Source organism: Gorilla gorilla, chromosome 6 (assembly GCF_029281585.2).
Source record: "Gorilla gorilla gorilla isolate KB3781 chromosome 6, NHGRI_mGorGor1-v2.1_pri, whole genome shotgun sequence".
NCBI classification, from domain to species: Eukaryota; Metazoa; Chordata; class Mammalia; order Primates; family Hominidae; genus Gorilla; species Gorilla gorilla.
The window spans coordinates 129,796,945-129,941,123 of record NC_073230.2 but is presented as its reverse complement, the minus strand read 5'-3'; the positions used below and the strand labels follow the sequence as shown (position 1 = coordinate 129,941,123).

The 144,179-nt window shown below is 37.4% G+C and overlaps 1 protein-coding gene across 5 annotated transcripts; it reads left to right on the top strand.

The window, feature by feature from the left end:
* Window positions 1-71,873: 71,873 nt before the first annotated feature.
* On the top strand, window positions 71,874-143,456 carry TSPAN12 (tetraspanin 12). Of its 5 annotated transcripts, none has more exons than XM_055392187.2 (9): window positions 71,874-72,005; window positions 72,220-72,388; window positions 73,369-73,504; window positions 90,032-90,114; window positions 91,229-91,364; window positions 114,643-114,717; window positions 119,874-119,981; window positions 124,172-124,315; window positions 141,884-143,456. In XM_055392187.2, exons 3-9 carry the CDS (start codon window positions 73,439-73,441, stop codon window positions 142,187-142,189), a joined length of 918 nt encoding a protein of 305 aa, XP_055248162.1. In that variant the 5' UTR covers window positions 71,874-72,005; window positions 72,220-72,388; window positions 73,369-73,438; the 3' UTR covers window positions 142,190-143,456. The 5 variants fall into 5 exon arrangements, with proteins under 5 accessions (XP_055248162.1, XP_018887326.1, XP_018887328.1 ...); XM_019031781.4 differs by having other exon boundaries at window positions 71,908-71,975; XM_019031783.3 differs by lacking the exons at window positions 71,874-72,005; window positions 72,220-72,388 and adding an exon at window positions 72,538-73,116.
* The last annotated feature ends 723 nt before the right edge of the window (window positions 143,457-144,179 follow it).

The following is a 144,179-nucleotide window of genomic DNA, read 5'->3' as shown; positions in this document are numbered from 1 at the left end:
AACAGCAGAGGGGACATTAGGCTGCAGACCAGGTGTGAAAGGTAAAATCCCCTACTGTCTTAGTTTCATTTCTTTCTCCTAACTTCCTCATTGCTGTCCAGGGTTGTGGAAACTGTTTTCATCCTAGATCTGTTTTTTATTCAAAGACTTGTTTTAGGAAAAGGTTGTAAACTGATTCTGTGTGTCTAGCCTTTGGGAGACTGGCTTATCCCTACTCTGAAGTTTTTCTGACACTAAATGATTCTTCCATTTTCTGTGGACACCAACTGAGTGTCTTTTACAATTCAGTACTATTCTAACATTACCTAGAGTTAGTGTCAGCCTCCACAGATTTAAAGGCTCATTCCCACAAAATTGCCCTTACTTCAGATGCCAGTTGCAAGTCTTGGGTCCCCAGACTACCTGCACTTTTGTTCAACTTGGTGACAACTTGAAGGGTTCCCACATCCCTCCCCAAGATTTGATAATTCACTAGAACTCCTCAGAGAACTCAGAAAAACACTATCTATGTTTGCCATCTTAATACAACGAATGCAACTCAGGAGCAGCCAAATGGAAAAGACGCAGAGGGCAAGAAATGAGGGTTAAGTGGGGTATGGAGCTTCCATGCCCTCCTGACACCTTGATATGTTCACCAACCTGGAAACTCTCCATACCCGATTATTTAAGGTTTTTTTGTTTGTTTGTTTTTTATGCAGGTTTCATTTTGTAGGCATGACTGATTGAAGCTTTAGCCACTGATGACTGAACTCTATCTCCAGCTTCTCTTCCCTCCCAGAGGGCTGGAGGAGAGTTTAGAAAGTTCTAACTCTTTAACCACCTTGTTGGTTTTTCTGGTGATCAGCCCCCATCGTGAAGCAATCTAGGGACTGCTAAGTCACCTAATTAACATAACTCAGGTGGAGTTAAAAAGGTGCTTGTCGTAAATAACAAAAGGTACTCCTCCTACTCAAGAAATTCCAAGCATTTTAGTAGCTCTGTACCAGCAATCAGAGACAAACCAAATATATTTTTTTATTATACCATACCTATCCATCTCAGATCTTATTAGACCCCATAAAAAGTTTACGATGTCCTTATGAACCAGTTTAAATGAGCTCCCATTGGCCAAATTTGTGAGAGATAAATGACAAAGAAGCAAAAACTCTTTCTTAAGTATAATGTCAACCATTAACAAATGTTGAAGGAATGATGGTGTTTGAAAAAATCATCACTTGGAAGCAATCATATTAATAATCAGTTCAGACAGGAATGATTAGCTGATTCTAGAACAAGTGGGTAAAAATGTGATGAGGAACCGGATATTTATGTAGTATCAAAGTATCTCCTCCAAAATATTTATTAAATACAAGGGAAACATAGCAATTTTACAAGTACTTGTCTAATACTGAAACCCAAGTGATTAATGTTTAACATCAACAAAAACAAGGCAAACCAATATCATGTGCCCCTAATATGATGCTCTGGAAGAACCCAACATTACTACTGTAGCATTCTACAGAAATGTAGTATTCTGTAACAATCTATAGAAAAATGTATAACCTGAATCTAATCATAGGGGAATATCAGACAAACCCAAATTAGGGGATATTCTACAAAATAATTGACCTATAGTCTTCAAAATTGTAAGCCAAAAAAAAAAAAAAGGGAATAATTTCAAACTAAAGGAGACCAAAGGACATGACATATGATCTTTGACTACAATGTTGACCAGATTTTTCTTTAAAGACATTATTAGAACAATTGAGAAAAAAATATAGTCTTTAAATTAGATAATATTACTGAATCATTGTTAATTTCTTGATTTTTGTATCAAACTGTAGACATGTAAGAGAATGATTTTTTTCTTAGGGATTATGTGCAGAAGTATTTGGAGCAGAGAGAATCATGGCTGTTAACTACACATTTTTTTTGAACAATTACAGAAATTTGTTTTTATGAACAATTTTTTTCTAAACAGTTTTTTATTCTCTACATATATATCAAAATGTTATCAAATATCAATAATTGGGGAATCTGCGTGAAGAATAAATGTGAAATTATTTCAAATATAACATTAGACAAGAAAAGTTTGGCTGTCCTTTTATTCAAGGCAGAGGAAATCTACTGTAGAGCTAAGGAAGCTTCAGCGTCAGAGCCCCACATTGACTTGAATCTCTTAATAAGGTTCTGGAAAGGACTCTAGTGTTGATATGGAGTGTTAGTCCTAGGGTTGCTGTAATAAATTACCAGAAACATGACGATTTAAAACAACAGAAATTTCTTCCCAGTTCAGGGGGCCAGAGGTCCGAGATCAAGAAGTCACAGAGCTGCACTCTCCCTGGAGGCTCTAGGGGAGAACACTGCCTTGCCTCTTCTGGCTTCTGGTGGCGGTAGGCATTCCTTATGTCTGTGTCACTTCGTCTTCAGATGGCCTTCTCTGAGTCTATGTCCTCTCTCATAAGGATGTTTATCTTCTCTCATAAAGACGCCTGCCTTCTCTTTTCTTAAAAGGATGCTTGTCATTGGACTCAGGGTCCACCTCAGCAATTCAGAATGGTTTCCTCTCAAGATCCTTAACTAAATTTCATCTGCAAAGACTCTACCCAAATAAGGTCACATTTATGGGACTGGGGGCCAGGACATAGGCATATCTTTTGGGGGGCCACCTTTCAACCCACCACCACATGTGGTTTTATGATTTTTGTAAAATTTGCAATGAAATGTTTTCACTTGGTTAAAACCTCTTTCTTTCCACTTCAACATTCTCTCTGTTACACTTATCCTTTGGTTGGGTGGCTTTGGAGTTCTGAGCAAGTTGAGGATCTGATGGGAATTCGAGTAAGACATACCTTTTATGTGAATCTAGGAAGATATATTTATGTAGTTTGTAGGGCTGGCTTCTAGGAATACTTTCGTGCCTGCTGTACTGACTCACACTGTTCTGACACAAAGGTGCAGGGTCATACCCATACCATCCTATAGATGTGTGCTATAGCAATGAGCACTGGAAGTAGATGGATCAAACAGAGGGGTCGGGGCAGGGGAGGTTTGAGGGACACATTTTAAATAGATGAAACAAGAAGTATGTGGAAACTTCTTACAATTATGTGATGTATAAAATTATGAGCAGGCTGGTTGTGGTGGCTCACACCTGTAATCCCAGCAATTTGGGAGGTAGAGGTAAGCAGATCACTTGAGCCCAGGAGTTCAGGACCAGCTTGGGCAATATGGCAAAACCCGGTTTCTACTAAAATTACAGAAAAATTAGCCAGGTGTGGTGACATGTATCTGTGGTCCCAGCTACTCAGGAGGCTGAGGTGGGAGGATCACCTGAGCCCAGGAAGTCGAGGCTGCAGCGATCCGTGGATCGTGCCACTGCACTCCAGCCTGAGTGACAGGAGTGAGACCCTGCCTCAAAAAACAAAAAAGCAAAAGATTCGGTTCTCATCAATGCCTTGTCAAAAATAGTCTCCCTTATTAGCAATATACTCGCTGGTGAAATATGTAGAATTATAAGTGCATAATGTATACTTTTTTCAATATGGAGATTCAGCAAAATTATATTGATCAGAATTCTTATTTGTGAGTCACCAAAGTTTTGTAGTACTATAAGCAATTAATGTAACTGTGAAGTCACACATCTTATGTTTTCAGATATGTTAGATTGTATCTTAGCCTGTTTGCTGTAAAATGAACTGAAGAAGTCTGGCTGTTACAACCAAAATATGTAAATTGCTACTGACTCAGTGAAATGACCTGAAGAAATACTAGTTCAGTAAAAAACTCTTATCAATGTCCATCAATAAGCCAATGTGTGTAGTATTAATTTACACAACTATATACTGACAGTTTAAAAATGGCTTTTTCTTTAATTTCACCTTAGTTTTCTTCTTCCCTTTTTTTTTTTTTTTTTTGAGTCAGTGAGACAGGGTCTCACCCTGTCACCCAAGCTGGAGTGCAGTGGCGTGATCATGGCTCACTGCAGCCACAATCTCCTGGGCTCAGGTGATCCTCTGGCCTCAGCCTCCCTAGTTGCTGGGACTACAGGCATACGCCACCACACCCAGCTAGCTTTTTTATTCTTAGTAGAGACAGGGTTTCACCATGTTGCCTGCATTGGTCTCAAACTCCTGGCCTCAAGCAGTCCCCCACCTTGGCCTCCCAAAGTGCTAGGATTACAGGCGTGAGCCACTGCATCCGGCTTCTTTTATTGAAAACTCTTGATCTCATCAAAATTCCAGTATGATTTTCAGGAAGCATCCCAGTTGAAGCAAAACAAAAAAAACAAGTAAACTTAAAGAAGAATGGAAGACACTTCAAAATGTCAGAAATCCTTATTATCTCACAGCAAAAATTCTGATTGCCTCAATTATGAAGATAAGAAAAAGGGTTCAGGTGCCATGGTTCATGCCTGTAATCCCAACACTTTGGGAGGCTGAGGCAGAAGGATTGCTTGAAGCCAGGAGCTCAAGACCAGCCTGAGCAACATAGTGATACCCCATCACAACATTTTTTTTTTTCTTAGAAATTAGCTAGAAATGGTGATGTGCACCTATAGTCCCAGCTACTCAGGAGACTGAGGCAGGAAGATGGCTTGAGCTTGAGCCCAGGAGCTCGAGGCTGCAATGAGCTATCATGGCACCACTGAACTCCAGCCTGGGCAACAGAACGAGACTTTGTCTTTTTTTTTTTTTTTTTTAAGGATCAGAATATCCAAGAAACTTTGAAAAAAAAAAATGTAACAACATAGAAAATTATGAAAATCGTAAATTTCTAAATAGGAAATGAAAAAATATTGAATTAAGGAATAGTGAAGAAAGATACAATTTATATGAACATCAGTAACAAACTGGTTAATGAGCATTGTCAATGTACAAGAACATTTAAGATTGGAACTATGCAAGAAAATGTCACCTGCCTTGAAATCACACAGCTCATAGATGAAATCAGAAACATGGTAGAGGTTTACTCAAGTTTTTAAACAATCCTAAACATTTATGCGATGCTAAGTAAAGAATTGTGAAGCTGCAAGATGCTTACCTATACTATTAATACAAAAAACCCCCACAATATTGTCCATTCGAGAAAAGAGTGAGTTATCTTCCTAACCTCTCAATAGAAAACAATATTACAAAATCATCCTTATATGAAAAGTACACCAAAAGCATATAGCCAAAAGCGTAGCGAAAAAAGTAATTCAGAGATGGGTCAGACTAATCAATACAAATATTAGCCCATATTTCTAGGTGTTTAAATATTTGTGTGTTTGCCACTTAAAAAAAGTAAACTTGTGGTTGCTTTTTCATTTGGATTAAATAGTGACTTTTGCATTTGTATACTTGCATTATGTTTCTTAGAGGGGACCTCAAAACTATGCATGCTTTATTCAGTGTCCATCACTACTGGTCTGAGGTATTGAATAGACACTGAAATTTGAATATGAGTAAATGTTAGTAACTCTGTTTTAACATATGCAGTTATCTTTATTTTACAGATTCAGGATTTAGTCTCTCAAAAGAACCCCTAGCACTGTGATTTAAAAAAGCATAGTTTTTCGAATTAAAATGGTGTTCAAATATCTCAGATTCTCCTATTGTGGTTGATTATTCAAAAGATGTCTTTCTATCAAACAATTAAAAGGTACTTGTTTTTTTAAAATGAAACACCAATTGGTGAAAATTTTTTAAAAACCTTGAGTTTAAACTTTTTTTCTGAATGTGTAGGTGTGTCTGTAACCAGAAAGAGAATGACTATATGTATGTATTTCTAGGTTGTTAAAATATATATGAATTAAGCTGTTTTGAACAAGAACTGTATTTTCCAGTATAGCCTTAGGCTCACAGAAAGTAAATTTAACTTCTGGTTTGATAAGAATAGGCCACAGGCCAAGTAATAAATAAGTGGCTTAATTACCACAAGTTATTTTTTTAGGTAGCAGTTTTAAATCATGCCTAATAGCAAAAATCCTGCTTGTAAAACAATAAAAATTATGGTGAGGATGTTTTCAAACCAACCTTGCCCTACTCTGCCCTGACCCTCTTTAATTTTCACAACATTGTGAATATACTTAATGCCATTAAATTGTACATTTAAAAATGGTTAAAATGATAAACTTTAGGTTATGTATATTTTACCAGAAAAAAATGCAAATGATATGTAAATATTTCATTTTCAGAAGCTTGCTAGAGTTTTTTTTCTACTTCTTTCTTTATTATTTGGAAAAAACAACAGCTTTTCATAAGTCAACACCACAGATCTTGCATGATAAATGTGCTTCGTAATATAAAATCTGTATTTTCCATGAATTTAAACTGTAATCCTAGGAAGGCCAGTCAAGGAATCTTAGTCTGTGGCCACCTCCTTGTTTCTTCCTCCTTGTAGCCAAGTCTTTATCCGAACTTTGACTCTGTGGTCCTATTCTTCTCAATGTTTTGTCTCCTTCACTTTTACAGCACCAAAGTTTGCTTCTGTGTTTTGTTTATTTGTTTATTTTTAAAAAAAGAAATGCAGCCTCTTTGTTGCATTCATAGTCTGAAAAAGAGAATCACATAATCACGTTTACTCTCTACCCACGACAGCTTCTCTAATCAGCAGTCATTAGAAGTTGTTGGGCCCGGTCTTCTGTGGTCAGGCATTGATCTTTGCATGACCCAATGTGGTTCGGTTGGGTTTCTGGGGGCATGTGACACAAAGCATGGCAACATGCATGCAAAAACTGGTTCTGGCTATTCCATTTAGCATTAAACGACTGCTTGGAAGGGTTAATGTAGCATTTTTGAACATTTTGCTATGGACATATGACATGCATTGACTATTTCTATCAGCCAAACTAGAATTAAAGCTATTGCTACACACAAACTTAGGTAGCACACATTGTGAAATAATGCACTCAATGCAACAGTAAATCAAAATTGGTTAGGTTGGAAGGCAGAGTAGTCTATGATATTGGCTTCAGATTTCTAACCAAACTAAAGGCTTAAAGAATAGTGGCAGATTATGGCCTATTGCATATTTGTGAGATCTCATCTGTTATAATTACTGTATCTTATTCATAATATATTTCATCACCATCAATTGAAGGCATACTTTATCTAAAATGACCAGATAATATCACCGCCACCAAGATTCTGGACCACAGCCAATCTTCTGGCATTTCAGTGATCCTTGATGCAACCCAACACTACTGTGAACAGGATGTTGAAGCAGCTGTTGCAGTAAAGTAAAAAGGGGCATTTGCGATCACTGGGCAGAAGAAACACATAGCAAATTGTACCACCCAATTTTAAGTATGCAGTTATGCCTTCAACAAAACATAATCTTTGTGTTAAAAAGTTTATTGTAGCAGCTAAGGCAGTCTTGGAAATATAGTAGTCTTTTCCCAAGAAGAAGTTCTCCTTTGGCAAAACTTGATAATTTGTTAATTTATTTATGTATGTATCTGTGTTAATTGTTCAATTTGGAATTCTAGTATATGTGACTTTTCAAATCACTCTTGTTGATTGCTAAAGAAGAAAGAACTAGGGTTAGGAATAGAAAAGGGAAGTAAATAAAATAGCAAGAAAAAATACTTTAATTTGCAGTTAAGATTTGGAAAAGATAAGGCATGTTTAAAGGAAGAAAACTTAGTCCCTAGAAGTGACATGAATGAGCTTTCTCATGTACCAAAGAAGTTGATGAACACGAACTAGGGATATAAGGGCATGGATACAGGAAGGAAGGAATTGGCATGTAGGTGTCAGCACGTCTATGTCATCAAATCAGAAAGACATTAAGCATTTGGATAAAGAAAAAACAAAAAGTTGGAATGTGAGATGGCAAATTTGTTAAACAATAAATGATACTGACCTATTTTCTCTTCCTATCTACTGAACTAAATTCTGGCTTTATCTAGTGTATTTTTCCACCCATACTGGTTCCCAAATAATGTCCTGTCTTGCTTGATTGGTCTTTGAGGCTTTCATGATGCATATTAGAAGAAGGAATATGGGCAGAAAGAGAACAATTTGCATACTAGCAGGGTTTAAGGACTAAAACTTTCATGAAAGTTTATCAGACACAGTTTGAAGAGAGAGGCACAGAAGTTACCATGAGAGAGAAGCTGATGAAAGAGAAAAGGAGGATTTTAAGTATTGCAGTAGATATATGTCTTCTTCATGGACTTTTAAAAGTCCATATGAACTTAAATTATTTAAAAATAGCTTTATTGGTGGTTTTGTCTGGCCGCATGGCTAAGCTGACCCTGGACCTCATGGACTCAGGCTCTATAAACATTGCATTGACTTGTACCTAATCCTCAACTTGATGCAACAGCTGTGCATGCATCTTGTTGAGACTGCAGTGAAGAGCGGGAGCCTAATAGTTTCTTTTCTGCTTTGTGTAGTGAACATAAAAGTATAAAAGCTTTAATTGGTTAATTTTTTATTTCAGTTACTCCATTTTATTTTTCTCCACTATACCTTTTCTCACACAGGAATTTTTAAACATATGACCTCTATAGTTAGGAAACTACTAGTATAGTTTCAAAAATTTTATTTTTCATAAATTTATACTGCCCACCTCAACTACAGTTTCCTCTCTCCTCCCACATCTGCATAGGTTTCAGATGCACAGACACATCAAACTAGAAATAGCCAGACAATATGCATACACAGTTACAGCCCTTCACTATCCCAGTCACCCCCACTCCCCATCTCCATTTCTGTCTCTCTATCATACCCACACGCACACACACACACACTCACACACTTTATTTGTTGTCACAGCTAAAAAGGTGACAGTAAGAAAGATAAATAATGCATTTTCCTTGGTCAAAGCCAAACAGTTGATGGCAATTCTTTAAGCCTCATGGTTTTAGCCATTTTGAGAAGGATCCTGCCGTTTTAAAAATAGTTAATAAAGGCCCAGATGTCCTGTAAAATGCAACTTCAATATTTCCCCAGCCTGAGGTGAGTAAATTTGATAACAGACCTAGCTAAAGAGCCTAGCTTCTTATGGCCATATTTATGTCTAATTGGACCTCAAATATAAAGACTTTCCATACCATAAAATGCTACAGGGGAACCACAGCATTGAATTAACATTATTAAAACCCTGCTGGAGAAGGAACTATTTGTGGGGGTGCCTGATTATGTCCAGCATAGGGTTATTTGCAGGTTGGTTCTCCAACAGCAACATTTCATATAGAGCAGCTTTCCCATTTGTTCGTTGGTCTTGCCAGAGGTAGCATAACCTGCACAAGTTACCTGGATCTGCACCCATGTTCTGTGACTGGAGTGTGTGTTTCAAAAAGATAAATATAAAGGACAGCTATAGAGTTTGTCCTTTCCGTTATTCCTAAACCTAAAGTGAGCCTCTCTCAAGTTTCCTTGGGGCTTTAGATAATGGGTAGTAAAGTTTCTCCAAATTTGGTCTCTGATGTACTATGTGAACACACAATTTTCTGTCAGAAATTTCTTCTCCCTTCAATTCTTGTATGCAACTGAACCTTTCTGAGGATGAGGAGACCAATCGAAAAATACTAAAGAAACCTGTTCACTCAATTATTTGCTTTTCTACAAAAGTGAACTAGTCAACCAAGGTGAACTCTTCACTCCCTCTGACAGGAGCCCTTCTTTGCACTCCAATCCCTAATTCTCCATGGAAAGTCTCATAGAAGTTCCTATCAATAAGTTTCCCTGAGAAATGTTCCACAAGTTCAGTTCAATTTACTTTTCAGCCCGCCCTTTCAAAAATACAATCTTTTGTCTCAGCCCTAATTGTAATAAAAAAATCTCTTGTAGGAAGATGATTGTCTACTTTCAGGATTAGGAACGCATGAAGGGCCAGGTGCGGTGGCTCACCCCTGTAATCCCAGCACTTTGGGAGGCCAAGGCGGGCCGATCACCTGAGGTCAAGAGTTCGAGACCAGCCTGGCTAACCTGGTGAAACCCTGTTTCTACTAAAAATACAAAAAATTAGCTTGGCGTGATGGTGCGCATCTGTTATCCTAGCTACTCGGGAGGCTGAAGCAGGAGAATTGCTTGAACCCAGGAGGCGGAGATTGCAGTGAGCCAAGATTGCACCATTGTACTCCACCTTGGGCAACAACAGTGAAACTCCCTCTAAAAAAAAGAAAAAAGAAGAAAAGAAAAGAAAAAAGTACATGAAGTAGCTTTAGATAGAGTTTTAGTTCTTGGTTTTCATCCTTGGACAGAGGCAGGGAACTGACTCCTATGTTGGCCTAAGGTATCATTCAGGCAGCATTATAGCTTTGGAACCTTTGGTGAGGGAGAGATAGTGTCACAAATGATTCTCTTCCTCCTTCTTGAGAGTATGTTGTTCAAACCTTCAACAGAACACTGGTAAGGTGGGAGACACCTTCATCCGGCTAAACTGGATGCATTATCTCTCATTCTTCGGTCACTCCTCCAGTGAGAGTGTGTCTGAATGGCTTTGCTTCCCAAGGCACCTCCACCTCTGCGTCACCCTTCCCATTTCCCTTCGTTTCCAATTTCCTGTGGTATATGATATTTCTGAGAAGAAAAATAGATGCCACCAGGACATTCAATTATGACTTCCATACCTCCATCCAGCAGAGAGCCATGCCACTTAGAAGAACATACTGTTTTGTTACATTTAATTTTGCTAGCTTATTTCACCGTTTTCCACCACTTGCAAGGATCTGAGACCATAACATTGTGCTTGAGTGGGGTTTGAATGTGAGGGCTAAATCTGAAGTATTGTATTTACAATATGAGCATCATCCCTTCACAACCTGTGTTGAGGGGAATACCTCCAGGCTTCACTACTGTATTAGGATTTACGTAGCATTGAGAGACTGAGATGTTCCACAGACTCCATATACTTTTAAATGAGCTGCATGTTACTCAGATCTAATTTTCAGATGCTGCTAAATAAGAGACCCTTCTCTGTAATTAACGAGGTGTTAGTAAGTCACTCATTCATTCACTTACATCTATGCTATTTACACTATTTGGTTGTTGAACATAAAACAGTTACACAGTATAGATTATCTATATCAGATAACATTCCCAGCTGTCTCTTGAAGATTTATTTCCTCATATTGTATATATCATGTTCTTTTCTCAATTAAAAGATTGTTGCTAAATAGAAATAGGTAAATATAGGCTTAAAAAGTCATAAAATAAGAATTAACATTTAAAAAATTTATTTTTAGAGAAATTAAAAATTTGATGAATTAGCTCAATTTCTATAAGAAATTGCGTTTTATCACATATCCTAGATTTTGGTGTAGTTCCCTTTGAATCAATTTGCTAATGTAAGACAGATTCATGATAATTAATTAGATCTATATTTATTTGTAATAAATGATGAAACTTTCTAGCATCACGACTGGAAATAAATAATGGATAAATCTACATGCTAAGGATATTTTCTTTTATTTATCCAAGTTAATTCGTTCATACATTGCTTAAGAACATTATCAGAAAAGAAACAGATTAATATATTTCTACGTACTATTTTAAATAACATCACCGTGAGAGGTCATTAACATATTTTAAAGCATGCTTTGGTAGAAAAATGTTATGTAGGACAGGATTTGATATTATCTGCTCTGTATTTTTATGGATTGAGGCCCAGGTTGGCAATGGGCCTCACATAGTCAGTTTAGGAAGGAGAGAAGGGGAGTCAAAAATTTCAGAAATCTAATGAATGTCTGTTCTTAACGGCTTCATTTCATGCTGCCTTCTCTTTTCAAGTAATGCCACTATTTTCCAAACAGGTTTATAAAACAAGTCCTTTTTTGTGCACATCTTATATTTTTTGTAGCAATGATTTGTATTTTATATAGTTTCTCCTGAAATATTAAAATTTTATGTCATTGAAATTATTACGCTGTACAATTTTAAATTAATTCCCTTATTTTAAAAATGATGAGAAAACTCTGCTTGCTCTTTCCAGTTCAAAAAATATTATTTAAATGAATTAGCAAAACTTGAACCATTTCGCTACTTCTGGCAAAAGATTTATTTCCCATGTACATCAGATAATGAAAACTGAACAAATGCTAACAGCTGCCAACCTATCCATTCAACTTTCTGCTTATGCCACACAAAGCATACATTTTTAAGAGGCAGACATATGGGCCTTATATCATGTTTATGTAGACATTTGTGGATGAAATGCCAGAAAATATTCTGCCCCAAACTATAGTTACATCTTGTACCTTAGGGAAATCCATAAAAATTAATGCATCAGGTTTTTATAGAGTTAATACATTTGATTCAACTGCAATATGTTTTGTAGTTACTAGAAAACATTTTTCTTTTTCTTGGTAATGTTTACTTTTTATTGCCTTATAACTTACATACAATGCAAATCATTGCTTTTGTGTTTCAAAAAATACACCACAATCAACTGGCCCATCATTTCTCAAAACTTGCTTATGCCCCTTTTGTCATCATCTGCCCTCTCCATACACAGCCCCTGGCATACCCAACCTATGACTGATTTGTTTTCTCTTCAGTTTTATGACATTTTCAGGATACCATAAAAATGGAATCAGACATGATACAACTTTTTGAGTCAAATTATTTTTACTTAGCAAAATGAATTTGAGATTCATTAGTGTTTTTGTGTATATCAGGAGTGTATTTATTTTAATAGCTGAGAAATATTCTACTGATGGATGTACCACAGTTTATTAACCCATTCATCAGCTGAAGGTCATATAGGTTATTTCCAACTTTTGGCAATTATACATAAAACTTCTAGAAATATTTGGTAGAGTTTTCATTTTGCAGGGGCAGGATTGCTGGGACTGGAACTGTTTGATTATATGTTAACTGTATGATTAAGTACATAAAAATCTGTCAACATGTTTTCCAAAGTGGTTGTATCATTTTGTGTTCTCTCCAGCAATACATGAGAGTTCCAGTTGCTTCCATTCTGGCCAACATCTGATACTGTTATTTTAAATTTTTAGCCATGCTAAGAAGTGGACAGTATCTCATCGTGAATTTAATTGGCATTTTCCTAATGACAATGATGTTGACAACCATTCCATGAGCTTACTTGTCATCTCCATTTCTTTTCAATGAAGTGTATGTCAAATCTTTGGCACTGAAAAAATAGTTTATTTTTTATTATTGAGACTTGTAAGTTTTTAATATATTTTTGATAGAAGTTATTTGTTATATATGTGTTTTGCAAATATTTTCTCCCACTTTGCAGCTTTTGTCATTCTTTTGAGTTGTCTTTCATAGAGCGGGTAGTTTTAAATTTCATAAATTTAAATTCAACATTTTTTTCTTTATGCATAGTGCTTTGATGCCATATCTAAGAAATCTTTACCTTATCCAAGATCACAAAGGTTTTCTTCTATGTTTTCTTGTAGGTTTTACCTTTCAAGTTTTTCAATTGGCTGTCATAACTTTTTTATAAGACATGAGGAATGAGCCAAGTTTCATTTTCTTACATATTGATGTCAAGTTGTTCCAGGTCTGTTTGTTGAACGACTACCTTTTCTCCATCAATTTATTTGTCACTTTTGTAGATCTATTTTTGGGCTCTCAATTTTATTCCATTAACATATATGTCTATCCATTCACCAATATCTCACTGTTTTGATTACTTAAATTCAGGCAATTAGTGTCTTCCACCTGTTTGTTTTTCCAAAACTCTTTGGTGATTCTGGTTCCTTTGTCTTTCCATGTAAGTTGTAAAATCAGCTTATCAGTTTCTACAAATATAAATCTGCTAGGATTTTAATTAGAACTGCATTGAAGCTATAAAGCAGTACAAGAGAAAATTGGCATCTTGAAAATACTGAGTCTTCTAAACCATGAACATGGTATATCTCTCCATTTATTAGGGTCTTTGATTTCTGTCATCATAATTTTACTATTTTTGTCTAATGGATCTTGAACACCTTTTGTTAGAAAGTGCATTATGTTCTGTGACACTATTGTAAAGGTACTTTTAATTTTTTAAAAAATTCAATTTCCAATTGTTTGTTGATTGTATATAGACATACAATTTACTTTATATCCTATATTCTTGCTAAACTCACTTATTAGTTATAGGAGAATTATTTTTTCTTGTGGTAGATTTTTTGGGGATTTTCTACATAGACAGTCCTATAAATCAGGCAAATAAAGACAGTTTTATTTCCTCCTTTTCAAATTACCTTAATCTTTTTTCTCATTGAAATGAATAGGACCTCCAATACAATATTTAATAGGAGTAAGATTATTCTTGCCTTTCTCCTAATATTAGAGGACAGCGTTCAATTTTTCACCATTAAGAATTACATTAACTGAAGCTTTTTTGTAGGTGCCTTTGGTAAGCTTAATGAGGTTTTCTGTATTTTTAGTTTTTTAAGAATTCTTATTAATAAATGTGGAATTTTTATCAAATATTTTTTCTGCATTGAATATGATTAACATATAGTTTTTCTTCTTCATTCTATTTATTGATAATATGTATTCAACTGTTTGATTTTCAAATTTTGAACCAGCCTTGCTTCTTAGGTAAACCCAACTTGGTTTTTAAGTATTATCACTTATTTCTATTGTTGAATACAAATTATGAATTTTGAATATATATTCATGAGGAATATTGATTTGATGTTTTCTTTGTCATGATATCTTTAGCTAGACTTAGTGTAATAATGTTAACCTCATAAAATAAGTTGGAAAATTGTTCTCCTATTTTCTGAGAGAGCTTGCGTAGATTTGGTGTGTGTTTTTTTTTTCCTTAAATGTTTTGTAGAATTCAGCAGTGATGCCATCTGAGCTTACAGTTTTCTTTACTGGAAGGTTTTAAACTAAAAATTCAATTTCTTCCATATATGTAGGACTATTCAGGTTATCTATTTCTTCTTGAGTGAATTTTGAAAGTTCTTTTTAAAATAATACATTTACTTCACCTAAGTTATTGCATTTATGAGCATTGCATTGTTCATAATGCCTTTTTTTTTTTTTTTTTGAGACGGAGTCTTGCTCAGTCACCCAGGCTGGAGTGCAGTGGCGCAATCTTGGCACACTGCAAGCTCCACCTCCTGGGTTCATGCCATTCTTCTACCTCAGCCTCCCGAGTAGCTGGGACTACAGGTGCCCACCAGCACACCCTGCTAATTTTTTTTGTATTTTTGGTAGAGATGGGGTTTCACCATGTTAGCCAGGATGGTCTTGATCTCCTGACCTCGTGATCCACCCACCTCAGCCTCCCAAAGTGCTGGGATTACAGGCATGAGCCACTGCGCCCGGCCCATAATGTTTCTTTATAATACATTTTGTGTCTGTAAAATCTGTAATGATTCTTCTTTTATTGTTCTTGATATTGATAAATTGTGTGTGTGTGTGTGTGTGTGTGTGTATGTGTGTGTGTGTTGGTCAGTCCTACCAGAGGTTATAAATCATACTGATCTTCACAAAAACTTTGTTGGTTACATTGATTTTATTCAATTATTTTTCTGTTTATGTATTTCCACTCTATTTTTCGTAATCTTTTTCCACATACTTTGGTTTAAACTTGTTCTAATTTTAAGAGTTTTCTGAGGTTTTTGCTTAGATCCTAGATTTGTGACTTTTCTTCTTTCATAATATATGGATTAATGCTGTAAATTTCCCTTTAAGCACAGCTGTAACAGCATCCCGCAAATTTTGATATGTTATATTTTTATGTTCACTCAGTTTACAGTATTTTTTTAATTTCCCTTGTGACTTCTTTGATGTATTGGTTATTTAAAGGTGTGTTGTTTAATTTCCACATATTTGTTTTCCAGTTTAATTATTTCTGTTACTTATTTCTAGTTTAATTGTTACAGTAAGAATTGTATGATTTGCTTCTTTTTTTTTGTTTTGTTTTGTTTTTGAGATGGAGTCTCACTGTCTCCTGGGCTGGAGTGTAGTGGCACGATCTGGAGTCACTGCAAGCTCCGCCTCCCGGGTTCACGCCATTGTCCTGCCTTAGCCTCCTAAGTAGCTGGGACTTACAGGCGCCCACCACCATGCCCGGCTAATTTTTTTTTTTTTTTTTTTTTTTTTGTATTTTTAGTAGAGACAGTGTTTCACCATGTTAGCCAGGATGGTCTTGAACTCCTGACCTCGTGATCCACCCGCCTGGGCCTCCCAAAGTGCTGGGATTACAGGTGTGAGCCACTGTGCCCGGCCGATTTTGCTTTTTTAAATCTGTTATTTTTTCACTCAGAAAATTCAATGTTTTGGGAAATGTTTTATCTGTAAAATATGAGTTTCATGTAACCTGAAACTCTGATGTTAAGTGCATACACATTTAAGTACTTAACATACACATCAGTGTATATGTATGACCCCATTATCAGGAGGTAATGTTGCTATTTATCCCTGGTAAAATTATTTGTCAAAAGTCTACTTTGTGTTAAAGTAATATAACCATTGATCCTAGTTATATTTGTATACTTAAGGAGGGTTTTTTAATAGCATATGGATGTATGTTGTTTTTGTTTAATCCACAGTCTCTGATTTTTTGTATATATACCATTATATTTAATGCATTAACTGAAATAGTTGAAATCTACCACTTTATTATTTGTTTTGCTTGTCCTCTATTTTAGAGCCTCTTTCTCTTTTTTTGCCTTCTGTTGGATTATTTTACTATTGTTTGGTATTTCATTTTAATTTATACATTAGATTTTTAGGTATATTTATTTGCATTATTTTTTACTGGTTCCTTTAGGTATTATACTATAGATACTTCCATTTTATAATATAATTAGAGTCAACATTGCACTATTTTAAGTAAAATGTAAAAGCTTTGCTACTGTATCAATCTTTTTATTTCACTCCAAGACCTTTATGCTGTAACTGTCATATATATTATGCCTACATACACAGAAAACTCCATCAAAGAATGTTATAATTTTTGCTTTCAATATTTACATATATTTTAAAGAAGTTAAGTGAAAAAAATGCTGTTTTTTTCTATTTAACCACATATTTACCATTTTTCTTACTCTTCCTTCATTCCTCAATATCCAAGTTTCTTCTGGTATCATTTCTCTTCAGCTGGAAGAATTTCATCTGGTATTCCTTTAGAACAAGTCTGCTAAATAAAATTATCCATTTTCTTTCATATGAAAATTTCTATATTTTCCCTCCTGATGGATATTTTCCTTGGATAAATAATTTTTTGCTGACAACTTTTTTCTTTCAGCATCTTCAAGACCTTCTTCTACTGTTTCCCAGCTTCCATGGTTTCTGAAGAGAAATTAATTAATTACTGTTTCTCTATCAAGAGAAAAGAAACAAAGGTGAAGCACTCACCACCCACCCAGTTTGGATTGCTTTAGCAATTTCTGGCTCACCTCCACAATCTGTCTTGCTTTGCAGAGTCCTCAGGTAGTATTTTGTCCAACGTTTTAAGTTGTCATCAGGAGGAGTTGCCTATACTGGGTTTTTGCAGCCACAGCAGAAGTGAAATATAGTTTCATTTTTTCTTACTGTATTCTGAAACTTCAAAGCATTTAGAATGAGGATGAATTCATTGGAATGGGAATGCTATAACAATTCACTCCAGTGGAAGCATTATAGCAAAGGTCTTTTGGAGATATGCTCCTAACAAAGTAATATATTCTATAGTGAAGGAATAGGTGGCCATTTCCTGTCTAATATCTTTCTCACCTAGAAATTATTTACCTCTGTGGCTTAGGCCAAAATTATGATTTACATCCACTTGAAACACAGTTGTCCTCATATTACATAATATATCCTGTATATATAAAGTATTAAAATATGTCCATGCTTGCTCCTTAAAAGACAAACTCTATGATAGAAATCAGAAGACTTTTAGGTAGCAAAAAACAGAATGTTAATGGCAAAGTGATCAGAGAAGCATAAAATGGAAGATGTATAATGTGTTCTTTTTTGAAGAGCAGCTGACTGACACTAAAATCATCACCATGGGAGGCAGAGGTTTACCTATATGTGTATAACACAAATATGGCGTTGGGACTATGTCTTCTAAGTTATATGGTACTCCATGTCATCTAGCGTAGTGCCTTGTGCATGATGATTTCAATAATTTTTTTTCTAAATCATATGCCAATATGTGTATATGTGTGTACAAACAGCAAGAACCCAAGAACTAAACAGTGTACTCTGTTATATTTTACTCCACTTTATTTCCAACATTAATAAGTCACAGACTTTTGAACTTACTTGTTATTTTTATGTCTTCCTTCCATTTTAATTCTCTGTCTCCTATTTCTGCAGATGTACAATATGTCTGGCAACAAGTGATTTATTTTATTATCTTAATTTAAATACCTTTAAAACACCTCCTGATGAGTTGATAATTTGGGGACTATTCTTTCACAATGAAAGGAAAATAAAATTAAAAGAATGATGGACAAAATAATTTATAAATGAAAAAGAGTTACAAAAAACTAAGATGCTTTGTGATATTTAGGACATGTAATACGTGTTTTGAACATAAAGTTGGTATTTAGTTATCATTAGTAGAAAATAAACTTTCCACTACATTAATATTGAACAAATATTTAAAGAGGAGAAATCAAATAATGAACTTACATGGTATACCATGTGCTTAATCTGACCTTGTTTTAGACAAATTGATCATTAAGGGAAATACTGATAGGCCAACTAGCTATAGGTGAATTGACTTAGAGCTGTGGGTTCCAAGGAGCTGAAATGAATATTAGGAGTTTTTATTATACAAGATAGTTATTAGGCTGATATTATTTCAAAGGATTTATTGCATAGAAATAAGTAAACATAAAATAGTTCATAAATATTTGCACATGAGAATATTTATTGAAACTTTTTAATGGTCAAAAACTATTAAAAATTTGAATGTCATTAATAGAGGAATGGGTAAACACATTTTAATTAATCCACATAACACAGTTAGTCAAAAGTGTGAATTCTGTTTGTATCTATTGACCCAGAAGGATGCATGTGATGTATTATTAAAGAAAAAAACCAAATTGCATATTTACATTACTTAACTTTTGTAAAATAGTAAACAAACAAAAACTGTGTGTTGGGGGGAGTGGGGAAAAACAAGAGAGAATATGTGTGTATGCATTTGTTGGTACAACTACATGGAAATGCAGGTTATTTCTGTTGGGTTGGGGGAAGGGTATTTAAAATGAGAGCTAGTGTATCTTTTTTTCAAAATCCTCATATAAGTTTTTGCCTTGTTCAGTTGTTAAAACCAGCAGGTGATAGTGTGATAATTTATAAAACTTGAATGAAGTTAAGTTTTAAAGTTGTTGTCTGAGGAAATCTCAGTTTACTTATCACTCTATATCTAGCTGTTCTCCCTGCAGCAAATTTTTGGTCAGTCAAGCAAAACTCCTTAGGTAATTGTCTGCCTTTGATAATTTCAAGACTTCCCTACCTAGAGGTATGCTATGAAGCAGATGTCTTCTCAAATTCTTTTTGATTCTGTGCATATACTTATATTTATATGAACATTTATTTATTCATGTTATATGAAACTATGTGGCCCATTTTAGCCTCAGATATTTCCCCCATATAATACTGCTTGTCTCTGTAGAACTGAGAGTATTTTAGAGGGGAGACTTCAGTAGATGACAAATGATCAAGAAATTCCAATCTAGTAAATTTCCATGAATGCCGATATTTACAAATTGAATAGCCCTTATTCTTCATACATATACGTAGAAATACCAGAAACATATATGTGCAAATGGTGGTAGAAATAAAGAGGATGGGGGAAAACGATGAAGCTATTTGGCATTTTAAAATATTTTTTCCTAATATGGAAAACTCTATTTATAACTATTCATTTGCTTTTTTATTCTATCCTGCTCTCTCAGTTCATTTTACATAATATTTCCTTTCTGTCTCAGAATTTCTGAAGTACCCTAAGCACCCTCCTTACACAAAAAATAGGGTAAAGTAAATTTATAGTTAGAGTAATGAATGTCTTCTCTTTCCTTTTCTCTTATGAGAGGAATGAGAACATGAGGCACTAGAGATAATTTTTCATAACACTTTTAATTAACTTGAATGTCGAATGAAATTGAAGCATTCTACCAGGAAAACTGAAGCAGCATTATTCCCTTTCCCATCACATCAGGTGACCATAGCTCCACAACAACAATCAAGTCTGGCATACATTTCAACCATTTGTCTTCTGAAGCTGGGTTTGGCAAGGCAAAGATCAGACCTTTGCGTTTCATAAAATTCCTGGTATGGTGTCTGTATTCTATACAGCCATATTCAATACTTCAATAAATATGTTTCAGAAATACCTCCATGTAAATATTTTCTGTAAATAACCCAAGAAGATAGTAAACAAATAATTGCTACTTGAGACCCAGCTGACAAAGAGAAAATAAAGGTATTCCCCTTTATATCTTTTGATTTTCAGGTAATCTCTCTGCTTTCCTGTAAATTTACAGGTACAAATATTCTTTTTCCTGTATGTAAATGTGGTCTTTCCATTTATAGGGAGAAATGTGGTCACCTTAATCAGCGGGAATTGAAGAATGCAGCTTAGTATATAAGAAATCAATTTAGAATGATCTGCTTATATAAATCGGTAACCCATATAACTTGATAATTTATAGGAAGGTTTGATGAGAGACTGTAATCCTGTGGTACAGGTACTGGGAATTGGTTAAGAGTATGGGCATTGCAGTTGAACTCCTTGGACAGTCATCTCTGCTTACTTCATTATGAGCTAGGGATGTTGAGTTTGTTTCTCAAACTCAACTTCATCATTCTTAGATACAGTACGTATTTCATAGAATTGTGAAGAAGATTACATAAAGGGTGCTTGGAAAGTGCTTAGCACAGTGCCTGGCACACAGTCAGCGATCTATATATGTTAGCTCTTAATGCTATTATGTATGTTCAGGACTATTTCTTGCATTCACTGAACTGGAAAATTTGTACTATTTCTATATGCTTTCATTTTCTTTTTTTTTTCATTTAAATGTTATTGCTAAAATATGCTCAGGTTTTGCACTGCACATGGGTAGCTCTACATGGTGCGAATGTAGTATGCTATATCAGAAGTCAGACAACTTAAATTCTAGTTGTAGTTCTGCTGCCAACACTGGGATCTGGCACAATTCTTTTTCCTTTCCTGAGTCTTAATTTTTCAGCTTCTTTTTAATTTTTTTAAATTATACTTTAAGTTCTAGGGTACATGTGCACAATGTGCAGGTTTGTTACATAGCTATAGATGTGCCATGTTGGTTTGCTGCACCTGTCAACTCGTCACTTAACATTAGATATTTCTCCTGATGCTATCCCTCCTCCAGCCACCCACCCCAAGACAGGCCCCAGTGTATGATGTTCCCTGACCTGTGTCCAGGTGTTCTCATTGTTTAGTTCCCACCTATGAGTGAGAACATGCAGTGTTTGGTTTTCTGTCCTTGTGATAGTTTGCTCAGAATGATGGTTCCAGCTTCATCCATGTCCCTGCAAAGAACATTAACTCATCCTTTTTATGGCTTCATAGTATTCCATGGTGTATATGTGCCACATTTTCTTAATCCAGTCTATCATTGATAGACATTTGGATTGGTTCCAAGTCTTTGCTATTGTGAGTAGTGCCGCAATAAACATACGTGTGCGTGTGTCTTTATAGTAGCATGATTTATAATCCTTGGGGTATATACCCAGTAATGGGATTGCTGGGTCAAATGGTATTTCTAGTTCTAGATCCTTGAGGAATTGCGACAGTGTCTTCCACAATGGTTGAACTACTTTACACTCCCACCAACTGTATAAAAGTGTTCCTGTTTCTCCACCTCCTCTCCAGCATCTGTGGTTTCCTGACTTTTTAATGATCACCATTCTAACTGGTGTGAGATGGTATCTCATTGTGGTTTTGGTTTGCATTTCTCTGATGACCAGTGCTGATGAGCATTTTTTCACGTGTCTGAGGCTGCATAAATGTCTTCTTTTGAGAAGTGTGTCTGTTCATATCCTTCGCCCACTTTTTGATGGGGTTGTTTGTTTTTTTCTTGTAAATTTTTTAAAGTTCTTTGTAGATTCTGGATATTAGCCTTTTGTCAGATGAGTAGATTGCAAAAATTTTCTCCCATTCTGTAGGTTGCCTGTTCACCCTGATGGTAGTTTCTTTTGCTGTGCAGAGCTCTTTAGTTTAATTAGATCCCATTTGTCAATTCTGGCTTTTGTTGCCATTGCTTTTGGTGTTTTAGTCTTGAAGCCCTTGCCCATGCCTATGTCCTGAATGGTATTGCCTAGGTTTTCTTCTAGGGTTTTCATGGTTTTAGGTCTAACATTTAAGTCTTTAATCCATCTTGAATTAATTTTTGTATAAGGTGTAAGGAAGGGATCCAGTTTCAGCTTTCTATATATGGATAGCCAGTTTTCCCAGCACCATTTATTAAATAGGGAATCCTTTCCCCATTTCTTCTTTTTGTCAGGATTGTCAAAGATCAGACGGTTGTAGATGTGTGTTGTTATTTCTGAGGCCTCTGTTCTGTTCCATTGGTCTACATCTCTGTTGTGGTACCAGTACCATGCTGTTTTGGTTACTGTAGCCTTGTAGTATAGTTTGAAGTCAGGTGGCATGATGCCTCCAGCTTTGTTCTTTTTGCTTAGGTATTGACTTGGCAATACAAGCTCTTTTTTGGTTCCATATGAAAATTAAAGTAGTTTTTTCCAATTCTGTTAAGAAATTCATTGGTAGCTTGATGGGGATGGCATTGAATCTATAAATTACCTTGGGAAGTATGGCCATTTTCATATTGATTCTCCCTATCCATGACCATGGAATATTCTTCCATTTGTTTGTGTCCTCCTTTATATCTTCGAGCAGTGGTTTGCAGTCTCCTTGAAGAGGTCATTCACATCCCTTGTAAGTTGGATTCCTAGGTATTTTATTCTCTTTGTAGCAATTGTGAATGGGGGTTTACTCATGATTTGGTTGTTTGTCTGTTATTGGTGTATAGGAATGCTTGTGATTTTTGCACATTGATTTCATATCCTGAGACTTTGCTGAAGTTGCTTATCAGCTTAAGGAGATTTTTGGGCTGAGATGATGGGGTTTTCTAAATATACAATCATGTCATCTGCAAACAGGGACAATTTGACTTCCTCTTTTCTTAATTGAATACCCTTTATTTCTTTCTCCTGCCTGATTGCCCTGGCCAGAACTTCCAACACTATGTTGAATAGGAGTGGTGACAGAGGGCATCCCTGTCTTGTGCCAGTTTTCAAAGGGAATGCTTCCAGTTTTTGCCCATTCAGTATGATATTGGCTGTGGGTTTGTCATAAATAGCTCTTATTATTTTGAGATACGTTCCATCAGTACTTAGTTTATTGAAAGTTTTTAGCATGAAGGGCTGTTGAATTTTGTCAAAGGCCTTTTCTGCATCTATTGAGATAATCATGTCGTTTTTGTCATTGATTCTGTTTATGTGATGGATTACGTTTATTGATTTGCATATGTTGAACCAGCCTTGCATCCCAGGGATGAAGCCTACTTGATCGTGGTGAATAAGCTTTTTGATGTGCTGCTGGATTCAGTTTGCCGGTATTTTATTGAGGATTTTTGCATCGATGTTCATGAGGGATAATGGTCTAAAATTCTCTTTCTTTGTTGTGTCTCTGCCAGGCTTTGGTATCAGGATGATGCTGGCCTCATAAAATGAGTTAGGGAGGATTCCCTCTTTTTCTATTGATTGGAATAGTTTCAGAAGGAATGGCACCAGTTCCTCCTTTTACCTCTGGTAGAATTCGGCTGTGAAGCCATCTGGTCCTGGACTTTTTTTGGTTGGTAGGCTCTCAATTATTGCCTCAATTTCAGAGCCTGTTTTTGGTCTATTCAGAGATTCAACTTCTTCCTGGTTTAGTCTTGGGATGGTGTATGTGTCCAGGAATTTATCCATTTCTTCTAGATTTTCTAGTTTATTTGCGTAGAGGTGTTTATAGTATTCTCTGGTGGTAGTTTGTATTTTTGTGGGATCAGTGGTGATAGCCCCTTTATCATTTTTTAATTGCATCTATTTGATTCTTCTCTCTTTTCTTCTTTATTAGTCTTGCTAGCGGTCTATCAGTTTTGTTGATCTTTTCAAAAAACCAGCTCCTGGATTCATTGATTTTTTTAAAGGATTTGTCTCTATCTCCTTCAGTTCTTCTCTGATCTTACTTATTTCTTGCCTTCTGCTGGCTTTTGAATTTATTTGCTCTTGCTTCTCTAGTTCTTTTAATTATGATGTTAGGGTGTTGATTTCAAATGTTTCCTGCTTTCTCTTGTGGGCATTTAGTGCTATAAATTTCCCTCTACACACTGCTTTAAATGTATCCCAGAGATTGTGGGACACATTTGTGTCTTTGTTCTCATTGATTTCAAAGAACATCTTTATTTCTGCCTTCATTTTGTTATTTACCCAGTAGTCATTCAGGAGCAGGTTGTTCAGTTTCCATGTAGTTGTGCAGTTTTGAGTGAGTTTCTTAATCCTAAATTCTAATTTGATAGCCCTGTGGTCTGAGAGGCAGTTTGTTGTGATTTCTATTCTTTTACATTTGCTGAGGAGTGCTTTACTTCCAAATATGTGGTCAATTTTGGAATAAGTGTGATGTGGTGCTGAGAAGAATGTATATGCTGTTGACTTGGGGTGGAGAGTTCTCTAGATGTCTATTAGGTCCTCTTGGTGCAGAGCTGAGTTCAAGTCCTGAATATCCTTGTTAACCTTCTGTCTCATTGATCTGTCTAATATTGACATTGGGGTGTTAAAGTCTCCCATTATTATTGTGTGGGAGTCTAAGTCTCTTTGTAGGTCTCTAAGGACTTGCTTTATGAATCTGGGTGCTCCTGTTTTGAGTGCATATATATTTAGGATAATTAGCTCTTGTTGAATTGATCCCTTTACCATTATATAATGGCCTTCTTTGTCTCTTTTGATCTTTGTTGGTTTAAAGTCTATTTTTTCAGAGACTAGGCCCTGCTTTTTTTTTTTGCTTTCCATTTGCTTGGTAGATCTTCCTCCATCCCTTTATTTTGAGCCTATGTGTGTTTCTGCACGTGAGGTGGGTCTCCTGAATACAGCACACTGATGGGTCTTGACTCTATCCAATTTGCCAGTCTGTGTCTTGTAACTGGGGCATTTAGCCCATTTACATTTAAGGTTAATATTGTTATGTGTGAATTTGATCCTGACATTATGATGTTAGCTGGTTATTTTGCCCATTAGTTGATGCAGTTTCTTCCTAGCATCGATGGTCTTTACAATTTGGCATGTTTTTGCAGTGGCTGGTACCGGTTTTTCCTTTCCATGTTGAGTGCTTCCTTCAGGAGCTCTTGTAAGGCAGGCCTATTGGTGGTGAGAAAATCTCTCAGCATTTGCTTGTCTGTAAAGGATTTCATTTCTCCTTCACTTAGGAAGCTTAGTTTGGTTGGATATGAAATTCTGGGTTGAAAATTCTTTTCTTTAAGAATGTTGAATATTGGCCCCCACTCTCTTCTGGCTTGTAGAGTTTCTGCAAAAGATCTGCTGTTAGTCTGATGGGCTTCCCTTTGTGGGTAACTTGACCTTTTCTCTGGCCGCCCTTAACATTTTTTCCTTCATTTCAACCTTGTTGAATCTGACAGTTATGTGTCTTGGGGTTGCTCTTCTCGAGGAGTATCTTTGTGGTGTTCTCTGTATTTCCTGAATTTGAATGTTGGACTGCCTTGCTAGGTTGGGGAAGTTCTCCTGGGTAATATCCTGAAGAGTGTTTTCCAACTTGGTTCCATTCTCCCCGTCACTTTCAGATACACCAATCAAAAGTAGATTTGGTCTTTTCGCATAGTCCCATATTTCTTGGAGGCTTTGTTTGTTTCTTTTTACTCTTTTTTCTGTAAACTTTTCTTCTCAATTTATTTCATTCATTTGATCTTCAATCACTGATACCCTTTCTTCCGCTTGATTGAATCGGCTGCTGAAGTTTGTGCATGCATCACGTAGTTCCCGTGCCATGCTCCATCAGGTCATTTAAGGTCTTCTCTACACTATTCTAGTTAGCCATTTATCTAATCTTTTTTCAAGGTTTTTAGCTTCCTTGTGATGGGTTTGAACATCCTCCTTTAGCTCAGAGAAGTTTGTTATTACCGACCTTCTGAAGCCTCCTTCTGTCAACTCGTCAAAGTCATTCTCCATCCAGCTTTGTTTCATTGCTGACGAAGAGCTGCAGTCCTTTGGAAGATAAGAGGCACTCTGGTTTTTAGAATTTTCAGCTTTTCTGCTCTGGTTTCTCCTTGTCTTTGTGGTTTTATCTACCTTTGGTCTTTGATGTCGGTGACCTACAGATGGGGTTTTGGTGTTGATGTCCTTTTTGTTGATGTTGATGGTATTCCTTTCAGGTCCCTCAGCTGCAGGTCTGTTGGAGTTTGCTGGAGGTCCACTCCAGACCCTGTTTGCCTGGGTATCACCAGCGGAGGCTGCAGAACAGCAAATATTGCAGAACAGCAAATATTGCTGCCTGATCCTTCCTCTGGAAGCTTCGTTTCAGAGGGATACCTGCCTGTATGAGGTGTCAGTCAGCCCCTACTGGGAGGGGTCTCCCAGTTAGGCTACACGGGGTCAGAAGGAGGCAGTCTGCCCATTCTCAGAGCTCAAATGCCATGCTGGGAGAACCACTGCTCTTCAGAGCTGTCAGACAGGGACGTTTAATTCTGCAAAAGTTTCTGCTGCCTTTTGTTCAGCTATGCCCTGCCCTCAGAGGTGGAATCAACAGAGGTAGCAGGCCTTGCTGAGCTGTGGTGTCCTTCACCCGGTTTGGGCTTCCCTGGCTGCTTTGTTTACCTACTCAAGCCTCAGCAATGGCGGACGCCCCTCCCCCTGCCAGGCTGCTGCCTCACAGGTTGATCTCAGACTGCTGTGCTAGCAGTGAGCAAGGCTCCACGGGCATAGGACCCTCCAACTCAGACATGGGATATAATCTCCTGGTGTGCCATTTGCTTAAACCATTGGAAAAGCAGTATTTAGGTGGGAATGTCCCGTTTTTCCAGGTACAGTATGTCACAGCTTCCCTTGGCTAGGAAAGGGAAATCCCCCGACCCCTTGCACTTCCCAGGTGAGGTGATGCCCCCCCTGCTTCGGCTTGCCCTCCATGGGCTGCACCCACTGTCCAACCAGTCCCAATGAGATGAACCATGTACCTCAGCTGGAAATGCAGAAATCACCTGTCTTCCATGTCAATCATGCTGGGAGCTGGAGACCGGAGCTGTTCCTATCTGGCCATCTTGGAACGGACCACCTATGCTTTCATTTCCTGTGTCCTGCAAATAAATTTAAGAAAACTTATTTAAGACCAAAATAAGTTTAACAGACATATAGCTAATTCTCAGACTAATTAGACCAAGGGAAATTGTGACCCTGAAGTAAACATAATGGAAAACACTCTTCAGAAAATACTCTTCAGAACTGCTCTGGTTCTTGGGAAGTGGCCTATGTCTATGAAATAGGCACTGCATCTAAGAATGGTGAAGCTGAGTTTAGAGAAACTAACTTATCAACATCCCTAGCTCATAATGAAGTAAGCAGAGACGAGTGTCCAAGGAGTTCAACTGCAATGCCCATACTCTTAACCAATTCCCAGTACCTGTACCACAGGATTACAGTCCCTCAACAAGTCATGGCATTGAAGGAAGATAATCCAGAGAGGGCTACCCTTGCAGCTTTGGGGGCCAAAAATGCAATTCCAGGTGATTTTAACCATCTGTAAGTTCTTGAGACTGCCACTAAGAGGAGTGAGGAAATGTTTATAAAGTTTTGTTTTATTTTATTTTATATTTACCTCTGGCTATAATAGCTGGTTTTTGTGAGCCAGGGGAAAAGGTAGGAGAGGTACCAAGGTCATAGGAAAGAATGGAGTGAGTGAGGGGAAAACCTTATGAAGTTTATATTATTGTAAGCAGATTCACTTTTTTCTTTTAATGCACAAGATCTTAAAGAAAAAGAAGAAAAAGAACCAGCACCTATTAATCAGCATTACCAAGCAGTCAGCTATGTGCTTTATGTACCTTATTTCACTTAAAACTTGCATTAATCCTACAGCAATGTTCAGTCAGGATAAGGTAGGTTATCCTGTAGAAGCCAATCTCAGTAGCTTAAAATAGAAGATTTACAGATCCAGGTGATTCTCATAGGCACTTGTCCTTCACTGGTGGCACAGCCTTGCAAGTCTATATCATATCAACACATGCTTCCAAAATTGTTCAAGAAAAGAGACATTTCTGTAAAGTTTCACAATGCCAATTAATGCCTCTTTCCAGAAATGACATATTACCTCCACTTATACCTCATTGCCCAAAACAAGTTATGGCATCATGCATAAACTCAATGGGGAAGAGAATAACATTCCTTCGTTTTGGCTTAAGGCATGAGAGCCAGAAATACTGGTGAGCAGCACGATGTCTATCACAAAATGTGGCTTCCTACTTTGAAGGTGAAGAATATCAGATTGAGAGAAACATTTAACAACTTGGGCAAAATCACACTGCTCATTAATGCTATATTGGAATGCAAAGACCCCAAATTTATGTTCTTTCCATTGCATCATGTCACTTCACATATATTTTCTTTCATATTTGTATTAATGTAACACACAAAGCAGGTACATTCCCTGCTTCAATGAATGCAGAAGTGAGCATAATAGCTTATTTCATAGCCAGATAAACAGAAGTGTACCAGTTATTGTAAGAACCACCACTAATATTATAATTATGTACTTTGAAATGAGCCATTCTTATTCACTATTGATAGTGAGATAAGATACTTTCAATTTTGTTGTATTGGTTGTATTTTTTATTTTTTTATTTTTTTGTTTTCTAAAGGACTTTGCAGTCATGCCTCCTGAACCAAACTCTTTTGAGCACTTACAGCATAGTAAAACTCACGGCAGACAGTTCAAAGGAAGTACCCCAATTAGGCTAAGAACATTTTCCAGAGTCAAGGAAGCCTTCTGCACATTTAGAGCACGGTCTATGGATCAGTGAAGACAGTAGTTCAAAGGGACTAGTCAGTTTAGTAAAATAAGTACCCTGGTTATGCATTAAATTTGCCTCTGTAAATAAAGTACAGTGAGTTTCCCTTTGATCTTATGAAGATAGTTCAGTATGCTATACATAGCACAGAGATGAAAGTAGATGAGGCTGCTTAGAATGAAATACGCCACCAAGTGATATAAAGCTTGCAAATGCTTCTGAGCAGAAGCAGAAATAATCTTACAAGTAATGTCCTTGCTTTGCAATATTTTCATTGGGCATTTGGCATTAATTTCAGGTTATTTTTTATCATGAGTAAACAATGTAATGTTATCAAAATGAGGTGTGAATATGATCAATGATTTATGATAGGCTGCCTATATCTGTTTTCATTTCTTTAAAATTCTATCTAGCTTTCGTATTATTTTATCAAGAATCCCTTGTCAATCTCCTCTCTGGCCAAGACATTAATTTTTTTTAATTTAATAAAAATACCTCTATATCCATGTATTTTCTCTTTCACTAGCCGGCTGGCATGACTTTTCTTACTATTGGTAGAGGGTGGTGCATTAAAAAATGGAAAATAAGGGGAAGTATGATTACAATATTTTCTATTTCAGTGGCCCACTGCTAGCTTCTGGTAGCTTTCTTCTGATGCATATCCTTCCTCAAATGTCAAGTGTTATCCTAGTTTTGAATAAATCCAGGCCAAGGTTTTTGCTAATAGTTAGCTTTTATTCTGGGGACTAGCATTTTAATAGGGGATTTGAATCCAAAGGAATGGATTCCTGTTGGAGGAACTTTTAACACAGATAATACATGGAGGGTCAGAAGTAGGTGGGATAGTGTGCACCAACTGCCTCCCACTGCCATTCATTTCACCTGTTTGGAAAGCTGACCCTGGTTTAGGGATACAGATAGTATGTAAAATAATTCTTACTCCTCCTTTGTAGCAGTATAATTTTATAGTCTGTGTTAAAAGTTTATTGAAAAAAACCCATTTTTTAAAAACCCCAAATTATTTACTTTTAGTATTTACATGATTGCATTTTTCTTTGACAAATCTTGAAAAGCACCTATTTTTTTAATTGGATCATTATCATAGCAATGTTTTCCATTTTTTGTTTAGAACTTATTTTTAATAAATTATGTTCATACTTGACAATATGATTCCTGAGGTTTAAAATACATTTATATGTTTTTAAAATCATGAGAAAATTATACATGGATAAATGCAGAACTATATTTCTGTATCTGCAAGCCAGATATGGTAGGCAGAATGATGGCCACCCAAGTATCCCTGTTCTAATTCCTGGCATCTGTTACCATACATGAATAAAGGGACTTTGAAGATGGGAGTTAATCTTGAGGACCTTGAGATCCAGAGATTATTCTGGATTATCCAGGTAGGCCCAATCTAATGTCATGAATCCTTAAAAGAACCTTCTGGATAAAGAGAGAATCAAGGGAAGAATGGTCACAGAGATGGAAGAAGGCGCCACAATACAACACATAGAGACTGCCTCTACCAACTGAAAAAGACAAAACAATGGATCATCCCTAGAGTAGTCCTGCCGACATCTTTATTTTAAACCAGTGAGACCTGTTAGCTTTCTGACCTCCAGATTTTTAAGATGATGCATTTGTATTGTTTTAAGCCACTGAATTTGTGGTAGTTTGTTACAGCTACAACAGAAAAACAATACATGGGCCTACCACCCCAAATGTACCTGATCTTGAAAGCTAAGCTGGGTCAGGCCTGGTTAGTAGTTGGATGGAAGTCCAAAAAAGGCTCTTGAGACTCAGAAAAATAATACAGATTTTGATTACGAATGGGGTTTGAACTCATGCAGCACACAATATACTGGGTATTAACTTTAACTAGAAAAAAATAAATGTGTAGGAATACAATTTAATAACAATTTGGAAAAATAAAGCTACCTACATAATTTCATTTAATGACTTTTTGTGTATAGGAGTTTTTATTCAAAATGAAAAGAGCTTTATTGATTTTTCTAATTAATATGCATATCATATGAACACTGATTCACACAGAAAGAAACAGAGTTTGTTTTTTGACTTTCTGTGTCAAAATCTTATTAAGCCATTTGAAACATTAGTATCTTGAGAGATCTGCCATTAACATTTTGATGACTTGATGGAAACTGAAAACATTCTGTTCTCATTCCCAGTTGATATTTCAGTGAGTTTAGACCACTAGATTGGTAATAATTTTCCGTCAGGATTTTGATATTATTGTTTCATTTTTCTTTTGGTTATACTGTCTCCCTTCCATGTTATAGTATTTTCTTGGATAATCTCTATGTAATGTTTCCAGATAAAATGGATACATTTTATATGGAAATAAAATGCCTGTTTGAATTTAAGTTTCAGATAAATATATACTTTTTTTTTAGAGTAAATAGGTCTCAAATAAGTATGACATCTACTTATACAAAAAAAAAATCATTGTTTATTCAAAATTCAAATTTGATCATCCTGTATTTTTATTTGCTAAATCTGGCAATGTTACCAGTATGATTTGGTTACCTTAAGACTGGGAGACTAAAAGTATAGTTGGAAACTCTGAGCACATACAGGCTTGCTGATATTGACCTCTACAGTAGAGTGTGCTGCACAAATTTTTCAGAAATCCTTCACAATACAATCTTCACAACAGAATCTTTAGTCTTCTCTCTTAAGCTGGATAGATTCTTCAGAGAAGAATCTCCTAGTGGCCTATGTGGGATTCTAGAGTCAGCATTCTGAGAGCCCAGTGAGGAAAGGATGCTGGAAGACTGGGGTGGGAGCCTCTCTATTTGACACTTAGTTCCATCATAGCCTTTTAATCTTCCTGTTTTTGGTAGAGGACTTGCTTTTTCAACTGTGCCTCTCCAAAACAACTGTTCAGCTAGGATGTCAGAGTGGCAGCATCCCAGTGCTTGGGAATTGAGAAGGGAGTATGGATTGAACTAAGGACTAGGGCACCTCTAATAGCTACTGTCCATTTATTCTTATTTTAGATACTTGAGCTTATTTTACTCCCAGTTCCAGAGGTACTTATTGTTGGAAGATCCTGTATTTTTAAGTACCCTGAAATGTAAATTGGGGTTTCGTAGCTTTTCTCATTGTCTGAGATTTGTAATTTCTTCAGTTTACTAAATCAGCCTCTACTCATCAATTTGCTTTTCTAATTGTTATTTTATTTCCAGGTGTGTATTTTTCTGTTCTTTCCCTTCTTGTGGATTTAATTTTTAAAAAATTTCTTTCCTTTAATTTTAGCAAAGTGTAAGGAGGGTAACAAAATTAAATACCTGTGTTATCTCATTTTAAATTGGAACCCAATAGTTTTTAAAATATTGACACTGAAATATTTTAAAAATAGGCTATAGATTATCATTAGCTTCCTTCCATAAACCGTCAGGCATGTATTAGAGATTCCAAACCGTTTTTCTATATAAAAAGTTAGGAACCAATTTTTAACACTTATTTGATATATTTAAGCTATGTCCAGACACACTTTGGGTTGGTTGGGGGGAGGTAGCAGAGAAAGACTGAAGAGAAATACACCAAATCTTAACAGGAATTATTTCTAGGTTTAGACTATGGGTGATTTTTCCTTCTACTTTTTCTGTACTTTGCAAATTTTTTATCATTGTTCTATTTATAGATGAAAGTACATTAGAGAAAGGCTTTTGTAAACTGCAAAACCCTCTACCAATATTTCTTGTAGTATCTTCTATGAAACATAACTCCATGCAAAAGTATTCAATGGTTAAATATACTTGGGAAATGCCTTAAATTCTATGAGGGTAAGGACTTTGGTTTGCTCATTATTGTGCTCGCCTATCATGCAGGACAATGCCTGGTAAAGAGTAGGTACTTAGTACACATCATATTTTATCAATTCTAGGACACATATTTTTTCATTTTTAGTGCCATTAAATTTTAATCGGTGGCATCTTCTGATGTTGGCTGAGTGGCAGTAGGGTCTTATTTTCATTACCTACACATACTTGAACCTGCTTCTTATTCCTGCTGGCATTAGTGACAACTCAAACCCATGAGTGTGTCAGTCAACAAACCACTCAAAGACCGTTTGGGAGAAGGAATATGACTCCTGATTGCTGTATGAAAACATGTCTTTGACATATTTGGTAAAATTAAAAATAGGCTGTATTAGTCTGTTTTCATGCTGCTGATAAGGACATACCTGAGACTGGACAATTTACAAAAGAAAGAAATTTAGTGGACTTACAGTTCCACAGGGCTGGGGAGGCCTCACAATCATGGCAGAAGGTGAAAGGCACATCTCACATGGCAGCAGACAAGAGAAGAGAGCTTGTGCAGGGAAACCCCCCTTTTAAAAATCATCAGACCTCATGAGACATTCACTGTCACAAGAATGGCATGGGAGAGAACTACTCCCATGATTCAATTACCTCCCACCAGGTCCCTCCCACAACACATGGGAATTCAAGGTGAGATTTGGGTGGGGACACAACCAAACCATATCATTTGTCCGTGGCCCTTCCCAAGTCTCATATCATCACATTTCAAAACCAATCCTGCCTTCCAAACCGTCCCCCAAAGTCTTAATTCATTTGGCTTTAACTCAAAAGTCCACAGTCCAAAGTCTTATCTGAGACAAGGCAAGTCCCTTCTGCCTATGAGCCTGTAAAATTAAAAGCAAGTTAGTTACTTCCTAGATACAACTAGGGTATAGGCATTGGGTAAATATAGCCATTCAAAATGGGAGAAATTGGCCAAAATGAAGGTGCTACAGGCCCCATACAAATCTGAAATCCAGTGAAGCAGTCAAATCTTAAAGCTCCAAAATGATCTCCTTTGACCTCATGTCTCACACCCAGGTCATGCTAATGCAAGAGGTGGGTTCCCATGGTCTTGAACAGCTACCCCTTGTGGCTTTGCAGGGTACAGCCACCTTCCCAGCTGCTTTCATGGGCTTGTGTTGAGTGTCTGCAGCTTTTCCAGGCACAAGGTGCAAGCTTTCAGTAGGTCTACCATTCTGGGGTCTGGAGGACAGTGGCCCTCTTCTCACAGCTCCACTAAGAAGTGCCCCAATAGGGACTCTGTGTGGGGGCTCTGATCCCATATTTCCCTTCTGCATTGCCCTAGCAGAGGTTCTCCATGAGGGCCCCACCTCTGCAGCAAACTTCTGCCTGCGAATCTAGGCATTTCCATACATCTTCTGAAATCTAGGCAGGGGTTCCCGAACCACAGTTCTTGACTTCTGTGCACTGGCAGATACAGCACCATATAGAAGCTTCCAAGGCTTGGGGCTTGCACCCTCTGAAGCCACAGCCTGAACTCTATGTTGGCTTCATTCACCCATGGCTGGAGCTGCTGGGACACAGGGCACCAAGTCACTAGGCTGTACACAGCATGGGAACGCTGGGCCTGGCCCATGAAACCATTTTGTCCTCCTAGGCCTCTGGACCAGTGATTGGAGGGGCTGCTGTGAAGACCTCTGACATGCCCTGGAGACATTTTCTCCATTGTCTTGGGGATTAACATTCGGCTCCTCATTACTTATGCAAATTTCTGCAGCTGGCTTGAATTTCTCCTCAGCAAATAGAAATTTCTTTTCTATTACATTTTCAGGCTGCAAATTTCCAAACTTTTGTGCTCTGTTTCCCTTATAAAACTGAATGCCTTTAACAGCACCCAAGTCACATCTTGAATGCTTTGCTGCTTAGAAATTTTTTTCTGCCAGACACCCTAAATCATCTCTCTCAAATTCAAAGTTCCACAAATCTCTAGGGCAGGGACAAAATGCCACCAGGCTCTTCGCAAAAATACAACAAGAGTCACCTTTGCTGTAGTTCCCAACAAGTTCCCCATTTCCATCCAAGACCACCTCAGCCTGGACTTTATTGTCCATATTGCTATCAGCATTTTGGGCAAAGCCATTCAACAAGTCCCTAGGAAGTTCCAAAATTTCCTGCATTTTCCTTTCTTATTTTGAGCCCTCCAAACTGTTTCAGCCTCTGCTTGTTACTTAGTTCCAAAGTTGCTTCCACATTTTTGGGTATCTTTTCAGCAGCACCCCATTCTCGGTACCAATTTACTGTATTAGTTCATTTTCATGCTGCTGATAAAGACATATCTGAGACTGGGCAATTTACAAAAGAAAGAGGTTTAATGGATTTAAAGTTCCACGTGGCTGGAGAGGCCTGACAATCACGGCGGAAGAAGAAAGGCATGTCTCACATGGTGGCAGACAAGAGAAGAGAGCTTGTGCAGGGAAACTCTCCTTTTTAAAACCATCAGGTCATGTGAGACATTCACTATCATAAGAACAGCACGAGAGAGACCTATCAACACCATGATTCAATTACGTCCCATCGGGTACCTCCCACAAACACGTGGGATTTCAAGATGAGATTTTGGTGGGGACACAGTGAAACCATATCATATGACATCATCAAAAGTAAGACAGAAATGTCATTGGCTTGGAAGAAAATCTTAGATCCTTCCTTAGAAACGTTTCAGCCTTGATGCTGTTGATGGAACAGAGGACATTATATGCGGAACAACATGAGTATCAATGACAGTAGGCCAAAAAGTGACCTAGTATAGTTAAACTTTGAGTGTAAAATACTATAGTTGACCCTTGAACAACATGAATTTGAACTACATGGGTCTACTTATTTGTGTATTTTTTAAATAAACACATTGGAAAATTTTTGGAGATTGTAACAATTTGTAAAAAAAAAAACATGCAAACTGTTTAGTCTAGAAATCTAGAAAATATTCAGAAAAAGTTATGTATGTCATAAACGCATCAAATACATGTAGACACAGGTCTATTTTTATCACTTACTCCCATAAAATATGCACAGCTCTATCATAAATAGTTAAAATTTATCAAAACTTACACACATCCCTTACAGATCATACATACATGGTACCATTTGCAGTGAAGAGAAAAGAAAAAAAAGTCAAGATGCAGTATTAAATCATAACTTCATAAAATTAACTGTAGGCATATTGTAATGTTATAATAATTTCATAGCCATCTCCTGTTGCTATGGCAGTGATCTCCAGTTTTGGTAGTATCTGCTTAAAATGCCATGTGATGCTAATCATCTCCATGTGAGCCATTCATCTCTCCAGCAAACTGCACATCACATTAAAAAAGTTGTCCCTCACAGTTCTTGTGCATTTTTCATCATGTTTTGTGCAATATTGTAAATCTTTAATGACACCATGGGACCCATATTAAGTGCTGCTAGTGATGCTGGAAGTGCTCCCAAGAAAATGAGAAAAGGATGACATTACAAAAAACGTTGAATTGCTTGATATGTACTTTAGATTGAGGTCTGCAGATGCCATTTCTTGCTATTTCAAGATAAACAAATCCATCGTAAGGAATACTGTAAAAAAAAGAAACAGAAATTCATAAAGTGGTCACTGCAGCTATGTCAGCAGGCACAAAAATCATGCATTTTTTGCAAAATACCTTTTTATCTTGCATTGAAAATGCAGCTCTTATGTGGGTCCAGGATTTCTATAGGAAAGGCATACCTATAGACTCTAATATGATTCGAGAAAAAGCAAAGTCATTATATGACCACTTGAAGCAAAAAGAAGGTGAAAGATCTAAAGCTGGAGAATTTAGTGCCAGCAAAGGATGGTTTGATACTTTTAATAAAAATGTCAAGATAACAGAAGCAGCTTCTGCTGACCAAGAGGCAATACATGAGTTTCCAGACACTATTAAGAAAATGATTAAGGGGAAAATATATCTGCCTGAAGAGTTTTTAATGAAGATGAAAGTGTGCCCTATTCTAGAAAAAAACATGTCACTAAGGACGTTTATTAGTAAGCAAGTGAAGTGAGCACCAATATTTAAGGCAGTAACAGGCTAACTCTACTGTTTTGCACAAAGGCAGTCAAGTTTATAATCCAGACTACTTTTATATATAAAGCTGCTAACCCCTGAGCCTTGAAGGGAAAAGATAAACACCAGCTGCTAGTCTTTTGGTTGTACAACAAGAAGGCCTGGACAATGAGAACCTTTTTTTCTGGATTGGTTCCACCAATGCTTTGTCTCTGAAATCAGGAAGTACCTTGCCAGTGAGGGAGTGCCTTTTAAAGTTCTTATGATATTGGACAGTAACCCTGGTGACCGAGAAATCCATGAGTTAAACACTGAAGGCATCAACGTGATATGCTTGTCCCCAAACACATATAATTTAGCCTTAGTCCAGATTAGAGAGTCATAAGGACCTTTAAGGCCCATTACAAGGACTATTCTATGGAAAGGATTGTCAGTGTTGTGGAAGAGACCCCAATAAAGAGAACGTCTTGAACATCTGGAAGGATTACATCACTGAGGATGCCATCATCGTTACAGAAAAAGCTGTGAAAGCCATCAAGCCCCAAACCATAATTTCTTGCCGGAGGAAAATGTGTCTAGATGTTCTGCATGACTTCATAAGATTTATGACAGATAGAATTAAGGAAATCATGAAAGAGATTGTGGATATGGCCAAAAAAAAAAAAAAAGGTGAGAAGTGTAAGATTTTAAGATACAGATCCTGGAAAAATTCAAAAGCTAATAGACACCACACCATAGGAGTTAACAGAAGATGAATTGATGGAGATAAGTGTTTCTAAACCAGTGCCAGATGACGAGGAAGAAATTGTAGAAGAAACCGTGCTAGAAAACAAGACAATCTGGGAGAAGTTTCAGTGATTCAAGACAGCCTTGACTTCTTTCTAAGACATGGGCCCTTCTATGATATGGGCACTGAAACTAAAGCAAATGGTGGAAGAAGGATTGGTACCATATAGAAATATTTTTAAAGAAATGAAAAAGCAAAAAAGTCAGACAAGAATGAAAATGTATTTCCAAAAGTTATACTAAGTTTGCCTGCCTCTCCTGTCTCTTTTCCACCTCCTCCATCTCTTCTGCCTCTGCCACTCCTGTCTGTGCAAGACCAAGTCTTCCTCTTCCTTCTCACCCTACTCAATGTGAAGATGATAAGGATGGAGACCTCTTGATGATCCACTTCCACTCAATGAATAAAAATATATGTTTTCTTCCTTATGATTTTCTTAACATTTTTTCTCTAGCTTACTGTATTGTAAGTATACATTATATAATACATATAACATACAAAATATGTGTTAATTTACTCTTCGTGTTATCAGTAAGGTCTCCAGTCAACAGTAGGCTATTAGTACTTAAGTTTTTGAGGAGTCAAAAGTTATATACAGATTTTTTAACTTTGCGAGATGTCGTTCAAAGGTCAATTGTATTGGGAATGTCTTATATGGTTTATTTTCCTTTTAATGTAAATACAAGAAAGACATGTATTCGAAATCTTTGCCTAAATAAGTCTAAGGAGGCGCTTTTAGTAAGCATAAAATGAAAATACTGAGACTTAAGAGACCTTCATCTTTAAGAAGGTCATTGCATAACAGTCTCAGTTTTATTTTAACAGATGGCACTGTCAGGCCTCTGAGCCTAAGCTAAGCCATCATACCCCTGTGACCTGCACGTACACATCCAGATGGCCAGTTCCTGCCATAACTGATGACATTCCACCACAAAAGAAGTGAAAATGGCCTGTTCCTGCCTTAACTGATGACACTGTCTTGTGAAATTCCTTCTCCTGGCTCATCCTGGCTCAAAAGCTCCCCTACTGAGCACCTTGTGACCCCCACTCTGCCCGCCAGAGAAAAATCCCCCTTTGACTGTAATTTTCCTTTATCTACCCAAATCCTATAAAACAGCCCCACCCTTATCTCTGTTCGCTGAGTCTCTTTTCAGACTCAGCCCGCCTGCACCCAGGTGATTAAAAGCTTTATTGCTCACACAAAGCCTGTTTGGTGGTCTCTTCACACGGACGTGCATGAAATTTGGTGCCGTGACTCGGATCGGGGGACCTCCCTTGGGAGATCAATCCCCTGTCCTCCTGCTCTTTGTTCCGTGAGAAAGGTCTACCTACAACCTCAAGTCCTCAGACCGACCAGCCCAAGAAACGTCTCACCAATTTCAAATCCAGTAAGCAGCCTCTTTTTACTCTCTTCTCCAGCCTCCCTCACTATCCCTCAGCCTCTTTCTCCTTTCAATCTTGGCACCACACTTCAATCTCTCCCTTCTCTTAATTTCAATTCCTTTCATTTTCTGGTAGAGACAAAGGAGACACATTTTATCCGTGGACCTAAAACTCCGGCACTGGTCACGGACTAGGGAAGGCAGCCTTCCCTTGGTGTTTAATTATTGCAGGGATGCCGCTCTGATTATTCGCCCAGGTTTCAGAGGTGTCAGACCACTCAGGGATGCCTGCCTTGGTCTTTCACCCTTAGCAGCAAGTCCCGCTTTTCTGGGGGAGGGGCAAGTACCCCAACCCCTTCTCTCCATGTCTCTACCCCTTCTCCACCTTTCTAGGGGGCAAGAAACCCCCAACCCCTGCTCCTTCACCCTTAGTGGCAAGTCCCACTTTTCTGGGGGAGGGGCAAGTACCCCAACCTCACATCTCTGCGTCCCGATCCCTTATTTCCACACTCCGACCTCTTATATCTCTGCGCCCCAATCCCTTAATTCCGCATCCCAACCTCTTATATCTCTTCACCCTGATCCCTTATTTCTGTGCCCTGACTTCTTACCTCTGCGCTCTGACCCCTTTCCCGCTTTTCTGAAAAGTAAGAACTCCCAAACTGCTTCCCTCTGTGTCTCTACTCTCCCTTTTCTTTAAACTTCCCTCCTTCACTATAGGCAACCTTCCATCCTCCATTCCTCCTTCTTCTCCCTTAGCCTGTGTTCTTAAGAACATAAAACCTCTTCAACTCTCACCTGACCTAAAACCTAAATGACTTATTTTCTTCTACAATGCTGCTTGACCCCAATACAAACCCGACAGTAGTTCTAAATGGCCAGAAAATGGCACTTTTGATTTCTCCATCCTACAAGACCTAAATAATTTCTGTCAAAAAATAGGCAAATGGTCTGAGGTGCCTGACATCCAGGCATTCTTTCACACATCGGTCCCTCCCTAGTCTCTGTGCCCAGTGCAACTCATCCCAAATCTTCCTTCTTTCCCTCCTGCCTATCCCCTCAGACCCAATCCCAAGTGTCACTGAGTCTTTCCAATCTTCCTTTTCTACAGACCCATCTGACCTCTCCCCTCCTCCCCAGACTGCTCCTCGCCAGGCAGAGCTAGGTCCCAATTCTTCCTCAGCCTCCGCTCCTCCACCCTATAATCTTTTTATCACCTTCCCTCCTCACACCTGGTCCAGTTTACAGTTTCATTCCGTGAGTAGCCCTCCCCCACCTGCCCAGCAATTTCCTCTTAAAAAGGTGGCTGAAGCTAAAGGCATAGTCAATGTTAATGCTCCTTTTTCTTTATGAGACCTCTCCCAAATCAGTAAGCGTTTAGGCTCTTTCATCAAATATGAAAAACCCAGCCCAGTTCATGGCTTGTGCGACAGCAACCCTGAGACGCTTTACAGCCCTAGACCCTAAAAGGTCAAAAGGCCATCTTATTCTCAATATACATTTTATTACCCAATCTGCTCCTGACATTAAATAAAACTCCAAAAATTAAATTCCGGCCCTCAAACCCCACAACAGGACTTAATTAACCTTGCCTTCAAGGTATACAATAATAGAGTAGAGGCGGCCAAGTAGCAACATGTTTCTGAGTTGCAATTCTTTGCCTCCACTGTGAGACAAACCCCAGCCACATCTCCAGCACACAAGAACTCCAAACACCTGAACTGCAGCTGCCGAAGTTTCCTCCAGAACCTCCTCCCCCAGGAGCTTGCTACAGGTGCTGGAAATCTGGCCACTAGGCCAAGGACTGCCCACAGCCCAGGATTCCTCCTAAGCCGTGTCCCATCTGTGCAGGACCCCACTGAAAACTGGACTGTTCAACTCACCTGGCAGCCACTTCCAGAGCCCCTAGAACTCTGGCCCAAGGCTCTCTGACTGACTCCTTCCCAGATCTTCTCTGCTTAGCAACTGAAGACTGACACTGCCTGATCACCTCAGAAGCCTACAGGACCATCACAGACACTCTAAGTAACTCTCACAGTAGAAAGTAAGTCCATCCCCTTCTTAATATGGAGGCTACTCACTCCACATTACCTTCTTTTCAAGGGCCTGTCTCCCTTGCTTCCATAACTGTTGCGCGTATTGACGGCCAGGCTTCTAAACCTCTTAAAACTCCCCAACTCTGGTGCCAACTTAGACAATACTCTTTTAAGCACTCCTTTTTAGCTATCCCCACCTGCCCAGTTCCCTTATTAGGCCGAGACACTTTAACTAAATTATCTGCTTCCCTGACTGTTCCTAGGCTACAGCCACACCTCATTGCCGCCTTTTCCCCCAGTTCAAAGCTTCCTTCACATCCTCCCCTTGTATCTCCCCACCTTAACCCACAAGTATAAGACACCTCTACTCCCTCCTTAGCAACCAATCATGCACCCCTTACCATCCCATTAAAACCTAATCACTCTTAGCCCGCTCAATGCCAATATCCCATCCCACAGCATGCTTTGAAAGGATTAAAGCCTGTTATCACTCGCCTGTTACAGCATGACCTTTTAAAGCCTATAAACTCTTCCTACCATTCCCCCATTTTACCTGTCCTAAAACCAGACAAGGCTTACAGGTTAGTTCAGAATCTGTGCCTTAGCAACCAAATTGTTTTGCCTATCCACCCCGTAGTGCCAAATCCGTATACTCTCCTATCCTCAATACCTCCCTCTACAACCCATTATTCTGTTCTAGATCTCAAACATGCTTTCTTTATTGCACCCTTCATCCCAGCCTCTGTTCGCTTTCACTTAGACTAACCCTGACACCCATTAGGCTCAGCAAATTACCTAGGCTGTACTACCACAAGGCTTCGCAGATAGCCCCCATTACTTCAGTCAAGCCCAAATTTCATCCTCATCTGTTACGTATCTTGGCATAATTCTCATAAAAACACACGTGCTCTCCCTGCTGATCATGTCTGATTAATCTCCCAAACCTCAATCCCTTACAAAACAACAACTCCTTTCCTTCCTAAGCATAGTTAGTGTGGTCAGAATTCTTACACAAGAGCCAGGACAGCACCCTGTAGCCTTTCTCTCCAAAAAACTTGACCTTACTATTTTAGCCTAGCCCTCATGTCTGCATGCAGCAGCTGCCGCTGCTTTAATATTTTAGAGGCCCTAAAAATCACAAACCATGCTCAACTCACTCGCTACATTTCTCATAACTTCCAAAATCTATTTTCTTCCTCATACCTGATGCATATACTTTCTGCCCCCAGGCTCCTTCAGCTGTACTCACTCTTTGTTAAGTCCCACGATTACCATTGTTCCTGGTCCGGACTTCAATCTGGCCTCCCACATTATTCTAGATACCACACGTGACCCGTATGACTGTATCTGATCCACCTGACATTCACCCCATTTCCCCATATTTCTTTCTTTCCGGTTCTTCACCCTGATCACGCTTGATTTATTGATGGCAGTTCCACCAGGCCTAATTGCCACACAGCAGCAAAGGCAGGCTATGCTATAGTACAAGACACTAGCCTGCCTCTTAGAACCTCTCATTTTCTTTCCATCCTGGAAATCTATCCTCAAGTAAATAACTTCTCAGTGTTCCATCTGCTATTCTACTACCCTTCAGGGATTATTCAGGCCCCCTCCCTTCCCTACACATCAAGCTCGAGGATTTGCCCCCACCCAGGACTGGCAAATTAGCTTTACTCAACATGCCCCGAGTCAGATAACTAAAATACCTCTTAGTCTAGGTAGATACTTTCACTGGATAGGTAGAGGCCTTTCCTACAGGGTCTGAGATGGCCACCGCAGTCATTTCTTCCCTTCTGTCAGACATAATTCCTCAGTTTAGCCTTCCCACCTCAATACAGTCTGATAACAGACCAGCCTTTATTAGTCAAATCAGCCAAGCAGTTTTTCAGGCTCTTAGTATTCAGTGAAACCTTTATATCCCTCACAGTCCTCCGTCTTCAAGAAAAGTCGAACGGACTAAAGGTCTTTTAAAAACACACATCACCAAGCTCAGCCACCAATTTAAAAAGGACTGGACAATACTTTTACCACTTTCCCTTCTCAGAAGTCAGACCTGTCCTCAGAATGCTACAAGGTACAGCCCATTTGAGCTCCTGTATAGACGCTCCTTTTCATTAGGCCCCAGTCTCATTCCAGACACCAGACCAACTTAGACTTTGCCCAAAAAAAACTTGTCATCCCTACTATCTTCTGTCTAGTCATACTCCTATTCACCGTTCTCAACTACTCATACATGCCCTGCTCTTGTTTACACTGCCCGTTTACACTGTTTCTCCAAGCCATCACAGCTGATATCTCCTGGTTCTATCCCCAAACTGCCACTCTAAACTCTTGAAGTAAATAAATGATCTTTGCTGGCAGGACTATGCTGAATCTCCTTAGGCACTCTCTAATCAGATGTCCTAGGTCCTCCCAATTCTTAGACCTTTAATACCTGTTTTTCTCCTTCTCTTATTCCATTTAGTTTTTCAATTCATACAGAACTGTATCCAGGCCATCACCAATAATTCTACACAACAAATGTTTCTTCTAACAACCCCACAACATCACCCCTTACCACAAAATCTTCCTTCAGCTTAATCTCTCTCACTCTAGGTTCCCACGCCGCCCCTAATCCCGCTCGAAGCAGTCCTGAGAAACATTGCCCATTATCTCTCCATATCACCCCCAAAAATGTTCACCGTCCCAACACTTTACCACTATTTTGTTTTATTTTTCTTATTAATATAAGAAGACAGGAATGTCAGGCCTCTGAGCCCAAGCTAAGCCATCATATCCCCTGTGACCTGCACGTACACATCCAGATGGCCAGTTCCTGCCTTAACTGATGACATTCCACCACAAAAGAAGTGAAAATGGTCTGTTCCTGCCTTAACTGATGACATTGTCTTGTGAAATTCCTTCTCCTGGCTCATCCTGGCTCAAAAGCTCCCCTACTGAGCACCTTGTGACCCCCACTCTGCCCGCCAGAGGAAAACCCACTTTGACTGTAATTTTCCTTTATCTACCCAAATCCTATAAAACAGCCCCACCCTTATCTCTGTTCGCTGACTCTGTTTTTGGACTCAGCCCGCCTGCACCCAGGTGATTAAAAGTTTTATTGCTCACACAAAGCCTGTTTAGTGGTCTCTTCACATGGATGCGCATGAAAGGCACCTTGCTATGTTGCCCAGGTTGGCCTCAAACTACTGGGCTCATGTGATCCTCCTGCCTTTTCCTCCCAAGTTGCTGGGGCTACAGGTGCATGCCAAGGTACCTGACTCCAGTGGCATGTTTTAGTTAGCAGTATTTTTCATTTATTAATGGAAGATAAATTAATTCTTCATCATACAATTAAAAGGAAGTCAGGGTAAATGAAATACAGTATTTTTAATGGAACATTAAAGTTGCTGTTAAGTCTTGTAAAAAAATAGTGTGTCTAATTACCCCTGCCCCAAACCTATTTGATCAAGAAATTGTTTTTATGTAACATAGTTTAATCCTTAGAACTAGTGTTCAGTGGAACTTCATTTGGGAGACACAATGTTATATAAAACATTCATTTTTGTTATTATAACATTAGGATCTCATAGTGGGTTCAAATGTCATAAGTAAATTGTTGTTGAATGGAAATGAGAACACAGATCTCATCTCTTGTTATCCAATTTTTAAATCTATTTTCCTTGTTTCCTTTTTCAAAGAATTGCTAGTAAAGCAACAGGTAGGAACCATTCAGGAATTAAACCCATGCTGTGGAATTCTACGTATCAACAGGAGTTCAATAAATACAACATTTGGAGTTTCTGCTATTAGGAACAGAAATAATATAGATAAACTATATGAAAGATACCTTTTAAAAGTCATTCTAGTAAGAAACATGTAAAATATTTCATGAATTCTCCTTCATGGTAGAAACACAGTCTAAAAATAACTGATTAAAATGTGCACAGAAGGAGGAGGTAGGAAAGAACTAAGATGCATGCTTAGAGTGCAAATGAGATAATTAGTTCTTAGATGATCAGTAGTTGATAATATTTTCACTCTATTCAGACATATTCCCTATATTATAACTTTCAATACTTATAATAGAAGTACTAAGTATGAGTTTTTTGGCGGAGTTATGGGGAGCGTCCTTCATGAATTTGGAATTGAAGGAATTTAGATTGATATATACATAATGGATCAAAGCAGAGACATGCAAAGACTGTTTAGAGAGGCTAGATAGCTTCCAGGCTCACAAAACTTGACACCAATCTGGATTAATGTATTAACAGAACTTAAAAAAACTGCAAATGAGGAAAGGGATTGGACTGCAATAGAAGCATGGAAAGTTGAGAATCACAGAGGCGTAAAACAGCAGTCTCATCCTGACTCCATTGTGGGTAGAAGCACTTCTGATCCAGATGCACAACTCTTTCCTGACACTTTGGCATATATATCCTTTATGTAAAGATGAATGTTGCTAGGACTTAGGAGGCATTTATCCTTCATTCCTTCTGTGAAAGGATTCCGTAAGAGAAATAGTCCTAACTCTTAATCCTTCCCACAAGAGAGTAAATGTCTTATCTAATAAGTGAAATTTGTGAAAGAAAAATGACATTCTTTGCTCTCTCTCTCTCTCATATTATCTGTTTCTCTCTTCTCTCCCTCTCTCTCACCACCCCGTTCCGGAAAGCAGTCTCTTAGCACAGGTGGGATGCTACATGCATTTTGGTCCTCTACCGCCCTGTGGTCAGGGGCATGGCTAGGGACATAACTGGGTTTGAAGAGTTGTATCATAACAAGGTTAGTAATCTAACCTATTGAAGAAATATTTTCAAGTTCATTTAGTTGCATTTAGAGCTGTGTCTCTAACCTAGCCTTAATCAGTAATAAAGCTGACACTTTGAGCGCCATCTGTTTAACTCCATATTTGCCTTTTAGTTGGTACCAAACTTGGCAGGGAAGGAAGGGCTGCTGTCTATTAGTGTCCTCCAAATTCTGGCAGATATATCAGATTATTTCATGCTGAGGTCATTAATTATCCAAATAATATACATAACTCCTCTTATTCTGATTCCATACTCACCAGGCAGCTTTCAGATAATAACTTGCCACTTTTTGAGGCTTGTTTATAGGAAAATTTTGTGTACATCAAAATATTTTTAAGTGCCTGTCCTTAGCAGTTATATTTTTCCTTATAAATGAATACATTGGCATTTTGTTTTGATACTTTTCTTTTGTGAGTCTGGTTAATATGCATCTGCCCTTTAGAGATAGATCTATCACTTGAATGACCTTGAAATTTATGATCAAAATAGACAAAACTCCAAAAGAGTTCAGATTACAATCCCATATGCGTTTAATATTAGGAAGAGTTGTATGATTTGATTAAAGTGAGAAAAGGTAGGATTGCCTTACACTCAAATGTCTTTACCCCTAGGTGTGAATACATCTACTTATCTTAAGAACTAAGGAAAACAAAATCCAATTAAGAGATATGGCCACCTAGGTGGAAGTTATAGATTCTAACCTGACTTGAAAATTAGATAATAATGTAACTCATTTTTAATGGATATGAGCCACATGAAATGTTTCTCTTTCATTTTGGAAGTCCTTATTAACAGTGTGTTATAATTTATAGGAGCTGATATGTTCCATCCATATCAGAGACAGGATCCAGTCTTGTTGCTCAACTATCCTCTGATCATTGAAAAGCTGAGAAGGCAGCTCCAAAAATTATGTAGGGATATAACCCCCAAAATGTTGTGAGATGGTATGTTTCCTTTGTGGAAAAGCATTTTTTATATCTGGGGAGATTTAGAATTAATAGTAGATATGTTTAAGGCAACCACAATGTAATATTACTATTTTTACATTAATTAACATGCATGTGTTTGCTATAATAAGCATCCATAATGTATTAAAGACTTTCTTAGAATAACAGATCAAGCTTGTAACACCATTTTAAAATGTCTAATTGAGAATTGATTTAGAAATGTGTGTGTAGACTGAATACAATTAAGTATAGATGTGATATTTGATTTTTTTAAGGAAAATTAAAAGAAACCATTTAAAAGTTTTATTTATTAATTTTATAAGTATTACTTAATACTTGAGAAAGTTTATTAGATAAATGTAAGTATGTGTAGAAAGAAATTGAGTATATAAAGGTATTAATGTAGTTTAAAATGTTAAAATGAGTTTAATTAACAAGGTTTATAACTGGTTCTAGATAGTTACTAAGGGCTTCCTTTAAAGTGATTGAAAATTTGCTAGCTTTGTAAATGGAGCAATAAGGCTTTTAAAATGAACTGAAAACCATAAAAAGAAGTAATCATTTTAAATTATGACATGAATAAATTGAATAAAGAAACTAACATAATCTGTTAATAATTTTTTACGACATAAAAATTAGTCTGGTAGAAACAAAACTCTCATTTAATAGGAATCACTTTTAGCATACAGACAAATCAAGTTTCTGATGTTAAAAAATTGAGGTAGATTTCTATATCAGACCATGGGAATTCATCAAGATAATGCTAACCCAGGATGACTGGGGAGGCAGACAACTGACCTTTAACATACCACATTCTAATAGCATTATTAGCAATTCCTTCCATTTTAGAATTAATATAATTTGTGGCCGGGTGCGGTGGCTCACACCTATAACCCCAGCACTTTGGGAGGCTGAGGCTGGTGGATCCTCTGAAGTTGGGAGTTCAAGACAAGCCTGACCAACATGGAGAAACCCTGTCTCTACTAAAAATGAAAAATTAGCTGGGTGTGGTGGCACATGCCTGTAATCCCAGCTATTTGGGAGATTGAGAAAGGAGAATCGCTTGAATCCCGGAGGCGGAGGTTGTGGTGAGTGAGATCGCGCCACTGCACTCTAGCCTGGGCAACAAGAGCGAAACTCTCTCTCAAAAACAAAAAAAATAATATAACTTGTTTATTGCCTCATTAAAATACATTATCTTTTAAATAACTGAATATTTAAAAATACAACATATCATCAAGATTAAAGCACACAAATCCCAGCACTTCGGGAGGCCGAGGCGGGTGGATCACGAGATCAGGAGATCAAGACCACGGTGAAACCCCGTCTCTACTAAAAATACAAAAAATTAGCTGGGCGCAGTGGCAGGCGCCTGTAGTCCCAGCTACTCGGGAGGCTGAGGCAGGAGAATGGCGTGAACCCAGAAAGCGCAGCTTGCAGTGAGCCGAGATCGCGCCACTGCACTCCAGCCTCAGCTGCAGAGGGAGACTCCGTCTCAAAAAAAAAAAAAAAAAAAAAAAAGATTAAAGCACACACTTTAAGTGATAATCATAGGTTCTTATGATAAGCAAGTCAGTTCTACTAATACTAAAGACAGGATTGTAACTTTAATAATGTAATTTACTTAATGATTTTTTCATGAGTTTGCACTTCAAAATGGCTTTTGTCCCTTCTCCAGAATTTATTGTGATGACTGAATAGATCACTAGTTATCAGTGACAAGGGGGTTGGGGAACCAGATAGACTTTGGTTTGAATCCCAATTCAACCTTGTACTAGATTTGAGAACTTGGGCAAGATATGTAACCTCTTACTTTTCTAATTGGGGATGATAATACTTACACTATAGGGTTGTGGTGAAGCTTAGAAGTATTATATGAAAACAATTGTTACATAACAACCTATAAATAATAGATGTGATTCTTAATGGTAGTGTGAAAATAAGGTTGTTTGTGTTGTTAGGTGAGAAAGGGTTAGTTTCTGCAGAAGGGTCAGCATGGGTGTGTGGATGAAAGACTAGCTGCCTTGACAACATGCTGCTGCAGTGAATCATGGCTGGCAGCCAAATGGAGGCTCCAAAGACCCTTCTGCAAAGTTAGCCAATGGTCTACATAATGTAAATAATACCCTGCCAGAACTCTAAGTCATAGAGTTGGAGTTCTGGCCTAATGCAATCTCCCAGAGATTGCATACCCTACACCCCTAAGCGACACAATTGTCTATATAGATTTTGGGCTGTCTGTTTAATTCCTTACGATCTCCTTCTTTCACCAGCCATATTTTCAAGTGTTTCCTTTTTTCATATAGCCAGTGGATGCTTGTGCCCCCCAGTCCTTATGACTATTTGAGGCAAAGCATCAGACTTTGAATCTCCTCTCTGGAAACTCTAAAAACATTATCTTCTACTTACTGTCCTGGTTGATGAAATTCTGAAAGTGACATTTTATATGAGACCCCAACTCTAAACAACATTCAAGGAATCAAATAGGATGACCTGGAAGAGAGAGAGAGAGCAAAGATCAAAGATGCTGACAAGATCTGGATGCAAAAAGGGTGAGGGGTTTTTTTGTTTTTTTTTTTGAACTATATAAATGTGGAAAGATATCTCCTGCACTTACAGCCTTACTGAAATTCACTATTTTTCAATGAAGTCTTTGTATGTCTAAACACACCTTTTAAACGGAATAACAGAGATAGAATCTAATGAATAAGAGAAGAAAACTGACACCAATTCCATGCAGTAAAAGAACACTGAAATCAAATACTTGACCATCATCCCAAATACACTTTGTAGATATCTTCTGTTTGGTGTACCAGAAGTCAAAAATTTCCAGTTGATCAACTGTTCCGTCAAACTTTTCCCAATCTGGCCTACAGTTAACTGAATCTTTTAGGGATAAAACATATGTTGATTGACTAACTTTATACTTCTTATGATGTAGATTTTGATTGAGGAAAGACTACTGGTTTTTATTATATTATTTTAAAGAAGTCAATTTTTTAAGTCCAACAGTATGTTGAGAGAGTGCCTATAGGACATTGCTAGATACTAAGGAGATGAACAACGGGACTGCCTTTAAGCAGGTTATCATCTAGTGAGGACTATACAAACAAATAACTGTGATATACAATGTACATGCTGAAAGAAGTTCACATAGGGTGTTATGGGAGCATCACTGAGGGGCACTTAATTTAGCTTGGGGCTATAAAGAGTTTTCTTTTAGGCCTGTTGTTGTAGAAATGCCAGTGAGTTGTCAGTAGGAAGCTGGATTTGTGGTGCAGCAATTTTAGACTGAGTAAAGGTTATTAATGGAACTCTAGGGAATAGTCAGTCACAACTACGGAAAAAATCAAATATCTCTGAGAAGCATTTGTCACTTGTGTAAATAATGTACCATTCCTTATAATTAATTTCAGGTATACATGAATATACAATTTAAATGTAAATATTACTTAGGGTGGCTTTAGAATTAATAAAAAAATTGTTGATGATGAATTGGCTCAGGAAAATACACAGAGGAATCAAAGTCTTAGAAGATTATAGTTTCTAATCTCAGTTGTATGGAGCCTTTGACTAATACAATCTATAAAATTAGTAAAAAAAATCCAATAAATTAATAAAACATATGAAAGCAATGAAAAACTAGCCATAAAATTAACATAAAAGGATCAGATGTTTCCATTTAACTTACTTTTTTAATTATGTTTTTTATATAATCAGACCTATTTTATTAATAGGTCTATTTTTATATAATCAGACCACATTTTATTGTGGTTTTCTAATTATGACAGGATATATTTTTAGTAGTAAATTTTGAAAGTGCAGAAAATTATGGATGAAACAATAAAATTACTTACCATATTACCTCTCTCCTGCTCTCCCCCTCCCATAATCTCTTACCATTTTGATAGTGTCTACAATATATAGAAAACGTGTGTGTGTGTGTGTGTGTCTGTGTGCGTGTGTTTTCTGGTCTGTTTTAAGTTGGGGGACATGAAAAGTATTTATCTAGCCACTGTTCCTTTCGATATAGGGCAGCAGCATAGTTCAGTAAAAAGAACTCAAAACTCTTAACTAGAACTAGCCAGATGCATTTTCTAGTTCTCTGAAATGAGGTAGATTTTTTAACTTCTGAGCTGGTTCAACTGGTTTAAATTTCCAGCTCTATTGTTTATTGGCATGCAACCTTGGGCAAATTTGTTTGCCATCAGGAACCTCATTTTTCTTACCTGTCGAATGAGCTCAATAATATCTATTTCACATGGTACTTAGGAGAATTAAATGAGATAGTACATGTGAAATAAGTAAAAGTTGTTTACCGGAAAAAAATATAACAGCTGAGGTAAACAATAGCTGTGGAATGGGACCTACTTTAGGTAAGGTCAGTGTGCATAATATCTTGAAGGAAGCTTTGAAAATTAGAAGGAAACAGTCATGAGAAGGTCAGCAGCTAGAGTATTTCAGGCAAAAAGCACAGCATATCAAAAACCCAGGGCAGAAAAGAGATTGATACAGTTGAGAAATCAAGAATAAACTAGTGAGGTTCTAGTACAGTGATTGAGGGGAAGATGTTAGAGGTATATATAGGGACAATTTCATGCAGGGTGAACCATAGTGAGCAGTTTGCAATTTATTCTAAATACAGTGAAAAGATGCTTCACTGTTTAAGTACATACATTATCTGATTTTATTTGTATTTTATAAATATTGCTGTACTTTTTTTTATGGAGAATGAACTAATTAGAGCAGATACGGATGCAGCAAAGGCTGTGGAAGTAGTCCAGTGGTGGGGTGGCAGTTTTCTTGACTAGGCTGGTGGCAATGGAGACAGAGAATGAAATGGATTTGAAGCATGTTTTGTAGCAGAATTGATAGAATTTTCCATTAGCGTGAACACAGTATAGAAATAAGTAAAGAGGAATCAGGGATAAAATCTAGGTTTCTGGTTGAAAGAATGGTTTGAATGAAAGGAGATGCTATTCCTGACTTACTGAAAAGTTGTGTGATATTCTAGCCAGGAAATCTTCATCTTGTGCACATTCAGCTTGAGATCTCCTATAGTTGGTTGGATACAGAGTCTCAAGTTCGCAGTAGAGGGATTCCAGGCTAGAGACGTGTGTTCAGGAATCATCAGGATATACAGTAAATGTATTTTAAAGCTTGGGAACTAATTGAGATTGTACAAGCGAAGGGAGAGACTGTGGAAAGTAAAGGAAGGGAAATAGCTAGAAGGGACAAAACGGCTCAGAAAATGCAGCTGCTCCCCATTCCATCATCTCCCAGTGCCCTACAGGGAGAAAGAGCTCTTGAAATTAATCCTGAGTTAATTTGGGGGAGTAGGGAGGGAACAGCAAAGACATATATGAAAGCCTTAAATAGAAGCAGCTGCTGACTCTTCTGGGTAGTAATTCGATAACTATTTAGCTTCAATTGCATAATTTTGTTGAGTACATGAAATAGTTTATAATATTCTTATGCTCAACTGTGTATACTTCTACGTCTTACCAATTTTTAAAAAAACTTCATGGGTGGATTTACAGAAGGGTATTTTCAGGTAGAATTGAAATGTTTTTAGAGTATAAAAAACTTGGATTTGCCATACGCTTCAGTTTGAGTTAGCATAGCGAGCAAATACTACTATTAAAATTTAAAAGCACTATATATCTGTTAATGATGAATGATCATTTCTATTTGTTCTTTACACATTGCTGTTAAATAAAGTGAAATTATATTGGCAGTTTACATATATTATGTCTGTGATAGTGATTTTTGGTTGGTATTTATTGGAAAGCAATAATTTAATAAGCCAATGATAGTTTTAAATGGTCATTTTGTAAACTAACAATCTTTTCTTCATTCCACTTATTTAGCCTGTAAGCTTGGGAACTTTTTTTATTTCTTTTTTCCTAGGCATGAAAGAGATGAAAATCTAAAACATCTCTGTTTTGGTTCACACTGAAGTTACTAAGTTAAAAAACAAGTTCAGCGAGTTTTAAAGAAAAGACCTGTTCGTTAAGTAGAAGACAAATATTTTCCTCAGTGCTGAGTGGAAAAGGGAAAGTTTCATATGACACATCGATGTTCCATCACTTCTCACCTGAAGCCCTTTTAACTCAGAGAAGAGAGAGACAACAAAGTAACTAATATGAAATGAGGAGAATTTATGTCAGCAAAATATTTTTTCTTTTCACAAAATGCGGAAAGAAGAGACAGTGCTATTTTATTCAGCACCTCTGTATTTTTTAATGTAAAATATAAACTCATGCAATTATTTTGAATATGTTTTTGACTAGGATGAAACAATTATGGATGATAACTAAACTGAAGATGCTAGATTTAATAAGAAAACCAGGAAAGGAGGTACGTGCTTGTAGCCAGCTCCATTGTGTGTCTGTGGTGGAGATGGAGTTGGTTTTTCATCTCCTGGGCATCATTTCAGGCCTAGGTGGTGGTTGGTGCACCCAAAGGTTTTATTTACCTCCTAGAAAATGTATGATGTCTGAGCACATTAAACTGAAATGAGGCTTTGGGATGAGGCTCTAGAGCAGTGTGATTTTTCTCAACAGTGGTCTTTGTTTCAGGGGATTCAATGTGAAAGGGGAGAGTAAAGCTATTCAACGTTAGAGCTGTGAAAGGAATTATTAGTGAGAAAGGTTGATCTCTGCTAGTTGTGGTACCTTCAACCCAGATCCAAAGGAAGTTTGCCCCAGGAAACTAAATGAATAATTTACATCCAAAATTTGTACAGGAAAGTTCTGGGATCCCCAGCCTCTCTGCTCATTAACCTGTTTAAAGAACTGCTGTGCTGGTTAGAGGAGGGCAAGCTTACACATTATACATCCTTCTTCTTTTACTGAGGGAGGTGGAAAAGACCATGGAAGAAAGAAGACAAAATGCCCTCATTTGCCTACATCACCAGAGAAAAGGAGGCCAATGGAGGGAATGGAAGTTGAGTCACTATTTTTGCACTTGTGTCTGTAAAACAAGCTTTAATGATGCCTAGAGACTGAATGAGATAGGCTGGGCCTTGCCAAAGAAAAGAAAGGTATAAAAAAACTTGCAGTTTAAAAACAATCAACCAACAAATAATCAAAAACCCATGGTTATTCAATAACCCCATTCATCCCTGAAAACATATTCTCTCATGTTGGTGAAACTGAAATACATATTCTATTCAAGGGTTATATCAAAACATATTTGATACCATTATGGTCCAGGCACCAACAATTTTAGGTTGGATGTTCCAAGTTATTTGGAACAGATACTGGAAGACACAGGGTGTCCCAACATTAATGCTTTATTTTCTAGATAGCACAAAGATTTTGAAAGAGTGGACAGAGTAACCAGGGAGTCAGTGGACCCAGAGCAGCAGCTATTTACCAAGAATTCAGAATTCAATATTTCAAAGACTTTTATGGCCAGATCAATCCTTCCCAGATGAATATAAGCTCTAGTAAAATTAGATAGCAGTTCCCAAATGTTTTCTCCTTCTTGAAAACTTGAATCAATGGTGTGCATAGTATTTTTTATGTTTTAGTTCAATCAATGTATCTCAGCATGCATCCTGGGTAATTTATCAGGTATTTATTTTACTAAACATTAATTTTGATAGTAGAAGAGATTTTAGAGCCACTATTTTCTTTACATCTCAGATCTATAATCAAAATTGACTATCAAATGGATTTTAGAGGTACAAATCAAAATTCCATTTATGTATTGAAACAACATTTTAATGTAGATGTGCAATTAAAATATCTCAGGATCCTTCTACATAAATATTTGGGAAGAACTCATTTAGCATAGCCTTTCCAAGCAGTTTTTAAAAAGATAATCAAAATAGCGTATAAACTTAGCTGATAATAAATTTTTAAAAATTATTAATGAGGAAGATTGACCTTTTTTTCCATGATGCAAACAAGTTGGAAGGAAATCCAGTTGGATGCTGATATGGTTTGGCTCTGTGTCCTCACCCAAATCTCATATCCAATTGTAATTCTCAATTTTCATCGAGGGATTTGGTGGGAGGTTCTTGGATAATGGAGGCAGATTTCCCCCTTGTTGTTCTCATGATAGTGAGTGAGTTCTTCCAAGATCTAATGGTTTAAAAGTATGTGGCACCTCCCCCTTTGCTCTTTCTCTCTCCTGCCACCATGTGAAAAAGGTGCTTGCCTCCCCTTTGCCTTTCTGCCATGATCGTAAGTTTCCTGACTCCCAGTCATACTTCCTGTTAAGCCTGTGGAACTATGAGTCAATTAAACCTCTTTTCTTCATAAATTACCCAATCTTAGGTAGTTCTTTATAGAAGTGTGAGAACAGACTAATACAGATGCATTGTTTCCTGAATTGATCTCATTTATCATTCTCTCCAGCATGTCCAGATGGAGCAGATGTCCCAACCATCCCAAATCAAGCGTACACATATGTTGCTTTTCAGCACCAAAGTGAAGTTTGCTTCTTCCCTCCTGCAACCCTCTTGGGGATCAAAGGCCACATTCCAGGGGGCAGCAAGAACTTCTGATCCTGGGATATAAGACTGAATCAGTCCAACTGGATAGCCCAAAGTTTTCTTGGTTACAGAAGGAAGAGAAAAAATTGTTAGGGAACTTGAAGAATTTTCTCTTTTGGAGAATTACAGGCAGAATTTAGTCCTCTCTCATGTGTTTTTTTCTCAGAGATAGGAAGATGATTTAACAAAACAACTTCCAATGCCAGATAGGTAGGTAGGTAAGTAGGTCAAGTAGCAAGATAGCTAGAGAGATAATTTTTTAAAATCAGGCTTGGACACCAATGAGTGATATGAATGCAAAACAATCTCTGTGTTCCTGATTCTCTTCCTTCCAGTCATCTCATTAACTCTTCTTTTTCTCATGCCTCCTTTCTTTATTTAAATCTCCTCTCCTTTCCTCCCTTCTCCTCCCTTACCTTTGCCTTTCCTCCACTCTCCTTTTCTTCTTTCTTTCCTTCTTAGTATCTGTTCTTCTCCCCACTCCTCTCTTCCTCCTTTCTCCTTTTCTTCTCCTTTCTTCCCTGCCCCCTTTTATTCTCTAAATCCAGTCACACAATGTTTCCTTAATCCCCTCTCTCCTTGATAATGTTTCAATATATATAACCGTGCACAGTATTTGAATTTGTTTGGGATAGGAGGTAAGGGTGTGTAGGAAAGATTTTATGATGTGGGTATTGTGAAAGACTTAAACCATTAAAATATTCAGCTTTTCTATAGTTAAGATCTTTAGAAAAAAGTACATAAAAGGGTACAGATTAAACTAAATTTGTCTTAGTGTTGCTAACTAATTAAACTAAGTGAATACCCATAATTTGTTTTATCATTTTTACTTGAAGAAAATTTATCAAATGGAAGATAATTACAGCAGAAGCCTAATTAGACGCTAGCAGACCATACTCTTCTGTTCTGATGCATTAATGATCTCTTTTGTGTTATAATTGTTATATTCATCAGGGCGTGTTAAGTGTTTCTTTTGCAGTATTCATGTGGAGAATGCAAAGTGCAAAGTGAGGAATGTGACTCTTAAGAATGAGCCAGCTATTTGAAATGAGTTTGGTATTTCTAGTTGAATTCATCGCAGTTTCATTATCTGCATTACAAAAATTTCTAAAACATTTGACACTACTGTTAGTTTTAGCAGAAAACATGTCTTTTGAAAAATCACACCTTTCACTCAGTCTTTTCAACTGAGAATTGCAATACTTGTACGGAGTTATTATTGATTTACTGACACAGTCATTGTTTTGTGATGACTATCAAGTCATATAAGTCATGAAATATTGTTATTTTTATTCTGCAAATGAAAGAATATAGGTTAAATGCATCAAGATTTATGGGCTTGAATCCAAGTTAACAAAGGAAATTAGTAGCTACCAATTAGCACCTGCAATGAAGGTTCAATGTACAAAATAATTATATGACTACGTATGAATGTGGATTCATAATACAATTGTATGTTTTAATCACAACTGTCTTCAAACTTGAAAAAACCAAAAAAATAAAAATAAAGAAAGCAAATCTAACACTTATTAATCTAGATACACCCAGAGGAAACTTGAGTATTTGATTTTTATAACACACGGACTATTTCCAAAGCACTCTTAGAAATAGGAGTTTGATTTTATTATTATTATTTTGACCAAACAACATATATAAACTAATATTATAAACCTAACTTTGACCCCTAAAAATTGAGATGTACTTTGTCATTTTCAAAACACTGAACTACTGTTATCAATAAGATTAAAGGACATTCCCCATATTAGCACTTAGTGTTTAGATTTAAGAAAAGGCTGTAAGGTCATGGATATTTTACCTCTGAAAAAATTACTATGATACTGTAAAATTACACAAAAAATTATCTTTCCCACCTAGAAGGGATAGAATTTTAAATATGTGACCTAATTTCTCAAAATTGAAACTATAATAATAAAATTAAATAAGTTAATAGAATGTTTGAAATGAAAAGCTCTTTATCCCTGTGGATGGAGAGCTATTAAACACTCTAGGTTTCCTGGCTCAGGAAAAACCCGATTAGAACCTTAGTTTTCTTCCCAGTTTACTGGTCATTTCGCTGACTATAGACTTGAAGTAGCTCAGATACAAAATTAGACTTGGAAATAAAATGATCTGCTAAAAGTAAAACTTTCTTGAAATATTTTCCCAGTCTTTTTTCAAAAAGTTAGCTCAATAATTCTTTAATGACCGGAAGCCACTTATCTTGGAACCTTAAGTACACAAAACATAGATGACTAAACACACACCCACACAATATTTTTACTTTAAATACTTATGCAAAAACAGACATCACAGAATCCTTACACTAAAGCTCATTAATTTTTCAAGACTCTCATTAGAGTGTATTTCTTCTGACTTTGAGTTCTATTCTATCATCTTGGTTCTCCTGATTTTCTGTCCAAGGTAGATTATAAAATCTGTTCCTTTGCTTTTGGCAAGAAAGAGAGCAGGGGATAGGGAAGGGGAGAGCTATGTAGCTTGCAGCAAGCACACCTATGATCAGCAAAAATAATAAATCAGCAAAATCTTGAGAGTGAGGATACAGAAAATTATATTATAAATTTACTTACTAGAGAAGCTGATAAGCCACTCACGTTCATCAGCTCTGAGATTAATACTGAGAAAACAGTTTAATGTATTCACTGTTAAAATTCAGGCACATTTAGGCAAAACAAAAACAAAGTCACAAAACCATGCTAATCTCCACAGGTTCATGTAGGCAGGGGCTGGGAAAATACCCCAGCTCTAGGGCTTGAGGGACATGTCAGAAAGGTCAAAGCAGACCCTGGCTTGCTTCTTGCAGGTTTTAGTGTCCAAAGTATCCAAGGAAATTCAACACTGAGTGTGTGTGTGTGTGTGTGTGTGTGTGTGTGTGTGTGTGTGTGTGTGTGTGTGTTGAAGGGTGGTCATAGTTGTGGGGGCAGATGGTAGACAACGTTCAAAAATTGTCACTAAGCAAGTGGTAACACTGTAGCGGTTTAAAGCTCCCTTCTCAACAGGTCTCTGCAAAGTAAGAAGACAACTAAATTATAGGGAACAAGGTCTACCCTCTAGAGGGACATATTAAGAATAGTAATGAGGCTTAGCCAAGCAGATGGAATTTGGGAAAGATTTTTGATTCCAAATAGGATTCTAAACTGCAGTGTTAGGCAGGGAAAATAGAGGCAGGAACCCATAATTAGTGTTTGGCCGATAGTGTAGGGCAAACAGGGCAAGCCATAACTGGGAGACAAAGAGATTCTAGGAAGGCCTGGCAGCAAGTGGGCTTGTCCTTCCCGTTATACTGTCCACAGCATCAGGATTGTTTCAGGGGTTCAGCATGCAGAAGGGGGGCATCAGGAACTTAGCAAGTGTCTGCTAAGAAAGATAAGGGCTGGCATTATTAACTTAGATGAAGCAGGCATGGGCAATGTTTTTCCTTTGTTTCTTCCCTTCCCTTCCCATCTCTTCTATTTCCCTTTCCCTCCCTCCCTCCCTTCCTTCCCTCTTCCTTCTTTTCTTTCTCTCTCTTTTTCTTTCTAGTTATTACTTTATGCTCTGTAGTCATTTCTTAGACCATTACAACTTTGCTCCCATTCACTTCTTTTGTACTGTTATTGGCAAATATATTTTACATGTATTATGTTTTTATACGTTATAAGCCTAACAATTTTCTCTCTTGCTCTCTCTTAGTATATAGATATAATTTTATGCAGTTGCTTTTAAATCAACTGAGAGAAGAAAAGAGAAAAATACGTACTGAAATTGTCATTTATAATCACGCAATATTACGTTTATTGGTGCTCTGTGTGTGAATTTGAATTACTTTCTGTTATCATCTTCAGCCTGAAGAATTCCTTTTGTATTTCTTATAAGGAGGGTCTGCTAGCAACAAATTCTTTCAATTTTTTGTTTGTCTGGGAAACTCTACTTTGCCTTCATTTTTGAAAGATGGCATTACTGGATATATAATTTTTGGTTCACTATTTTTTACTTTGAGCCCTTTGAATATATTATCCCACTGTCTTCTGGCCTCTCTTGTTTCTTTGGAGAAGTCAGTTGTTAAGCCTATTGGGGTTTCCTTGTAAAGAACATGCCATTTTCCTCTTTTGGCTTTCAAGATTTCCTTCATGTTTAGACTTTTAGGATTTTTCTATGCTGTGTCTGTTTGTGAGTATCTTTGCACTTATCCTATGTGCTTTCTGCAAATGCACTAGAACATTCTGGACATGTATTTTATTATTTTCTAATAAATATGAGAAGTTTGCAGTCATCATGATTTCTAATATTTTTTCATCTTCTTTCTCTCTCTCCTGTCCTCCTGGCACTTTCGTTATGTGTATGATAGTGCACTTAATGGTGTTCCAATATTTTTCTGAGGTGCTGTTAGTTTTTCTTCATTCTTTTCTCCCCTCTTTCCTTCAGCTATATAATCTCAACTGATCTACCTTCAAGTTTGCTAATTCTTTTGCCAATTCAAATATGCTGTTGAGTCTGTCCAGTGAATTTTTCAATTTAACTTCTTGTACTTTTTTATTCCAGAATTTTGTTCTGTTTTGCAATGTTTAAATCTCTGTATAGAGATTTTCTATTTGATATGACATTGCCATCACACATTCCTTGACTTCTTTACTCATGCTTTCTTTTGACCTGTGAATATATTGATGAGGGCTACTTTGAAATGTTTTTCTGTTCGATCTAACAGCAGGTCACTGTCACAGGCAGTTTCTGTTGTCTGTTTTAGGTCTTTTATGAGTCATACTTTCTTATTTTTTGTCAGGCCTCGAAACTTTTTATTGGAAACTGCACATTTTAGATAACATATTTTAGCAACTCTAGATATTGGTCCTCTTTTCCCCTTTGGGACTAATTATTATTTGTTTATTTTTTTTTTAGTAACTGGCCATATTATTTTTATGAAATCTATTTTCTCCTATACTGTGAAGCCTCTGAGGTTGCTCTGTAGGGAAGCACAGCATAGTTTTTTTTCACAGTCACCCTGGGATGACAATGGTCCTAATAGGAGGCTCTTCTATTCTTTTCCTGACTACAGTCAGCTGTTAAACTCTGCTAACTAACTTGGTGCTGTGGCATGCACCTGTAGTTTCAGCTACTAAGGAGGCCAGGATTTCAAGGCCTATGAAGTGCACTATGATTGTGCCTGTGAATAAATAAAAAATAAATGAAAGTTTCCTGCTGATTTTTGTATCATTTTCAACAATGCCTCTGACATATATTCCTCTACAAATTAATCCAATCAAAATGTAGCTTCTTCAAAGGAATAGTTTCTGAGGTCAGTGTTTGATATTTGTTCTGACTGCAGAATGACTCTGCCCAGCTGTCTAAAACCCCGATTCTGTCTTCATTCATGGATCTAATGAAGATACAGCCTAGACCATATGGTTTAGGCTGTACCTTCATTAGATTTAGGAGTGCCTTTTATCACAACCATCACTGTTTTTGAGAGCAGCCTTAGGCTCTAACTTCCTGTTACCTGGTAAGCAGGTATATGCAAACCTACCCAGAAAGGCCAAGGAAGTTGGAAAGCTGAAGAAAGGCTGAAATCCAGTTTCTCAGCAAGAAATATTTAATAGGGACTTATGAACCAAATAAATGTCTCAAGCAGCTTCAAGAAGATTGATCCTGTGTCCAGCCCTCTACAAAGCTGTTTTCTTTTTTTTTTTCTTTTTTTTCTTTTTTGACATGGAGTTTCACTCTGTCACCCAAGCTGGAGTACAGTGGCATGATCTCGGCTCACTGCAACCTCCACCTCCTGGGTTCAAGTGATTCTCCTGCCTCAGCCTCCTGAGTAGCTGGGATTACAGGCACCCGCCATCACACCTGGATAATTTTTGTATTTTTAGTAGAGACGGGGTTTCACCATGTTGACCAGGCTGTTCTCAAACTCCCAACCTCAAAATGATCCTCCGGCCTCGGCCTCCCCAAGTGCTGGGATTACAGGAGTGAGCCACCACGCCCTGCCTAGAAAGTATCCTGTATATAGCAAGCTTTTAGGGAAAAGGCATGTGCAGGGGTCACACTTCAGACTTTCTTGCTGAAACTTGTGACCACTGGGGAAATTAGAAAGCATCTCTATGAGGGGCTATCTATGCTACAAACATCGTTTAAACGTTTTGCTGTAGAATATGTTGGTATACAGGAGTCAAATATCTGTCATCATGGTTGTTTAATTCAAGATGGTGTCACTCTTTCCATGCAACTGGCTGTTTTCCTATACTTGTCCATGCTTTGTTGCAAATAAAAGCAGTTCCTCTGGAAAGAGATTAGAAGCTATCTGTTTTATGTCTTACTTCTACCCCCAGGCAAAATCTCTGAGACAGAGCTCTGGAGATGGGGATGAGGACAGTGGTAAACTTCTCTTAATGATACTCATACTCTAGGAGCTGAGATGAGTCAGGGAGGCAATAGCCTGAGGTCCTCTTGGCTTGCCTCTCTTAGCATGAATCCCTTGGTCAATCTCATGCACTGGGCAAGGGTGAGTGGGGCAAAGGTGACTGGGCAAGGGTGACTAGGACCCAGTATTCACACTGTACCACACTCAGGGACTGGATGAATCTGAAAGAGGAAGAGAAAGGTGATAAGATGTCATTGGCATGACGTAAGAGAATATGGAACTGAGAAGAAAAAAAAAAAGTATGATTTGTTTTGTTTTTTAATTACTTCTAGTTTGTGGCAGGTATCTAAGCCACTGGATATGTATCAAAGGAGGTTGCTTTTTAAAGAAGAAATATGTTGGGGAAATGCAGCAATTTAAGCACAGACAGTCTCAGGAATTCTCCTGCCCTCCCAAATCTTGTCTTTACACCTTCTGACATTTGTGAAACTACTTTTAAGCCCAGTGATGACAAGGCTTCTTATGAGCTTCTTATGAGATCTTTAGCCTTGCCAAAGTAGATGTAATGTTTGCTATGTATATTTCTCTCTCAGTTAAATCTCTTTCTATAACCTATTATACTCTTAAAAATATAGTATAATTTCCTGAGTATGCAGTTTTGCTCTATGACTGTGTCACATGAGCTTCTAGGGTGAGTCTGGAAGGACACCACTACTAGTGCTGGGAACTGCTGGGCTTGGAGGTTCAGTTCTGGGGCTGGCCCAGACTAGGAAAGATGGTCACTTATGATGGCTTGGGGGAGTCAATAAATACTGTGACTAAAGACAGGAATAAAGCTTGTTGTTAAGGAAATGGCCTAGTGTCAAATCCAAAGATCAAATGAAGGTGAAAAAGAAGCAAATAACAATGATAGAGGCAGGGAAACAAGGATTTGAAAAATATTCAAGCATGAAGAACTGGTTGCAAAAGTGCTTCGGTGTTGTGGAGTGTCTGTTTTCTTCAAGTTTGTAATGGAGTGTGGAAGTGAGGACAGTGGCTTAAAATAGATGTATATTATACAGGCTTTGATAGTGATCATTGGATCCTCCAAGTGAATGAACTGGACCTTGGGGTAGGGCACGGTAGACATCAGGAGGTACTTTAATGCTTGTGGTCAAATTTAAGTTCCTTATTGTATTAAGCCGTTCTTGCCTTGCTATAAATAAATATCTGAGACTGCATAATTTGTAAGAAAATAGGTTTAATTTGCTCTCAGTTCTGCAGGCTATACAGGAAGCAAAACACCAGCATCTGTTTCTGGAGAGGCCTCAGGAAGCTTACAATCATGACAGAAGCCGAAGGAGTAGTAGGCATCTCACACGGTGAAAGCAGGAGCAAGGAGGTGGGGTGGCACCACATACTTTAAAATGATCAGATCTTGTGTGAACTCAGAGCAAGAGCTCCCTTATCACCAAGGGGATGGCCCAAGCCATTCTTGAGGGATCCGTCCCCATGATCCAAACACCTCCTACCAGAGCCTACCTCCAACACTGGGGATTACGGTTCAACATGAGACTTAACAGAAACATACATTCAAACTGTATATCACTTATATTTCCCCTGTATTTCTATATCTTTGTGCCTCACATCTATTTAGCTGCTAGGTCCTTTGAAATAGCTCTGTATTTCTTTGTAGAAACTGATATTTCTCAAAATATGTGCAATTGAGTATTAGGTCTATTCACTATTAATAAGAACTCTCTCTGTCTTTTTTTCTGTCTCTTTCTCACACACAGGCACAAACACACACAGAGATACACAGAGATTACTTGATCGAATGTATTTAGGAAGTGCTGGGTTATACGAAGTGAAGGAAATTCCTTTCTTATAGGAGTTCTCAGAATCTCTACTACGCTAGAGTTTGCAAAAGTTGTAGGGGGCAAATATAATAGTTAGCATTTCCTAAATGCATTTGCCTATAGAATGCTCAAAAGTTTAGTGCTCCACAGAATCTTCTTTGTTAAATACTGCCAAATAATTGTCTCACTACTGTTATCCCTGTCTCAAGTTTACCCTACATATGGTTATCAGAATAATCTTCCTAATAATTGCACAACCATTTATTTCTAGGCACTTGTTTGGTGCTATCAGCTATCACAAGACTCTGGAGCCACAACACCCCGCACTGAATTTTGGCTTGACCTTTACTAACTGCATGATCTGTTTTGTTTTTCTCATATATAATATGGGCTTTTTCGAGGATTAAATTATTAATATATGTATAGCTCTTAGAATACTTTCTGGCATATAGTAAGCACTGTAACAGTGGCTTTTTTCTTTCTTTCTTTCTTTTGTTGTTGTTTTAAGTAAAAAGCACCAGAATTTCTTGCAGGGAGAGAAGTATGTGAAAGATGAGATCTCTGAGGCCTAGACTGAAAGAAGACAGTAAAACAAAAAAGATAGCTATGTTGTCTGCCTGAGAAGTTACCAGGAATTTAGAATTGGGGTGTAAACAGTGAGATCAGAGAAGAGGCAGCCAATCAACGTGGGAACTGCAGGGAAAGACTACAAGGAAGAAATAAGTAGGACTAGAGAATTTCTGATATTTGGTTTTGAGTTGTATACAGTGCTGCTACAGCAATACTTTCAGATTCTTTGTGACTTCGCTCAAAGGCAGCTATGAACATAGGCTTGTGGACGGGGAAGAAATCTTTTCTTGACTGTTCACCCTTTAGAGAAAAGAACAGCATGTATGAGTTGGAAAGATGATCCATAAATGGATTCAGAACTGGAGAAAAAGCGTTTCCTCCTTCTTTCCCCATCTCTAGAATCCCCAGAGGGATTGCAAGGGGAAAACATTTTCACCCACTCCTTGTGGGAAAGAGGCTGGCCTATTCTATTTAAACCTTAAAGGGCAGTGTGACCCTAGCTAAATTTAGGCTCATAATTACATATTACTCATGACCACTTTTGGTGGTAGGTATACAGATAAGGAAACTGAGGCTTGTGGAGATGAGATCATTTGCTCATAATCCGATTACTAACATTTGGTAAAGCCAGCATTTATATCCGGGTCTGACTTCAAACTCCTGCTGTTGTTTGTTTATGTCATTTTTCTGCTCATATCAACATGTTTCAGGATTGTCACTGCCTCTGAATAAACTGCAAACTCCTCAGGACAGCCTTTAAGATCTTCCTTAATCTGGAAACCTCTAACTTTTAAAATCTTAACATTACCACTTTTAAAAGTAGGGTCTAGAGAAGTTTCTCTGGGATGGTGTTTTTTGCTTTTGAATCTTGCTTTTCTAGGGACCTAAGTTCATCTCCCTGGATCAACTTCACCGAGTGTTGGCAGAGACTGGCTAATTCATCTTGACATGGACTGGGGTCTTTCCTTACTTGCGTGACACTTTTCATGTTTTTTGCTGCCCGATTCCTGTGCCACTGAGTTTTCTTACCATTTGCTGGGATTCTGTGACATTGCCATCTGTCTTCCTGCCATAATTTCCACCTAGTGCTTGCCATCACATTCCCTTCATACTTGGTTCTGCTTGACTGCCTGAATTTACATTGCCTTTTGATGGGTCTTCACTCAAATTCCAGTCACACCCTAATTGATTGGTCTAGTTTTTAGGTTCTGGCCATCCGTGCCTGTTCCCATAACTGAATAAGGAACGTTTGTAAAAACTTGGATGTCTAGCAAATGTGATAAATTCATGGGATAGTTGGGAACACTGGTCTGAATAGAAGGAAAGTTGTGGAGAAAAGGAAAAAGGGGAAATGATTTATGATGTCATTTGCATATGTGCAAGCTAGTGACAATAAAAGGAAGAAAAGATCAAGAAAGAGAGCCGATTGAGTAACATGATTTTGATAGCTATATTCTCAGTTTTTATGTCTCACCTGAGGAAGAGCTGTTGAGACCTAGTTAATTAAGTCAACATATGGTCAGCCTTGCAGCCCAAGCTGGCTGCTGCCATTTTTTAAGCCAAAGTGAGAACCAGCTCATCTCCATTTCGGCAGAATTGGTAAGATTCTTCTCTATGAACCAGTGACTCATAAAACACCACCAATATAAAACTCACAACAAAATGTATAATTTAATTTCTAGCAGTCATTTTGGAAAAATATGTAAGTTTCTTAAATCAAACATACTATATCCCAAGTATTTTCTCTAGTCAGTTATAGGGAATAATATTGCTGATAAAGCCAAGAAATAGATGAAAATTATAGAAATATGTGTAGTCAATAAACTAACTGTATGAGTTATTTATGGGTGTCTTATGTTGCTGACATGATATATCTTCCTTTATTGCTGTGAGTAGTAATCAATCAGTTAACATTGCTTTCTACAAAAGAAAACTGACCATACAAAGATAATAGAACATAATGGCAATTCCTAGAAATAATAATTCTTTGCAGCGAAAACAAATGCATTGAGAAGAAATGCATTCTTCTAGAAGAAACCAAGGACACGAACTTTTTTTCTTTTTCATCAGTCAATCATTTCTACATTCAAACCATGAAATTTGAAATGAGAATTTACAACATCTCCAGTTTTTCATACATGGTTATTGCTAGTATACATACACACAAATAATAATAAAATGGTTGTTTTACACATGGTAGGATGCGGACACTTGTGAGTTAGGATTAGCCAGCTGGAAATAATTTAAAAAACAAAAGATTTTATCTAGTGTCAAAAACAAGTGTTTTATTTAGTACAGCATTGGAGTAAGCTGGAAGTTTTAAAACACACCAAGAAAATGAAAAGAGCATCAGGCGAAGACAAATATCTAATATTCTTGGTAACTATTTGATTATCTTTCCCCAGTTGTATTGTGGGTGTGACAAAAAGCTGATGTAGTGGAATAACAGTATAATTCCTGAGGGATCTTTCTGAGAAAAGTAGAAATTGGCAGCTGTTTGTAAATAGACGTGTATTCCTTCCTTTTCCTTACATTTTGTTTCAAATAACTGAAAATTAAGAGAAAGAGTTCTTTGTTATTGTTGTTGTTGTTGCTGTTTGAGAGAGAGAGAGAGAGAGAGAGAGAGGGTCTTGCTCTGTTGCTAAGGCTGGAGTGCAGCAATGCAATGACTCACTGCAGCCTCGACTTGCTGGGCTGAAGAGCTCCTCAGACTCTTGAGTAGCTGGGACTCAGGTGAGCACACAGCATCTGGATAATTGTTTTTATGTTTTGTAGAGACAGGGGATTTGCTATGTTTTCCAGGCTGGTCTCCAACTCCTGGCCCAGCCTCCCAAAGAGCTGGGGTTTCAGACATGAGCCACCAAGTCTGGCCAAAAGATCTCTTATATTCTATAAATTTTGCTTTCTGAAGAGGAAGCATGCTAATGAAGTTATAAATTTTTGAGAGCCAAAATTATGGTAGAACTCTTGGTATCTCCTAGCACATTTCTGAGTTTGTAGTAACAATTCAATAAATATTTATTAAATCTGTGGGTGAAGTGAGTCCAAATTTCTAAACTTTGCATGAAGGTCAGGTTTCAATAAAGTTTAAGAGAAAAGTTTTCTAGGATTTCACAGGAGGGTACTGATTTGGGCACTTCTTTAAAGAATTACCTGGTGTGTAAATGCAAATGACAATGCTGAAAGTAAGCTTATGGCATGGAATGGAAATGATGTGATACGAGTTTTCTCAGGGTCCTTTGCTATTGCCATGAGGTTCCTGCTTCAGTGGTTCTTTCAATAACTAAGAAACTTTGCTAAGTAGTGCCCCAAAATGGTTGGCTGAGAGCTGGGTTGTCCTAGCAGTGAACAGGAGAGAGGATGGTACTATGCCTTCCTTTCTCTATCCCTCAGTTCAAATAAAAATCTGACTGTGTTCAGTTATCTGCCCTCCTCTCTTTGGCCCTGTGCTTTAGAGAAGGGCTGTCCCAGGCACAGGTAATACATCTTGATTGGTTTAAAACCTGGCCAGTCATGGTGGCTCACACCTGTAATCCCAGCACATTGGGAGGCTGAGGTGGGTGGATCACCTTAGGACAGGAGTTTGAGACCAGCCTGGGCAACATGGTGAAACTCCGTCTCTACAAAGACAAAATTAGCACGACGTGGTGGTGCATACCTGTAGTCCCAGCTTCTCGAGAGGCTAAGAGCATCATCATTTGCATTTAGACACCAGGTAATTCTTTAAAGAAGTGCCCAAATCAGTACCCTCCTATGAAATCCTAGAAAACTTTTCTCTTAAACTTTATTGAAACCTGACCTTCATGCAAAGTTTAGAAATTTGGACTCACTTCACCCACAGATTTAATAAATATTTATTGAATTGTTACTACAAACTCAGAACTGTGCTAGGAGATACCAAGAGTTCTACCATAATTTTGGCTCTCAAAAATTTATAACTTCATTAGCATGCTTCCTCTTCAGAAAGCAAAATTTATAGAATATAAGAGATCTTTTGGCCAGACTTGGTGGCTCATGTCTGAAACCCCAGCTCTTTGGGAGGTTGGGCCAGGAGTTGGAGACCAACTTGAACTCGGGAGGCAGAGGTTAAGTGAGCAGAGATGGAGCCACTACACTCAAGCCTGGGTGACAGAGTGAGACTCTGTCTCAAACAAAACAAAACAAAACAAACCAGTTATGGTAGAACCATAGTTCTTGTGAATAATTGGTAGATATATGAGTATGTGACCAGGTTCTAGCCAATCAATCAAAGGGATAATCTGCTGCAGAACTCCTGGGAGAGGTTTGCTTGATCCTAAGAGAAACTCATAGCAGGAAATACCTTCTTCCTTTGGAAGTAATGGTAACTGAAAATGATGCCTGAATTTGCACAGCCATCTTGTGACCATAAGAGGAGGTAGCTGAGTATAGTATGATTACTCATTGTGTGTGCCAGGAGAGTAAGGAGGAAAAAGAACTGATTCCTTGATATCACTACTGGGCAGATGAATCGCTATTCCTGGACTCATTGTTATGTGAAACATATTTGTTTTTGTGGCTCTTTGAGTGCATTTGCTAGTTTGCATAGGGAGGCCAGATTCAACTAATACAAACGTAGGGTTTGCAATTAAATTTGAATTTCAGGTAGACATTGAATAATTTTTTAGTATATGTATGTCCAATGCAATATTTGTCCCATGCAACATTTGGGACATGCCTATACCAAAAAATAAAAAATTGTTGTTTATCTGAAATTTAAATCTAATGAGGTGTCTTGTATTTTATCTGGCAACCCTAAGCTTACAGTAGAAAGCAGTCTACTTAATTCAGTAATGAAAGGATTTTCTCAGGTCTTATTAGGTCTGTATACTCTTTTAGAAGTGAGGTGAAAGTAGATTTACCAGTCATAGTTTAAGTACACATATTTGAAATTCAGCTTCATATTCTCGAAAACTAACTTTAAAAAGCTCGAAAATTTTCCTCTTAAGTCTTGTCCAACCAGATTGAAATTTTATTGTAATGCAGATTAACAGTGGAAAGAATCAGACAGATCTTAGAATCTCAGCTTCTTTATTTACTACCTGTGTGGGTCTGGCAAAAATCAGCTATCTGAATTGATTTCAAGTATCTCAACATATGGTTATGAGGAATTAATAAGATAAATTGTGAGAAGCACCTATTACGTCAGACACATATAATTTGTTCAAAACACATTAGGTGTCCTATATTAATTGTAAAGTACTGGCTTAGGAGTACTTGTGAGGGTCTTGTACTAAGAAGGAATAGCAACTCATACATCCAAACTCCTGTGTTATCCTTTTTCTCTCCACAACTTGAGCAGAATGAATAGAGTAAGATATGAACAAACAAGCTGCCGTATAGAGTGAGGAACTTGTATTCTCTTACATATAGCTGAGTTTTACTCCTGACACTGGGACTGACATGTATGTGATTCCTTGTAAATGCTTATTTTATTACTTTTTGATGTCATTATTATTGTTATTATTATTATTATATAATAAGAAAGGATAGTTTTGCCTTTTCTTGGAGGGTAAGAACTTGTCTTAGTATCTTCAGCATGAGGCACAGTAGGTACCACCACTGAAATGATACTTATTGGAGCACACCTGGCCACAGAATTGGGTTCCTGACTAATGGGTAGTAAACAGACCATACAATTTTCCTAATATGTTATTACATATTCAAATTTTTATGTGCATATTATGATATTTCTATCCTCCTTTTGTTCACACACACAAAAAAACAGATCTCACAGAGAAAAATATAGAACCCTCAGAATGACAGCTGCGATGTCAAGTCTTACTGTGCTTCCACAATTCTGGGGAAGAGAAGAATTGGAGAGGGAGGGAAGAACAGCTGCCTTCAAGTAGTTGAAGGGCTGTCATATGGGAGGAAGGCTTGCTCATGCCATGGACTCCACGGGCGGAACTAAGGTTGAAGGGTAGAAGTTAAAAGGTGGTATGTTCAAGTTTAAGCAATAAAAACTGCCCATTACTGCAATGTCTCAAATGTGGTGAGGTCTCCTCTACAGAAATGTTGATTCACTGTCTCTGATGACCATTTATCAGGAATATTAGAGCAGTAACTACAGCTCTGTATTCTTCTTAACTTGTAAAATGGGGATAATAATCCCAATTTATCGACTCACAGGAGAGGGATTTGATCCAACGAAATCTAAAGAGACCCTTTTGCTAGTTTTTAGGCAGCTGTAAAGCCCTCGTTGCAGTGGTTTTCAAATTTTGCTGCAAACTAGAATTACCTTGGGAACTTGGAAAAACCTGTGTGTCTAGGCCTCACCTGCAGAGACTCCGATTTAAGTGGTATCGGGCATGCCAGAGAATTAGGGTTGTTTCAAAGCTCTCCAAGTGATTCTCGTGTACAACAATTTCGAGAACCATTAAACTAGCGTACTAAGAGCCATTATTCTGGATTTTACTTTGGAATCTAGGTTGGACTACAGATGTGACGTTGAGCAACTACTTTCTCTTGGATCTGTATTTCTTGTTTACCAGGAAGAAGAGGACATGCATACTTCTAAAGTAACTTCCTCTAGTATTTTATTACTTTAAGGCAGTTGACCCTTAAAGGTTTATGAATTAAGGAAAGGGCACTTAACTACCTTCTAGGAGTAGAAGAGGATCTCTGCTTTGACACATGGGAATTGTTGGCACTCTTTTTCTCAGTTTTAATAGCAGTCATGGACTGCTTTCAATGCGGGGATGTTTATACCTCTCTGGGGAATGTGTGGCACCAACAACATTTGGATGGCTGGTTGTTTCAGCAGTCCTTTGCTTAAAATAGGCATGCACCCTAATTTGAGAAGAAACTGGCAGAGGATAAAAGTGGGTTTCTTTGCTCTTCCCCAATATTCTAGAAGCTGCTTCATTATCAGAGTTGGAGTCATCTGCTGGATAACTGGACATTTTTCTTGGTGTTTTTTTGTGCATGGCTATACTTCTTTATACTCTTTTGGGTTGCTGTCTTACATACTGCTTAGTGACTTACTTACCAATAATTTTCCTAGCCTAACCCAGGACAACCATGTTGTCTTTTGGTCTTGACTTTGCTTCTTTCCATATGAGACTGCATGTCTTATTGTCACTCCAGTCATGCAGCAACTGACTCTAGACAGGCAGTCATGGACATAGGATTCCATTTTTTTTTTTTTTTTTTTCTGCAAGGAAATCCAAGGACTCCAGTTATTAGGTCAAAGATGTTGCTCGTATTCCAGGTAATTCATATTTGTTGGTGAAGTTTTATTTGCCATGCAGTGCCCACAAAAGTAATCCTAGAAATGAGCAGTACTGTGAGGCATAGCATAACACATCCACATTTTATGTGGAGGATATGATCCAGTGGCATTTTATTTAGTGTGAAACTTCTGTCTTCTAAAAGGGAAGATTCTTTTGGAAGGATGGTCTCCTGCTGTGTAATACTTCATGAATTTCTAGTTTAAAAACATTAGATTTTCCAAAGATCCACTACTATGTACACATTTCAAAATAAATCACCCAGTTAACTCAAAACAATCTTATCGTGAGAAATTTTGGAAAGCTTGAGTTACTTCTAAGAGTTAAAAATGTTCTTTCCTCCTCTTCTGCATGTCAGACTGGACATGATTACTCTGATGTTTCCGTAAATGCTATTAGTGCACTATGAAAGTGGGAAAGAACTTAAAAAAAAAAAAAATCCAGGAGGGCAACAAAGCAATAAGAAGGATCATAGGGCACCATGTTAATAACAAATCACAGGAGGTGGCTCCATAAAGGTTGTGAAAACTAGTTTCTCATTGCAGGAATTGGGTTGGGCCACCCCTTCACCCCCCTTCTCAAACACAAATATTATCATATAATAAAAGCCTGTTTCTCTACACTTATAACCCAGCCTCCATTCCTTCGACACCACCATTTCAAAGGGATTTACTGCACGGACTTCTCCCAAGTTCCTAGGCATTATCTTCTGGACCCTATCCTGCAGAGGTGAAGCGTCCCTTTGGGGACTCTCGCTGGGTGAGAGGGACAAGAAACACCCACTAGGACCCAACCCCGGCAGCCAGCGGCTCGAGCATGCGCTGAGAGTTTGTGCAGCTGGCCCTGGCTGCCGCCGCTGCCTCGTCCGGACTCGGAGAGGACTTGGGAGGGACAGCGGCGCTGGGAGGTGGCTTAGCAGAGACTTTCCAGCAACTGCTGCCCAGGACTTTTTTTTTTTTTTTCTTTTTCCCAGGAGGCGGCGACGGCGGCGGCGGGGGGAGAGGAAGAGAAAGAAGCGTCTCCAGCTGAAGCCAATGCAGCCCTCCGGCTCTCCGCGAAGAAGTTCCCTGCCCCGATGAGCCCCCGCCGTGCGTCCCCGACTGTCCCCAGGCGGGCGTGGGGCACCGGGCCCGGCGCCGACGGTAAGTGGCCGCGCGTCTGTCGCCTTTCCTGCCCGCTGTCCCGCCAGCCCGCCGGCGGCTGCCCTCCGCGCTGTGTGCTAAACTACTTAAGGGCTGGCCCTGGGGCTCCCTGCCGCCGGCGCTTCCCCTCGCGCCCTGCCGGGGGCGCGCGGACGCGATGGCTGGGTCGGTGGCCGCGCTCACTTTGTGCTCCGCGGGCGGCTTTGAGCGAGGGGTCGCGGGAGCGGCCGGGGCGGGGGAAGCGGGGTTTGAATGACTAACCCGGCGTCTGCACAGCTGCATCGGCCCTAATTCCCCGGCGCCCCCCGCCCCCCGCCCACTGTCCCAGGCTAATCCATCATTCTGGGGCCGAAAACATCATTTCTCACGTTCTCCCAGAGAAACCCTAGTAGCCGGGCGGAATCTCAACTCCGCGCTGCCCCCCCGCCCCCGCCCCCGCCCCGCCGCCCCAGTCCCTTGCATTCACACCCGACCTGCGGGGCAGGGTAGAGGGGTGCGGAGTTGGAGTGCCCAGGAACTGTCCTAACTAGAAGGGCGCTCATTCTCTCGGGCTTGCCGGTGGCGCCTCTGACGTGTCCGGGGTAGGGGGCAGTGTGGTTTCTCACCTTCAGGACAGTGCCGAGCACAGCTGTCCTCGAGGAGGGGCGTGGAGTGAGGGAGGTTTTCAAGAGCGTCTCATCAGAATGCACAGGGCTCCGCCGCGTGTCCCCTGAGAACGCGACTTTACTGTGCGACTTCATTCATCCGGATAGTTGCTCTTTTCTTTTCCCAGCAGGTGTTATCTGAAGCCCGTTTGGAATTTTTGGGAGTTTAGTTACCATTATGATTTTAACAAATGATTTTTGATGAGGCGATGTCTCGAATGCACTGGGCTTCGGGACCCTCTGGACCCTGCTGAGGGCGGGTGGAGGAGGGACGGGCAGGCTGTGGGAAGCGTGATGGTGAGATGTCCCGTGTTCTCTCTCCCCCGCCCCCCGCAGATCGCTGCCGTTTTGCCCTTGGGAGTAGGATGTGGTGAAAGGATGGGGCTTCTCCCTTACGGGGCTCACAATGGCCAGAGAAGATTCCGTGAAGTGTCTGCGCTGCCTGCTCTACGCCCTCAATCTGCTCTTTTGGGTAAGTAAGTTTCACTGCACCAACAGGTGGGGACGGCTGGCTCTGGTTTTCTGCAGCCACCGGATAATGCGCCAAAGGGCATGGCTAAGCATTAATTAATTACATGGGATAACACCCTTTATTTTTCAGAGAAGTAAAATTTGACCTTCTTAAAATGCCTTTGATCTAGCTCAAGTTCCATTTGTAATTAGAACAAAGAAATCCACCCCTGGATACTACTGGCAGTAAAATTAGACTTGAAGTTAATCTAGGGATATAAATAAATGCACGTGCTTCTACTCATAGATAAGAAAATTATGACATACTACTTAGGGAACCGCTTGTTTGCGGGAATTTTAGATAATTGTGCAAGCCATAAATTGTTTCTTTACATCTCTGTCGCCTGTAAAATCTAGTTGGGCCAAGTCTTAATATATTTTTTGTGGGTGGGGGCGGGGGGGGTGGATTTCACACCCAGATAACCTATCATAGAAAGGCTGAGTAGATTTGTCTAGGGGATTCCATACGGTCTGAAGGGTGATTTTTATGTAACTAATTCTAAGTTGGCAAAGTTTAAGGAATTGTGTGTATGCTTTTGGAAAATCCCATAACCATTTAAGGAAATAAAATACATAAAATGTAACAAGCTCATGGAAATCTTTATGCCCTATGAGTTAATGACTTTTTATGCTTTAAATCTTAATAAAGTATGATTAATAATCGTATTATTACTTATAAAACTTAGGAAAATGTAACAATTTAAACAGTAAATGTTGCTTCAGGAGGCTGCCATTCTTAAGCAAATTGTTCTTTCCATTTTTTTGTGTTCTATTAATAATTTTATTCAAAATTTTCTGTTACAAATTTTATTGTGCAATTTATTTATGTGGCTGACTGGCTGGCGTGCTGACTGGCTGGCATTGCCCAGCCTTTTTTTCATAGGGCTATTACATGTGGTCTCTAGAAGATGACATTTAGGTTGAACTGCACCTTATAGATGGCCCCATTTTAAAGGATAAATTAAGTCTTACTTCAGTGAGTAATCTGAAAATATCTAAAATGGCAGCATTCCTTTTCTCAACATTAAAGCATTAATTTCTCAAAATTAAAGCATTGGGTAGTTAAATTCACCATTTGGAAATGTAAAATCACAAGTTGATCTTATTGTAGTTTATACTTCTTAAAAGTTTGATTTTTAAGTGAATCATTAAATTACCTGGATCATTAAAAGTTATGAAGAGTTTAAACTCCATTTCTTTAAAATGTATGATAATTATCGCTCCTGTTTACTAGTTTTTCGCTTTTCTACATTGTGCTTTTTAATTATAGAATCATCACATTCCACTTCTAAAAGGAGCTTTAAAGATGGCCTGGTTGAACTTCCTTCCTTTGTGAGTGAGGAAATTAAGTGCAGATTAAGTGACTTGCCAAAGATCAAATAGTCCAATGGTGGCAGTGCCAGGAACAGAATTCAGCTTTCTTGCCCCTAGACAGTGTCTTTCACTTGACCCTTACTGAGTTTTGAACCTTAGAATTACTAAGATTGTTGTTGTTGTTGTTTGATAAAGAATAAAGCTTTGAAAAACTTGTTAATACTTTACATTGTGCGGGAAAAAAGAACCAAATCATTCAACAAAAGTATCACTCCTCTTGGAAATGAAATTTGCATAAAAGCACCTATTCCTGAAACTCTTCCAGGGCTCTTTGTGTCCCCAGAGAATGTAAACATTATTTCTTTGTTGTTACCCTGTACTTAAACCTTCTAACTTTCTGTGTTTGTGTGTGGTGTGTGTGTGTGAGTGTGTTCTGATTTATTGACTTATTTAGATTGCTTACCTCTTTCTCCAGCCCTCCTCTTCTCCCAATATCACCTACGCTTCAACAAAATAATCCGGGTTAAGCATCTTGTATACATTTTTCTGTATTTTGTTTCATACAAAGATAGATTTACTCATACCTGTCCACAACAGATACACAATACTATACATGTAAATTCCTGATTTTTTTGCTGTTAAATTAGTTTCTCATTTGGGTTAGAGTCATAGGAGTGGAATTGCTATGTAAAAAAGTATGTGATAACAACAACAAAAACAAAAGTAGCCAACCTATCTAACTAACATACAAAATAGCTAACGCTTCTTACTGTGTTTGCCAGGCACATTTAGTGTCTGTTTCCTAGCCTGTAAAATAGGAATCATAGTTCCCTGTCTTTTAGAGTTGTTGTGAGGAGGATTAGAGTTAACATATATACAGCACTGAGAACAGTGGCACATAATAAGTGCTATCTCTGCAATAGCAGTATTGCAGTTATTACTATAACTACTACAATAATGATGATGTTCTAGCAGATTACCAGGAGGTGGATTGCTACTATCATTATGGCACTAATCATAGTAATTGTTATTGTTATGATTAATACTGCTACTATTGCTACCACTACTGCAATTCCTTTGACCCAGCAATCTTGCTCTGGGAATCTGTTCCCTAGAAATAAAAGCAGTAATTACCCCATTATATGTACAAAAATATTTGTTGCCATCTTGTTGGTAATATGGCACTTCTAAATCTTTGCCAATCTGAAACATTTAAAGTATTATCTCATTGTTACTTTATTTTGTACCTACCCTACTACCAGTGAGCAGGAGCATCATTTTATGTATATTTTTCATATACGTCATTTCATTTCATATTCATTAACTATTTCATATTTATCATTTAGGTTTGCCCTATATTTTAAGTGTTAATTTCATTTATGTTATCTGTTTCTATACAATAGTTAAACAAACTTTTCTATATTCTGTGTAATATAACTTTCTTTTCTTTTCTTTTTTTTTTTTTTTTTGGGACGGAGTCTCACTCTGTCACCAGGCTGCAGTCCAGTGGCACAATCTCAGCTCACTGCAACCTCCACCTCCCGGGTTCAGGCGATTCTCCTGCCTCAGCCTCCTGAGTAGCTGGGACTACAGGTGTTCACCACCATGCCCAGCTAATTGTTGTATTTTTTAGTAGAGATGGGGTTTCATCATATTGGCCAGGCTAGTCTCGAACTCCTGACCTCATGATCCACCCACCTCGGCCTCCCAAAGTGCTGGCATTACAGGTGTGAGCCACTGTGCCCGGCCTGTAATATAATTTTCTACAGGATTTTATATGTATAAATATGAATATATTATGTATAAAAATAAATATAAATATATGTCTAAATATAAATATGTGTGTGTATATATATATATATATCTATCTGCATTTCTTGACTTGGTTAAGGTTTGTTTTAAAAAATGTTCTTTAAGATTATTTTATCCAATTAAAAATATCTGTTGGGGCTGGGTGCAGTGGCTCACACCTGTAATCCAAGCCCTTTGGGAGGCCAAGGCAGGCGGTTAACGAGGTCAAGAGATTGAGACCATCCTGGCCAACATGGTGAAACCCTGTCTCTACTAAAAATACAAAAATTAGCTGGGTGTCGTGGCATGCACCTGTAATTCCAGCAGCTCAGGAGGCTGAGGTAGGAGAATCACTTGAACCTGGGAGGCAGAGGTTGCAGTTAGCCGAGATTGCCCCACTGCACTACAGGCTGGTGACAGAGTGAGACTCTGTCTCAAATTAAAAAAAAAAAAAAAAAAAAAAAAAACTGTTGGGATTTTTGTTAGAATAGTATGAAATGTGTAATAGGCTAATTTTAGGGAAACTGATTTTACTTCTTCAGTGTTAAGGCAATGTTTGCAGATCCTATCATTACCAAGTCAGAAGTTGTTTTCAGCCTGTGCTGGAGACATTCCTGGCCATTGTTAACATTACTCTCATCTAGTTCTCATAATAGACCCATAAAATAGTTTTCTTTCTTAGTCTCTCTCTCTCTGTCTCTTTTTTTTAGGTAAAGAAACTGGTACTCAGTAGTTCAATAACTTGCTAGTAAGTAGCAGAACAGGAATTGAAAGTCCAGTTTTGTTTTTTATCCAAGTGTAGAAGTTAAATTGCTGGAAACAGTGGTGGATTTATTTGCATGAGAGAAGTCAAGTAAACATCCTCAGAAGGAAGGGATTAGCTGTCCACCTGCTCATTCCAAGTTCTCTAGAACAGTGCTTCTAAAACCTCAGAGTGCATGCACACCTGGAGATCTTGTTAAAATGCAGATTTGGATTTAGTATGTTGTGAGTTCTATCTGAGAGTGCATTTCTAACAAGCTCCTCTATGATGCCAATGCTGCTGGTCTGAGCGTCACACCCTGAGGAGCAAGGCTTTAATACTAGCTTTTAGTTCTCATGGGAATTACAAGTAGAACAAACTAGTGTGGCATATGAACCCCACTTCTTAAACCAGACTTCACATTCTGACTATGGAGAGGGAGATTGTTCCTCCCTCTGGGTCTGCAAGATTGACAGCCTTGTCCCCATTACCCATGAGGTGAAAAGCTATAGGCTTTTACTCTCCACTGGCGTTTTAAGTAGTCTTAGTTTTTTTAAATCTATTTTTACTATATTGGTACCTTCTTACCTTTTCTACCCCACTAGGATTTTAGGGAAAAAAAAATAAATCTTAATCACAAAAACATTGGGAACCCATTCAATTTTGTTTTCCTGTTCTGAGAGTCAAAAATCAAACTGAGAGTTTTTTTTTTTAAGTTAAAAAGTATATCTTGAGTACTTTTTAAAAAATGTAAGGCATAGATGTGTTTTTAAGTGTAAGCTATAAATGTGTCTTAGAAGAAACAATCCATAGCACATTCAAGATCACACATGCTCTGCATTCTCTTTATTGTATGGATCCAGTCACCTTGATTTGCCATCTGTCGAGTGTCTTTTCCACATCATGAATAAGCCAGATTCTAGTACTGTTGTACTGGGGTCGGCACAAAAGTATTGGGCCTTCTAGGTTTGTCACGAGTATTGTGGGTCTGTGATGGGAAGGAGCACATAGGAGATGGTGTGGGTAGGTGAACTGCCTGAGGGTTCTTTTGAGACCATGATTCACCTTCTCTCCATGGTGGAGTAAGGACTTGGGTTACCTTTCCTTCACATTTATACGCTTTTATTACTAGTAAAATTTAAATGGCATATTATTTAAAGAAATGAGAGCTTTCTACCATTTTAAAGACAGTTTCTGTAGCTTTTTGGTCATTTGTATTTCTTAGATGGTAATTTTCTATTATTGCAAATATAGATAGATATGGTTCTCCTTGAAAATTTCTGACATTGGTGAACATTTAAAATTCATCAAATATGTGTTTGTTTCTAATTTTCTAAATATATAATATAAACTCCCATATCTCACCATTATATAAGAACCATTGTTTTTTACTTACCGTTACTAAAGATAATAGCAATACAGAAGAACTACCCTGATTAAATATGAAAAGTAACTTATAAAAGAAAGTCTAAAAAAGTAGACAGGAAATTTAGTTTATGCTTTTGAGATATATGCGTGGCAGATGAAATGACAGGAGGCTCAATGCTCTCTTTCTTTTTCTCTGGCCATCCGTAGTGAACCTTAGGTGTTTGATCCACACAGAATCTGAAGAGTTAGATCCTTGGCAAGTGGAAGTTTGAATTCACAGGAAGGACATTTATGAATCATATTAAAATACTACATTTTAAATTGGTGTCCCCAACTTTATGCTATGAATGGTATTCAGGTATTTTTGAACTCTTCCTAAGGAATAGTGGAAAGCCCTCCAACAAATATTTGTGGTCTTTTAAAATAAATTTTCACCATAAAAAATTCCTTTAGTCAGCCGGACGCGGTGGCTCATGCCTGTAATCCCAGCACTTTGGGAGGCCCAGGCAGGTGGATCACCTGAGGTCAGGAGTTCGAGACCAGCCTGACCAAAATGGCGAAACCCTGTCTCTGCTAAAAATACAAAAATAAGCTGGGTGTGGTGGCATGCATCTGTAATCCTAGCTACTAGGGGGACTGAGGCAGGAGAACTGCTTGAACCTGGGAGGGGGAGATTGCAGTGAGCCAAGATCGTGTCACTGCACTCCGGTCTGGGCAACAAAGTGAGACTCTATTTCAAAAAAAAAAAAAAAAATCTTTTAGTCTCAGAGCAAAGCTGATCGACCTTTTTATATATACATTGTGGCTCAGCTGAGCAAAGACTTGAGCCGCTGCATGCTTCTTAAGGAATGTTTTTTGAGAAGTACATGGAAGATTCTTCATAGCACATTCTGCTGCATACTGAGCAATAGGCTCCTCCCTCATTGACTCCACTCAGGGAATAATCCTGAGCTGGGACGTTGGGGAAGTGGAGTTTACTGCAGTTAGACTGCACAGAAACTATCATGTAGAATGAGGCATTTTACTCTTCTTCTACTTATAGTGACTTTAGGGTGATCATATACTTTATCATGGCAACTAGGACAATGTGGAGACTGAAGAAAAGGGGATGTTTCTGCTAAGAATTATGCCCAAACAACAGAGGCTTATAGTGGGGTCTCTTCTGGTCAGATCAGGATGCATGGTCACCCTATCTATAGGAAAACAGACTGTATTTCAGCCATCATTTACATTGCCTATTCTTTCACAGCTTTAGCAAATAGTGTTACCTGTTTGCTCTCTTTCCTTCTGCCCATCCCCTGGTAGAGGGAAGCTGAGAAGGCACAGACTCACAAAAAGGCAAAAGGGAGCAGGCCTGGCAACATGAAACACACATGTGACTCACCTCGTGTGACCAGCCTCCAAATAATCAAGGCTTGATCTTACTTTTACATTTTAACAAATAGCAATTTAAAGGCTAAGTATGGTGGCTCATGCCTGTAACCTCTGCACTTGGGAGGCCCAGGCAGGAGGATCAGTTAAGCCCAGGAGTTCCAGGTGCAATGAGCTATGATTGTGCCTAGGAGACAGAAAAAAACACCAGAAAAATTTAAATTCTTTTTTAAAAGAAGGAAAGCTTCTGGTCCAATTTTCCCATTTTCAAGATTAGGCAATAAAAATTATGAAAGTTTGAATTATTTGTCGAAGTCCTTTTCTATACAGACAAAGCTGTAACTAAGATTCAGGTCTCTCTTTTATGTTCCTCTCTTTGCTAACAGGTTTGACATGAGAAGTTTAGGTATGTGGTTTTAGACAGCTGTCATCCTTGAACAGAAATTATTTGTGTCACTGTCATCTTACGTGGGACTATATGTTACAGATGGCAGACAGTTGAAAGATATAGAAAGGACTGTTTCTTGACTGTGACCTTACTATTTTATGGAAATTATAGGTACACATTTCATAATACACTTAGGAAATGCGCATACACATACAATTCTGATTCAGAAAACAACTTGATTCAAGACTTGTTTTTTATATAATTAGATGCAAGCAAAAGCAGACCATATCCTCAACACTGCAAATTTTATGTTTCTAAATATTTGTTGAAAGCTAGCATTTTCTAAGTATTGCAGGAGACATTGTGACAAATGTCCTGCCAAATAATATATTAAATGTATTTCTATCAAGTAACACTTTGTTTAGTTTTAAAATATCTCCTTGAGTTTCAGGTAACATGTTGCAATACTGGAGAAAGCAAAAGGAGCTATAAAACCTAGCTGCCTGTGATAACTATAATGTTCCTAATAATTTAGCCAATGTGAGTGGCATTTGAAGGATTATTTTCATAGTTACTTTGGAAAATTAGCAGAAAATAACATGTTTAGCAAGGAGTCCTGAATTCCTCACATATGTTGTGCTTCTAGGTTTAATATCAGGTTTAGTTATTGAGTTGACCTAGTCTCGTTTTAGTTCAGTTTCTTGCTATAGGCATGCACTATATTTGTTTTTATTGTTATCATTTTCTCAAGCCCAGTGAGTAAAGCCTCACTTGTTGAGGATGAAACTGTTCTCAGACATTTAATGTTGCTGGAAGCAATTCCTTGAGAAAAAGCCGTTTTATTCCCAGGGTTGCTTGTTTACTATAGAATAAGGCTTGGTGTTATTATTTATTTTGACTAATGTTCTGTGCACAGCTGCAATGTTTGGGTATACTCCTGTGGAAAAAAATATTGGGACAGAGTATAGTGCAAAGTTTTAGTTTAAAGTACTTTTGAGAACACTTTAGCCAGCTTCTAATCTGATATATAAATCTTTGACTTTGTTTTTCAGAAACCATCTTTCTGCTGGAAAACTTCCAGTGATAGAAAGCTCAGTTCTTATTAAAACATCTTCTAATTTGTTTAAAAATCTCTAACAGCTTATCTAGCAGGATGAAACCATCTCCCTTTAATTTAATTATTTTCTCATTCACTCACCTAACCTATATTAGGCACCACTACTGAGCCTGGTACTTTTCTGTGTGATGGGGAGATAGGCCATGTTCTGTGCCCTCTACTGGGATGAGATGGAGGGACAGAAACAAGAACAATAGGATAACTGCTTTATGAGGTATTTGCAAAGAGCATTAAGAGGGAAAAGATCTGTAGGTAAGGCGGGAGTTGGGAGAGAATCTTTACACTCGACTTGATGTTCAAGCTGGGCTTGAAGGAGAAGTAGATGTTGCTCAGCACATGAGAACAGGAAAGCTGGGGCAGGATGGTATTCCAGGCAGAAGGCACTGCAGGAGGGAAGATGTATAGGCACTGGGAGGTGTGCATGGTGCATTTTGGAGATGTGCAAGCAGTTTTGTTGTTTTCCATATATAGAATGTGTCTAGGAAAGAGCTGGCAGGAAGCACGGTTTAAGAAAAAGTTTAAGGGGTAGCTGAAGAGGGCCTGGTGTGCCCTGCTCAAGAGTTTAAACTTTGTTCTCTCAGAGGCAGTTGAGGGAAGACGAAATAAATGGTAGTTGAAGAAGAACAATAAAGGGTAGCTATAAGCAGAAGAACTTGATCTATGTTCTATAAAAGTAACCGAAGGGTGAATTGGAGGTGAAATCTGTGAGCTGAAGAGTTCTATTATAAAGTAATTATAATTGGATAGCAAAAGAGGATGAAGGCCTGAACTAGCCAGTCGTGGCAGAAAAGGGGGAGGAATTCACCCGACGCCTTGCCAGAACAATTTGACGGACTTGAGACTAATTAGATATAGAGCTGAGGAAAAGGGAGAGGTTCAGCTTCCCTGCCAAGTCTCTAGTTTACATGATTGAAGGATTGATTATACCATTTACAGGAAAAACAGTGGGAGGGACATGCAGGTTTTGGAGGAATGGAGGTAAGTTTAGTGTTAGAGATGTTGAAATTGACCGTGATAGTATGATAGATAGTTATATACCAGAATTTCCTCTCTTGTCCATCTGGTAGACCTTCAAACAGCTGAAGATTCCATTTCTGAATTGATTTAGGGATAGTCTAAACTTTCAGACTGACTGAGAAAGATTAAGAGAAAACCCTTAAGTCTGAAGTGACTTGCAGTAATTATAGGTTATGTATATGAGAGTCTCACTCTGGTTTTTTTTTTTTTTTTGTCATATAGATCTTCTATGAAGTAGGACTTATTTTTATATCATTTTACAGGTGAGAAAACTGAGGCATAGGAAAGTTCAAGCTGAATGTCATATAGCTAAAAGGCAGTAGAGCTGGAATTCCTAGCTGAAATTCAAAATTCAGTGGCTTCTCGTTGTCTTGATGGTGAAGCTGATATACCTTGAAATGGCTTCCAAGACTCCATGCAGTCTCACCCCTGCCTGCTTTTTCCTTCTCACCATGTGCCAATTTTGCTTACCATGTCATGTTGCCTTCCCTCGTGGGGCCTTTGTTCTTTCTGACCAGAAGGTTATTTTCAACCCTCCTTTTCCTGAGTAACGTGATAATTATCCTTTAGATCTTAGCTCTCTTAGAGAAGTTCCTTTGACCCCGTGGAATGGGTCAGGCCCTCCAAAAGGAATTTGTACAGAAACTTGTACTATGTCTTCTCAGCGCTTGTTACAGTTCTGTTACATATTTATATCCCTGATGAGTTGATTAACCTGTGTCCTCTTCACTTAGTTAATTGCACCACAGAGGCAGTGTCTGTTACTGTTCATCAGTGTATCCCTAACACATAGTACAGTGCCTGGCAAAGAGTGGGTGACCAATATATGATTTTTGAATGGAAGAATGACTTCAAAGCCCAGGCTTTTAATCATCCTGCCGTATAAGAAATGTCTTGGAATACACCATTTAAAAGATATACACTTTTTTTTTTTGTTAAAAATGGAAGACCTATATGTAGTAACTACACTGATAATGAATTGTACACTATGAAGAATGAAATAATGTGTTGACACAACTAAAAGCTGTGTTACTGAAAACTGGCTAAACAGCCTATAAAGCCAGTACAGAACAGAGAAACCAACAGCAGTCATTACTTTGAAGAGTGATAAAGAGAGGAGTTTTTTATAACTGTAAAATAATTTTAGATAATGAAATAAAATACCACATGATATGGTTTGGATTTGTGTCCCTGCCAAATCTCATGTTGAATGTTGGCTGAGAGGCCTGGTGTGAGATGACTGGATCATGGGGACGGATTTCCCCCTTGCTGTTCTCATGGTAGAGAGTGAGTTCTCAAGAGATCTGGTTATTTAAAAGTGTGTAGCACCTCCCCCTTCTCTCTCTTACTCCTCCTCTGGCCAGGTAAGATGTGCCTGCTTCCCCTTCCACCATGTTTGAAAGTTTCCTGAGGCCTCCCCAGCCATGCTTCCTGTACATCCTGTGGAACCATAAGCCAATTAAACCTCTGCTCTTTATAAATTACCCAGTTTCAGGTATTACTTTATGGCAGTGCTAGAATGGGCTAATACAGAAAATTGGTATCAGGAATGGAGCATTGCTATAAACATACCTGAATATGTGAAAGTGGCTTTGTAACTCAGTAACAGGCAGAAATTTGAACAGTTTGAAAGGCTCAGAAGACAGAAAGATGAGGGAAAGTTTGGAACTTTCTAGAGACTAGTTAAATTGTTGTGATAAAAATGCTGATAGTAATATTGACAAATGAAGTCCAGATTGATGGGTCTGAGATGAAGATGAGGAACTTATGAGAACTGGAATAAAGGTGACTCTTGCTATGCTTTAGCAAAGAGACTTGTGGCATTGTTCCCCTGCTTTAGGTATCTGTGGAACTTTGAACTTGAGAGTGATGATTTAGGGTAATCTGGCAGAACAAATTTCTAAGCAGGAAAGTGTTTAAGATTTGGCCTGGTTGCTTCTAAAAGTATGGTCATATATGTAAGTAAAGAGATGTTCTAAAACTGTAACTTATATTTAGAAGGAAAGCAGATCATAAAAGTTTAGAAAATTTGCAGCTTGACCATGTGGTAGAAAAGATAAACTAATTTTCTGGAAAGGAATTCAAACTGGCTGCAGAAATTTGCATAAACAAAGGGGAGCTGAATATTAATATTCAAGACAATGAGGAAAATGCCTCAAAGGCATTTCAGAGACCTTCATAGCAGACCCTCCCATCACAGGCCCGAAGGCCTAGGAGGAAAGAATGGTTTCATGGACTGGGCCCAGGGCCCTGCTGCCCTGCAGAACCTTGGGACACTACTCCCTATGATCCAGCTGCTTCAGCTCCAGCTGTGGCTTAAAGGGGCCCAGGTACATCTCAGGCCACTTTTCCAGAAGATGCAAGCCATTAGCCTAGGCAGCTTCCATGTGGTGTTAAGCCTGTGGGTGCACAGAGGGCAACAGTTAAGGCTTGGGAGCCTCTGACTCAATTTCAGAGGATGTATGCAAATGCCTGGATATCCAGGCAAAAGTCTGCTGCAGGGACAGAGCCCTCATGGAGAATCTCTACTAGAGCAGTGCAGAAGGGAAATGTGGGGTTTGAGCCCCCACAAAGAGTCCCCACTAAGGCACTGCCTAGTGGAGCAGTGTGAAGAGGGCCACTCTCCTCTAGACCACAGAATGATAGACCCACTGACAACTTGCATCATGTGCCTGGAGAAGCTGCAGGCACTCAATGGCAGCTTGTGAAAGAAAGCAACCACAGGGACTGTACCCTGCGGAACCACATGGATAGAGCTGCCCAAAGCCCTGGGGGCCCACCCCTTGCATCAGTTTTGCCTGGATGTGAGACATGGCGTTAAAGGAGATTATTTTGGAGCTTTAAGATTTAATGACTGCCCTGCTGGGTTTGGGACTTGCATGGGGCCTGTAGCCCCTTTGTTTTGGCCAGTTTCTTCCTTTTGGAATGGTACTGTTTAGTGAATGCCTGTACCTCCATTGTATATTGGAAGTAACTAACTGGTTTTGATTTTACAGTCTCATAGGCAGAAGGGACTTGACTTGTCTCAAATGGGACTTTGGACTGTGGACTTTTGAGTTAATGCTGGAATCAAGTAAGACTTTGGGGGACTGTTGGAAAGGCATGATTGTATTTTGGAATGTGAAAAGGACATGAGATTTGGGAGGGGACAGGGGTTGAATGATACGGTTTGGATTAGTGTCCCCACCGAAATCTCATGTCAAATTGTGATCCTCAGTGTTGTGGAAGTGACCTAGTGGGAGGTGATTGGATCATGGAGACGGACTTTCCCCTTGCTGTTCTTCTGGTAGTGAGTGAGTTCTCAAGAGGTCTGGTTGTTTGAAAATGTGTAGCACCTTCCTCTGCTCTCTCTTTCTCCTGCTCTGGCCATGTAAGATGTGTCTGCTTCCCCTCCCACCATGATTGAAAGTTTCCTGAGGCCTCCCCAGCCATGTTTTCTGTACAGCCTGAGGAACCATGAGCCAACTAAACCTCTTTTCTTCATAAATTACCCAGTTTCAGGTATTTGTAACAGTGTGAGAATGGACTAATACACCACATTAATAGACTTTTCTGTTCCGGAGATACTTACAAGGTTTTAAGGACCCACATATAGCCAAGTAGAGGGAGAACATGTGCCCACAGAGGGAGAACATGTGCCCACAGATTTCATCAAAGAGCCAACAGTCTTCTGCTAGCTCTGTGTGTTTTAATATGTTCTGCTGTCAATTAGGTATGCTAAGGCCAACAGACCAGGAGATGGCTGCCATTGAGAAGACAGTTTATTATATTCGTAAATCCCAAGACATGGAGTACACATCTCATTATGGGGGGCCAAGAGGGGCAACACTAGGGTCAGTCACAAGGCACGAAGAGAGATGGGAACTGTGGGCAAGTGCTTATACCATGGTTTCTATGGGAAGGTATAGGTGAGGCAGGTAAGTGGGTTTAGGATTGGCCAGTTTGAACAATTGGCCTTGGGGTGATTAGGGCAGGTGTGTAGTGGCCCCTAAGTGGGAGAGCCCCATAAGGGAGGTACTTAGGAGTGTGGATTCTGGATTGCATGGTTTGTATTTGAAAAGTGCACCCCTGGCAGAACATCTCCTCTTGAGGATGGAACAAGCAACGAGGGAGGCAGCAGGCCAAGGCAAGGTGACTCAGGCACATTTTTAGGTTCTCCAGAGCAGGATGTGTCTGGCATATGTATGCAGAACAGATGTTAATGCATCAAAAGAAGCTAGAAACATGGCTAATTCACTGCGACTGACTCACTCGTAACTTTTATGAGGTTTACAATCTGTTCACTTCTAACAGACATGAGAATAATAATAACTGGCCTAATTCTACTCTTGAATGTGGTCCCAGGGTTCTTAACCTAACTTATAGGCCATTGACTCCTTTGACAGTCTTATAATTTTCAGAATATTAAACTGTATTCTAATTTGTGGATTAAAATACAGATTAATAGTAATATTAATTAATTAACAGTGATTAATTACTAGTAGTAATTAATCACTATAATCTGTATTTTATTTCAGATCCATTATTTCAGAAAGGGTTTTTAAATGGTGATGCTCTAGAATGCGTCCTACAAATATTAGCAGAAATTCTTCTATAAAAGATTAATATAATTAATATAATATTACTATTAATCTGTATTTTAATCCACAAAACAAAATGTATTGGCTTACGAGGGAAATTAATTATATTGAAATACATTTGTATTTACAGGTCAAGAACCACTGAGCTCCCACTCACCAAAGAAAATAGTTCAGACATTTAAACTGAACCTGACTCCTACAGGAGACCCACTGCCCATCTTTCTAAAAAGGAATTCTACATGCTGCGTAGGGTAGTGTTTTTACCCTCTGTGAAACATACCATGCCTATTTCTCAACTTGGGAGACAGTGACTAACCCTGGCACTTCGAAGCCCAACAGCTTGAATTTGAATCCCAGCTCTTACCTCTCAGGATCTGAGAGATCTTCAGCAGGGTATTTCCCTTTTCTGTGCTTCAGGGCACTTTTTTTTTTTTTTTTTTTTTTTTTTTAACAGTTTGTAATTGTCTTCTTTGTATAATTATTGCCTGTGTTCCCCAAGAGATTCCAAGAAGGCCTGGATCTTATTTCTCTTATTTATTGTCAGTCTCTGAATCTTGCCCAGTCCAAGGCACATAGTAATTGTTGGGTAAATATTTGTAATGAATGATGGAAGTGTGAATTCACTAGCTGATTTTCCAAGCAGATAGCCATAATTTACTGTTCAAAGCTGTAGAGCTCTACACAGTCTGTTTACCTTGGAGCTTTCATGCAGAAAGCACGTTTCATGGCCACCAGCTGAGTTAGCGCAGACTCATTTCTACCTTCTGTATATTCATTGTATCAGCATTTAAAGCTAAAGCTGTAGCAAGTAATGGTAAGTGATGTTCATTACAATGCCAGAAATTATTAAAAATCAGGGTAAGTCGAATTTCCCTACATTGTACTTAAGAAGATAAATACACATTTCAAAAAGATTTCCATCAAAATAGGAAAGACATTCAGAACTTAGGGGTTAATAATATGCAGCTTTTAGGAAAGCTTCCCAGGAAGACTTCTTCTTAATAATGAAAAAATTTAAAACATGTACCAAAGTAGAAAAACACAGTGTAATTAATCCCCAATTATTCATTACCCAGTTTCAACAATTATCAACATGCCCTTCTCTACTTCCCACCTAACTTCTACCGGTCATGATTAATTATTAAACCATATCCCAGTCATCATTATGTTTCGTTTTTTTTCTTACAAATATAGATATCAATATATTTCATTTAAAATTACTTCGGTATATAAGTCTAGAAAATAAAGACCTTTTAAAAAATAAACTTAATATATTCTCATACCTAAAATAATCAAAGTGGTTTCTTAATATTTCCAAACATTCATTCAGGGTTAAACTTTCCTCAGTTGTATCATAAATGTTTCTATGTAGTTGATTTGTTTGAATCGGGATCCAAACCAGGTCAATGTATTGCACTGGGTCATCTCTTAAATCTATTTTAACCTATAAGAGTTTCTCCTTCTCTTCTTTTTGTTTTAACTTTCCAGTTTTTTTTTTTTTCAATTCAAGAAAGCAGGTCATTTGTCCTGTAAAATTTCTCATATGCTTGATTTTGCTAATTGCTTCCCGTGGTGGCATTTAACATGTTTAAATCTAGTTCATGTATTTTTGTATTGACTGATAGTACAGGAGGATTGATTTGATTCAAGTTTGACTTTCTGGTGAAAATACTTCATAGGAATTTCTGTGTGCTTCTGACCTTACCATGTTGGGAGACACATTATGTGTAATTGTCTCTTTTTGTGACACTAGGAGTGACCAGTGTGGTCTGGATCATCTGCCTACTCTCTCCATTCTGACTTCCCACCAGCCTTTCATTTAATGCAGTGGTTCTCAGCCCTGTCTACCTGTTAGAATCTGTGAAGTTGCTACACATTTCTGATGCCCAAGCCCTACTCCCTAGAATTAGTCCAGGATAAACCTGTGTTCAGTAATTTTTTTGAGCCTTAAATGATTCAAATGTACAGACAGGATTGAGAACCAATGACCTGATAAAACTGCAGCCATTGAGGATCTTTTTTCTAGAGATCCATTATTTGAGAAAAGGTTGTTAAATGGTGATGCTCTAGAATGCTTCCTGCAAATATTACAGAAATTCTTCCATAGAAAGTTGAATCAAGTCCTTGGTTCTTCCTTTAGTTTGTACAGGAAAAGTAGGATAAATAGAAATGATAGATTCTTGTCAGTTTTCTGAATAATGAGTTGAGTATTCAACTTTCTACAAAGACCAGAGAATTTTGTTCATTATGAGTTTATATATTTTAGCACATATATGTGTGAGTATGAGTTTATATACTTTAGTGCTTTATGAATCAAAGGATTACATTTAATGTTATTACTATTACTATCATTTTAATGCTTAAATTATTTGAATTTTAGCCAATAGAAGTTGTTTTAAATTAACTCTGTGACTTTTTTGACAATATTTAATTCTTCAGTAATAGTATTTAATTGCTTCCTTGCCTTTAAGAATGACAATGTGTTTTAGACACATCTTATATGTTTGATAATTTATTTGTTCTGTGGCCTCCTTATCTTGTGTAGTTTCTGTCCTGAACCTGGGATCAGCCACTTAATAATTTTGTTTTCTGTATCCCATTTGGGTGGTATTGCATTTGGTGCCTAGGTCATGATTACAAAATGGAATGGCAGTTATTTATAGTAATAGTAAATTTCAAGATGCAGCAAATGGTAATTGGGAAAGACATTATGTAACAAAATCCTTAATTTTCCTATTATTAATCCTGCAGTGAATGTTATGTAAATCTTTGGTAACCGGTTTGTACTTTTTTCTCCCCAGTTAATGTCCATCAGTGTGTTGGCAGTTTCTGCTTGGATGAGGGACTACCTAAATAATGTTCTCACTTTAACTGCAGAAACGAGGTATACTTTATAATTATTGATTGAATTCTTTCTTGCTGATTTTAAGTAACTTTGCCCTCAGCTATTTATATGGTAGTGCTCTTCCTTGATCTTTTGGAAAAGTTTTTCCTGCTCATAGCAACCTTTGTCACAGACACTTGCATCCTCCAGAATTCTCCTTAAGGTGTGCCTCTGGTCCTAGCGGGGGATCAGGTGGCAGCATGTTTATACGGACATTTCTGGGTATGGTAATAGCAGTTGCCTGTCCTCCTGATTGTGCGTCAGCCATGTCATAGGTGCGTGTAAAGAACCAGCATAGTTACTTTTCCCTAAGAAAATTACCGTCACCTTCCTCTTACCTTCATATTCTTGGGTTAATGAAAACCATACACCACAATGATTTTTTTTTCTCAAATTTCAAGGGTTAATCTACTAACATTACAGGGGACAAATTACTTTTTACTCCATCATCTCTGAATGGAGATTGTATTATATGACATCTGAATTGTGGTAAGGATTAAATGAAAACCATTTTTTTCAAGTCCTTAACACAGGGAAACTTAGCTTAATAATGGTTAATTTTTATCATTAATACTGGTTTCGGTTAATGAATTTTTCATCGTGTTCTAGCAAAAATCATTTCTACCTATTCCTTTCTTTAAATGTAGATTGATTCTCCTTTGCATAGCCGTCTTTTACATTTTGGGGGAGGATCAATTGTCAGGGAGAAGAAACGTAGTGCACATGGGGTCAAAAATTAGAGAAGAGGAAGGAGATTCCTCCCAGCTGGGAAATAGCAAAGGCTCCCATGTGATTTACTTAGGCTAAGGCTTCAGAGATAATAATAGATGGATCTTTTATCAAGGTCCTGTATATTATATATTAAATGAGTTGGGGTAGGAAAGCTACCACTTGTATTAAAAAAAACAAACACTGCAAAACCAAAAATAAAGCAACCGAGTAAATAAACATAAAAACAATAGCACAGTGATTTTGAAAATAACAATGCAGTCACTAGTTTTGAGGCATCATGATTGAAAGAATTATTAACACAAATCACAGTTGTGTCTTCTGCTATGTCTTGGGTGCATTTTGATTATATTTTCTTTCTAATACATTATTTTTCTTCTTTCAGGGTAGAGGAAGCAGTCATTTTGACTTACTTTCCTGTGGTTCATCCGGTCATGATTGCTGTTTGCTGTTTCCTTATCATTGTGGGGATGTTAGGATATTGTGGAACGGTGAAAAGAAATCTGTTGCTTCTTGCATGGGTATGATGTTATATTTTCTCTTTATTATAGTTAAAAAGATTAACCAGTAATGTATTATTTTTTAATCAGTTCACAAGATTAGGGAGCAGTGATAGCAGTAACAACATCCTGTAAGAAGGGAAGCTTTCGTTTCACAAGAGATTATTTGAATACACATATTTGCTGTACCGGATGAGGTATGGAAATATATATAAGCAATTTAATTATTTCACTCCAGCTACGTGTTGACATTTTCATTTGAAAGTATGAGTTCTTTCTAGTGTCCTTGTAGTTATTAGCACTCAAAAAGGCCCCTTGGGACTGGAACTGAGAAGCCATAAAGGAACTGTTTCTTTCTCTTCTATTTTTAAACAAATCCACCCTGTAAGCTCCTGTGGAAATTCAGGTTGTGAGGTAGCAGACGTAGGTAATAGTCCTGTCACTGCCTTTATATAGTTTAGAGAACATAAGCGAGTCTCAGTTTCTATAATCTTAGTTGTTGTTTTTTTAACTCTGAGAGTTGCACTAGGTACTTTTTAAATTAGTTTCACCATTCAAATTCTGTGACTAGTCTTTTAAGTCAAAAGTAGGCAAACATTTTTAACATTAAAAAATTGAGTTGAGGCCGGGCGCGGTGGCTCACGCCTGTAATCCCAGCACTTTGGGAGGCCGAGGCGGGTGGATCACGAGGTCAGGAGATCGAGACCATCCTGGCTAACACGGTGAAACCCCGTCTTTACTAAAAATACTAAAAATTAGTCGGGCGTGGTGGCGGGCGCCTGTAGTCCCAGCTACTCGGGAGGCTGAGGCAGGAGAATGGCGTGAACCCAGGAGGCGGAGCTTGCAGTGAGCCGAGATCGCGCCACTGCACTCCAGCCTGGGCGACAGAGCGAGACTCCGTCTCAAAAAAAAAAAAAAAAAATTGAGTTGATTAAAATACTGTTTATATAGATATTTTTAGAAGAGCATTTAATGTGCAAAATATATACTAGTGGCACCAGGTAATGAGATTACTAACATATAGTTGCAGACATATAAGGCTGAAAAACTAATTCATTGAGTATACGCTTTTTTATAGTAGGTCTCAGCCCTGGCTGTGCATTAATTTCATATAAAGAACGTAAACAATTTGAGTGGTGTGCTGGTAAGCTGGATCACTGGGCAGAAAAAAAGCTCAGATTTGTAGCATTTGGGGATTTCCGTGGGGTAAATTCTCCCAGCATGGTCAATTTTAAGTTACCAACATGAAATCACTGAATGTGGAACTGGGGACAGATGAGTACAAATTGGCTCCAGGAGCCAGCTCCCACACACTCGTGCTTGACTGGCTCCCATGCCAAGTCAATTAAAACAGAATCTTAGTGTGAAGTTGAACTAAAGCTTTGAATTTCACAGTATAACCTGTGTTAATGTATTACTTAGCTTCTTGGAGGGTAACTGTTCAGGTCGAATATTGAAAAACACAAAATGCTATAGAAAATAAAGCACACTCAGGCCGGGCACGGTGGCTCACGCCTGTAATACCAGCACTTTGGGAGGCTGAGGCGGGCAGATCACGAGGTAAAGAGATCGAGACCATCCTGGCTAACACGGTGAAACCCTGTCTCTACTAAAAATACAAAAAAATTAGCTGGGCATGTTGGCGGGCACCTGTAGTCCCAGCTACTCGGGAGGCTGAGGCAGGGGAATGGTGTGAACCCAGGAGGTGGAGGTTGCAGTGAGCCAAGATCACGCCACTGCACTCCAGCCTGGGCAACAAAGCAAGACTCCGTCTCAATAAATAAATAAATAAATAAATAAATAAATAAATAAAAAAAATAAACCACACTCAGAGATGGGGAAACATGCCTACTGCTTTATTTCTCTTCATATAGGTATATAGTGAAAGGGAGAATGGTGGAAATTTGGGATCTTATTTTGCAATTTCAGATATTTGGGCAATAATTTAAACATAAACAAAAGGACTTACTTTACATGAACCTTCTATAATTTGAGTAGAGTATAACATATTTCAAGTTTTAAATAAAGAGTCTCAGAATTCTTTTTTAAAACGCAGTCTTACAATGATGTCTCTCTTGCATAACCAATTAAGGTCTGACTGCCATTTCCTCCCTCCTCCCAACTTTTACTCTGCACAGTCCCTATGCAGTGGGATGCTGGAGGGAGGCAGGGCAAGTAGGGTCAGGTATTTCATGGAACCACAAAGGCTTTGGAAACACATTTTGAAAACTCTTTATGCATTCCTTTAGGCTGCTTAAATGCTAGTAATGCAAATTGACAAACAACAAAGTAATGTGGCCTGCTACTTGAAGTAGAGCAAATCTTAGACTTATGAATGAGAGTCTAGTTTGTAATACTGGAAAGAGCGTTATAATGCAAAAGTGGCAGGGATGACAGGTTCTAAAGACCACTAATTTACTCATTCATTCATTCTCCAAATACTTACTGATCATGTATACCACCAATTTTTGCTATCAGACCTGTCTTTATGAGATAAGACCTCTAATAGGGTTTTGCACTGGGTGCTATTGAGACCAGAGAGGAAGAACTCTGAGCTCAGCCCGAAGGGTTCAGTGCCACCCTCTGGAAAGATGATGAGCGTAGATTGATTTTGCCTTTTTCCATCTCTACTTTGCTTTTTGGATGTACTCTTTTTTACAAAGCATCTTTTTATGCATTGCTGTTCCATGTGTCCCTAGGTGACATCTACACCTTGGTTCCTCCTTCCTGTTGATTGCCTTTGGCTGTTCGTTCTCCATTCCCTTCGGGGTGCCTCTCTTCTCATGGCAGGCTTCTAGTCCTTACTCTGCCTAGACCTTAACACAGCTTCCTTCTTGCTAAAGAATGATCTGTGGTCTCAACTCCCATGTATCTATCACTCACAACCAATTTGCATCTGGTCTGTTTCTCAGGCTTTCCTCTCTGGCTTCCTCCCCACATCCCCCTCCTCTAAATAGCTGCCTATTCCTCTCAGTTCAGATTCTACAGTCATGGGAAGTTGTCCTCTCTTTTCTATCCTCCTCTGGGATGCCCAAGTTCAGGCTTTCCTAACTTCCTGCTCAGACAGGTGCAGAGACTCCCTATTGGGTAATGAAGTATGTACCAACACCTCAAATGTGCACCAAGCCCTTCTACAATCGAGACTTTATCTGCCATTTTTTGCTTTTTTATCTACTTCATTATTCTCTGGTTCTGTATTTTCTGACCCCTGAACAACCTTTCTTGCTCCGTTCTTCTCTACATTTATTCTTGCTGTCTTCTTAGCCAGAAATTTCTTCTCAGTACTTTCATTTAAATATTACTAGCCCATGAAGACTTATCTGAAATGCTACCTCTTTAAATGATAATTATGACACTGATGATAATTCAAGTAGTTAACATTTCTTGAGTACTTACAGTGCCAGACACTGTAGAGTTTTACCTAAATTTTTTGTAAATGAAGAGTTATTGTGCATGAGTTAATCAATTTTATCCTCTCTGCTGAGTATAAAATTGGACTAAAACTTTGAATTACCCTTATTATTCACTTAATATAGATGAGGAAATGAGGCATAGAGAGATTAAGTGAGTTGTCTAAGTCTACACAGCTAGTACAGAGAGGATCTAATATTCAGGCCATGGCAGTCTAGTTCCAATATTTGTAACAATTTTGCCATTTTACTCTATAATAGCTGATTTTTTTCCTAAGTGTTTACAAATGTGTCCTGTAATGTATAAAACATTTTCATTTTAAACCTGACGACAATTATCTGAGATAGGTAATTATTAAATGAGGTTCAGAGAGGTCAGTAATATGCCACAAGTCATTCGGCAATAAGGGTGGGAGGAGCTTGGATTCAGACCTCGGCGTTCCTGATTGCAAAGCCCATTCTCACTGGGCCTTTACTGATGTCTCTAATAGACTTTTCCCAACTTTTGAAGCCTAGTGTATTTCTCTTATTATAAACTTCCTTTTCTTTTTAATAATCAGCCCAGACTACCAGACTACAAACAACTTTAGTAATATGAACCATTCACCTTGCTCATTGCTTTAATAAGTGTCTTTTAAATCATTGAATAACAGACAGTGAATTAGAATAGTGAAAGTAGGAATGACCAGCACATCAGATTAAAGATGTTGCCTGGAAGGCAGTGATGAAAGTGAGATTTTAACAGAGGAATTTGGCTGTTAGAAAAGGTTAGATTACAAGGGGAATGGCTCATGGGGGGGTGGGCGGTAAAATAGTGCAGAATGCGACATGATGTAAGGTCTTTGGCAAATATTTGCGAAGTAACTTACAGTATTTTTTGTGTGCCCTTTAACCTTTTATCCTAATTAAAAACAATTTTTTAAGGAAGTTTCTTACTTTTATTTTGGATGTAAATATTTAAACAAGCAGAATGCATTCATCCAACTTGTCCATTTCCCTGTATTCAAAGTCTTGTTTTACTTTTAAGAGCTGTAAAACAGATTAGTGTGAGAAAGCTATTTTTCAAAAGACAATTGGTATCTCAGAGAGCTGCCATATCTCTTGAATGATTATATATATAAAAAAAAGAGCTGGCAACTGGGCTGTTTTGCTGTTCAAGCAAAAGTAAAAATGCCACTATTCAACAGACTGATCAAGAAAAAGTAAATGAGCCTTCCTCAAAACAGGTCTTTATAACCAACCTCCCTGCAGCCCTCACCAAAAAGCAACAGAAAACCTCTACAAGCTAAGAGGCCACCTATTGGAAAATATTTCTGAGAAACCTTGGTCGTGAATTTCATCCTTCTTTTGAATGATAGATTTATAGATGTAAGTTGTTAAAGCACCCTAATTTAAGGTTCCCAAATAAAATAGAAGATGCCCAATTAAATTTGATTTCAGATAAACAATGAATAATGTTTTAGTATGAGTATGTCCCATGCAATGTTTAGAATATACATATACTAAAACATTATTCATTGAAATTTAAATTTAAATGGACATAGGTATTTTTATTTGCTTTATCTGGCAAACGTACTCATTAGATTTGTTCTTAGTAAGTGTGAAACTGTCATAGAACAAATTTTTATGTGTTTATATGAGGGGTTTAAGAATAATTAAATTCTAATTATAATGGGAAAACAAGCCAAAAATGACTAAGAAAAGAAACTGTAATATGCCATGCCTTTCACAGTAATTTCAGTAGTAGAAATTCCTTCTCCTGTTAACAGAGAAATTGAAGCTAAATTGAAATTGGTTTTAAGCCCTAGATGGGTACTTCCCAAGGCTTTAGCTGTAGACGAAATGAAATTCATTTGTTATTGCAGTTCTACCTTGCTATTAACATAGGCATTAGGAAAGCAGTGCCAGCTCAGGGGGAATGTAAACAGATTGAACAGACATGTTTATGATGTTGACAACAGCTGAATGTCACCATCAGGAGATCATCATTTGTCAGGATGTGATGCAAATATATGCTCAACTGCCAGCAAACCACAAGTAGTCAAGTGCTTGTCAGAAATTAAGTTGGACGTACCTTACGTATTTAATACAAATGAATCATTTTTAAAGGAGAAGTGCTTTTTTTTCAATTTTATTTTTCCAGAGACTTTGAATATAACTATTGATTGTGTGCTTGCACTTTTAAAACTTTCTTTAAATATAGAGTGATTGAACCAGATCTGAATGCTTTCCTTAGTGGAAATCAAATGAAATTTTAATGGCCTTGGAGAAATTTCCCCTTGTTTTTTTTTTTTTTGTTTGTTTGTTTGTTGTTTAAAATCATAATGCAAATCAGAATATATTTAAGTAGTAATTGATTTTCTAAAGAGTCTCTGTTTAAGGCCTTCTCTTACATAGTCATGAATTTTATAATTATATAGCTAGTCATAAGTCCTTAAGTTAAAATTAACCTATTAAGTTGTATGTCTTTATTATTTTGTTTATATTTTTGGTTGATAGCCTAAACTTTATTTCTAAATGAAGATTCATCATATTATTTACCGTATGTTCAGTATCTGCCCAATATTTTACCTTTGTTTTCTCAAAATATACTCACAGCAACTCTATTAGACTAATTTTACAAATGAGGAAAAGTAGAATCCGCAAAGATACACAGCTGGTAGTTGTTAGCATTCAAATGCAGCCTGTGCTCAAAGACCATGCAGGTTTCACTACACCACAGTACTGTTATAAGGCATTTAACTAATTACTGGCATTGTTTCTAGAAGACTTTAACTATGCTTCATTTATTACTCCAAGGCATTTGGTAGTCATTTAATTTCTAAAAATATGGTCTTTTGGTATGCTTATTATAAAATGAACTTTAAAATTTCTACTGTAGTTATCATTTTTGCTTATCTTGTCAAAGAATCAAGCAGTTTCTCCTTTCCTTTTTACCTTCCTCACCTCTCATTCCTCTTTCCTTTCCTTTTGCCCTCCTTAATTGTGTATTGAGTACCCATCCATGATAGTTACTTGAGAGAACAAAGATGAAAGGGGTGAATAGAAAGAAAATTACAAAGCAAAATATAACATTAAGTTTATAAATAATTGCTGTGGGAACCCAGAATCAGGAGCAAATGGAGATTTCCAGAATGTTTCACAGGAGAGTCTTTATTTGAACTGGATGTTGAAAAATACATAAGGGTTTGCCGGTGGAGATGAGGAAGGAAGAAGATTTACAGCAACATGAAGAGTGTGTATAAACACTGAGGAGTGAAGGGACAGGGTAAGCTTAGGCAAAACTTAGAAAGTCAGAGTGGCTGTGGTGTTGGTGCACAGTGAGAAGAAAATGAAGTTAAGTCCAATTGTGAAGGCCTTTATCAAAAAGTTAGATGTTATTCTTTGGGCTGTAAAGAACCAATGCGTGTTTCCAGCTTGTGATGAAATGATAATTCACATTTAAGCGGGAGACAATAGAAAGCCCTGTTAGTGATTACATTATCATCCCCAGAAGCCATGGATAAGGGTATGAACTAAGTAAGACTTAGGGACTGGAGGAAGGTGGCTGAAATCAGTAAACCTTGCTGAGGTAGAACTATGGATAAAGCATTACACGATAGTAATGTTTGTATTGCTTGACATCAGGAAATGAAAAATTATTCAGCATTTATACTTTTTTATATAATAGAAACATATCTACTCAATACATGTACTTTATTTGACTTGTTAGCTAGAATTCTTTAGAAGTTATAATTTAAAATTTTTTATTTGTAATTATCAATAATAATTATATATTTATGGGGTACAATTTGATGTTTCAATGATGTATGTATACACGGTGGGATTCTTAGATGAAGCTAATTAACATATCCACTGCACCCACTTATTTTTTGTGGTGAGAACATTTAAAGTTTACTATTTTAGCAATATTGAAATATACAACTTATCATTATTAAATATACACTTATACATCACTCTGTAGTCACCATGCTATGCAATAGGTCACTAAAAGTTATTTCTACTATCTAACTGAAACTTTGTACCCATTAATCATCCTTTCACCCTCCTCCTCTTCACCCTCCCAGCCTCTAGTAACCACCATTCTACTCTCTATTCCTCTGAGATCAACACTTTTTAGGTTCCACATATAACTAAGATCATGTGGTATCTGTCTTTCTGTGCTGGCTTATTTCACTTAACATAATGTCCTCCAGGTTCATCCATGTTACCACAAGTAACAGAATTTCCTTGTTTTTTTAGGGCTGTATAGTATTCTGTTGTATATATGGACTACATTTTCTTTATCCATTCATCTATTGATGGACACTTAGGTTGCTTTTATGTCTTGACTATTGTGAATAATGCTGGAAGGAACATGAGAATACAGATATCTCTGTGGCATTCCTATTCATTTCGTTTGGATGTACACTCAGAAGTGAGATTGCTGGATCATATGGTAATCCAATTTATAATTTTTTGAAAACCTCCATACTGCTCTCCATAATGGCTGTACTAATTTATATTTACTCAAACAGTGTACCAGGATTTTTTCCCCCATAGCCTTGCCAACATTTGTTATCTTTTGTCTTTTTGATAGTAAACATTCTAAGAGCTACGAGTTGATATTTCACTGTGGTTTGAATTTGTGTTTTCCTAACAATGATGTTGAGCATTTTTTTTTCATCTCTTTGTCTTCTGTTGGGTATTTGCATGTCATCTTTTAAGAAATGTCTGTTCAGGTCCTTTGCTTATTTTTTAATTGGGTTATTTACTTTCTTGCTATTGAGTTGTTTGAGTCCATTTTATGTTTTGGATATTAGTCCCTTAACAGATACATGGTTTGCAAATATTTTCTCCTAATCAATGGGTTTCACTCTTCTAATTATTTCTTTTGCTATGCAGAAGCTTGGCAGTTTAATATTTTCTCATGTGTCTATTTCTGCTTTTTTTCTGTCTGTGACTTTGGGGTCATATTAAAAAATCATTGCTCAGATCAGTGTCCTGGAGTTCTTCTCATGCATTGTCTTCTACTAGTTTTACAGTTTCAGGTCTTACATTTAAATCTTTAAAACATTTTTGTTGTTTTTTTGCTTATGCTGTGAAATAAGAGTAATTTTATTCTTCTACATATGGATATCCAGTTGTTCCCCTTTATTGAAGATACTTTCCATTTTCCATTGTGTGTTATTGGCATCTTGGTCAAAAAATCAATTGGCTGTAAATGTGTCAGTTTACTTCTTTCTGGGCTTTTTGTCCTTTTCCATTGGTTGATGTCTGTTTTTAGGCTAATACCATGCTGTTTTGATTACTATAACTTTATAATATATTTTGAAATCAGGTAGTGTGATGCCTGCAGCTTTGTTGTTTTTGCTCAGGGTTACTTTGGCTATTTGGGGAATTTGTAGTACCATAGGAATTTTAGGATTTTTTTCCTGTTTCTGTAAAAAAATGACATTGGAGTTTTGATTGGGATTGCATTGAATTTGTAGGTCACTTTGGATAGTATGGACATTTTAACAATATTAATTCTTCTAATCCATGAACATGGGATATCTTTCTATTTGTTTGTGTCATCTTCAATTTCTTTCATCAGTATTTTATAATTTTCAGCATATCGATCTTTTAACTCCTCAGTTAAATTTACTTCTAAGTATTTTATGGCTTCTGATGCCCCACGAAAGTATGTCAGCTGATGTCTTCAAAAGTAAATGTTATGTCAGAGACAGGGGCCAGGACAACTGTGTGATATTCATGGCCTTAGTGTTGGGTCTTTATGAGAGGATTTTGGCTGTTCATTGGAACTTTGTCTTTCTTCAGGGTTTGAAATATGAATGATTCAAGTTTTTGTATGGTGTACTATGTCACAGTAAGCATTTTAAACCTTATTATAGATTGCTTTTAGATATATACATTTGAGATAATTTTAGTTAAATATAAGCCAAATATTTCCATATCCATTGATTTGGTGACTGTCCTGAGTTTGTGCAAAGTTCAAAGTCAGGTATTTTTCTGGCAGCACATGCTATTGAAATGTTCATTCCACCTGTGAATACTGGTCACCAATTCAGCGAATGCTTCCTTGAGGTGAATTCAGCAATTGTGCTGTGTTTTCACTTTCTCATTTACTTCCACATGTCTCTCTACTAACTTCCTTTGGAAAACATAAACCAGAAAACATTCATTTAAAAGGAGATGACTGAGGAAACAGTATCCTAAATGTAAAGAGAGTTAAAACAAGAGGGCGGATAACGTTTGTAAAAGATGAGAGAATTAAGTCATTTAAGCCAGTGAGGAAAGCAGCTTTTAGATGGAATATTTAGAAAAAAAAAATCATGGTTAGTATTTGCTTTATGTGCAATGTCTAATGAAGTTGTTGGCTAAATAAGATTATGAATTAAAGAAAGGTTTTTCTTGAAACTATATAAATTTTAAAAACTCACATTTTTAGAATTGTAATCCATGTGTCTTTTCCCTTTTTCAGAGAAAAGGTAATAGGCTCAGGTTACATGCTCAGGCTAAGATAAATCTTCTCAGCTTAGATGACAGAAACAATAATTTAAATTGTATTTAAAATGTATTAACACTGTAGCTGTATCACTTTGTATTTCTGTTAAGCAGCGCATTTGAATTATTCTAAAATAAGTAGTTATTCCTGAATTTTCTTTATACAGCCGTTATTTTAGTTATAAAACTTTAAACTTTAGAAACAACAAATTTCCTTAAAATAATGACATTTTAGAAACATAATCTTTAAGAAGAATATTAATACAATTCTAAAGATTTAATAAAATAACAGAATTTTATTAGATGATAGCAACTTAAAAATAATTTCTAATTAAGTAGAATATGAATCATTGCAGTGTCTTTTCCAGTAAACAAGCATTTAAAATATTTTACAGTTTCACATTCTGTATAGGGCTTGCACAGCTGAGTTGAAGCACAGACTGAGAACTTCTAATGAGACAATTAGGGTTTTTTACCTTTTATTATGAAAATACTTTCATTCCAAAAGTTCTCTCTTTGTGTTTTTAAAGGTACTGTAAAAAAAAAAGAAGAAGAAAGAAAAAAACGCTAAGGAACAATCGTTGTCTTCTATTAAGAACATTTAACAAAGGGACCTGAGGAAGTATTTGAGCTGAGATGTGATGGAGAAGGGCAAGGGGCAGTGAGTGGTTGGTGGACAGTGGGCCAGGGGAGAAAGGCGCTTTGGAGGACCCAAAGGCTGGTGGAAGGAACAATTGTGATAACACTGGAAAGCTCACAGTGGGCTTGGAGAAGGGCACATGTATGTCTTAGGGTATATGTGTATCAGATATGGCTGAGACTTGGCTGTGTGAGCTGGTGCCAAATTGAATGTCATGCATACTCTGTGATCTGAAGTTTTGTGAGCAGAAGCACGATCTGTTCTATCTTTTGCTATGTATCCCTGGTAGGAGTGTCTATTCCCTAATCCTGGACCTTCTGCTCATTTACCTGGGAGAAATGGATACCTGGTCTTGTTACTCTTGGCTAAGTAAGGGAGAATCACGTTTTGATAACCTTTTTTAATGATAGAAGAGAGAATGGAGGACATGCTTTAATTCTGACAATATGCCTTTATTGATGAGTGAATAAAGGTACTCATGTGGGGAAGTCCATCTAATGTTTTAGATTTTTTCCAGATGTCATTATAAGTAAAATTCTATTAATCTAGATGTCTTTAGTTCAGATTTGATACTAAAAATATACTGACTAATCTAAATTAGGCATCTAGACACTGGGTGCTGGGCTAAGGTGAGTTTAGGGAAACAAGCCAACACAAAGAGGACCTTGCTGAGGGTTACAACATTAGTTCTTTGGAACGCTGCAGCGATTTTTCAGCCTCAGGGAAAAGACTTTTCTTAAACAACTAGTGTCAGAGGACTGTGGTAGAACTGCTTAGACAAACTTGGAGAACAAATTTTTACGAATAAACTTTTCAAGAATGTTAAAAACATTTACTTAGAGATGATGGATATGCTTTCCTCACGTCATCATTGGTTTGTTTATAAAAGCAGGTCTTTACTTTTCAACATCGTTATATTCAAATATTCATTGTAACAAAAGTGCATTTCTTTACAATTATTCTGTAATTTGTAGTTAATTCAAACTTCCTTCTACCATTAAGACTGAATTACTGATGTTTTGGCAACTTCGCTGATTTAATAATTTTATCATTGTTTATACATCGTTTTTCTTCTCTGAACATTGAGCATGACTGTGAATCAGAGTGTAACATTCACAAATAATTATGTTCTTACGCTTTTTTTCTGTGGGAATAAAAATATTTATGGTTTAGGAACAAAGTGTATGCGCATGAATATATTTATCAATGAAAAGAACAAGCTGTTTACTTGTAATACATATTTATATATGTGGATTTGTAAAATTTAAAGGAAACTATTTCCTTTAATACCCTTTTTTAACAAATAGGGTTTGTGGTCATTCTGGAGAATATACAAAAATAAAGTATTTATCTTGTTTGAAAGCAAAAAATGTGATTTAGAAGGAGATACTTTTGCAGACATAGAGTTATAGATAAGCTAAAAAGTTGTTGACAGCTATTATAGTACGAGTTTTCTTTCGCCTAATCTAACGTCTTTTAAAACTTCTCATTTCCTAACTTGTTGTCTTATGAAAGTGTTTTCATAAAGATGCTGACTATTGGCGGGGCGTAATGGCTCACGCCTGTAATCCCGGCATTTTGGGAGGCTGAGGCAGGTGGATCACTTGAGGACAAGAGTTCGAGACCAGCCTGGCCAACATGGTGAAACCTCATCTCTACTAAAAATACAAAAATTAGCCGGGCATGGTGGTGCATGCCTGTAGTCCCAGCCACTTGGGAGGCTGAGGCAGGAGAATCACTTGAACCTGGGATGGGGAGGTTGCAGTGAGCCGAGATCATGCCACAGCACTGCAGCCTGGGTGAAAGAATGAGACTCTGTCTCCAAAAAAAATTTAATAAAAATAAAGATGGTGACTATAGTGAACTCATTCCCCTCTTTTGTTTGGGAAGTATCTGGACACATTTGGTTAGGTCTGAGGGAGAGGCACGATAAGGGTCAGAATCGTGTGTGGTATTATTTTGGCTGTGTTGCTTGAGATATTGCTAAGGCTCCTTCCTGTTTGCATGTTCATGTATGGGTTTTGGTAATGGGGACCCCTGTCTCACATTCTTAGGAATGGCCCAATAATCTGTATAGATACCCTCTTCAGAAACCAGTAACAGCCTGTAAATCTTTTGAGATAGGGCTGAGCTTGCACACTTTAGCTGACTTAGCTTACCAGGCAATAGACACCATGTACATGGTGACTTCTCTAGTGTGCTCCGATGTTTTATTGACCGACCCTTAATGCCTTGATGTACATCATTGACCCTGGGAACTTGTAGCCTTCTGCTAGACTGGCACATCCTGGCATAACACATTTCTCTGTCTAGTAGTTTGAACATCACATGAAGCAAACCCTTACTAATTTGAATTTCACTAACATCTTTAATAAGAAATTAGCTCAGCAATTATTAATGTAAATGAAATTGAAAAGGGGAGTAAATTAAGATACAATTTTAGAAAAAATATTCAATATTTATTCAAGTACAAGCATGCACAAAGGACCATAAATTTTCAATCTGAGCTTAAATTTCTGCATGTCCTGAGTAGTTATTGATACTAGTGGGCTTGGGACGGTCTCTAAGACAAGACTATTTCTTTAACAATTGGTCTGTAGTTCTTTTATTTTTCCTAAATCAGGCTGACCTGATTCTTTGACTTTTTAAAAAAAAATTGTAGAGAGATATTGACGTGGTGAATGATTGACCTTCAGAAATTACCAAGTGTGTGTCTGCTATAGCTAAAACAGAGGCTCTGTGTGTATATGTGTTTTCAGCAGCAAGTACTCTTGAGGTTGTTAGTATTTTAGTCCCCATGGATTCTTAATAGAAGGACGGCTGTTCCATTATCTTGTACAAATATTTGGCAATGGAATTCCCTTATTTACTAACTGTAAGTAACATAATATTTTTAAACCTCCAATCACCGGGAAAGGAAAAATAAACAACTGCCATAAAGATACTTAGCACAGAAAGTTTGCAGAGTTTAGTATTTGACAGGATAGAGACTGGAGTTTATCATTTATCATTTAGTGAATGTAGGCCTTTCATCAAACTTTTTGTTTATTAAAAGTGTTGGCTATGTAGCATGTAGATAGGAGTCAAAAGGCACCATGTTTTAAAAATATTAAAATGTCCAGTAAAGTATGTTATATTTTGAAATAACAGTTGGGGGGAGATGAATCACAGGTTGTGTCAATTTTACAAGATAAGCAAATCTGACTTTTGTGGTTTTAAATCATGTTGAATGTTACTTATGAAAAAACTGTCTGAGTTTTTAGTTATAAATTCAGAGAACAGTAAGTTAAAATAACTTTTATGTTGTTTATACTTTTTACTTTTCTTTCAGTGTAGCAGATTCTTATTGAGGGGGATTCTGTGATACTTGGTTAATTATCTGCTTGCTTGCGCACACAAAAAAACTTATGTAAAAGTGTTCAAGGAAAACATTACAATTCTTTTAATGTAAAAATTCTTTTGCAGTGGCATTTATATAGAAAAACAGTTTGGAAAACAATTGCCTTTTCTATTTGTGGTGAGGTAGATACAGGGTTTTTTGTTTTCTTTAGATAATGTATATCATAGAGTCCTCTCTTTGTAAAGTTGAAAGGAATGAGGGTGTTAAGTTTTACATGTAGACAGTATATTTTCTCTAAACATGCTCTTAGTAATTGAAAGTATCTTTTCCTATGTTTTTCAACTGCTTTTACCAAGTTTAATACTTTCCAAAACATAGGCACTCAATAAATTGATTGACTTTGTTAGAGAAGATAGCTTTTTTGTCTTCATTAGATGAATAAAAGTTAGAAATGAAAATTTTAAAAAGTCAAGTTTCCCCAAAGTAAAAATCATTGGAAATATTTCATACAAAAGCAAATATTGTCTTTTTAGAAAGTTTGTTAATACCCATTATTAACAGTAAAGAAGTAAAGACGTAAAAAGAAAAAATTTACTTTTTCATTCATTGAGAGGCAATAGAATACAAATAAACAAAACTCAGACTATCATTGAATGAAATTGACAATAACAGAATTCTAGGTTCTATGATTTTGTGATTGAAATGAACGAACATGGAAAATAATTCAACTCACACTGATTTGAGCAAACAGTATGGATAGGTTTTTTTTTTTTTTTTTTTTTGAGATGGAGTCTCGCTCTATCACCAGGCTGGAGTGCAATGGCACCATCTTGGCTCACTGCAACCTCCGCCTCCCAGGTTCAATCGATTCTCCTGCCTCAGCCTCTCGAGTTGCTGGGACTATAGGGGTGTGCCATCATGCCCAGCTAATTTTTTTTTTTTTTTTTGCATTTTTAGTAGAGATGGGGTTTCACCATGTTGGCCAGGATGGTCTTGATCTCTTGACCTTGTGATCTGCCCACTTTGGCCTCCCAAATGTATAGTTTTAATGGGCAATATTGCAGAAGAAATTCATATTTCAAAGCAGGGTCTAGCCTGGGTATACATTTTTTATATTTTTGTTATACCATTTCTATTTTGAATTACTGAGGATACATTTAGGGAAAGGAAGAGTGTACCTGAGCAGTTAGAATATTTCCAATCTCCACTCACCTCCTTTACCTCCCATAACCCTGAAGTATAATTGCACCACTTACAATTTTCTATGTAAAACATATTTAAAGTCCTTCAGCTACCAAGACTTTTCTCTTTGGTGTCAAGGCCTCCAGAGGGCTATTGTTTGTTTTAATTTTGTTTTTACTTTTATCAGTGTGCTCCAAGCACATAATTTAGAGATCTAATTTAGTTCCAAAAAGCTTATGATGAAACATTGCAGTCATTTATCCTGGCATTTCCCACACCCATGAGGCAATTGCTTTCAATTTTGTTTGAGCAGATTCCTTTGGAATTTACTTCCGTATCTCTAAATCATATATTTATGTAACTCTTCTTTTAGTTTTTAGTTTTGGACACTATCCATTGGCTTCCCCTTATGGAAGATGAAGAACTGGCACCCTTTCCTGCTGTGCCTCACCCACCATACTTCCTATCTCACCTCAACCCAGACATTTCATAATTTTGGTTAGATTGGTGTTTACATGATTATGACCATGTAAATGCTGTTTACAGCTGGGTCTGATAAAGTACTAGGTTTACATTTTCTTTCTGGAATGATCTGTTGTTTTTCTTGAAATTCATCGATTTCTTTGTTTTGTTGTTTTGTGTATTTATGTTTAATTCAACTCTGAATTACTTCCTTCTGGTGTAAGTTTTTTCTTTATATAGTCAAATATATTGGGCATTTCATCGAATATATATATATATATATATATATATATATATATATATATCAGAACATTCTAGACCTGCTCCAGCCTAGGCCTCCTGAAGCTATTGCTTCAGGTAGTAAAAGGATATCGTGGGATATCCTTTTACTACCGTTCTGGAATTTCCTTTGCCTCCCTTTTATTTTAGACCCTCTGTTTCCTGATTCCAAGTCATTGTCCTTCTCTGTTTAGTCTCTCATTTTAGGAAGCATGTCTTCCAGTAATTTCCGGAAAAAGCATTCATAGGAAAATTTTTAAAGCCTATATGCCTGGAAATGGCTTTATAAACCCTCATGCATTAATTCTGATGGCTATACAATTCCAGATTGGAAATAACTTTTTTCCTCAGAATTTTGAAGACACTCGTTTGCTGTCCTTTAGAAGTCCACTGCTATTTTGGTTTGATTTGGGTCTTGAACCTTTGTAGGAAAGGTATGTAAATTTGACCTTCAATTCTGTGTTTCTAGTACTGTACTTTGTCATCTACTATACCTGCTGTCCCCAATCCTGACTCTCTATTTTAGTGTCTCCACTTCCTCAAGCATCTCTATTGGTGAAGGTAGGGTAGTCACCCTGCTGCATAGGATGAGAGAGGGGCCTGTGTTTGGGGGAGGTCTAACTTCTTCCTAAGTGGGGTTTTCAACAAGTCCTTCCCTCTTTATCCCCACCTCAGGGCTGCCAATACCTGAGTATTTTGGGGACTCTGTGATGTGAATCAGGTTTTCCCACTATTGCTTTAGCATTCAGCTTTTGGGGGACTGCTGAGAAATTTGCCATTCTGCTCTCTGCTTTGCACTTTTCCAAAATATACTTGCTGTTGTCTCTTTTTCCTTTTTTCAGTTTTCCCTGGGATTATGCCTTTTAAAATGTCCCTTTACTATTGTTTTAGTGAAGTTTCAAGGGGAAGAAGGGATAAGGCCAAGTGTTGAATCTGCTTTCTTTAGGGGGAAATCCTAGGGGGTGGTGGTATCAGGGAAGCAGATCATTTTTATAAATAAATGTTTCTTTAAGAAAAGGGCCTTCCTTGAGATTTTACTATTTTGTCTGTGTACATATAGTGATGTTAAATAACTTTAAAAGTGGGGGGAATTAATCCTCTTTGTTTCTACGAGGGGATGCATTTACCCACACATCCCCAAGGGCTTAAATAGGAAGGTGGGTGTCAAGCCCTTCCTTTCCTCCTCAGATACTTCCAGTGGACAAAGGGACTAGTAACATGTCATTCTGATCATTCTGTGACCAACCTCAGTTTGTTTAAGATAACAGACAAATTGATTTCACTACTTTTAAAAAAGAAGTTGTGTTCCCCACCCTCCACACCCATCCTGCTTTAGTTTTGTAGTAAAGATGTTTTGGAAAATACCAAATACAGTCTCACTGGACAGGGATTTTACTAAAAGTTCATGTAATAGCCTTTGGGATTAGACATCCTTTTGTGGGGGTGACACTGATAGTCTCAGGAGGATGAGCAATTTTATACACCATCATTCTCATCCTCTAATCCTAATTACCTCTACTCAAGAAACATATATTAAGTGTCTGCTATGTGCCAGGTAGAGTGGTAAGTATTTAAAACACACTGATACCTCTTGTTCATGTGGAGTTTGTGTTCTAGTAGAAATTATGATATGGTTAATAATGGCTACTTTTTAGGAAGTGCTTACAAGGAAGTAGCACTTTACCTTATGGAATCTTTTGCACAGCATTGTAAGGTAATTTTAACATTCTCACTTTACAAATGAGGAAACTGAGGTGTAGTGGTTTGCCCAAGACTAGCCAATGGATATGTCAAGTAGCCAAAATCTGAAGCCAGGTCTATTTTATTTCAAAGCCTATGTTCTTCCATTTTTACAGCTTTTTTTTTTTAAGTCAACAAGACAATTTCATGTACATTATTTTATTTAATCTTCTATTACCTAAAACATGAAGGCACTCATCTTTGAACCGAAAGTTATTTGTTCTCAGCTTCAGTGACTTGGTGAAAAAATCTCTGATTGATTACATCATTTAGGGGGTGTATCCTATTATCAGAATGCTGTGTTAGATGCAATTTTTTTTCATGAATGTAGGTTTAGGAATAAAACTTACTTGTGAAAAACAAGTTTTAGTTGGTCTATAGTAGGGGAAATTAGATATTTTCAGGAACTCTGTATTGAACAATTTTTCAAAGCAAGTAAAATACTTTATAATGGAAATAATGACATTCTAATTTCCCATATAGACACACATTTATTCATTCTTCATTCGTTTAAAATGTTTAGATGTTAGTAACTTGAGATGGGGAGAGTCTGCACGTTACTCCCTTTCTTTCACTTGTAAATTGTGTTAAATGTTTAAAGGCATACTGGATTATTATAGCATAATCTACAGAAAAGACACTGGTAAAAGAGAGGCAATATTTAAAATAGAAATGTGTAGGCAGAAATCAAGGGGAGTCAAATGTTAATAAGACACTCAAGGTTCAAATTAGAGAAACCCAAGGGAATACTGAAATTGGTCTTAGTTGGTAAACTGCTCATTATTTCCACTGACATTCCACCCAATACCTGCTGTGTGACAGGTGCTGCTTGGGCACTGGGGATAAAATAATGTTTAAGAACAAGATCCTTGCCAGCCAGAACTGATGATCTGGCAGTGGAGGGAGCACTGTGACTTATGAGTAGGACAGCCAAGTAGTTTATAAGCCAAAGTCTCTGAGACCTGAAATACAGCAGGCAAGGAAACCCCGACACACAGAGGGAGGGAGAAAAGTGAAAAAATGAAGAATAGGAGGTAAAATACTGGAAAACAATGATGAGGAAGACACTGTGGCACACTGCAGAGAATGAAGGCTATGTACGGAAAGAGAGGACAAGTCATTATGGATGGTGTTTCACAAACTAGTACAGAATAGCATTTTTTATAATGCTTTCCATTTTCCAAGGCATTTTCCCATGTATCAAATCTACCTTGATGGCAACTGTAAAAGGGGGTTCTTTTTTTTATCTTTATCAGACAGATAAGCAAACTGACACAAGGACAGTTAAATGGTTTGCTAAAGGTCACACAATATGTTTCAGAGCTGGTTTTGAACTTAAATCTAACTCCAAATTCAGAGCACTTTTCATCATTCCAGAAAGAAAACCCACTAGGAGAAGAGAGGGTGAGTTGCTTTGCAAACTAGACTGGTACAGACCATCTCATCAAACCATATGCATTGGGAAAGCAAGAAACACGAGGAACACTTGCTGCCATCATCAGGGGAGATACATACCTGTTCCCAGTAATGTTGAAGACAACAGGTGTTTGTGTAGTGACATTGATAGGGATGTACACTTCATACCACAACACAGCTCAGCAGGAACTGTTGTTTAATTCTGGGCTAATTTTGTTTTATTGAAATTAAGATTAGCATCATGCTTTATAGATGCTTCAAATCTAGCTCTTAAACTAAATAGCAGCTGAGTGATTCTCAGTGCAATAATCAGTATGAGAATGACTTTATCAAGGACTCAGATCTCACCACAAAAGAAAATTTAGGGGTAGATGCAGATGGTCTCTTTATCCTGTATTAAGGATGAATTTGACATTTAATGTTTTCCTTGGAATTAGAAGACTAGATGTTTCAGGCTACAGCAATAACAACAAAGAAAAGACAGCTGACCGTGAAGCTGCAACATCATTTTAAAAATATTTTATTTGAATCAAATTTTAAATTTAATTTATTCCAAGAAAGTGTTATAATGTTGGTGAAACTTGTGTTTTCAACCTCAAAGTCAAACAAATCAGTGTTCCTGAGTGTTAGTGGAATAAAGAAAAAAAATTATTTTGTATGGGAGAACTGGCATCATGTGAAACCATTGGAAATCTGAAAGATACAGTCATTTTGGAGTTTTCCCAGAGTTAAGGGTGTCTAGCTCATAGGAAACTTAGCCCCTCCCCACCAATCATGGGCTACATTTGCAAACTGATTAATGACTTCAGGAGGCAGAAAATGAGAGAATATTCAAGTACGATTTAAAAGGTTATAAAACCGGTCAAGAAATTTACATGGTTATCCTCAAGGCAAAGTCAGGGCATTTCCTGTTTTCTTTATAATCATCATCCATGTCCATGTTTTATTGATAAACATATCTTGCCTTTTCAGGGATGCTTTGGTTTTCATTGTAGCCAGATATCAAATATGAAACAAATTTAGGGTAAGAATCTGAGAGAGCAAAAAATGTCTCAGTTTAATTTTTCTCTGGAGTCTCACTGTCTCTAAGGGTCTTTTCTTATCAAAGATTAGAAAAGTGATCCAGTATGTAGTTACTGAACATTTGGTCTCTTTGTAACATAAGATGCAAATATAATATTTTTTATGTCTAGAAATCTCTTAAGTAAAGCATTAAAGAAAGGTCGGATAAAAATTGGCTTGAAGTACTATGCTCATGAAATTTCTTCTAATCATACTTTTAAGGCTGAAATCTTTAAAGTAAGGCCTAGAAATAACAATACTTTGAAATGATATCTGAGTATATTAAAGCTGACCATGAGTACTATGTATGCCAAAAATAAAAGTAGCTTACAAAATGAGAGCCCCTTAACAAAATACTACTTTATCCTTAGAACCAACACTTATTTTGAAGCTGTGTTATTGTCTGAGAGATTATGCAGTTATATATTCTTTATTTTTTATATGAAAGAAATATGAAGGAAGCAGATTAAAACTAATAGCAATGATTTATATTTTTAAATCATAGGAGGTATGTTATGGTAGTAAAAATCAGCCCCCTTTTCTATATCTTATACTCCACTCCCCCTTTAATTAGCAAATATTATGAACAAAGAAACTTTAAGTTTGAATGCTAATGGCTCACAATCCTAATTCAGTCCACTTTTTCCATTTTCTTGCCTTCATTCTACTTCTGCAATCTTTTATTAGATTCATCACACCTTGCTTTTCTACAGGTCATTTTTCACAAAATTGCCAGAATTATGTTTTTATAATGTACATTAGATCACGCCACCTGCTAATGGATTTGCATTACCCATAGAAAAAAATCCAAAATCCTTTCCATGGCTCAGTATGATCTGTTTCTTGGCACATCATAACGTCTACTTGCATACCCTGTACCCCATCCCACTCTTTCTGTGTGCCAGTTACTATTGAGTTTTTAACTAGCTAGCTCACCATGTAAGGCCACATCACACTTGGTATTTCCTCTTCCTGGATTGCTTTTTTCTGAAGTCTTAACAGCATTGCTTCTTTCTTGTCTGTGCTGACTCATTTTAAACATCACCTTTATCAGAAGACCTTCCCTGATCACCCAGTCCAAGGTAGCTCCCAGTCCTACTCACTATCATACCTTTCTGCTTTGTTTGCATTTATTCTTTTACTTAACAAATACTCGTTGAACACCTATTATGTGATGAGGAATGCAAGAATGTACCTGCCCTTAGTGGAGCTTTCAGTCCAGTGAAGGAGAATATTCGCAAATCGTCACTACCTGGTACTCCCACCCTGACCTCCCACTGTAAATAGAATGGAATATTCATAATTGCAATGAAGTTTTATTCCTGCTAAAATTAGTAGGATGATTTTCAGAGAGCTCATTCTTTCTCATATTTTTGCTGCTTGCCTCTGTAAAATTACCACCACAACTGGGCAAGGTATGACACAGGAACACAGCTACAGTGATCCAGTCCTCTCAAATTCATTATGCACATTCTTGTGGAAGTCACATTATCTGCTGTTTGTGTTCATTTTCTTGTTTGTAAAATGAGGTAGCCTTATCTGTTTCACAGGATTCTTGAGTGAATTAATTGTGAAAGTACTTGATAAACAGCACTATCCAAAAGTTGCTGTTTTTTTCTAATCATAATAATGATTTTCAGTTCCACTCTTGGCTATGTGGGCTTCAAATCTACACTTTTTTTTTGAGACAGGTTCTCTCTCTGTCCCCCAGGCTGAAGTGCTGTGGCATGATCATTGCTCACTACAGCCTCAATCTCCTGGGCTCAAGTGATCCTCCCACCTCAGCCTCCCAAAGTGTTAGGATTACAAACACATACCACCATGCCTGGCTAATTTTCTTTTCTTCTTCTTTTTTTCTTTTTGTAGATATGGGGTCTCATTATATTTTCCAGGCTGGTCTTGAATTCCTGGGCTCAAGTGACCCTCCCGCCTCCCAAAACCCAAACGTTGAGATTACAGGCCTGAGCCATCACGCTCAGCCGAATCTACATTTCTGATACTTAGATAAACATTTTTATGTTAATCAAATAAAATTAGATTTTTTATCTTCCCACAGAGCTGTTTACCCCTGACAATTTGTCTGCTTTGGTGAAATACATCATTCTCCTCCATTCTAAATTCAGTGAGTCTAATGCCTTGTCAATTTTCTTTTCCTATGCCTTTTAAAATGATTCTTTTCTGCCTATTTTCAAGGCTACCATCTAAGTTCAGCTGCTCGCTTCATGCCTCCTCTTGTGCTGCCTTCTAAGGCATCTCCACCATCCCCCTCAGCCTTCCTTTTTCCAAATCATTGAGAACTTTGCCTTTATTTTATCAGTTTATAATGTCATTCCCCTATTCAGAACCTTTGAAAGATGCTACCTTAATGCCTACATGATGGATTTAAAATTCACTAGTGTATTATTTAAAGTTCACCATAATCTGGCTTCAGTCCATCTTTCACTTTTGATCTCTTCTCATTCCTCTTTCTGACCACCCCACTCCAGCTAGATGGATCTGTTTCCTGTTCCCCGATTCTTTGCTTGACTTTGCAGCTGACTCTGCACACTTGTTCATGGCTTTTATTTGCCTGGTATTCTCTCTTCTCTTCTTTGTTCCAATCCTCTTCACCTTTTGGAACACTGCATATTTCTCTCAAATATTTATCTTGAATTTTTATCTTGAATTTTTATCTCCATTTCTGTTTTTGACACCGTATTCAACTTTGTGTTATTTTTTTGCCTGCGCATGCCTTATCAGAATTTTGATATTCTTTTATATATCCCAAGTGCCTTCCCCATAATAGAAACTTACTATATAAAGTGTCAACAGTAGTTGAGATTTTGTTCTATGTTGTGCTTTTTCCAAGAATGCAAAGGAAACCCCCCAACCCCCATTGCCTAGAAGAATGAGTTAAAATCTGCTCATGGTGCAGAGCATTGAACTTGTTGACTTCACCTCGTCCACTTTGAAAGGAATTAGGTCCCCTTTCTTGGAGAACTTGATTAAAGTTTATCAAACTAGAACATGTAAATTCTTATTTATCCTAATGAAACTAGTGGCATTTATAAAAGATTTTTCTCAGGAGACGGCTAATAAATTAGGGCTCACTGAGATGCATATTAAATGTTATCTGCAGATATTTCTAAATTTGCTGATAATTTCCCCATCTGCTTCTGAGGGGCTTCATGAAAACTTGCCTCTGTTTTCTTGTTTGCTAGGTAAACATAATACCAAGTCTGTCTTTGAGGAGCCTATTTTATTCTGATACTATAACAGCATACTTTTCTGTTTTTTCTACAGTACTTTGGAAGTTTGCTTGTCATTTTCTGTGTAGAACTGGCTTGTGGCGTTTGGACATATGAACAGGAACTTATGGTGAGTTCAAAATAGATATAATCACAATCTAAAACAACAGTTCAGCCTTTTAAATTAGATACTTGTATTAGTTCATTTTCACTCCGCTATGAAAGAACTGCCCAAGACTGGGTAATTTGTAAATTAACTCACAGTTCAGCATTGCTGGGGAGGCCTCAGGAAACTTACAATCATGGCAGAAGGTGAAGAGGAAGCAAGACACCTTCTTCACATGGCGGGAGGAAGGAGAAGTGTTGATCGAAGGGGGAAGAGCCCCTTATAAAACCATCAGATCTCTTGGGAACTCACCCACTATCAAAAGAACAGTGTGAGGGAAACCGCCCCATGATTCAATTACCTCCACCTAGTCTGTCCCTTGATATGTGGGGATAGGGGGATTACGACTCAAGATGAGATTTGGGTGGGGACACAAAGCCTGACCATATCAATACTTTAGAGTAATTTAGGCACATGATTATTAATTTGAATGTTTATGCTACGTGATAACAGTTAATAATCCCAATACTTCTGAAAACTAGCATTTTCTTTTCTGTGTCTAAAGCACATTTCCAAACCATAATTTGTAAAATTTTATTTGGTATACTCTGTATATGTCTTTAATTCCACAGGCTGCTTAAACATGGGTATCATAGACTAAATATAGTATATGTTCTAAAATAATTTTACCAATTTTGAAGTTAATAATAGAAAAGATTCACATTCACAAATGATTGGTTTGAAAATTCTTGAACACCTACATAAAGTCTTATAAAATGCTGACTGCAATAGTGAACAGATGACTAGGAAGCCTACATCTCCTGTTTGCGACAGGCAGAACCATTTTCCACCTTAAGTAAGAGGTGTATTTGAAGAGTTGCTGTGTGTTTGGCACGATCTAGAAACACTCTCACAGTTCCACACTTGGCTACTTGAAAATAACTATTCATCTTTTTTTTATCTTTTATTTCAGCAGTTGAAATGGTTGGGACAACTTTTATAGCTAGCATAAACGAGCATAACATTTCTCAGTCTTAAGATTTTTACTAGTCATGTTTGGCTTACCACTTGCACTTCACCCTTGCACTCACTGGGTATTATTACTTATTAACATTTGCTTACTTCATTGAGGGAAATTAGTGCATTTACTGCTAGTGATGTGATGTCAGACACTTTTGCATGTCTGTGAATGCTGGTTGTTTTCATGGAGGGAGGCCAGACTTTTTCCCCACAAACTTTGTAGAGTAATTCTGTTTTAGTAAAATGGTGATTTTCCATGTGTAGTTCTTGGGCCATCTGCAGTAGGAGCCACCCAGGATGATTCTTAAAAATATGCGTTATTGGGCTCCAGCCCAGATGTGCTCAATCAGAATGGAGGGGAAGGCAGGGAGGAACGGGCAAGGACTGGGCATTTGCATCTGTGACAAGTTCCCTGGTGCATCTTCAACATTTTAAAGTGTAGTAACTCTCCAGAAGAGAGAAAGATTATATTGTCTTTGTTTCAGAGCGAAGAGAGTCATTTGGCAATTGAACAGTAAAATAGAAGTCATTTCTGGTGCTGATGTAGTCTTCAAAGATTCTTTGGTGAATCTACTATTGTGCTTCAAGACTGTTTTGAATACTAAGTAGTAACCACAGACTAGTGGCTACTCTGCACACTCCAATTTACATGTCAGTGGTGCTTTGGCACACTCACACATATGTATCTCTGTGAAGACACTCATGCTTCCAATGTACAACGGCACTAAGTAAGTAGAGAGAGTTCCTGAAAAGGTGAAAAGTTAGCTCAGATTCTAACTAGTTTAATACAAAGTTAAGAGCTTTTAACAACATGAAATCTCCCATTAATATAGGAATTTGTTTGCTGTCTTTGAAAATCATATTTTCTCCCTGTCTCTGGAAACTTTATTAGGGGAGTGAAAAAGTACTTGACTCCAGGGAATCGGTTTCTGTGGTTTACTGGTCAAGAGATTGTCTCTCTTATTTTTTTCTGTTTTCAAATGATAAATGTGTCTCCTTGACATTTAAGCCATAGAGAGTACATCTTATCGTTAGTTCTGGATCCTGTTACCTCAGCTTTTTATTGTGTTCTGTTTGGTAATTAAAAGGGTTTTAGCAATCGGTTTACTTTCTTGTGGATTTTAAACATGGGCATTAGAGTATATATGCCATACCAATATTTGGTAAATCTTCTAAGATACAGCAAGTTCAAAATGAATTAACTTAAGATGTTTGAAATGAAATGTTTTGATTTTAAAGTAATTCTAAGAAATATGAGGAAATTGAAATGAATGTATTCTTGTTTAGACACTTTCTTCTATTCTGTTAAGAGGCCATCTGCAAATAGCTCCTGAGTCCTGCAGTGCTAAATAGGTGCCCACTGCCATTCCAGTTGAGGGCACACATCACTGTTTTGCTTTCATAAATCTTTCCCATTACATCACCAGGATGGAGCAAGGGCTGTTTAAAAGTGAAGTGTAAAAGCAGTTCTTTAAAAAAAGTTTGTCAGGTTTTTTATTGCTTTTGCACTAATAGCAGTGTGAATGAAAAGTACCATTAAAGTTTATTATCTGCCACATTTTGCAGAACCCAGCCTTTACATAGAATGGGCTTTGTGCTTTTAGCTGTTCCATGCAAGGAACCAATCAACCTGTGTGTTACTTTATGACCAGACCTCAGTATTTGTGCCAGAACCTCAATGGTCTCCTCTGTTTTCTTCCACATTTGGTCTCAGATTGATTGTGGTCACAATAAGGAAACAACCTGTATTTATTTTAGAAGGTAAAGTTTTAAAAAATTGATATATTAACTAAATCAAGTAACTTGACATCAGATAATCTGTTTTCTCATTATTTCTGTTTTTTTTTTTTGTACTGCTCTTCTTCTATTCATTATTCCTTCTCTAGATAAAATCTGTCAGTGATAGAGTTTCGGATTGTACATTTCTGGATAATTTATTTCACTTCCATTTATTTTATGCCCGAAAGGTTATGAGATAATACTAATTTATGGTGAGTAGCTTGAACTTTGACTAGTTCCCTGAACCTTGTTGAAGGCATATGAACACACAATACACCCGTTTAGCCCATTATTTGGGGGGAAAAAATGTGTGCCCAAGTGTTTGGATGTTTTATTGTGTATTTCCAAGTAATCAAAAAAAAAAGTTAACAAAGAAAAAAACGAAGATTTTCTGTGGTCAGGACTTTTGAAACTGCTTCTATCGATATGACTATCTTAAAAAATAAGATTTCATAATAATCCTAATCTCTAGTTCTGTTGGAGCCTTATTTGCTCATGTCTCCCTTTTTTCCTTTTTGGTTCTCTATCTTTGTGTTATTTGTTGAATGTCAAGCTTGCTTTACTAAGCCCAGTCTATATTACTTCATAGATCAGATGGGAATGTCTATCCAGTTTCCCAGAGTTGCCTTAATACTGTGTGTGTAATGAGATTTGCATTTGTATACCTCAATTTCTCATGGCCCTGCAGTAAAATCATAGCTTGATATACTGACCGGATTTCTGGCCAGTAATGACTGTTGTATTGTGTTGTATTACAACAATGAATGTGGTACTGTATACCTAAAGCTCTGTCATGATTAAATACTCTGTAATAGACATGGTGCTAGGTGATTGGAGAATAGAAGCACAAAAATGCTTTACTTTAAGAACTGTTCTTTCTTTTTAAATTATTTTTAATTTTTTTATTTCAATAGGTTTTTGGGGAACAGGTGGTATTTGGTTACATTAATAAGTTCTTTAGTGGTGATTTCTGAGATTTTCGTGCATCCATCACCTGAGCAGTGTACACTGTACCCAATGTGTAGTCTTTTATCCCTCGTCCCCCTCCCATCCTTCCTCCCGAGTCCCCAAAGTCCATTGTATTATTCTTATGGCTTTGTGTCGTATAGCTTAGCTCCCACATACGAGTGAGAATATACGATGCTTAGTTTTCCATTCCTGAGTTACTTCACTTAGAATATTGGTCTCCAATTCCATCCAGGTTGCTGTGAATGCCATTATTTTTTTCCTTTTTATGGCTGAATAGTATTCCATGGTATATATATTTTCTTTTCTTTTCTTTCTTTTTTTTTTTTTTTGAGACTGAGTCTCGCTCTGTCACCCAGGCTGGAGTGCAGTGGCGTGATCTCGGCTCACTGCAGCCTTCGCCCTCCGGGTTCACACCATTCTCCTGCCTCAGCCTCCCAAGTAGCTGGGACTACAGGCGCCCGCCACTACACCGGCTAATTTTTTTTTGTATTTTTAGTAGAGACGGGGTTTCACTGTGTTAGCCAGGATGGTCTCGGTCTCCTGACCTCGTGATCCGCCCGTCTTGGCCTCCCAAAGTGCTGGGATTACAGGTGTGAGCCACCGCGCCCGGCTGATATATATATTTTCTTTATACACTCATTGATTGATGGGCTTGGGCTGGTTCTACATTTTTACAATTGCGAAATGTGCTGCTATAAACATGAGTGTGCAAGTATCTTTTTCATATAATGACTTCTTTTCCTCTGGGTAGATAACTAGTAGTGGGATTGCTGGATCAAATGGTAGATCCACTTTTAGTTCTTTAAGGAATCTCCACACTGTTTTCCATAGTGGTTGTGCTAGTTTACATTCCCACCAACAGTGTAAAAGTGGAGAACTGTTCTTTCTAAAATTCTAACATACCTCTTAATTACAACTTTTGAAAAAGTGTTGATAAAATTATCCCAGAGTGAGGCTTGAGTTGAGCCAAATTCTTTCGCTTCTTAATTCTTTCCTCTTTGTTTTAGTACTATTATCTGCAGTTGCTTCAAAGAGCAACAACTTCATAGCATCTTGAAATCAAATGAAGGACATTTCTCTGCAGAGGTTATTTGTTATGTGAAAGTCTTCAGTATGTCTGTGGGATGTACAGTTAATTACTTGTTTGTGATTTCCTTGAGCATTAAAGTGATTTCTCATTTTTTTCCTTAGTACAAAATACCCCTTCATTTATCACAAAAATCTATACATTGAGATTGTCCAATAACTACATTGAATACTCTGAGCTAAATTTAGGCCATGAGCAAATATAAATTTAAAATAGTATTTGTCAATTATAAGACATTCCAAGTATGTGTGTGTGTGTGTGTGTGTGTGTGAATCTGTGTCTGTGTGTGTGTTATAGCTGTTGATATTTTGCTTTTTATCACCAGGTTCCAGTACAATGGTCAGATATGGTCACTTTGAAAGCCAGGATGACAAATTATGGATTACCTAGATATCGGTGGCTTACTCATGCTTGGAATTTTTTTCAGAGAGAGGTAAGTGCTACAATTTCTGAGGTAGAGAGAGTGAAGTAAGTGGTGCACCTTCAAACCAGATGTTTAAAGCTTTAGCTTTGGTAATTTCCTCTGTGCTGAAAAATTAAGCCTGTGATTCAGTAACCTCTGGTGCAATTCTTTCTTGAAAAATATCTTAAGTAACTTCATGGCCTGATTTTCTTCCCATATATACCATTTCCCCTTTATTTCACATGGTTCACATATATTTAAGAACATCTGAAAAGCCATTTTGCTAAATTATTGTGAAGTTTTCTTTTTATGAGAGTTAACTTGATAAATATCCAAGTTCCAGACAAATAGATTTTTTCATGACTTTTAGAGCTCTCAATATTTTAAACATAATTTTAGTTTAAAAAAAAATGATTGTTCTCATTTGGGACTTTGAAGTCTGTATATCATTAATGGCATGATCTGTTCAGAAAGACCTTGGTTAAAATCATAGCTGTGCTGCTTGCTATTAAGTGAGCTTCTATAATTTACATAACTCCCTTAAGTCCTGGTTTTCTCACCTTTAAAATAGTGATAATAAAAATATCTCTCTCTTCAGGTTATTAAGAAGATTAAATGATGCGATTTCATGTAGCCTATGGTTATTAACAATAACATTACAAAGTATAGGTGCGTTTAGCATTTCTTACCTAACCGCCATGTAGCACTGCACCCAACCATCTTCTCAAGTGGGGACTGTATTCAGATGTTTAAAATTTGGTGACTTGGAGTTAACCATTGATCTTGCTTCAAACCAAGCTCTTCTTCCAGGCAGTTTCCTTGTGATTGAAGTGACATTCCCAGATGGATAAGTATTTCAGTTTCCTTTAATTTATCTTAGTGCTAGGCCGCAAAGCATTTGAGAATTAGTGTCTTACGTGATAGATAGCAAGATCTCTGCTCACTTACTTTGTCCTGGATATGGGCAGAGGTTCAAGTCCAGGACAATCTCCAAATCTGGCTGTGTACAACTGTTGAGATGGTAAAAATTATCATTGTAACACAGATTTCCTGTTTATTTAAGTGCTTCCTAACTTTGTTTATTTATTGTATATTTGTGCTAAAAACAACACAAAGAGAAAATAAGCATTAGGAAATTTATAGTAAGTTATGTCAGCTACTGTCCTGAGTAGATGCTGCCCAGAGCTCGTTATTTTCTGGAATTTGTGATGTAGACAGTGATAATCCAGGTTAAAAAACAAAGTTGAGTTTTTTTCTGATGGAAGCTGCACCTAGATGGACAATGTACAAGTACTGCAAATGATAGCACACTTATTTTTAGATTTGTTACATGGTAAGTTTCCTCCTCCATTATCATAAGACTATTTTATGTAAATGGAGATGGTGAAGACCTCTGAGAACCTGAGGTTTTTAAAATCCCTTATATCCCTTATATTAGTTTGCAATGACTGCTTGCAGATGGCCATCTTCTCCCCGTGTCTTCACATTGTCTTCCATATATATATGTATATATATATATATGGAATATATATATGTGTATATATATGGAATATATATATGTATATATATGGAATATATATGTATATATATGGAATATATATGTGTGTATATATATATGGAATATATATGTATATATATGGAATATATATATGTATATGGAATATATATGTGTATATATATGGAATATATATGTGTATATATATGGAATATATGTGTATATATATGGAATATATGTATATATATATGGAATATATGTATATATATATGGAATATATGTATGTATATATATGGAATATATATGTATATATATGGAATATATATGTATATATATATGGAATATATATGTATATATATATGGAATATATATATGTATATATATATGGAATATATATGTATATATATGGAAGACATATATATATTAAATATATATATATTTAAATACCCTCTCCTAATAAGTACATCAGTCATACTGGATTAGGGCCCACCCTAATGACCTTATTTTAACTCAACAATCTCTATAAACTCTATCTCCAAATACAGTCACATTCTAAGGTACTGGGAGTTAGAATTTCAACATATGCATTTGGGTGGGGGACCCAATTCTAGAATAACCTGTATTGCAGAAAGCAACTTTATCAGGTGCCAGTCTCCTTTGCTCCTCATTCAATGCAATTCTATGCACATACCTCAACTTAGCGGACTCTCACTTAAGCCCCAGTGACGTTTGTTTAATACGTTTTTAGAATACTAACTTTAAAAAATGTGTTTATTTATTTATTTTAACATAGTAGTTGGAGCATAGGCTTTGGAATAGACTGTGCCATACTCTGGCCTGTAACTTTAGCAAGCTACTTGACTGTCAAAGGCCTCAGTTTACTCATATGTAAAATGGATGGTATTTTCTAGAGCTTGACACATTAGCAAGAGTAGTACTATCTCACAATACGATATTAAAGTAGACAGGAAAATGACAAGGAGATGTAGACCACAGTAATATGTGGGTATGATGTTGGGCTTACTTAAAGGAGTTTTCAGAAAAAGTTTCAGAATAAATTCATTATCTTCTGTTGAAGAAGGACAATTATATACAAATTCTTTCTAAAATAAAGTAAGTTCAGCACTGAGCATCGTATCCTTATAATGAGAAAGAACATTATATACTTATATTTGAGAAAGTCATTTATGTAGAATATCTTATTTCCTGACAAAGCCATATAAATAGGCTGTTTCTTGCTGGATGGAGTTAGAGAGTTCCAAGAGCTGTTCTGTCATCAACACAGAAAGGACTCATGTCATTAGCAAAGGAGAGAAATGGATTTTCTTTGAGTGCAAGAATTTAAAAAGATGGACTTGGAAAGTTAACCTTTCCTTGTTTATGATTTTTATGAAGTGAAGCCTTTATACTACATATATTATTTAAGGATATTTAATGTCTTATGTAAAATATGTGACATCAAATTATTGACTAAATTTGTGATGTTTATAGTATACTCATGACTTTGAGAGCAAGTTTAAAAAGGAAAAATATATGTAAAGTATTTTTTAAGTTTCTCAAAATTTCAGTATTACCCATAGCTTTCAGTAACTCATCATTTATAATACTCTTAAGATGATTTTTTTTTCCTGTTTAAAAATCAGACATTTAGGCCAGTGTAACAACGCAAAATACTTTGTGGTATTTTCATTGTTTCCTTTTGCATGAGAAGTTCGGAATTCTTCAAAATTAATTTTAGTTAAATTTTGAAATGGTGGGGGATTGTGATATTTTATGATGCAATGTCAAACCTGGACATAGATTGATCTGTTGGACTGCATAATTTGCATAGCCAGTCACTCTTGGCAAAGTTCTCAGTGACTGCCCATAGTCCTTGCTTCTGGCTAGAGGGGAAAGAGCAACCTCCCTCTCCACTCAAGGACAGAAAATTATTCATCACAGTTAATTGTTCTGAATCTAATCTATAGAGGTCCTTAAGCAGTGTTTCCAAACCTTGATCAGAGAAAGTTTTTGCTAATCTTTGGAGAAATAAGATAAAAAAGTAAAAATGTCAGTATAGTTTTTCTTAAATCCAATTTTATTCAAGCTAAAGGCACACCATTTCTTCTGAGATTATGGTAATAGAATATGAACATTTATTTCAAGAATCTTACTCAGTTGAATAAACATCAGTTGGCCAGACCTATGTTTATTTCTTAAAGTTTTTGGATATTTTACTAGCTGAGGAATTGGTGTCTGCTAACTTTTTGTGATGTGGGCTTTGGTCAACACATGTTTTTACAAAGATTACAGAAATTTTAATATAATATTTGAATATGTTGGGCAATAGAAAAATTTTATTAACTGGCCCTTGGTGGTTAGAGGTTTAATGATAAAGATAAGGTGTCACCTACTTGGGTTTGTTAGTGTGTATGTTCAATCTGTTGCTATGTATAGTCACTTGTAGATGAGCTTACAGTTAGGGAGTGAGTCTCAGTCATGCCTGATTTGCTTTTATGTGTTATGGGCATTATTACTCAGAATACTTCCATTATGCAATCGTTAGCCATGGTGTTCCTTTACTACATTTCTATCATCAACATAGACTGTACATATATCATTAGGTGATGACAGATATAGCTCTGGGTACAAAAATTTTAAAAAACTGATGTTTAATCTCCTATAAGTTAAGAAAATATTTTTGTGGTTTCTGAGGCTGACTAGTGATTTTTTTTTTTTTTTGCAGTTTAAGTGCTGTGGAGTGGTATATTTCACTGACTGGTTGGAAATGACAGAGATGGACTGGCCCCCAGATTCCTGCTGTGTTAGAGAATTCCCAGGATGTTCCAAACAGGCCCACCAGGAAGATCTCAGTGACCTTTATCAAGAGGTGAGGCCATATATGGTTAATTTATTATGGATAAATGTTTTCTTAGGAATAACTTTAAAGAATCAACAATATGCCAATGAAATTTTCCTTCTCTGTCTAAATGTAAAAGGCCTTAAAATTTTTCTCTGATATGGGGAGAAGCAGAAGAAAGCTAAAAAACAATATAAAAATCTAAACATTAATCACATTTTAATAAAGGGAAGTGGGAAAGACCAGGTTTTGTAATTAACTGGATTTTGAACTGTTTTGTTTTGAATCAAGTTCCTACTGCTTGGGGATCCTTTGAAACAGACACAGGCAGAGTATGCAGCTAACACTGGATGTGCAAGAAACGCAGGCTTTGGAGTTCCTGGACAGAATACGTATTTTAAGAGCCTCCACATAGACCACCAACACATAGGAGGGGAAAAAAAAGAACGTCTCCAAAGAAAATGCTACCGTGCTACTCTCCAGCTCCCCCTGCTGGCTAATGATTAGTGATGTCAGTTTTAGTTCACTGATTAAGTTTTATGCTCAGTGGCGGTAAAGTCAATCCTCATGTGGCCAGGAAATTTACATACTTGTGTTTTCTGGGAGAATTGATCAGAATAATCAATTACTCCATTTTAGCAGAAGTTTTCCTATTCATTCATTTTTACTGATGATTTTCAGACTTTGTTAGCAGTAAAATTCTATTTTCAGATTAAAATCTAAGACTGCACTGTCCTCTACAGTAGCCAAATAGCTACATGTGGCCATTTGAATTAAAATTAATTAAAATTAAAATGTCTGTTCCTCTGTTGCACTAGCTACATCTCAAGTGCTCAACTGCCACTTGTGACTAGTGGCCCCTGTCCTGGACAATGCAGATATAAGACATTTCTGTCATCACAGAAAGTTTTGTTAGGCAGTCTTTATCTAGAATGGAAATGCAAAATGTGAATCAGATAGAAAGGAAACTGCTTAGGCTAAGGGGTTGGGATCATTCCCCACATACATCTCTAGTCAAGTACCTGGTATCACAAGGCACTGCTCACACTATTCATAATATAACTCATGTATATATAGTAGGGCTGTAAAGAATGAAAATTTAAAACAAAACACAACAGGATTTATAACACCTGCATTTTGATATATTTCAAGGTGGTTATCTTAGGAGGTTATACTTTTTATTCCTAAGAATACTACCATTCAAAACATCTTTTAGACTCTCTGCCAAAGGCAGTTGTTGAGATGGGCAGTCAATTTATATTGTAAATTAATTAATTTGGATGTTGTAATTAATTAAAAGAATGCTGTACTACCTATACAAGTGATCCATTATATTCATAGATATGAGTAACTCTGGGCTGTTACTCATATCTCAGAAGACAAGAATATGTCACCATTTAAGGATATCCAAAATAAAGTGCTTTGGGCTCTGAAGGCATGCCCCAAAGGAGAGTGCCAAGTATTTTTTAGGAGTTTAAAAATTGTTATAATTTCCTAGAGCTGCCATAACAAAGTCCCACAAACTGAGTGGCTCTGACAATGTAAATTTATTGTCACAGTGTTCTGGAGGCTAACTCCAAGATTAAGGTGTCAGCAGGGTTGATTCCTTCTGAGGGCCGTGAGGAGAAATCTATTTCATGCTTCTCCCCTAGCTTCTGGTGGTGTGCTGACAATTTTCCTGGTTCCTCGTCTTTTAGAAACATCACCCTGATCTGTTTCATCTTCACATGGTGTTTTCCTTGTCTGTATGTCTCCAAATTTTCCCATTTTATAAGAACAACAGTCATATTGGACAAGGGGCCCACTGTCCTCCAGTCGGACCTCATCTTAGTTACATCTGCAACAATCCTATGTTCCAATAAGATCACATTCTGAGGTACTAAGCTCTTTAACATACAAATTTTGGGAGGACATAATCCAACCAATCACAAGAATTATTCAAACAATTGAATAATTCAGGCTTTTTATTTTAAAAGATGATCAGAATACTTTTTGTCATGCTCACACTGCTGAGAAGCGTTATGTTTGGATGTTATTGTTTTATACGTACTTTGTTTAGAAACATTTGGCTTTGAATGAAAAGGAATATACAAAATATAGTTTATTGAACAGAAAGTTGTTGTAGGTTAGTGTCTGTAGGTTCTTCAGTGATTATGGCACTGAACCTAGTTCTTTTGTTTTGGGTGAAAGCTGAATATTGGCTAGTGTCTGTAGTAGGAATCATCAACTAATAAATGCAGCAAACTCCTGCTTATTCCATAAAACGGAAAACAGTACTAATATTTCTGAGGTAGTATTACATATAAACATATTATGGATATTCAAATATACTATAACTTACTATTAGACATTAAAAGAACAGATGGCTACAGTATAGTTAGAAGTATAGATGTGTAAGTTGAAAACTACCAAATTTCCTAGTGTGAATTGTCCATTTGTTAATTTTTACTGGTAGCAAGTCAATATAGACAATTATTGGGCCACAACATTATGGTATAATTTGTATCTGCTTTAGTGATTAATACTGATGATATGATTATAACTACTATTGATCATGAGATCAACTTACCGGATCTTCCCATAAAGTCTGAATATGGACTAATTCTCTTCAGTTTTACTTTATTTAGCTGAAGACTGTTCCACATTAAACGTTTAATATAATTTTATTGTTGTAAAAGTACAATTCATCCTCACTGCTTTTCTTAGATTGTTTTCACTAATAATACTACTTTATAAAGGGATGCTTTACTTTTAGGATATCTATAATTGCTTGGTCCATGAATTTTGAAATTGAAACAAGCCATACTATTGTGCATGTGCAAGTTGATAGCCCAGATTATTTTGAAATTTGTTCATATTTTTATCTGAAGAATTTTAATAGCAAGCTGGCATTGTCAGCCATGAGATGTTCTTTAGACATAGACTTCCAGCTAAGATGGGGGCTTATTATATCAGAGTAACCTGCTTTTGCATTTTACAACTAATAGCATATGCTGATATTGGTAATTATATAGTATGCAATTATATGCATAGTTGATTTACAAAAGAGGATCATTTAGTAGTTTTATGGCATAAGTACAATTAAATCCATAATTAAAAATAAGACATAATTCCACTTTGCCCTGGAGAACATATGTTTCCTAATTACGGTGTGTCCAGAGATCATTCAGTAGGAAGATGAGGGTTCCAAAAGGAGAAATAAGTGAGGAACAGCTGGAGGTATTTGGGATGTTTATTCAGAAGTTGAGAGCACTGAAGGGAGATAGTTGAGATGTGTTCAAATATTTCAAAGTTCATAATTCAGAACAGGAACTAGACTTACACATTGTTGCTCCAAGGGCCAGAAGTTACAGGAAGGAAATTTTGAATCAATAGAAGGAAGACCTTGCTCATCAAAATCCATCCAATTGTGAGACAGGTTATCTTGTAAAATAGTGAGTGTCTCATCACTAAAAATATTGAAGTCAAGGTCAGATAACCATGTCATTGGTAGTGTAGAATGGGTTTTTAAATTAAGAATGAATCCAGACTAGATTAACCACAAGGTCTCTCTTATCTTTCATATTCTGTAAGCTCAGAGATAAAAACTGGCTTTCTTCCTGCAATCATTCTTCAGTAGTCTGAAGTCAAGGAAATAAATCATTCTCAACCATCTGGTGGCCTGCATGGTCCCTGACCCAATAATATTTTATGACGCATTTGGAAACCTGTGAAAAATGACAGCAGAAATATAGCGACAATTGCACATTTAGAAACATTCAGGAGCCTTGTTAGGTTTGGCACACAGCTCTTCAAATATCCATAATAAGCTATAAACTTGTATTAAAGTATAGGTTTAAAAATCTATAATGAAAATACCTCTGACCCTCAGTTTGGATCTATCACATTCACTCATTCAAAATGATGATACGATAACCAATATTCATTCAGAATATTTTGTGATTGCCTACTGGGTTCCATTTGCTCTTCTAAATGCTAGGGATATAGTAGAGAGTGCTGCAGACAAAATTCTCTCCTCCTGTGTAATTTATATTCTAGTTACGGATACATACATTTAACAAGAAAAAAAACAGCAATAGAAAATAATTTCAGGTGGTGGTAAGCACTTTGAAGACTCTGAACAGGGTAATGTGCTGGAGCTTTGTTGGTGAGGGAGTTACTTAAGATAGATTGTTAGGAATAGGCCCTCTTAGGAGGTGATATGTGAACTGAGACCAGTTGATGAAAAGTAAGCACCCATGCTGGGAAACAGTGTTTTTGGCCGAGGAAACTGCAAGTATAAAGGCCCACCCTTGGGTGGTCTGGGCCCATGATTACTGACAGCCCACTCCCCTGTTCTTTGGAATCACCTGTGTAACCACACTCTAAATGCGAGGTGTAAGACTTGGCCTTGGCAAAATATCAGACTCAGAGTTTAAGTTGGCAAAGCACAAGCCTATGGTATCTCTTGTCTTCTCTCACCTGCTGAGTTTTTCATCATATCAGTTACTGAAGTGCAGTGTCTTGACTTGATCTGGAGAAGAGAAACATAAATAAAAGACATAAAAGACGGCAGTTAGAAAACAAGTCTTTACAGAGCAGGGACACTCAACCTTTTGCCCATGGACCAGGGCTCTTCTTGGATGGACTTCAAGGAAAAAATGATACTGCAAAAATTGTTTTCAATATTTTATATCCATTTTTTTTCCAGGAAATAGGAACCATAGCTTTCCTCAACTCTTCTTGGGGTTCCATATGTAAGAGAATAAGAAAACACAGTTGTAAAGAATAGTTGCAGCACTTACTGTCTCAGATAGGAAACTTAGCATAAGTAGCCCCTCAAAAAGGCTGAAATGCCATTTTACTCCTCTGTGTGCTACCTCAAGAAAAATAAATGGAAGTAAACAGGCTCACAATAGGCCCTGCTTCAAATGGACTGACTCAAAATGTAAAACAAAGAGGGACAGAACGTCAACTAAAATATACCTCCAGAGACACATTTCTTTGTCTAGTAGTTAGAAGAAAGACTACTGTTCAAATATATTGGCTGCTTCTTCAGAAAAGTAATATTCCGACAGATTTATGTAAGGGCTGGACACAGACATGTCCTCCACACTTGGGTGCCTTTGGGACACTTTTCCTTTAGACCCTCAGACTTTCTGTGTTCCATGTATTGGGTTTGAGTTTTAAATATTCTTAATAATTTCCACTTTGACAAACCCATTTATGCCTCTTTAGAAGTTTATTTATTTCTTCTCCCAATGCTAGAAAACATTGACAAATAAAGGAAATTGGGAACAACAGGGGGTGTGATTTTGAAGGGATGTGATGTTTTTCTCTGAGTCTTGGCTTACAGGAAAAAGAACCTCATGATGACAAGTGTGTATGGGTTACCAGTCCTCACAGAAGGTAAACAGACTTGTAGAGGTGCTCCTCCAGGTTAAAAGCGAGGGTAGTTCATGTTGCTAAGGAAAAAAAAAATCATTTAATGACACTTGTTAAAGACAAGATAAGGAGCCGGTTACGGTGATTCACGCCTGTATTCCCAGCACTTTGGGAGGCTGAGACGGGTGGATCACTTGTGGTCAGGAGTTTTAGACCAGCCCAACATGATGAAACCCTAACTCTACTAAAAATACAAAAATTAGCTGGACGCTGTGGTGAATGTGTGTAGTCCCAGCTACTTGGGAGGCTGAGGCAGGAGAATCACTTAAACCTGGGAGGTGAAGGAGAATCACTTAAACCTGGGAGGTGAACCTAGGCGGTGAAGGTTGCAGTGAGCCTAGATTGTGCCACTGCACTCCAGCCTGGGCGACAGAGTGAGACTCTGTCTCAAAAAAAAACAAAAACAAAAACAAAAAAACGATAAGGAAAACTATTTCAGCAGGGATTATCGGGATAGGAATAAGGCCACTGCAGTGTGGTCTTGCAGTGGGGGAGACAGATTAGGCTCAATTCAGAATACAACACGGGCAAGTGGGAATTTATAGTCAAGGAACAGGTTGGGGGTCAGAGGATGGAAAATCATTAAGAGGAAACATAGTGGTGAGGGATGGGATTCTATCAAACCTTACCTAACAAGATTCGTACTGAAGGCAGGCCAGGGTGATCAGACATCAGCTGGACGATGGGTGGATAAGGAAGAAGCCAGTTAGATATCAAGGATGATCAAGTATGAAGAATGGGGAATCTCACCATTCTTACCAGCTTACCAAGATTCTTGCTGAAATTGGACAATGCAGAGACAAACACCAAGTCCAAACATCAAGGTTCGGTTGAAAAAGAACTCAGTGGAGCCTGAACAGAGTTTGGTCATGGAGAGAAACTGTATCAGTGGTGAACCATGTAGGATGGGCTGTTTGAGGGTTTTATTCTCTCCGTTGAGTGTTGTATGATGTTTGAGTTCATGAATTCACACTCTGAGCCCTCATCCTGATTAGAAATACTGCTCTCACCTGTCTCCTCTAAACTCTGCTGTCCTTGGCAAATGATATTTGTTTTATAACCAATATTATTTTTTCTGGGCGATATTTTAGTTCTCAACACTTTTTGTTAACACTCCTTTCCTGCTAACATCTTTGACCAATTAGAAAGATGAGCCAATACAGTATGTCTGTTTGTTTTGACTGACAGAAATAACTTTTGCTTTGTAATTTTCATATACAACATTCTATTATAATAAATATTTAATATAATAAATATTTATTTAATATATTTATTATATATAATTAAATTAAATTATATAATTAAATTATATAAATTAAATTATATATATTAAATTATACATATAAATAAATTAAATATTATAATAAATATTTAATATAATAATGATATAATTATATAAATTATATATTTAATTATTTATATATATTTAATTATATATTTATATATATTTATATACATAATTATATATATTTAATTATATATAATTATATTTAATTATATATATTTAATTATATATAATAATTATATATATAATTAAATATATATAATTAATTAATTAAAAATAATTATATATAATTATAAAAATAATTAAATTGTATATAAATTAAATTATATATAAATAAATTAAATATTATAATAAATAATATAATAAATATATTAAAAATAAATGTTTCCTCATCACTCCTGAGCCGTAAGTGGAGATCTGACAGAGTGTTGTGGGAATAAAAGGCCATGGTTGGGAGTGGACTTGGCCTTCTGGCAAGCTCCACCTAGTTATAAGATCAACTGTTTTTTTTCCCAGACAACCCAGCTCTCTGGTTATTAGTAGGATTCTACTTCAGACCAAGTAAATTGCCACACTTGAAACAAAAAATTAGGGGCAAGTATTAAAAGAGAAGGCTAAGGCAGGGAGTGAGAAGTCATAGCTTAGACCTCCAGCTAGGTACTGGCTAGTTACACCAACATAGAAGTTGGTCAAGTCTGCATAGAACAGATTCCCCACATCAGTGGCTAAAAGAAAAGGTAGGAATTAGAAAATATTTAAGTGGGGCACCAAAAAAAGGAGGCTGATACAGAGCAGGCAATCCTTAATTGCTATTGTCTTTATGATTGAGATACCCAGTGGGAACACATAGTAGTGGTAGTAACTCTTTGGGCTTCTAATCTTGAAGAATAAGTAGCTGTAAGCCACGTGCAGAAAATATTAGGGTGGCACAGGGTCGAAAAAGGGCATTCCCAGCCAAGAAACAATGGGGCAAAGTTAGAGCTGGAAGCAAGAGAGCACAGCTGGAGCACAGGGTGTGAGAAGGGCCATATTTACAGGGATACCGAAGGCAGGGATTGGATTCTGAAGACTCCTGTATGTCCTGATAATATGTGGGCATTTTATACTGAAGTCTGCGAATAGTTGCCAAATAAAAAGGGAAACATATTCACAAATTTGAGGCATTACTATAAAAAGACGGTTTAGGACAATGTAGTCATACAATTCTGATTTTTTAATAATGAAACTTTGTTCTCAGATAAACATCCATAAAGCCTCCTGCTCAGATAGTCAACGGTAGGCAGTTTGCAGTTTGCAGGTTCAGTGGTTATTTAGATGGAATATCCCCAAGAATTTCCATTTTCAGGGTTCTTTTATATAAAGTCAAAGATGCTGCCTCCTGTCTCTCTACTGACTTCATTATCTCCTCTGCAAGTAGCTGCTGATGAGATCTGATTGACTGTGACTTGCGGTGGTATCTGTTTTATCATTCAAAGCCCTGCAGGATCAATTTGGGCTTGGTAGGGGGGAAGATCCATTTTTATCTTCAGGCTTTGCTTGATCGAATCAGGACTTGAACTATTTTGCCAGTTTTGTTTCAGGTATACAAGTGCATTCTTCTTTTCTTTCACTCTGTTTCTCGACATGATTCAATTGTGAGTTTCCTGTTCTCTATTCTGTCTATTCAATCAAACAATGTTTCCTTTTGGACTCTATTAATAGAGACTTGCAAATTTTGCCCTTAAAATTTATGGATGTGAAAGCCATGATAATATTTTGACCTGAAAAAGTACCTTACGAAATAACAATTTTAGATTTAAGCTTAAACATCATGCTATTGGCATTGTAGAGAATGAGTTGAGGTGGGGAAATTAAGCTGAAGATTGCGTCTTAAGGCAGGGAAATTAAGGTAGGAAACTGTAGCAGATAACTCATGTGATGGTAGGGGCTGGAATTCAGGTTGTGGCATTTAGTATGGAGAGGAAGGAATGAATGTGAAAGATATGTCAGAGGCAGAATGAACAGGACTGGGTTATAAATTGGCTGTGGGGAGTGAATGACAGGGAAGTTGCAAGCATTCTTGACTGTGATTTGGACTCTGACAGTGAGGAAGCCATTTACTGAAGGGAGTGGTTAGAGTTGAGTAGTTCCATTTTGGAAATACTGGATTTAAGGTTCTTGTCAGGTATTCCATGTGCAGAAACCCAGGAGGCAATATGAGCTTCGGAGACAGAACTCAGCTAGAGATATGGATTTTGTGTGTGTACTAATTAAAGAAAGTGCTAACTCAAAATACAATGGCTTGGATAAGCTGGGAGTTTATCTCTCTTTCATAGACCAATGAACTAGTCTATGCTGCCAGGCAGCTCTGCTGCACAAGTTCATCCAGGGGCCAGAATGATGAGACAACTTTGCCTTTTAAATATCTTGTCTTCCAAAGTTGGTCCTGTTTTTCTCCAGTTCCAGTCATGGAGAGAAAGAGAATGAGAAAGAAAACTCCCAATGCATGAAGGCCTACACTTAACACCACTGTTCAGATTTTATTGGCAGGAACTCACATGGCTTTGCTTAGCTGCAAGGGAGGCTGGGAAATGTGGTCAGGCTAGGAAGCTATATTCTTTTTTTTTGAGATGCAGTCTCGCTCTGTCGCCCAGGCTGCAGTGCAGGAGCGCCATCTCAGTTCACTGCAAGCTCCGCCTCTTGGGTTCACGCCATTCTCCTGTCTCAGCCTCCTGAGTAGCTGGGACTACAGGCGCCTGCCACCACACCTGGCTAATTTTTTTTGTATTTTTAGTAGAGACGGGGTTTCACCATGTAATGGTCTCTGTCTCCTGACCTCGTGATCCGCCTGCCTCGGCCTCCCAAAGTGCTGGGATTACAGGCGTGAGCTACCGTGCCCAGCTAGAAGCTATGTTCTTATATAAACACTAATTACTGTGGATCAAGTGGAGGACAGACTGGGTGGGTGAGTGGGTGGATGGACTAAGTTTACACGGGTGTCATCAGTGTACATGAGGCAATGAAGGTATGGAGGGAAATAAGACCACACAAGGAAATGATGCAATGTATGCAGCCAGGGACAGAACTCTGTGACCTGCCAACACTTAAGGGCAGAGATACTAAAATTTTGAGATGGTGACTACATGGTTAAGAGCAAGCTGAGTGTAGAGATTTTTTTCTTCTACATCCCAATTCCCTTATCTCTACTAAGATATGAATAGTACCCACATCACTGTAATATACAAAGATAAATTGAGATACGACATGAGAAACTGTTAGTATACCACTTACCACAGTGGTAGCCGATGACAACAATAACAACAATTTATTAAGGTATTTATTGAAGTAAGTAGAAAATTTATTGATCTATGATTAGATTTTTAACTAACTAAATTGTCCTTAGTTTTGCTTGAAATGACAGTGAAGTGTGCATTTTCTGGTTATGTGCGTTTGTGCTGCTGAAGGTAGATTTTCAGGTCAAAGTTTTTGGGACTTGGTCCAGTTTTTCACTTTGCTTGTTTTAACACCCTCTAACTTCTTATAGATGCAAATTTAAGGTACCCAAATGGGCCCCCAAGAGAGAAAATATTTGCAGGAGGGGTTTGTGAATAAACTCTGCTCCTTCAGGCTGCTGGAACTGGCCTCACTAGTGAGCAAGAAGCCTTCCAGGTTTTCTGACTCTAGCCTCTTTGTAAATACATTTTTTTGGTAAAAATGAAAAATGATCAGTAAATGCAGTCTTTTACATTTCGTTATTCTACCTATGTAATAGGGATATTGCAAGGGTTAAATGAGATATGAGGACCTTTCGTATATCAAGAAATAATAAGATGACTTTTTTCTACTGCATTTTCTATGCACAGATTTAGTTATCTTTCTGTTCTCCTAAGAGAGAGCTAAAGAACAGAAAGTCTTGTAGTGAATTTTATTGCTTGCTGCTTTTTTTAAAGGAAGCATTATTTCCCTGCAGAGCTTAAGATTATCAGTGGAGAACTTTTGGTCTAACCTGTTTAAATCTTGTGAGCTCATTAACTGCTGTCATTTACTTCAATTCTAGAAGAAAGAGGGTTGAAGACTGTATATTTTCATCTGATAATCAATATAGCTATTTCAAATGAGAGTCATGTTTATTTACAAAAATATTAATATTGGTATGTATTGGCACCTAGATTTTATTTACACTTTATCTTCATAAGCACATTAAAAGGCTGCCCGACTTTTTGATGTGGCCTGTGAATATTGAGTACTGAAAAGCCATGGGTGTTCTTCCAATTTTAGAAACTCATTTTGGAGATAGATCAGAGAATAATTTCAAGTGTATAATTTCCTCAAGTGAAATGAGGCATCCTGACATGGCTTCAAATAGATTCCAGGAAATGTAGGGGATTTGTGATTTTTCTCTGATAAAGGTAGTGTTATTATTATTTACAGCTAATAGTTGACCAGAATTTTAATATTGTAGCAAGTAAAGTAGGTTAGCCAACATGTCTTATTCATACCTTTGCATTATCTGAAGTTATTAACATGGGGCTAACCTAGCTTTATTTAGGAAGAAAACATTTTCAAGTAAAATTAATTCAGTGTTTTATTTTGAGAAAAGTGAATAAGTACACTTCAGTTCTTTCCTATCCTGAATAAAATACTCTTTATGAAATGAAATGCAGTTTTGAATTTTATCATTTGTCTCCTCTTTTTACTCTACAGAAATGTTTGTTTATGCAGCTACATATCTATAAATAGTATAATAAATACATATAAACACATCTATGTTTTTTATCTAGACTTAATGTCTTACTTTTCAAGACAAGTTTACACTGAAAAATGTAAACCTTATGCATAATTATTTGACTGGCTCAAAATGTGCTCAGGGTTATGTTCAGGTTGAATTACTTCAATAAGAGTGATTCAGAACAGACAGAAAACCCTGGAGCTATTTCAATGAAGAATTTACAGAGTGACTGAGGAGTTCAATCATCTTATACAGACAAATCTGGAAAAATACTGACTGTCCTCTCAAGAAGAGAGCTATTCTTTGGAAAGTTGGTTCTTAACTTTAAGTACTTGTGAAAATGATTCACTGATATTCAGCATGACACCTGTGTTAGGCAATTCTTCCATTGCTAGAAATAAATACTTGAGACTGGGTAATTTATAAGAAAATAAGTTTAATTGGCTTATGGTTCTGCAGGCTGTACAGGAAAGGCAAATGATAATGGCATCTGCCCCTGGGAAGGCCTCAAGGAGCTTTGACACATAGCAAAAAGCAAAGCGGCAGCAGGCACATCACATGGCCAAAGCAGGAACCGGAGAGAGAGATGGGGGGTGGTGTGACACACTTTTAAAGAAACAGATCTTGGGAGAACTCCGTTATCACCAAGAGGATGGCCTTTCATGAGGAAACTACCCCCATGATCTAAACACCTCCCACCAGGCCTTACTTCCAACACTGTGGATTACATTTCAACATGAGACTTGGGTGGGGACAAATGTACTAATTATATCAACGCCTGTCTGCTGCAAGTTTCTACATGCCTAATGAGTCAGCAAAGAAATATTTAATTGCATGTACTATAGAGAAATTTGTGCTTTTACTTACATAATTATACTCTGTATCTTTTAAAATTGAATTTATTAAAGGATATAGGGCAGCATACAACAAAAATACAGTAAATTAATAATAAAATATAAACAGAATTGGAAAGTCAAGGTTAAAGGAAAGAGTAAGCAGAGGTGCTTAACATGAAGACAGACAGTTACTGTGGTTGAGTGTCCTGTTTGCCTCTCAGCTTTCTGACAGCTCAGGTGAAAAGGAGGTACAATCATCACCATAATTCTAATGTTAGGAGAGCAAACATTCTAACCTCAAAGGGAGCAAAATTCTAAATATTTTATCAAGTGGGATTTTATATCTACTACTTTATCGAGAAAAAATATCTTCAATATCATTTTTCACAAATTTTATAGAGCAGTTTCTTATGGTGTTTTCCAATACATGTCATTAAATACAGCTTGGTGGAAAATAATATGCAAGGGCATAAGTTAATATATTGCAAGTTGGCACATTTTGGTGACCTGGTTTGATGGATGGACATACAGTACTGAGATGTCAACTGATTTTATTTCTTTTAGACAACTTGTAGTTGACACCTCTTTTGGAGAGACTCTTGATAGAGAAGCATAAAATATAGTTTAATGAATTCTGATGACAAATTTAAGGACTGAAGTTCTGCCTTGTTTGAGGAGTTACCTGTATGCTTTTTAAACAAAATGAGGAAATGATCACCTGATATTTTGCTATATAAATGGAGGAGTCTAACTAGGTAGGACCTTTGCTTGGAACAAAGCATACTTGCCTACCTGAGTGTGAAGATAATCTTAAGGGACCAGTGATCTGGAAGGACACCAAGTCCCAACTATGTGATGTGTCAGTACAATTGCATGTCTACATTTCTGGGCAACCGAAAAAGCTGTTTTGTCATTGGAATCCAAAGTCATTTCCAATAACCTTGATTGTCTTAATATGTCATTGCATTTTATAGTTTTTTAAAGTTACAAATCAATGTCATTTTCAAAGAAACATTGACAGAATCAACACAGTCTAGAAAAGGATCAACAGAATGATTAAGTGTACATATTTGGAAAACTTGAAAACTAGGACTATTTAGCCTGGAGAGGAGAATAATTAAAGAGAAAGGGATAATTGATTCTTCAGCTATGACTGTCTACCTTATGGAAAAGGGAAGGGTTGAGAGCAGAGTTAGAACCAGTGCATCCTTACAAAGAAGGCAGGTTCCAACAAGGGAGTGCTTGTTAAAAATTAGTGTTGTTCCGGTGTGGACAGGGCTGTCTAGTGAGGCGAGGAGTCCCTCTCATTAGAACTGCAATTTCATTCATTGTTTTTTTATTCCCCTGTGAGTCATACTTTGTTTCTTTGCATGTCTTATAACTGTTTTTCTTTAAGAGAACAGGACATTTTAAATAATATAATGTGACAGCTCTGAAAATCAGATTTTTCCACCTCTCCAGCGTTTGCTGTGTTTATTTGTTGGTTCGATGGCATTTTCTAAACTAATTCTGTAAAGGCTATATTCTTTGTCACATGTGGTCATTGAAGTTTCTACTCAGTTAGCTTAGTGGTCAGTTAATGAATGAACAGAGATTTCCTTAGATGCCTAGAACCAGTGAGTCTCCCGGCCTTTACCAAGGGTGCACAGAGCTTCAAGGTCAGCCAGAGGAGAGATCTTAGGATTTTGCAGGTCTTTCCTGGGACTATGCACAGCCCCTGAACCTAAGCACAGCGCTATTCATGTGTGTAATTTTCGAGATCTCCACGAATATGTCAGAGCTTGTCAAGCCCCCATGTGCACAACTGTTACCAACTGCCTCAGGCAGCCTCAGAGATCAATAGTTACCTCTAACTGTCGTTGGTAACCTCCTGGGGAGGGAGGGACCAGAGGCTGTTACCTAGTCGAGCTTCAAGTTCAGGTCAAATAAAGACATCCTCCTGAGTGGGGTCTTCCAGGCCAGACCAGCCATACAGTAGCAATCCTCCGGGAGAGGCGCCTTGAAGGAGCTGCAACCCCATTCTGCGCCCTCTGGTGGCGGCTAGGCTGCCAGTTCTCACCAGGATTGCAGGCTCTTGGCTTTCTAGGCTGCTGAGGGGAGCAGGGATGGGAATAGGGCAAATGATAATTCCATAGCACTTGCTGTTCCTAATGAGATTCAGCGGCTTTTCTGAATAAACGCTCCTCAGATTGCCGCAAGACTTTGGTTAATTTCCAGAATTCTAGAAAAATTGAGGTTAACAGGTTTTTTGCCAGTGTTTTCATTGATTACATGAGTAGAGATTCTTTGGAGGTCCTTCCCATGCCAGTTTTGCTATGTCACTCTACAAGTGCTTTTTTGCCATGTTTTTAAAAGATAATAAGTTGAATTCATGACTTCCAAGGGCCCCTCCCATTCTAGAGTGTTCAGTATTAATAGGTCTCATTCCCCAACCATCCTAGGTGATAGAATTTACTGTACCATTTTAAAAATAAATGTGATTGTTTAAGATAAACTGAAATAGACTTTAAACAGTGCCAAGATATGAAACATGATAAACTGTACTTAATTATCAACCTCTGCCTTGTTTTATTCACAGATTTGAAAAGGAAACATTACTTTTCTGGCACAGTTTCTTAGCTTAAAATGAATTAGTCTAAAGAGGTAGGAGATCTTAAGCCAATATAGATACAATTTAAGCCCCAGAGACTACTGAAAGGGTAAAAATCAAGTAATTGACTGACAGCATTTCACAGAGTTGAATCATCGGCATATATATTTATTGAATGGCTTACTTTTTTGAATAACTAATACATTGTTATTAACTATAGTCACCACGTTGTATTGTAAACCTCTTGAACTTATTCCTCCTAACTGAAATTTTGTATCCTTGAATGGTTTACCTCTAAATCTTTTTTTTTTTTTTTTTTTTTTTATTGAGACAAGGTCTCCCTCTGTTGCCCAGGCTGGAGTCCAGTGGGGCGATCTCAGCTCACTGCAACCTCTGCCTCCCGGGTTCAAGGAATTCTCATGTCTCAGCCTCCCGAGTAGCTGGGATTTCAGGCATGCACCACCATGCCCAGCTAATTTTTGTGTTTTTAGTAGAGACAGTGTTTCACCATGATGGCCAGACTGGTCTCAAGCTCTAAACCTCAAGTGATCTGCCCGCCTTGGCCTCCCAACGTGCTGGGATTACAGGCGTGAGCCCCCATGCCCAGCCAGTTTACCTCTAATTCTGAAATCTATTATAATTATTATTACTAAAATATTAATATATTCATGCTAATTATTCACTAGAAGTCCATTTTTGTACTAAGTACTGAGCACATAGGTAAGGAATCAGCTAAACATGATCCAAGGCTGTTTTATATCAATTTCTTTAAAGATAGATGTGAGAAAATAGTGCCACATTATTTGGTAATGATGTTAAGTGAAGTTGCCGTGCAAATTAATTTTCCAGATGTCTGAAGCTAAACCTTTTTAACTTAACACATTTTGAGGTGACTCTTCCCAAACTATGTAAAATATTTCTCTGCTTCATCAGGAAGCTAATGATCTAATGTCTCAGGAGCAAGTAATCATTTTGGACAGTTATCTCATTGTCCTGTAAAACAGTAGCAGCCACCTTGCTCTGTGCAGAAGTACTCACTGGTGACATAATGCTGTGCTTCTGGTGTTTTCATACTCTTTCATGAAGTGTTGTGCCTCGTACTTTTCCATTAATATCTGCTAATCATAGAGTTTCCATCTATTTTTAATTTGATCTTTCTACTTTCTAATCTGTGAACTGACACATCAGACAAGAGATTGTACCTACTGGGTTCTTAACATGTATGAGGCACTATTCTAAGTGTTAAAATGTGTCTGTGCATTTAATCCTCCCAACATCTCAGACAGGTAAGCACTATTATCATCTATGTTTTTAGACAAGAAAACTGAAGCACAGAGAGATTAAGTAACTTGCCCCAAATGACATAGCAGTTCATGATCTTAACCATTATACTATACCGTTGAAGTGGCATCGTTCATCTGGGGTAATACCCAAGGTTAGTTGTCTTAGGCCAAGGAAATCAAGGATGCGAACACACAAGGAGTGAGGTTAAGAGTGGAGGTTTAATAGGCACAAGAAAGAGAAGAACTCTCTCCTGCAGAGAGGGTTCCTGAGTGGGTTTTCCGGTCCACAGCAAAATGCAATGGGTTTTAAAGATGAGCTTGAGGAGGCGGAGTCTGATTTACACAGGGCACGAAAGATTGGTCAGATCAGGTGTACCATTCGCATAGTGCATGAAAATCTGGCCACCCCCCATCCTAATGTTTTATTGTGCAGATGGTCCTCTACTTGGCTGGCACCGTATTACCTGTTTCTTTACTGTATACACAAAGACAAGGGACGATGGACCCTCCATGTTGAACATACGTGGCCCCCAGGTAGCCCTTTTCTGTTGGCACAGCTGCTGGCATTCACCTGTGCAAGCTTCCAGCTTGCTTGTCTATGTCTACAGCTTGATGTTTCAGGCAGTTCTATTAATGATTTTGGAGCTGCTTTTTGTTAAAAGGGAAATTCCACCAAGGACTCTTTCACCCTCACTATCTGCCTAAATAATTTCTATCTCCTGTATCACTGTGTCATATAAAGATGCTTATTAAAACAACACATAAACCTAAGAGTGAATGAGCTCTTATAGAATACTTGAGTGGAACTCTTTGTAAAATACTTAAATTTTGGTGAGTTGTCTTTGTGATGTCTGTTAGTTTCCCACAGAATGTATGTGTATGTCTGTGTTTGTGCAAATTTCTTGTGTTTGTATCAAATAGGTTAAGGCGGCCAGAGAAGTGACTTTACCAAACCGGTGTTAAGTATTATTAAATCATAAACATTGTGTGCCAGATCTGGCCTAATGCCTTTTTGTGTGTTTGAAGTTTCACTGAAACCCAGCCACATTCATTCATTCACTTACCATCTATGGCTGCTTTCTTGTGACGGTGGCAGGGATGAGTAGTTGCCATAGAGACCATATGGCCCACAGAGCCCAAAATATTTACTATCAGTCTCTCTACAAAAAGAAAACAAGTTTGTCAACCCCTGCTTTAGATGTTGGGTTTTATGTCAGTGGGTCTCAATTTCAGGTTTTGAGAAAGACAAAAGAAGGGGTTGGCTCATCGGAATCAGCTGGACAGGCTTTTCAAAAGCTACACACCTCCCTCTCTCCTTCTTCTCATCAGCTTTCCCTGAGAACCACTGTCTTAAACTTTATGATCCAAATAGTCTGATTTCATTAACTGATACAGATTGTTTGCTTTCATTAACTATTTTTGGCCTTCTGTAACATATCTAAAGTAATGTTGACCATGTATTTCTTTTACAGGGTTGTGGGAAGAAAATGTATTCCTTTTTGAGAGGAACCAAACAACTGCAGGTGCTGAGGTTTCTGGGAATCTCCATTGGGGTGACACAAATCCTGGCCATGATTCTCACCATTACTCTGCTCTGGGCTCTGTATTATGATAGAAGGGAGCCTGGGACAGACCAAATGATGTCCTTGAAGAATGACAACTCTCAGCACCTGTCATGTCCCTCAGTAGAACTGTTGAAACCAAGCCTGTCAAGAATCTTTGAACACACATCCATGGCAAACAGCTTTAATACACACTTTGAGATGGAGGAGTTATAAAAAGAAATGTCACAGAAGAAAACCACAAACTTGTTTTATTGGACTTGTGAATTTTTGAGTACATACTATGTGTTTCAGAAATATGTAGAAATAAAAATGTTGCCATAAAATAACACCTAAGCATATACTATTCTATGCTTTAAAATAAAGATGGAAAAGTTTCATGTCATAAGTCACCACCTGGACAATAATTGATGCCCTTAAAATGCTGAAGACAGATGTCATACCCACTGTGTAGCCTGTGTATGACTTTTACTGAACACGGTTATGTTTTGAGGCAGCATGGTTTGATTAGCATTTCCACATCCATGCAAACGAGTCACATATGGTGGGACTGGAGCCATAGTAAAGGTTGATTTACTTCTACCAACTAGTATATAAAGTACTAATTAAATGCTAACATAGGAAGTTAGAAAATACTAATAACTTTTATTACTCAGCGATCTATTCTTCTGATGCTAAATAAATTATATATCAGAAAACTTTCAATATTGGTGACTACCTAAATGTGATTTTTGCTGGTTACTAAAATATTCTTACCACTTAAAAGAGCAAGCTAACACATTGTCTTAAGCTGATCAGGGATCTATTTGTATATAAGTCTGTGTTAAATCTGTATAATTCAGTCAATTTCAGTTCTGATAATGTTAAGAATAACCATTATGAGAAGGAAAATTTGTCCTGTATAGCATCATTATTTTTAGCCTTTCCTGTTAATAGAGCTTTACTGTTCTGTCCTGGGCTTATATTACACATATAACTGTTATTTAAATACTTAACCACTAATTTTGAAAATTACCAGTGTGATACATAGGAATCATTATTCAGAATGTAGTCTGGTCTTTAGGAAGTATTAACAAGAAAATTTGCACATAACTTAGTTGATTCAGAAAGGGCTTGTATGCTGTTTTTCTCCCAAATGAAGACTCTTTTTGACACTAAACACTTTTTAAAAAGCTTATCTTTGCCTTCTGCAAACAAGAAGCAATAGTCTCCAAGTCAATATAAATTCTACAGAAAATAGTGTTCTTTTTCTCCAGAAAAATGCTTGTGAGAATCATTAAAACGTGACAATTTAGAGATTCTTTGTTTTATTTCACTGATTAATATACTGTGGCAAATTACACAGATTATTAAATTTTTTTACAAGAGTATACTATATTTATTTGAAATGGGAAAAGTGCATTTTACTGTATTTTGTGTACTTTATTTCTCAGAATATGGAAAGAAAATTAAAATGTGTCAATAAATACTTTCTAGAGAGTAATGATTTGTCTCTGCCTACTTTTTAATACATTACAAGCACTTATGCCACTTGAGAAGATTATCAAGGGGAGAAAAACATGAGAAAGAATGATTGCATAAAGTATTAATATTGATTTCCAAACTCCGGAATGGACCTATAAGAATATGTATTTTCACTGAGAAGAGTCAAAAAGATGCCCATTTTTCACTTTTGCTTTTTACCTAAATGTTAAATAATATACTTGTTTGAGATAATATAAAAATATGCCCATTTGTGTTCATTTATCTTTTCAATGTTTGCATATCACAGTTTTATAACTTATTAATTTTTAAGAGACTGTGAGTCTCTTAGTTAATTTCAAATTCTCTTCAAATGAGTTAAGGAATACAATCCTTGAAATTGACTGCCATGTTTAAAATCTTCCATAGATTTTAATGAAAACTGAGTACATTACTTGTTCAATCAGAGCCAAAAGCATCCCTTTTAATAACTTCCTCAATACCCCAAATCCCTGTAATTTCACCTAAAATACCCACGTAACTGAGATAGCTATGTATGAGTTTTGTTTGAATTATTTGTATAATGGTCAAATTTAGCTGCTGCTTTTTTTGATATGTCTTACAGTCACAGCAAGAGCAAACATATAATATGTTGGGCTCAGTAAAATAAAAAGTTCTCAAATTATAAAAGTTGCTTTATACATTTTTAGACCTCAGATATTTTGATGTATTACCTGATATACTA

Coding starts and splice junctions, on each gene's coding strand:
- TSPAN12 (XM_055392187.2), top strand. CDS start 73,439: ATGGCCAGAGAAGATTCCGTGAAGTGTCTGCGCTGCCTGCTCTACGCC. Junction 73,505..90,031: donor CCCTCAATCTGCTCTTTTGG/GTAAGTAAGTTT, acceptor TTTTCTCCCCAG/TTAATGTCCATCAGTGTGTT. Junction 91,365..114,642: donor ATCTGTTGCTTCTTGCATGG/GTATGATGTTAT, acceptor TTTTTTCTACAG/TACTTTGGAAGTTTGCTTGT.